We start from the raw sequence: 125,708 nt of genomic DNA on the forward strand, positions 1-125,708 counted from the left end.
AATCAAGTTTCAAGTGCATTTGCGTAGAAAGTTTTAGGTATGGTAATGCGGGGCCAAGTGAAATAGTTAAAATATCTTACTTTTTTTTAAAATGAATAAATTGAAGGTTTATTCTGAAAATTACAGTATACAAAGAAATAATAATGTATTTTTCACTAACACTAGCATTGAAATGTTATTATTTTTTATTTATTTTGGTTGTAAATTTTCATATTAAAAAAAAGTGGAGAACTTTAGCTTGCCCTATGTATAAAGCAAAGTGAAAAATAAAATATTTTTGTTTTGAAATATTTTCTATTTGTTATTTGAAATATTTTCAAATCAGTGATAAATAATGAAACAACAAGCGAATATATTAATAACCAAATTATGTGAGAAAAAAATGAGCGAATAAAATAATGAATGAATAAGGAAATAAGTGAATGATTGAATAAATAAAGGAATTGCAAATGAATTAATTAATTTATGCTAAAGTACTTTGATAAATTAATGAATGAGGAAACAAAAAAAATTAACTACTTTACTTTGCCCTACATGCTTTTGACGAATTGCATTAAATGCTTAAAATCAAAACATGCCTATTATCAACTAAATCTGTACTGCCCTGGACATCAGTGGACCTCAATTAATATTTAAATAAATCCTTTTTCAAATTTGTAAAAAATGGGATTTTTGAGTAAACCTATTTTAAAATCGTAAGTATTCGAAAATTTTATTTTCAAATTGAATTTGTAAGGTTGTGTGCATCTTACCAGGAAACATCACGAGTTCAGTAATCATGAAAAAAGTTAAAAATGGTCGCATTCGAAAGAGTATCTTTAGAAAAAAATTTGACCCAAATATTGTGTGCCCTCGTCCTTTTGTTTTTGAGATATGGGGGGTCAAAGTCTGTCGAAATCTTACGAAAATTCGCCAAATTTAAAGACTTGGCAAGAAATGGAAAATACCACGTGATTTCATCGCCTGCGTCTAGCAAGACTCTCATTTCCATTTCTGGTCATCTGCAAAGCGCGTAAACGATGTTTCGAATTAACCCTTTACTTGTGTGGGTAAAATTAAAAAATAACTATGAAGCCTGTGAAATGGAAACTAGAGAGCTTTATCCAGAGGAGCTACAACTTTATAACGAAATTGAACGTAGGATTTCACTTTGTAATCGTAATAATAATGCATTTCAGAATTTAAGTGCATTTCAAGTGTGTTTTACTTAACTAATTTAAGTTTGTACTCTTGTTATGAAATGTGTTGTAAGTAATTAATAATTATGTACGAGAATTAATATGAATAAGTAAAAAAAAACATGCTTATTAAAGCTTATATATTGAAAATAAAATGGGTAGTTTTTGATGTTGAAAGAACATGATCATGGATTGTAGTATCCCAGCTCTTATTTATTTTTTCAAAAGTTATTATCATTCATGAAGTTTTATTGTCTGACCACTGCTAGCGAAAATGTTTAATTTTTAATTTAAAATCGAAAAAATAATAATTAAAAAAAAGAAAACAACGGATATTAAATGTCAAAAATTTGCACAGCAAAACTAACGATGTTGGAAATTACTTCATAACAGATTCTTATCATAAATTTTATAGTCGACGTTCATTACAACAACCCCTGTAGTTCGAAAAAGTCTGTCACTGCAACTAAAAGTCGCTATAACGTAAATGCACATCATATTGCATGTTATTTAGTCATTTTTAAAAATACTGAAGTCACTTTTACCAATTATGTTTCACGTTAAAAGGGAATTCAAATTCGAGCAAAATAAAAATTAATAGTTTTTTTTTTATTTGACTTGTTAGAGGGCTTACACATAACTTGAAAACGATACACATAACGAAAAACACACTGGAAATAACTGACAGAAATCGTTTTTTTTTAATTTGAGAACATGGTTTGAAATCTTTAAAAATGTCGTTTTCTTCGTATTTAGATACTGTTGAAGAGTTCAGATTTACGACTTTTCAAAAAAAAAAAAAAAAAAAGACTTTAAAGTGTGTTTACCGTTTCTCTACGGTTATCATATTTTTTTCAAAACAGTTTCATCATCGAATCAACTCTTTCAGTGGAAATATTTCACCCACAGAAGCATAAAAGTTTTAACCATCAGTTTTTTAACAGACAGTCTTAAGAATAACAAAAAAGTCCATTGTTTTTACAATAAAATAAAACAAATATTTCGGGCTGTGGCGTTTTCCCCTATGCAGTTGCACGTTAATATCCCGGAACACAAGCCCCTAAAAATTTCAATGCCGCAGTCTGTGCCACGACACCCCGCGCCATGGTAGTCACCCCGAGTAAAGAATTAATGCGATATTTCTCACACGCTTTGGTGGTGACCAAATATGGAAGTGAAATGTCTTGTCAGATGCAGATGTTGAATTCGCGCCGTACCTTCCATTTCTGAACAAAACTCGCTAAATTTGGCGACTTTACTAAAAATTTCGGCAATTTTTAAGACATCATATTTCGATAACGTGGTCACGAGGGCACGTAGTTTCAGTGCCATAAACATGTTTTCCAATGCTCTTTTGAATGCCACCAATTTGGAATTTTTTTGAATTTCCTTGATCGTGATGTTTCCTGGTTAGGTTTACAATAAAATAGGAGGCGAAACTGTCATAAAAGAAATTAATATTTCAATCTCTGTTTCAGGTTTTGCCCCTTTCCCATGGGGGGAAGGGGGATTTGGTTATGGTGGAAAAAAAAAAGGATAAAAAGAGTGAGGCGGTTGACTTGGTCATATTGGCCCCCTCTGACATTAAAACATGTATTCACCACTGGAATTCCAAATTAACACAGTTCAATTGATAAATATTTTCTACTTTTAAGTGGGAAAACGTTATTTCACGAGTCGCGACGACGCTCCGAGCTGTATAGATACGGGGGGGGGGGGATGTTAATTTTATTTAATTGAAGTTGTGTGCTTCACAATACATTTCACGCATAGACAAAACGAAATCTCCCACAAAATATCCAGCACCTACGGGGTATCTGTGTAAAAAGTAATGAGACTGAGCAGTGTTCTAAGAATTTATTGCAGATATTAACACTCACACCTAAAATTCTTCAAAATAAGACCCTTGGCTTTGCACACACTTATCCCAGCGAGTCTTCTAAGCTTTGAAGGCTGCTTTGTAACATGCTTCCAGAATGTCCTTTAAAAGTCTCGTACTATCGCTTTCATGGCACCCAGAGTTCCATGGTGATCCTCTTTTAGTGATGTTTTCATCTTCGGAAATAGAAAGAAGTCTTTTGGGGCTAAATAGTGACTGTTGGCGAGCTGGGGAAGCGTAGAGATTGTGGACCAGGAAGTCTTGGAGGATGAACCAGGTGTTTCCAGCATTTCTCAAGCTTTTCGCGATGATGCTGTGAACTGACATTTTATCAATCTCAAACTCCAACTGCAATCATTCTCACAGTTAACCGGAGGTCCGAATTTAGCACAACACGCACACGATCCCCATTTGCGTCCATTCTGCTGATTGATGGACACCCTCTCATTACTTATTATACAGACCTTGTAAGTCTACGTCAATGTGTATGATGTTCCTAGTGGTTGTGCGTGAACTGGAGGTGAATTTGGGTGTTAGAGACCTGCTTCTCCGTTTCCGACTACCAGAAAAAAAAAGTTTTTCTTCAAATTTTAAAAGAGCGAATGAAAAATCAATGTAACATAAACCTAATTTTTTTAATACAAAAATAGTGTCTGACCACGGATTGTATGGAAAGGCAAACATCCGGTTTACTGGCGGAAATGGACGCATCTATTAGTTTTTAGGGATGTCGGCTTTTACGGATGTATGTTAGCCTCTAAATTAAGCAGAGTCTCCCCCCAAATGAGCGGAATATGCGCATCAAATTTTTACTTTTCTCCCTCATTCAGATACATTCGTCCCAACTGGACGTTTGCCAACTCCATACAATCCGTGGTTGAACAGTACTCCTAGATTAATAAACAAAGTATTACACTAAACTTCTATTCATCAGAATAGAGAACATAGATCTTTTGCTGTTTTAAGCAAGTCTTAAGCTGTCGGTTCTTAAGCAATCCATCTGTTTTGTTTGGAAAAAAGAAGAAAAAAAACGTGTCTTTGCTTTACAGGCACCCTTCACTCCCATAATGAGCTTTTCGTAGGTATTCTGTATAGCTCTTTTGTGGTACAGCAGAATCATTGGCAACTACAAGTTCTCAATTTTAAGACCGAGCAATAATTTTCTTGTTACGACGAACAGCTATTGCCATTTTTATTGATCTTAAAAAGCAGTAGTTACTCGTTTACGAGCTTGCCTAACACTCCTTACAATAACTCCAGACTTCTGATATTGTTTCCATAGCAAAGACCGTATAGCTTGAAGTGTTGACACATTTTGCTGCTTCCATGGCAGCCTGTTAGGTTTATAAACAATAACTCTCAACTTAACTTCAAAGTCATAATAAATCGTTTCAAGTCACACGGAAATAGAACTTACTACTTCACATATTCCTTTTGAAAAAAGCACTTGATTTACTTTTGTAATGATTCTCAACTTGTGGTAAGCGAACAGCTCGTGAAATATAATCTCTATATCATTTTTAAATCTGTAATTAAGTTTATTAATGAATTTTTGGACTAATCCTTTTTTACCTAATGTAAATGCTGTGAAAATAACAAATAGAAAGTTGTGTTTTTTTTTAGGAAAGACTGCTTTTGTAACGAATCAGCATAGTTTTCTCGAATTCCGTAGACAGCTTGTAGAGTACTGCAGAGTCACATACCAACCAGCAACTATCTTTTGGTACGTTAAAGTGTACCATTCACTTCGTATGGGATGGGATAGAAGAACTTGCACGCATTATTTTCAATGAAAATTCGGGTCATTTTATGGCGATAGACACTAATTTCATTTCAATAGGGTTGCTAGTTATATTTTAAATTTAATTAGTACTTAAAATCTCTCGATAAGCCCATCTCAGCTGATGACATCAGGATTCACTCCCACCTCCTTCCGATACTGCACGCTATAGTGTATGATACCTGATATCGCTAGGATTCTCCTTCTCTCACGAAGATTTTTATAAAAACAAATTAGCTTTTAATAAACTACAGCGGAAAAAAAAATCTTTCACTTTATCTCCTTCGTTTCGACTCTTTCCTTCCGAACTGGTTCTACCGCAGGGTGCAGGCACTGAATCTTGATGTCGATCGCAAACTCCGCCTTGTTTTGAGTCACGTGAACTGGTTCCGTTTTCAGTTAATTTTAAGTTGTAATTTTGAAAAAGCAAGGATAGTTTTTTTAAAAACTGAATTGATTTTTTGAAATTTTAAGTTTTGGACTATACAAAGTAATTCACAATGTGCTATTACCCGACCCATGCACGGACCTCATTATACTTTTCGGGTGGAAATGCAGCGGTTAACAAGTGTTTAAAATTATATATGTGTATAGAGTGTTTTTCTTTCAAATTATACGAGCTTTTTTAGTGTTTTTACGCATCACAGCATAACATCTGCATACAGCAACGAAAAAAAATAATAATTCTGTTTTCTTATTTTGATAACATGTCGTTCTTCTGAAACAGCGATAAATACTAGTATTATCGTCTGCACGGTCCTCACTAATTTAGAACTCTAATATCTCCTTAAACTGTGGTCACAAATGTTTCAAGTTTCATGTGCTAGTTTTATTTTTCAGTGGAGGTATCCCTAAATGCAATGTGGGCGATTTAGAACTTATATAAAAATTTAGATTTCTTATTTTTGGGGGACACTATTTTCTTTTTTCTCATTTCGAACTTTTTAATATCTTGACTCTGAATCTCATTTTGAGCATTTTTGTGATTGGAACTATACATCTAGGATAAACGGTAGCGAAAATAAACTTTTGCTTCTTGATCTTGGAGGTTAAACTGGAATATGCTGTAGGGGAGAATAAGGATACTTGATCCCTAGGGATACATGATCCCATAGCCAAAAATGTACCAAAATCATTAAGTAGAGATTAGAAACCTGACAATTATATTAAAGTTATACTTGTACATAAAAACTGGCAACATTTTGTTTTTTTTTCAGTCATTTTGTTTTAGCTTAAGAAATGATTGTCTGAATGTGTCAAGGGAAACTTTTTTTTAGGAAAGCATTCCGAAGTTTACATTATCCGTTAAATACAACTTTTAAAAATTCCGAAGTGTAATGTTAAAGTATAGACAGTCTTTAATAATTGAGACATATTTGAGTAAATTGCCACTGATTGTTATTAGAACAAGTATGTGTAAAAATCGCATATTAGGGATACTTGATCCCTTCGTTTAGAGGGATATATAGGGATCAAGTATCAAAATGTCAATATTAACACAATGTAAACAATATAAATATTATTTACTTAGTTGACATTAATTTAAAACATTCAAAACCATGTTAACATAATAAAATTTATCATAGTTTGAGTGATAGATTTAAACAATCACTACTGTAAATATACTAAACATGAAATATCAGTTCGCACTTGTAACACACATAACTAGGGCCGTATCCAGAGGGGGGGGGGCCTGACGGGCCCGGGCACCCTCCGAAACCCGAAATGTTTTGTACCGTAAAACAGAAGTTTTTTTTTTTTTTTTTTTTTTAAATTCCTAATGTCAGAAAAGGAAAATGACAAAGTTTTTTTTATTCTTAATTTTGCTACTATTCAAAATTTATAATATTTTGAAGAAATACAGAAAAAGCAGTTCCAGTTCTCATTAGCTGCAAGGCACACTTGAAATTTAGACCTTTAATTAGGACTTCCTGCTTTCTTTCCCAATTCAATTCAGGGCAATCCAGGGTTAAGGCAGGCCCTTTGTCAGTTCGGTAGACTTTTCAAGTCTACCGAACTGACTTCTGTGCACTTCCTCCTCCACGGGCGTGCACAGAAATTTTGGGGCTGTCACAAATGCTTTTTTTGGGCCCCCTCCATATTGTTTATCCATATTTTCAACCCTAAGTTTTAAAATATTGGGCCCCATTTAAGCTCGGGCCCGTGCCAACAGGTGTCCCTTCTCCCCTCTATGCATGACCCTGCCCTCCTCCCCCTAACTCTTATAAAACTTACACTGTACTGATTTCGAGCCGGGGACTCCTCAAAGGCTGGGGCCCCTAGTTTCCGATTAGGCGAGTATCTTGTTACCAAGATGTGCCAAATTCAGCTCCTTGATACATCCTGAGTAAAAAATGCAAAAATCACGATTCTCGCGTTTTTGTAGCATAATTTTCAAGATCATTTTTGTGACTGATATGCTTCTTGTCTTGCATTTATTTAATGCCGAATTCAGTATCATGGAAGTTCTTTTGTTATTGCTTGTTTTTTTTTCTTACTTCTACTGCATACTGTTAATACCTTTAGTATGAGAAAAAAAAATAGCACTTACTCTACTGTCTTTCATTTTCTGCACTACTTGTGATTGAAAAAAAAAAAGATTGTTTCGAGAAATACTTCGTTGCATTTATTTTTAACTTAAAACGGGTGGGTCTTACAAAGTTATAATCATTTTGTAAGACTGTGCAATCAAATTCTGAAAAGTGTAAATAAAGAGCTTCAAATAATTTCAACTGTTCGAGAGTCTTTGAAAATTATTTAAGTTTTTGAAATTCCTTGAAAAGTTCTTCAATTTTGTATCTTATCAAGAAAATAAAGTATGAATTGTCCAAATGGCCAGAATATTACTCTTCCGTTCTTATTTTCTGAATGTCTACACCATTTTCTTTCTTATTTTGTAATTTTCATACTGTAGGGCATTTAATGAAAAAAAAAAAAAAAATGGGGGTAGGGGGAGGGATCAAAAACAAACTTCACTAAAAGCCGATATGAGCAGATGACGAAGTGCTTCTCTTTTCTCCTCTGTCGTTTTTCCTCTCTGTCCATTAAGTTCCATGATTTGTCGAGCAAGCAATTTTTATTTTGTTTGATCTTGATTTGCAAAAGAATGTATAACTTTTAAAAGACTTTGTTTGCCTATTTTTTTTTTCATATTTTCGTAGTCTCAATTACCTAATATAAGGCCTCAAAACACAGATTTTTTTTTCGAAAATTTTTCGGGGGAAAACCCCCGGACCCCCTGAAATTATGGATGTTCTACATCGACTTAAAGGGACACTCTCTTGGTATCCTTACCACTACAAGGTGAATAAGAAAAATAATAAGAAATTAAAATAACAACAGTCCAAACATTGGAATCATTAAAAATCGAGACAAAAAGTCTTCTATGTTAATATTTTTATGCGTTTGGTGTGTCTATATATACTATATGTGAGTGTGTGTTAGGGCAATGTGCTAATCCGGGCCCCTCCCGAAAAAAATTTCTGGATACGGCCTTACACATAACACCTCAAACATCTAAACATAAACTAACTCTACTGATAAATTATGCTCTGATCAGTCAAATGAACTTGAACAAGTTGAAATAGATGTCAAGTCCTTATTTGAAAGAGAAAAGAAATGATTTTACTATAGTTAGATTTACAACAAAAAAGGTGAGTTGCCCATTATGTTGACCCATTTGTGGATAGAATGCAAAGTTGGGTTTCTAGAGTTTGAAATAAGTTTTCTGAAGCGAAAAGGTAATATGTTTAATCAATCTATTTTTCCTGAAAAATTGAAAAAAAAAAAAAAAAGTGTTAAGCTGCACACATTCAGTTGGGTTGAGCGGAACTTAAAGAACTACAACAAACGAATTGTTTGCATTTTACTTTTCAGGTTTTGAAAACATATAAGCTAGGCTTTCTTTTTTATGAGTATACTGATACTTACATTTTCTTCCCTCTTTTTAAAAATTAATTAAAATGATGAAACTCTTAAATTTATTATTTGCAAGACAAGAAGCAAATTAAGATGATTTTCGTGCTTGTCATCCTATTTTTTTATTTGTTGTAATTTTAGCTTCATTGCGCTACTTTAAAAAAATTGTTATTTTTATTTATAAAATATAGATTTTTTTTTTTTGTTCACAACTGTATTGGATAAGTAACTGATCAAAAACATCATAAGTTCATGAAAGTTGTGTACATTTTTTTTTTACAAATGTCTAGTGAAATTTGAAACTGTTTTGTGTTCACATTATTATAATCTAATTAAAAAAATTAGAAACTGTGTTTTTTTTTTTAAATCATTATGTAGAAAACTAAAATCCATAAATAAATTGCTGATCTAATGAAAAGACTATGTATTTTCTCAGTGGGATCAAGTATCCCCCATGGAGGGATCATGTATCCCTTGATGTGAGGATACATGATCCCCTTTATGAAATTTTTGGAAAAAAAAATATTTTACCAAAACTATCTGTTTCATTTCAACTAAAAAAAATATTGTAAGATAGAGGAAAAAATTACCTTTGTTCACGTACTTAAAAAAAAAAAAAAAAACTGATAATTTGCAGCAGAGAAAAAAACTGAAAACTAAAGTGTGGATCAAGTATCCCCAGTCTCCCCTTATCACACCTGCCACCTTCGAAAGACATGGAAACTTTCCTTGAAAAAACGGTAGAATTTTACATTGGAAAATAAGAGGGGGGGGGGGCATTAGATTTTGACATTGAAATAAGACTTTTAGGAAAGGCTTTTTATTTTTGCTGACCCAAAGTTTTGACATAATTTAATGCACTGCAAACTCAACGAAAGCGGATATGCAAATGCAAAAAAAAATAAGGGCTAAAAAAACTCAAGGCGAGATGACGGGAATCCCCCGAAAATTTTCAGATCCCTTCCTTGACAATAGTTGGTGGGAGACTTCCACTCGCGGAAAGTTCGAAATACGTTTCTGTGAAATAGAGGAAAATTCACTTTTCTGAGGCTTTCAAGAAAAATTACGATTTTTTTTCGCTGTTTTGTTTTAAGTTTTGGCCTGAGGTGCTATTAGTCACTGCTATCCATGACAGGTACGGATCCAGAGTCCCCCCCCCCCCTTAAGTGGGAAAAGATAGCCTAAAACTGGGTTTTGGGGCTTTTGAAACAACTCTCTCCTGAACCCCTATTTCACCCAAAAATGACACTAAAACCCCCTTCCCCTCATGGAAATGATCCCTCCAAAGCCAGAAGCTGGATCTACCCTTGATCGATTATATGTGTATATCTACAATAGAAAAACTTACTTTTGTGAAAAGAATTTTCAAATTTCATGAATTCGAACATGATCATTCGAGTTTCAGGGCAAATTAAAAATATTGGATTTCTTTGATTGGGAGTAACTTTTGCAAAAAATTTTTAACATTTTTTTTCCGACGTCTTTAAGGTTTTTAAAAAGTAAGAAAAAAGTATACTTAAGTAGGAAGCTCCAGCGAAAAAGTCGACTTTGCAGTGCACCGGCAGTTCCCAACCTTTTTCTCCTTGCTAACCCCTTTTAAAATCTGAAAGAAGTTGGCGAACCCCTTGAATACAAAGAAAGAAGTAACACTGGGAAAACACTGCACACGCACACAATGAAATTTGGGCATTCTTTTAATGTTGCTCCATAGTTCATAGCAAGAACGAAAACAAAATTGCAAAATACTGAAGTACAAATATTGCTACGAACTTAAATGATAGCTAGAAAATAAATGCAAAACAAATTCAACAAAAAACAAACCCAGTGATTATTCTTTGTTAAGCTTCAGTTAACTTTGAAAAAAAAATCTTAAAATGGGAGTTTTTGTGAAAGAACGATCTCTAAAAATACCTTTCAGGGAACTGTCTCAGATTAGCAAAAGTGATCTTTTTCTTCCAGTAAAATTAGAAAGATCTCTAAGTTTGTGTCTTCTTGAAAAGGACTACGAGCTTAGCTGTTTGATAACGACATAATGCGTACATTAATCGTTTGAGTGGCTGGAGACTTTTCTTGTCCTTATGGTAAAAGTGCAGAATAAAATAAGTGCATTGAAAAATAATAGAAACGCCAATAATTAATTCTAATTATTACACAGAAGTTAGGTTTTACCCTCCCCCCCCCCCTAAAAAAATGTTTTTTTAAGCTCACCCTTCTGCAAGAGAAATTTTCTGCACAAATTTCGTGATTTTTTTTTTCACTATAGCGCAAATTAAGTTGCATCGTTTACTTCCGTTGATTTTTTTTTACAGCGAACCTCACACTACCAAGCTTCACCCATGATTTTTTTAAAAATGTTTTTTATAATTTTCACTCTTCCTGTGGTGTGTTGGGTTGCAGGCAATTCCTTCTCTTTTTCAACCATAAAGCTCGAAGTAAACTGCAGTCAATGTAGTGTGAAAATTATAACAACTATCATCAGGGCGATCACACTTCAACACATTTTCGGTACACCACGAAGTGCTATAGCTGTTTGTTGCATTCAAATGGTAAAGAGCATAAATATCGACTATAAAATAAAGATGTTTCAGATGTTCGCATATGCTGCACGTAATGTTTTCATCAATTTTAATCGAATTTTCTGATCAAAAGTTGCTGAGAAAACTAAAGCATTCCTATTCTTTCATCCGCATATATTGTATTCAAAAATGAAGATTTTTCGGCATGGGACGGGGGGGGGGGGGCTTTTCTATTCTGTCATTCTCAATGCAAACAGTAAATCCCGCGCCATTTAATGACCGACTTAATTCGGTAAATGTAAAATATGTCAGCAAGTATGCTAACATTTTCATACCAAGAACACCGAATGTGCTGAGACTAATGAATAAATGATGAACAAAACGTGCTTGAAACCCGCCTGAACTAATAACTTCATCTCAAAATTCCGCCATTACAGTAATATTTTCGCGGATCCCCTTTATAACTCCTCACGAACCGTCAGGGGTTTGGGAACCACGGGTCGGAAACCGATGCATTACATTGTTAATTTTCATGGAGTGTTGAAGCAAAAGTATTCTATTCCTTTTAAGAATAACATATTTAAGGAACACAAATGCGACCATACCTTCCTCTCAAGCTTATTAAGAATACACAAACAGATTTTTGTCCAAACTTATTCATTTAATACACCTTCAAGGTCAAGTTTGGATAAATATGAATTTGTAGTTTTGCTATCATGTTATAAAACTTTGTACAGTCGCTGCATCTTTTGATATCAAGAAAAGTCTGACGGATTATAACATTTAAATTACACAGAAATTTATTTTACTTCACTCGAAAGTATTTATTTTGTTTTGGCTTAAAATATTCATAGTGAGCATAAAAAAAAACAGTTGTCTGTAATGTATGCAAAGAACTGTTTAGAACATGTGTTGCATTCCAAAAATGTGTTATGTTCCCACTGAAATTCGTCAAATAAAAATCATTTGATATTTATAACCTCATGTAATTATTCATTTTGTAAAGGAATAAAATAAAGTAAAATTCTGTCATGTTGGGTGAGTGCTTTGTTTTCTATTTTATTTTGTTATTTTATTTATGTTTCAGATTCTATGTCTGTAAATGTTTCTAGTATGTACTAGGTCAGTGCTTCAACCTTTTTTGATCTGCGGATCCATCAAATACTTCAAGCAAATTTTTTTGTACAGGGGGGAAAAAAGAAAGAAAAATAGACTACTGAACTCAGCGACAGAATCAAGAGGGGATAGGGGGTCATAGCGTACCTCCTCCCCCCTTTGAAGCCACAGACTTGAATGTATTGACACAATTTTGGGCCGAAAATTGCGATTTTCGGATGTTAATATCAAAAAATTCCATATGACCTTGCTCCCCTCTTGGTGAAAAATTTCTCGTTTCGCTAGTGCTGAACCATTAAAAACTTGTTAAATATTTTGCGAGCCAGTAAGGGTCCCCCCCCCCTCCTTTTTAGAGTAATAATAATGAAAAAGTAAATCAAACTTGATATCAAAGAAGTTATAAAAATATTTAAACATAAAAGTAATTATTGCATTAATTACACTGTGCGGCAAAAAAATCCCCTTAATAATGCTTCTGACATTCTGTCGGCTGATTCTTATGTAAAATGACCCCCTGAATCCAAATATGACCTCCGTTTTCCCCCTATATGTACCACTTTTTTTTAAGGCACCCCAAGGTTTTTTTTTTCCAATTTTCCTTAGTTTTGGAGTAATTATTATTATTTTCGGAGATTATAGTTAAAGGAGCTTTATATTAACCGTTAACATGGTTTTGGCGGGCAAGAGAGGTTCAAAGTTCAAGATCATGGACACCTATAGCAAAAGGGGGGACTTTGGTGGTATAACCCCCCAAAATATTAGAAAAATCATGAAAAACAATATTTTTACTCAGCTTTTTTAAAAAAGATGTTTTTTAAAAAAAGTTTGGTGCAGAATGGGAGCATAAGAGAGTATAAGACTCCCTTCTATGACTCCCATATCCAAAAAAAATTTCGGAATGTAAAAAATTAAAAAAAAAAAAAATAATTTGAATTCTGAATTCAAATTATGTTTTTCATAATCACGAACTGAGACAGGACCCTAGTCATTGGAGTTGTTTCTAGAAACGGCTCCTGTCCCCCCCCCCCCCCAAGCCTGCCTCTCCTCCTGGGCGGTTACGTGTGCATAGTTGTGTGTGTGCGTACACCTGCGTGTATGCACGTAGGCGTGTGTGAGTGTATGTGTGTGAACGTGCGTGTGTGTAGGACATGGACGCCTCCGACCAGGAGATCGGATAGCTCAAAACCGGAGCAGCCGCGCCGTGCCGCCAGCAGAGGACGGTGGGCGGTGGTGCTACAAAGGCTTCTGGTCCAAGTTGAAAAAGGCACGGACACCAAAAACGGTCAAATAAGAACAATAAGCAATCGTGATTGCTCAAAAAAAAAAACTATCTTGTGAATTTTGCACGTTGCATACGAGTTGAATCGCAGGTCTTCATTCAAAAAGACATTCTTCCAGCTGATTCTTATGTAAAATGACCCCTTGTTTCCAAATACAACCACCCATCACACCCCCCTTTTTAGAACCCCCCTCTCTTTTCCTCTGATTCAGAGCAATTTTTTTTTTAATTTGGTGAGGGAAAAGAGTATTACAAAAACCGTAAACATTATTCTGAATGACTAGAGATGAGCAAAGCTCAAAATCTTGTGCATATGTAGCAAAAAGAAACACATGGGGCATCCCCCCCCCCCCCAAACACATAGTGCAGCAAAAAAACTCTCAAATGCTTCTGAGGCTATTCCGGCAGATTCTTCTGCAAAATGACCCCCTGAATCCGAATATGACTTCCGTTTTCCTCCTACACGTATCGATTTTTGTAAAAAAGCACCCCGCTTTTTTTAAATTTGAGGGGGGGGGGATCAAGTTTCCTTTTTTGCTACATATTGCACAAGATTTTGGGCTTTGCATATCTCTAACCGTTCAGAATAATGTTAATGGTGATTGTAATGCTCTTTTACCCCTCCAAATTAAAAAAAATGGCTCTGAATCAGAGGGGGGGGAGGAGGTTCAAAAAAGGGGGCGTGATGGGGAGAAATTGGACATATTTGGAAACAAGGGGTCATTTTACATAAGAATCAGCAAGAAGCTGCCTTTTTAAATGAAGACCTATGATTCAACTAATATGCAACATGCAACATTCACACAAAATAGTTTTTTTTTTTTACATTGCGAAAATTTCTTTGGACATGGAAGTTATAGAAGCGAGTCTTATACTCTCATTGTGCACCGAAATTTTTTTTAAAAAAACCAAAATAAAAAAGATCGTTTTTCGTGATTTTTCTAATATTTGGGGGGGGGGGGGGGTGCTATAGGTGTCCATGATCTTAAACTTTGAACCTCCCTTGCCCACCAAAACTATGTTAGCAGTTAATATAAAGCTCCTTTAACCTCCAAAAAAAGTAACTTCTATGAAACTAAGGAAATTTGAAAAAAATTTGAGGGGGGGGGGTGCCTTTAAAAAAAATTGTTACGGTATAGGGGGAAAACGGAGGTCATACTCGGATTCAGAGGGTCATTTTACATAAGAATCAGCCAATGAAATATCAGAAGCATTTTGAAAGTTTTTTTTTTTTTTTTGCCGCACAGTGTTATGAATAAACATTTGTGGGAAAACTAGAAAATTTTGAAAATAAATCAAAGTTCCTTTAAAAGACAAAAATGTAACAATTTCCTAACGAACGAACCACAATAATAATACCCAAAAATTATTATTGTGGTTCTTTTGTTAGGAAATTCTTGAAACGTTAAGACCAAAAATATATGAGGACCGGCAAAAAAAATTTGTGGACCGGTGTGCCGAACCACCGGTTGAGAATCGCTATACTAGGTGATGGTTAGCAAAATAGCTGGCCTCTGTTGTAGAGTAAAGTATAAGAAAGTACTAAAGAAAAACAGTAATTGTCTAAAAAGTACCATACTCATTTGCGAAGGATGATTTTTTTTTTCTTAGTACAGAAATCCAATTAAATCATTTAGACATTTTTATCAAGTAATCACTTTATTCTTTTATCAAGTATTACAATGTACATTTAAAATAAAATGACAAAAATTTGGGAAAGTGTGCATCCGAACACAATGAGGAAAAACCAAAAGTATACAGATACACTTGGTTCAATAAATAAAATATGAAAATAAAAAAACTGTCCTGTTAAAAATTCAAGATAAGTAAGCAATAAGCTATATTGCAAAAGCATGAGAATGAAATTTATCGGAGTCAATAGAAGCAGCTACTTACAATTCTCTTGCTGAAATAACTTCGATTGCGTTTGAAACTTCTTCAATATTTAGCATTTAAACCGATCACTGTATTTATTATGTTGCCCATCATATAACTTGATTAGCATTTCTACCAACACACAGGAATTTTGTCTAGATAATATTAAGCTATATATATATATATATATATATATATATATATATATATATATATATATATATATATATATATATATATATATAATACTTGCAGTTTAAAAATATTATGTAAATATTTTCTATTGACTTGTAAATTTAATTTAGTATTAAAAATTCGGGTAGATGTCAGATGAGTCATTTGAATTATGGATAATACACATTCAATTAATAATAAGATGTTTATGAAATACAATGCATAGTAATAAAATAAATACTAATTTTTCAATCCAATTTGATTAATTTTAGTACAAAAATATTTCAGATATTTATCATCCAGAAATCAGTTTTCAAAAATTTAAATTTAAATTTTGTTTAAATTATAGGAAAAATTTTGATATGAAGCCTCAGATATGGAATTCAAAAATCACTATTATTTTGAGTTATATGCCAAACCATTCATTGAAGCAAGATAAAAGATGAAATTTATTTAAAAGTAACAGGGACCAAGATAATATATTCATTGTCCCTTTTTAACAGGAATTTTTCTGAAAAATGAAAATCTAATGGTTTTATTACATAACAAGCATTTTAATAAGAATTTAATGAAATTAAGTACTGATAAACAAGTTTGTATTATAATTAAAGATTTTCAACACCTATCCACCACATACAAAAGAACATCTTCCTTTTCATAGTACTGTCAAAACACGAACACAAAAGTGTGTTGGAGTAAAATATTTTAATTTTACTACCCTCAAACATGCAGCTTAATGTGAGCCAAAAAATATATCAAGATCCAAATTTTCAGTTATACTGCACTAGATAAAATAATATAAGTTTTTAAGAAACCTGGTTACTTTATTCCCAGGTGTGCCCATCAAGGTGCAGACCGCACCATTGAATATTTCAGAGAGAAGGGTTAGGGGTAGATTTCTCTTTTTTGGGGGTGGGACCAGTGGCGGATACAACGGGAAGGTCATGATCCCTCCCAAACCGTCGACAATATTATCTGCCCGCATTGTGTTCGAACACTTTTTTTGTAAAACGTAAATGATTTCATAATATTTTCAATTCATTAATTTATTTTTAAAAGTAAATAATTGAAATCCTACTTTTTATTCCTTATGAAATTAATTAGTGACCTTTATGTCATATTAGGTGCCTTATTCCTAGCCAATTTGGTGCTTTTTATTGACACCAACGCAGTTTTAGAAACTTTGCACACAAAACCGTAGCTTCGCACATGGAGGAGGGGGAGGGGTCATTTCTCAGCATGACTCTTCCCCTAAAATGTTAGTCTGTATCCGCCCTGGGTGGGAGAGGGATGTATTTTGGGGCTACCCTACTGCTCTAGTGGGGAAGGGCACCTATTATTCCAATATATTTTACTGTGCAATATTCAAGGAACTGGAAACAAATATTCAGGTAACTACTCAACATCTAAAATTCAAAAAAAAAAAAAAAAAAGAGGAAATTAACATAGTGCAATATTTGTTTTTCTCTTCCATGGCTTAATAGGACCAAGTTTCAAGACTAAGGCGGTTTCATTCGGAAGACAATCGGTTTCGAGCAGACATGAGGAAGTCGAAAAGATATAAGCTGAAATCGATTTGAGAAAATCAAATGAGGGAAAAACAGAACTCTGTTTGAGTGAAAAAATACATTTTCTAATAATTACATAGATTTGAGTAGAAAAATAACTTCTGTAAGCAATTTAGAATTTTTTGCAGAATAAACAGAACATGCTTCTCTCCTAATTTTCTACGTCAGTGTTTCACAAAGCATAACAGCTTGAAGCTTGTCACTTGTTAAGTTAGCAGCTAACAACAAACACATATATGCATAGAACTAACCACTTAGCAGATTCAAAAGTTTGTGAACTTCACTATGGCTTTGTCTTTTGAACAAACTTTGTAATTATCATTACTGAGAAAGAAAGAAAAAGTAATTGTTGCAAACAGCAAATCGCATTTTAGACAGAGGGAATAATAAGACAATTATTTAAAAAACTACTATCTTGTGGGGAGATTGACCAAAGAATGAATAGCTTCCTTCTTTCATTTTAATGTTTTAAAAGTTTTTTTTTTTTTTTTTTTTTTGAAATCAATTGGCAGTAGAAACTTTCCCCCAAAGATTTCCAAAAAGAAAACTAGAAAATACTTCATTTGCCTACTGGTAATAGGTGTTTATTCACTAAGTTGGTGCAATTTTTTTTTCATTTCAACATGCTGAAACACCTGATGCAAAACCATAAAATTTTTCCTAATTTTTTTTTAACAAAAACTATACGGATCAATTAAGATCTTTTTACTGTCATGTGCCAAAAGTTATTTTAAAAAGTCTTAAAAATAAAATTGCACATAAGTTTTCATTCACTGGCTGTTCTATTCTGCTTAAAATTCTTCCACAAGAAAATTCTTTATACGAAGGGGTTGGTAACTGATTCCTCCTAACTCTCAACTTCAATCACAAAACCCATAAATGCCTCCAACTAAAAGATAATAACATTTAAACTGTCATCATTGATCAGCATAGATCAATGTGCATGCAAAAAGCAACTACAATTTTCATTCTATATTTTAAATATAATTCACATTTTCAACCTTCATGAATTTCAATTCTAAGTTGTTTGAATTTTCTCCATACTTAACTAATCTAGATCATTTATTACTTTTTAACTTTTATATTGTTCTGTCTCAAACATTTTCCATCAAAAGACTAAAAACTTTCACCACTGCTGTTTGATGGCTCATTCTTCATTTGACCAGCGGACTTTATTACAAACTAGTAAAGAGTTAACAAACGTGAAGATCAACCATGAAATAACAGTCACCAAACCACTCATGTTCGAAGAATGTATAAAACTTATTCTTAGAACTATTATCACCATGTTTTCTTTAAAATTATACTAATTCATACAGTTTGGTTTATATCCATACATGTTCTTACAGGTAAGTATTGCTGTAAGATTATATAATACAACTTGACATCTCTAAAATTAACCCTGTTCATTGCTGACGTTTTAACATCTCAGACCTTCTAGAAGTGAGGTCATTTATACAAAGTAATGGAAAAGCATTTTCTCACCCTAAATAGCATTTAATGCTACATATATTTTAGTTTTAACAATTTATACTACACAAAAATTTTATACAATGATAGAACAAAACTTATTTCATACATAATTACTTTTTTTTTTTTTTTTCAAATTTGCTTAGAAAGTTACCTATATAAAGCAGGATGTAAACAAAGTGATTCAAGAATAAAATATCAGGTTTTTAAACTTAGATCTGATTTTTAAATATATATTTAAAGAATATTTAATATATATATATTTATTTATGCAACTCTCAATAGCTCGAAGTCCCAAGGGGTGGTCTAAAACCTTTGAGTTATTAGAAATTTGAGTCATGGGCAGTTCCCACTTCCTTCTCAAGAGTTTGGGACCAATGAAAACTTCGAGATAAAGGAATATTATAGCTATAAAACTTTAAGTTATCGAGAGTTGATTGTAAATATATTTAAAGAAAAAGACATTCTTATAAAAATACTCATTTCAATACAATGTAATACTTTAGACCAGGAAAATATTAACAGAAAGTCAGAATTGTTACGATAGTTGTTGGAAGCAAAAAAACATCCATCCAATTCCAAAAACTAATCAGATTTCAATTGGATACAGAATGCAAAGCAAAAACGAAGACTAATTTCAAACAAGAATTGGCTTAAACAGGTATTAATATTTTCCACACACCTCTAATTGTTGCTGACATTTGCTATGATTCTTAAAGGAAAAATTGATCAATGAACATTTGCAAATGAATAAATGCAACTAATAAAAATATCGAAGAAATATTTCTGATATACTTCCCCTATTTGTGGAATAAATATTTGAAATATTCTAATGATAACTTTAAAGTTAAGTTTTAAAATAAAAAAAAGTATTCCAAAAAATGAATTAACCAACGGTATGAGTAATATTTCATGACACTTCTACACTTTACCCTAACAATTTTCAAATGATTTCTGAAAAGTGAAATATCGTTTTAAATTTCTGAATAAAAAACATTGATGTCTATTATTAATGTCTCCTGTAAAGGATGCTTAAATACTATTTTTTACATTAAACTTTTTTTTAGTTTTTGACACAAATAAAATGATGAAAAAGATTACACACATTTAAAATCATGAGTTTTAATTAAATACATCCTGACAAAAAAAGGCGGGAGGGGTTTACAATCACATCAAAATTGAAATGATTTAAATCTTTTAATCAATGTAATATATATGTACAGTGAAACCTCCGAATAGCGGACAGTCAAGGGACTAGAAGTTTTGTCCGTTATTGAGAGGTCTCCGGTATTAGGAGGAACTACTTAATTTACCTTTTTCAAAATGGACTGTTTTTTTCCTTTGTAGAACACAATCGAAACAATTGCGAAAGGTTTACTACATTTTACGTCAAGAGTAATTAATCTGTTTTTTCTTGATAAAAGTATACTGAAAGCACACATTTGTCTTAAAAAGCATTTAATCAATTAAAGTAATCAGTGAAACAGTTTGACATCTCTTTTTTGCATTACAAGCCTGTTTCTCAATATAAATATTTAAATCATTTACCTTAGCAAGTCTTTCAGTGTCCCCTTTGCACAGGAAAAAGTTTTTCAATTCTTTACTGTATTTCAGTGCTTCCGAAAATTCTCTACTTTTTATGATTAATTTATTTATCTGAAGTATCACTATTGCATTATTGACAGTTGGCAATATGACCTTGAATATGGGCAAATCTTTTTCATGTCTAAAAATTAAACAACCCAACGAAACCACGGCGCCATAAAGCCGACTACTACCGGCGCCGGTCTGCTCAATTGCATCTCCCGAAAGCCCCACTTAGAAAAAGCGCCCAGTTTCCCCTTTTTTATCTTAACTTTTAAATAGTTATTGTGTACAAAATTCATTAAAATCTTAAGAAAAACGTATATTAATTGTTAGACTGACATCAGTTTTCACTTATCTGCTTCAATACTCTCAAAACTAACCATAATAAAATTATGACTTTTTTTTTTCTTTTTCATTTTTTGCTGCTCGCAAAAAGTACCATGTCTTTTAGTTTTTTTTTTCTGTCCCCAACTTTTAAGCCCCAATCGCTGCATCTGCCCATTTCCATCCTTTTAATTCCAAGAAACAGTGATAAGGAAATGACGGGGGGGGGGGGGGGGGATATCAGTTGTGGGAGGATGAAAAGCTTTGTAAGGCAAGCAGTTGCTAAGATATTCTGTGAAAAGAAACAAAACCGGAAGTGCTACGATCGCAAGGGAAATTTTTTGTGAAATAACTGTCCGTTCTTTGGAGTGTTCGTTATTCAGAGTGAATTACATGGAATGGCCTATATTGATGGACTGGGACTTGCAAAAATGTCCGTTAATTAGAGGTGTCCATTATTCGGGAGTGTCCTTTAAGGGAGGTTTCACGGTATAATATTTATTTTGATTATTCAAATAAACTCTCTTGTCAGCATTTTTAAAAACAAAATTCACTTTTCCTCAGTTGGAATTAATTTTATTTATTTTTTTTTATGGAATGTTAATACAAAATAGGATAAATGACAACAAATAAATACTAGAAAAGTATAATGTACAATATCTACATGCTTAGTTTGAGGAGGGAAATCTAATTTAGACAGCAGTTAAGTACATAGCTATTTGGAGTTTGAGCAATTTTTTCTAAACATATTATCATTAATGGAAAAGGGGATCAATTAAATCAACTAAAAAGACCCAGACTTTTAAATCTCAATAAGGTAAAGCGGGTTAACAGTGAATGCTTCTGACAATAGCATTTTTAAATTTTAATAAAGATATACTGGTACACAGAGAATGACTGTTTCATCTAAAGTTAATCAACTAAGTTTCTAGGCAAATTTAAAAGCAATTTTAATCATATTTTAAATATTAATCATAAAAATTGCTTTATGCTGATAATTCAATTCAGTTCAATATTTAAAACATGAAGCTGTTTTGATAATAAATAAGAATGTACCAAAATGTGAAATTTTTTAAAATGAGAAAAACCAAAATGTGTCTGGTGAATTGAGTAATGGCAATCAGCAACTGGTTTCACAGACTACCAAGTTTAATTTCAGTGGCTTAAATTGGGTTTTAGTGAAATTGGACCATCAGCCCATTAATGATTTTAAATACTGTTGTGTGATGAAGCTTGAAAAGCAGCAGAATAAGATTTTGAAAACTACAGTAGTATACTCCTAGAGCATTTCACATGATACAACAGAAGAAGGGCTAGCCAAAAAAATAAATAAATAAAAATCAGCAGTTTATGCTAGGAAGATTTAACATACTGGCAGCCCTGTTTTAAAGAATACTGTCGGTTCCAAGAAATATTATTTGATTATATGCAGGGGAATATTCTTTACCTTACCATACTTAAAAGCATGATAACAAAATCAGTTGTTATTTAAAGAAAGTAATGATTTTTAGCAATATATATATTTTTTTTTTTTTTTGAAATAAGCTCAATAAACAACAAAATAAAACTGTAATTAAATATTTACATTATAAATACATATAAAATTTCAAAAATTCAAGTATCTTCAGCTTAAATTACAAAATCTTTGTTTTGACACCCCTTTCTTTACAATTTAAAAAAATGTCTTGTTCGCTCAAAGTGTTTGGAAATACTTTTGTATTTCTTTTACTATTATTAAGAACATAATACTCCCCATTTTGATTTTCAAAGTATCAATTATTCCCTGGCTAAGAGGTTACATTTAGACTAATGTGTTTGCTGGGAAAAGTATCACCTTCACCTTCCAACATTTCATGAGAACATCCACTTAGTACTTCCAACATTGTACTTTTTTTTTTTTTTTTTAATCTGTTTTTTTTTTTTTTTCTTCATGTAGCTAAACTTTTCCTTTTTGATTTATTCACAATTTCCCTTAGCAAAAAATTTACAAAAGTAGATAAGCCTTGTTGGATTATCTGGGGAAAATATTTCATTAAATTGGGATATTAAACATTTCTATAGGGAAATATTTGGTTCTGATAGGTTTATTCTTATAAGAGGGATATTTGTTTTTCGATTACTGGCTGATTACTAATTGGCTGGCAGTACATTTTTTTAGCAATGTTCCTCACAAACTAACTTCTACTAGCAACAAGTAAAATATTGTAATAAAGAAGAGTATTTCAGTATGCTACTTGAGAAACAGAAGTTAATAAGTGCATATTATCAAATATGGGATCAATTTAGCTTTATTTTATTTCTGAAATAATTCAAAATAAATACATTTTGTAAGAAAAATATAAATAAAGTTGTGTTTTCCACACAAGATGTTTTTTCTTTATTTTTTAAATTTAATTGCACATAGTTATTTTAAGCTCTAAAGCTAACTAGCAAAAAAAAAAATTACCACCATGTAATTCATTTCAAAAGAATTAAGCAAAAAATGGAAACAAATTTATGGTAAATGTATTGAATCTATAGTGTGTTTTGTATACAATCTAAGCTGTACGAAAATTAAAATTATAATGGCAACCTTTTTTTATACCATATCATGCCTATATGCCTATACTCAACATATCCTTAGGATTTGCACACAGTTCATTTTCCTTTTTAACAAAATTATATACAATCCAAATTGTCTATAAATAGTAAAATAATCTTGAAGTTTTTGACACATAATACAATGATATATTTTTTTCTCTAGTCTTAGTATTAAGAGTAAAATAAGATTTCCAAATTGTATACAATTTGTAGGGCTGAAATAAAAATCATTTGCTAGCAATAAATAGAAATTCATGTCCTCACAAAAACCAATAAGGATGAAGCTTTATTTGCCTTAACAGGGATTTTGCATAAAGATATAGTATCAGCAAGCAATCTACATTTTTTTTTTTTTTTTTTTTTTTTTGGATTGACACAGAAATATGAGATCTAAAATTTGGAATGACCTTACAGCTATTTTGTCCCTAAAAGATGATTAATGAATGAATACCTTAATTTTAATTTTTGCAATGAAACTTGCTCAGAATGCAAAACAAATGCATTATATTACCATACATAAAATTATGTTCATAGCAAAAAAAAAACCTGCACACAAGCAAGAAATTATTGAATAAGATGTTCAGGAAATTTGGTAATAAAAAATAAAAGATTTACTATAACTTTTTAAAAATCAGGGATTTATTATGTGCTATAATGCTGCTCTAGTTTTAGTTATGGGCTTTAGGTTGAAGTTCTTCAATTATTTTTTATTCGGAAGCTCTATTGTAAACTGAAATATATAAATATTTTTCCTGATAGTTTATGATACCATATTTCTGTACCTCAGAGCCAGACTAACGTAAGTCACATAATTGCTACTTTACAGGAGAGGGGGGGAAAACGTTAAAGGATGAGAAACGCACTCTTTCAACACTGGAAAATAATGACAAAGACATTTTTTTTGGAATTATGTTCGCATTAGTTTGATGCTGAATAGGATTGTACATACAATGCACTGATAAATGGCACATCACGATTTTGAGCTTACACTAGTCTGGCTCTGAGGTACAGATTTTTACCTCAAGATTTGTAGAATTTATTGCATTCAGCAAGAACTTAATTTTAAATTTGTTCAATGAGCATTAAACACAACACAAAGAAAAAAAAATGGGAAAAACATGCATATATACAATTTCATTAACAAATCAAATTTGAAAAGAAAAAAAAAGGTGATATAAGCACCAGTAATCTTAGAATAAGAAAAAATAATCACAGAAAACTCCCTATATAGGGTGATAAAAAATTGTTCTTATAAATATTACACTAACTAATTTAAGCATCGATTTCAGTAGTCAATTCAAGAATTTGAATTATTTACTTTCCCATAAAGTTCTCTCACTATGAAAAAGAGCATAAAACAAGCTGCATAATTATACGCCCAATTTCAAGGTATTTTGAAATAAGTCGAATCAACGCCATGGGAACACACATGCAAGAGTAATGAGCTTGTAAAATTATCAAATTAATTAAATACTTAAATAAAACAAATATCACAAAGACAACATGCATAGATAATTGTTTCCTAGCTTTTTTTTACTTGATCATTTCACAATTGCTTGAATTCATCAAACGCACTTATATTTTCATTTAATAATAGTAAAAGCTTTTAACTGTCTCTCATTCTTGTTTATCCTTGCATAGTGGAGTTCCTGGTGCAAGATTATACAGGATTGAGAATTTTTGTCCTTAGATCTTCAATAATAATAGAAGCGTGTCAAAATTTAAAATGTCTTCTAATTTACATGATGTCAGACAGAATCATCTGAAAATAAATTACGAAACTGTAAGTTTTGACTGCAAAATTCACACACACACATATACAGTAGACCCTAATCTTACAAGGGAGAGGGGGGGGAGCAGCTGTTACATTGTATGAAAAATCTGCATAGACCAAAATCTCTTAAATTAAGACTTAATATTAAGTGTTAAAACAGTAGTTAGGCTCCAGAGATTAAAAAAAAACTTTAAAAATACCTTACAATTTAATGTGCAAAAAAAAAAAAAAAAACCCTTAATCATCTGGTTATTATTTTTGTTATTTAAAAACCTGGTAATTAATTTGATTAAATATTTAAGCTTTGGAAAAAAGCTGAACTATATTTTACCCCTTTTTTTCCCACTTACTACCTGAACTAAACATTTTGCAAGGGCAAAAATGTCTAACAAGAAGAAAAATTAGATATCATTAAAAATAATTTTTGAAAACTTTTTTAAAAGGAAAAAAAATCTCAGTGCTATAATTTTATCTTCAAATTTGCCAAAAATTGAAATTAATTTAAAAAATAAAATCTTTTACATACATTTATTTATAAGAAAGAAATGTATCCTTTGGTTTTTTTCACCCTTAAGCTTACAAGCAGGTAAGCTAAATAATGTACAAATATAAAATGTACATATGAGGGGCCACACATGTGTTCAATGTATGATAAGGGTGTCAAGCCAAAAAAAAGCTGAAAACCCCTGATATAGACAAAGCAAAAAAACTAACAAAATATATACACTTTTTAACTTGTGCTGCATGATGTTAAAACTACAACACATTAAATGAGATTAGTAATACATTAACAAACTAATATTTTTTACTTACCGTGATACCACCACCTAGTCTTTTTAGGATTTTTACTACATGTTTTTACATACAAAGTGTTGTCTGGGGGTCGTTTCTAAAAGATACACAAAACAATAAGTAACTAAAACAACTGATGCAGTTCAACACAATCTTTCACAATCAGAATTTCTATTAAGACGTTTTTTAGAGAACATTATAGAATCAATTAATTGTACATGCAAAATAAAATTGTAGCTTGTTGCACACTCATCTGGCCCAAAGCTTTATGCACGAAATGATCCCCCCCCCCCTCCAACTCTAAAAAGAACTGTATGATGTACCTTAAGTGATATACATTTTTATAGCATGATGTTATTTCTGCCTATAAACAACCAGGTTTAAAAGAGGTTTACCAGCATCTTTGTGACTTAGGTCATCCAGTCTGCAGCAACCACTAGCCAAGATTATAATTCTGTTTTTATTTAGAGGTAGGTCTATGATTTAGGTAAGTTAACCCCTAGCTTTTGGAAAATAATGTATTTAAACATATGAGGCAGTGAGAAGCAAAGGGATGTAAGTGGACATTTTTAAGCAGGGTTCACACTTGTGTTAAAAAAAATTCCCCGACTTTTCCAGGTTGGTTTTTCGAAAATTCCAGGTTACATGATTCATTCAAAATTAAGTTTAAATTGCAATATTTTCAAAAAATAAAATTGTTTAAAGTAGCAATGCAGAAAAACTGAAAATTTTCCCCTTAGATTTAAAAAAAAAATATATCTGGGTTTTTTTTTCTCTCTCAAAATTTTAAGTTTTTTTTTAAACACTTTGTTCAAAATAGTTTTAATTGGTTTACTAATTGTTGAAAACCAAGTACTTTCAACTTATTTTAGCTTTTTTACGATGCCACATATCATGCATAATATTAGCATTTTGCTGTAGTTGAGCAGCAATCTTTTAGCATCCGCTTTTGGTCTACAATAATTCTTTTTATTTTCTTATTAGAATATTATCACGAAACATATTGAGCAACATACAAAGCTATTTTTCAGTATAAATAAGATTAACTTGTTGCATTCATCGGAATAAATGCATAATAACAAAAATCATAGGCTTATGCCAATAATCTTTTTTTTTCTTTCGCATATTAAAGGATGCTTGCTTAAAATTTTCCTCTTCTAGAAAAAAAAAATTAATTTTTAAAAATTCATAATTTGTTGCACATTTTATGCTACTTTCAATAGTTTACATTGAGATAAACATCCAATTCCGTTTTTGGAAGTTTACATCTACTTCCATCGTGCAAACGACCAAATATGGCGACTAAGTGAAAAATTCAGGATAATAAGTAGATTTTGGATTTGTAACATAAAAGTAGTTATAAATAATTAATACTTCTTAAAAATCTACAGTTAAGACAAAACAGTCAGTTTTTGGCACATAAGCGTCAAAATCAATTAGAATTTAAAAAATATTCTGAAGATAAATTTTTGTATTTTTCCAGAAAATAATTATGAATTATACGGGAAAAAAAGGCACATTTTGCATTGTTTCAATAGTTTGCATCGCAATAAATATCCAATGCGGTTTTCGGGAACTTAGGCACTTAAAAAGTCTTGTGTACTTCATCTTGGGAATGACCAAATATGGCGGCTACACCCAAAAATAAGAATATTTTTTAATTCATAGCATGAAAACAATTTAAAAATAATAAATCTTCATGAAACTACAATTCAGTTGAAAAGTTTTTAGCACATTTGTGTCCAAAGCAATAAGGAGCGTCCAAGTCAATGAGGATAAGATTGAGTTTTAAGAAAAAAAATTTATTTCTCAAGAAAATTATTTACAAAAATAATAATAATATAAAAAAACAATTTGCAGCACATTTTGTATTATTTTCATCGATTTACAATTACAGAAAACATCCAATACTGCCTTCTTTCTGGAAATTTAGACGTTTAAGGATCGTGTCTGCTTCCATCTTGTGAATGACCAAAACTGGCGACTACGTTTCACATGTAGCTGAAAAGACTTTCCGATCAAAAAGACGATTTCCCCAGATCCCCGCTCCACACACACACACATCTTCAAGCTTGTGCTTCCAAGCAGTAAATTGCTTTCTTCCCTGTTGAGTTTGAGCATAATTCCTATTCACCCAAGGAATTATTTTTTTGGGAACTATTGAGGATCAAAAATATAATTGGAGAGGCTGTGGAAGTTTTTTTGGATCGCCACTTTTTTTATTGCTGTGTCATTCTGATTTAAAATTTTTAAGGAAACATCGATAAAAATGAAGATTAGATCTCATAAAACAAAATTTCCTGGGAAAAAATTGTAAAAAAAAAAATTTGAGAAGCAAATTTGGAAAAATCTCCGAGTTTTAACTGACATTTTTCAGTGTTTCATTTTCCCTGACAATTCCAGGTTTTCCCGGTTTTCCTGGAGCGTACGAACCCTGTTAAGTTTTGAGTAAAACATGTTAAAAGATGATGTCCTAGGTAGCTTTTCACTGAAATTTTTTTCTAAACCATGCCGTTTAACAGCACCTACCAGGGCTCTTGTTTCAAAACAACGGAGAGATTCACCTACCATTTGAACTGGTTATCTCCAAATTTTACATTTTGTCACTTGGATCCTTTTGCTTCTCACTGCCTCCTATGTGCATGTTATTTCACCATTTATTTACGTAATCTGAGTTCATTACATACCAATTGCATTGCTCTCCAGGAAAACTTTTAAATTCTAGATTTGGTTCAAAATTAAATTTTAACTTTCCTGCGCTAACTTTACTAAGTTACTTTTACAAGCTTTGTTTGTGTTAAATTAGATTTGTTGAAAAGAAATAAGGTTGCAATTCGGAAAAATTCATTGTAGGTAACCTCACGGCTGCTACTCTTACAAAATCATAAGATTGAACTTTTTTTCGGCGGGAAGGGGAGGAGCGGGTAATTAACTCAGTCTGGCATAGTTTTTGTTTACTAGAAAAACTAAATTACACCCTGACACAATGGTGCACTGAAGGGCTTTGGGGTGTTAAAACTCTCCAGAGGCCTTTTTTAAACATTATTTCCAATCCAAATACAGTCATTTATATTGATGAGCCAAAACATTATGACCACCCAGTCAATAACGCATTGTGCCACCTTTGGCCTTCAAAACAGCTACGACTTGCCTTGGCATGGATGCCACAAGCTCTTGGTAGACGTCTAGAGATAGACTGGACCAAATGTTAATACGGCGGTCACGCAAAGTTGAGATATCTTGACATGGTGGTGTTTCAGCTCTGAGCTGCCTTATTATGAAATTCTAAATGTACTCTATAGGATCCGGTGAATTTGGTGGCCAGGGCATTTATTGGAATTCTTCATAATGCTGTTGGAACCACTCCAGCACAATTTTAGCTTAGTGACATGGGACATGGTCCCGCTGGAAGATGCCTTTTCCAGGAGGGAAGATCGACGCCATGTACGGGTGCACCCAGGGTTGGGTTTCTGCCCTGCCGGTGGCAGAAACTGGTTATAACGGGTAAAAACCGGCAGAAACTGGCAAAAATTAAAAAGCATCTTTATTAATTCAAGTAATTATAAAATGATATTTGTTTAAGTAAACTAAAAAATAATTCCATTTCATCATTGTAAAAAATAAAACTCATTGTCCATGATTTAGTTTGATCAGAAAGAGAACTGCTGAACTGCAGATGCTCGTAACATTTGGAATAATCTAAAGGACAAGAATCTTAAGAGCACTTAAGAAAAAGAAGTGACATACAGATTTAAACAGGCAGTTACTGGTTGTCATTTGCTAGCTTATACGTGTCGTCTAAAATGCTTGGGATTAAAATTATCATGTGCTCAAGAAGAAAATGCCAGAATTTTACTTGCCGATAGTAACCTCGATTTTATACCTAATATCACATCTTTACAAAACAAATTGACCCTATTTCCAAAAACTTATTTTTCCAGTCATATTTTAAAACCACCCCAGTTACTACATAGTGGATCAGTTTAAAAATATATACAATTTATTTTCATGAATCTTTGCTGACTCCTTGATGGCATTGCCATCTAGTACTTCTTCTGTTGCGAGAAAATTCTGTTATTTCTCCTCTATTCATATTAAATTAAGAAATCATTTATATTTTCAATTCACCTTTTCTTAGAGACAGCTGCAGAGTGCAAAAAACGTAATGTTTGATTTTTAATGATATTGTAATTAAATTGTGCTTTGGCTAACATTTCATTATTTTTCTGTGCTAAATTCCTATTGCGTATCAAAGATTTCTTTTATGTCATTTTTTGAGTTTTTGCCAGTTTCTGCCACAAATGTGGCAGAAATGGGTTTTTGCCATGCCGGTTTTAACCGGTTTCTACCAGTGGTTTTAACCACCTCGGCAGAAACTTGCCAACCCTGGGTGCACCTGATCTGCCATGATGTTTAGATAATCCACAGCTCCACAGCCTTCATGATATGTTCTACCACAACTAAGGGTCCCAGAGCCTGCCAGGAAAAATCCCTCAAATCATATAGACCAAGAGCTGACCCCCCAAAACACGATTTATCTCTTTTATGGCTTGTGGCCGGTTAAAATAATAAAAAAATGCAATTTAAAACTTTGGCTCGAATCCCCCCCACTAATTTTGGGTCAAACGGCTGCGTAGGTGGGTGAAAGGTCAAAAAAATGAAAAATATCAAAGTGATGAGTTAAATGGCTAAAAACTATATAATAGCATTAAATTAATAAGAAAAAACCCGTAGCGAATTTCCCCCCCAGCTATGTTGGGGCGAACGTGGTGCCCCCCAGGGGTAAAGTATCGATTATTAAACTTAAAAAAAAATGATCACTTTCGTGGGGGGGAATTTTACAGGGTATTAGTTTCATTATTTTGATTGCCAAAAAAATTTCCCCCCCAGTAACTATGGGTCAATTTGTCAAAAAAAATTTTTTTTGTTCCTCTTTATTTGGTTCAAGTCGAGTATTATTCGAACTTACGCATGACTGTTTAAGTTGCAAAAAAACCCCCCAAAGTTGGAACGTTTTTTCATTAAAAAAAACTCGTAGCAATACCCCCCCCCCACACCTATGGAGGGGGTTGCTACGCGGTGCGCAGTTTTACAACGTGGTGCCCCCCCCCCCAGGGATGAATTGTCGATTAATTAAATTAAAAATAAATGATCACTTTCGTGGAGGGAATTTTACAGAGTATACATTTAATTGCAAAACAAAATATCTCCTCCCCAGCAATTATGAGTCTACTAGATGCATTGCCAGGCGTTGCACGGTCTACCTCAAAAATGTACGTGTATTCGGCGTTCCAAGCATTTTATACAATTATATAAATTTTCTCGCTTTCATTACATTTCTTATTGCTGCCCTACTCCTATTAGTCAAAGCGCAATGTTATATAGCCTATAGCCTTCTCAATAAATGGACTATTCAACACAAAATGAATTTTTCAGTTCGAACCCGTCGTCCCTGTAGACCAAGAGCTGAGCCCCCAAAACACGGTTTATCTGTTTTATGGCGGGGTGGCCGGTTAAAATAATAAAAAAAAGTGATTAAAAATTTTGGCTCTAATCCCCCCCCCCCCTCCGCCCACTATTTTCGGGTCACACGCTGCATGGGTGGATGAAAGGTCAAAATAAAAGAAAAATATTAACATAAGTGAAATGGCTAAAAAGTATATAATAACATTAAATTAATTTAAAAAAACCACGTAGCAAATCTCCCCTTCAGCTATGTTGGGGCGAATGTGGGAGCCCCCCCCCCCCCAGAAGTGAATATCGATTGTTAAAATTAAAAAAAAATCACTTTCGTGGGGTTGGGGATGGGGAACTTTACAGGGTATTTGTTTCATTATTTTGATTTCCAAAAAATCTCCCCGCCCCCAGTAACTATGGGGAAATTTGTCAAAAAAAAAAGTTTTTTGTTTCTCTTTATTTGGTCCGAGTCCAGTACTATTCGAACTTTCCCATGACCTCTTAAATTGTAAAAAACAATTGCAATTATTTATTCGGTAAAAAAAACACGTAGAAAATCCCCCCCCCCCAGCTATGTTAGGGCGAACTTGTTGCCCCCCAGGAGTGAATTGTCGATTGATTAAATAAAAAAAAAAGATTACTTTCATAGAGAGGAGGGATTTTCTCAGAGTTTACATTTAATTGTAGCAGGAAAAAAATCCCCCCCCCCCAAAAAAAAAATGTTTTTAATTTAAATTAGAAATTTTGAAATATTTTTCAAAATGAAAGGAAGCAATTCAGCGTCCGTACATCTGCTTCTACCATTGTGTGCTCAGCATGAAAGGAATGAAGGGGAAAGTATACGCCTGTGATGATTTCTTCTTGCTGTTTCGAGGGCAGTTTCGTCAGTGATCAACTGTAGCCAACACAGTGAAGTCGTTATAGCTGTTGGTTTTTCTTTTCGGAGCACACTGTACCGCATCCTTAAACTGAAAACGTAAAAAAATCCTTTTTTCAAAAATATATTTTGATGTTTTTATATTATGAGTGTTTTAAAGGGTAATTTTAAGTGTAGCCAGCCACCAGATAAAAGATAATTTAGTATATTATCTCTAGAGTATACATTTAATTGTTTTAATTGCAAAAAAAAAAAAAATCTCCCCCTACCCCAGTAATTATGAGTTTATTTCACAAACACAAGTGATTTTATGTTAAAATTGCAATAACGACTTTTTTACTTGTAAATGTTAATGCGTTAATCCGATGCGTTAAATGAATTTTTAAAATAATAATTTGGAAATTCATATAGATTTATTTACCTTCAGCATATTGGTTGTGATAGTGTCTATCTAGTTTGATAAAAATGTTCCTGCAATCTCGATGATATAAATCTGCTTCTGTTAAGAACTCAGAAAAATCTAAATCACGGAATTTCAGTTTTCAGTGTTTTCGAATCTTTGAAACTTTTATTCCTTCAAATAAAGTTTCTGTCAAAACATTATCTTTTATCTGGTGGCTGGCTACACTTAAAATTACCCTTTAAAACACTCATAATATAAAAACATCAAAATATATTTTTGAAAAAAAGGATTTTTTTTACGTTTTCAGTTTAAGGATGCGGTACAAGCGTGCTCCGAAAAGAAAAACCAACAGCTATAACGACTTCACTGTGTTGGCTACAGTTGATCACTGACGAAACTGCCCTCGAAACAGCAAGAAGAAATCATCACAGGCGTATACTTTCCCCTTCATTCTTTTCATGCTGAGCACACAATGGTAGAAGCAGATGTACGGACGCTGAATTGCTTCCTTTCCATTTTGAAAAATATTTCAAAATTTCTAATTTAAATTAAAAACATTCTTTTGGGGGGGGGGGGTTTCCTGCTACAATCAAATGTAAACTCTGAGAAAATCCCTCCTCTCTACGAAAGTAATTTTTTTTTTATATAATCAATCGATAATTCACTCCTGGGGGGCAACAAGTTCGCCCTAACATAGCTGGGGGGGGGGGGATTTTCTACGTGTTTTTTTTACAGAATAAATAATTGCAATTGTTTTTTACAATTTAAGAGGTCATGAGAAAGTTCGAATAGTACTGGACTCGGACCAAATAAAGAGAAGCAAAAAACGTTTTTTTTTTGACAAATTTACCCATAGTTACTGGGGGAGGGGGGGGGAGATTTTTTGGAAATCAAAATAATGAAACAAATACCCTGTAAAGTTCCCCATCCCCAGCCCCACGAAAGTGATTTTTTTTTTAATTTTTAACAATCGATATTCACTTCTGGGGGGGGGGGACTCCCACATTCGCCCCCAACATAGCTGGAGGGGAGATTTGCTACGTGGTTTTTTTTAATTAATTTAATGTTATTATATACTTTTTTAGCCATTTCACTTATGTTAATATTTTTCTTTTATTTTGACCTTTCATCCACCCATGCAGCGTGTGACCCGAAAATAGTGGGCGGAGGGGGGGGGGATTAGAGACAAAATTTCTAATCACATTTTTTTAATTATTTTAACCGGCCAACCCGCCATAAAAACAGATAAACCGTGTTTTGGGGGGCTCAGCTCTTGGTCTACAGGGACGACGGGTTCGAACTGAAAAATTCATTTTGTGTTGAATAGTCCATTTATTGAGAAGGCTATAGGCTATATAACATTGCGCTTTGACTAATAGGAGTGGAGCAGCAATAAGTAATGTAATGAAAGCGAGAAAAATTATATAATTGTATAAAATGCTTGGAACGCCGAATACACGTACATTTTTGAGGTAGACCGTGCAACGCCTGGCAATGCAGCTAGTAGACTCATAATTGCTGGGGAGGAGATATTTTGTTTTGCAATTAAATGTATACTCTGTAAAATTCCCTCCACGAAAGTGATCATTTATTTTTAATTTAATTAATCGACAATTCATCCCTGGGGGGGGGGGGGGGCACCACGTTGTAAAAACTGCGCACCCGCGTAGCAACCCCCTCCATAGGTGTGGGGGGGGATTGCTACGAGTTTTTTTTAATGAAAAAACGTTCCAACTTTGGGGGGTTTTTTTGCAACTTAAACAGTCATGCGTAAGTTCGAATAATACTCGACTTGAACCAAATAAAGAGGAACAAAAAAAATTTTTTTTTGACAAATTGACCCATAGTTACTGGGGGGGAATTTTTTTTGGCAATCAAAATAATGAAACTAATACCCTGTAAAATTCCCCCCCCACGAAAGTGATCATTTTTTTTTAAGTTTAATAATCGATACACTTTACCCCTGGGGGGCACCACGTTCGCCCCAACATAGCTGGGGGGGGAAATTCGCTACGGGTTTTTTTCTTATTAATTTAATGCTATTATATAGTTTTTAGCCATTTAACTCATCACTTTGATATTTTTCATTTTTTTTGACCTTTCAACCCACCCACGCAGCCGTTTGACCCAAAATTAGTGGGGGGGATTCGAGCCAAAGTTTTAAATTGCATTTTTTTATTATTTTAACCGGCCACAAGCCATAAAAGAGATAAATCGTGTTTTGGGGGGGTCAGCTCTTGGTCTATAATACTGCCACCACCAGCCTGTTTACGACCAACGGTACACGACGGGAGCAACTGTTCCCACTTGTAAGACGGCGAACCATGACACGACCATCCATGTGATGAATAAGAAATCGCGATTCCTCGGACCAGACAACTCTCTTTCAGTCATCCAAGGACCAGTCTCAGTGTTCTGGGGGCCCACTGTAGGTGTAGTTGGTGATGACGATTGGTCAATATAGACACACGAGCGGGATGTCTGCTGCGCAGTCCCGTATCCAACAGTGTCCGCTGAACTGTGTGTTTGGAAACACTTCCTCTCGCACCTGCGTTGCGTTTTTAGTTGATCAACTGTCTGCCTCCCATTTTGCTTTACCAAGCGGCCTAGTCTCTGACGTCCCTTATCTTTGATGACGCGTGGCTGTCCAACACCTTTATGCCTACTGTTGATTTCACCGTCTTTTTTCCACTTTGCATAAGTACTAAAAACCCAACAGATTGTGAACAAGCTATCAGTCTTGCAGTTCCTGAGATACTTGTTTCGAGTCTTCAGGTCATCACAATCTGCCCTCTATCAAATTCACTAAGATTGTTACCCTTTCCCATAACTTGCAAAAGAAAGTGCTTGAATGAAGCCTTACCTTCACCAGCCCCAGTTATATTCCAATCCCACCTTATCATATGGTCTCCACGTCATCCAGACGAGTTCTTCGAAAAAGTTAGGGTTGGTCATAATGTTTTGGCTCTTCAGTGTATATACATGTAAAGACTATAGATTTAAAAAAAAAAAAAAAAAGGTAATTCTGGCAGCACTTAGTGCCCAGACACAATACTTTTAACATTTAAGTAACTGCAAAATTAAAGGTTTTCAAATGAAAACAAGAAGGAAAAAATCATATTTTAGGAAGATTTAACCACATACTTGAGGGAAATAAATGCCTCCAAAGCGAAAGGCAAAGAAAAAATTCAACAATGACTGGAAAGGAACATTTTTCTTAGTTATGCATAAAGAGGTTTGTTTTTGAAATCAGGATTTTTGAAAAGTGTTCTTTTTGACATCAAATTTTTTTTCAGTTTTGCTTTTACGCTGAATTGATATTTTAAAAAATCCACTATTAAATTTCTTATAGTTATTATGTACAATTTTTAAGCACTTTTATTATACTTCTAAGGCCTGCTTTTGTTTATATCTCAGCAACTAGACCACTTAGAGACTTCGAGATGTCACTAAATGATTTGCTTAATTTTAAGGTACAACTTAACACTGAAAAATGTATTCCCTATCATTTTTCTCTTCTATGCCGATAATCGATAACGGGGCAAAGTAAAGAGACATACTAGGATCTTCATCACAAGTAACTTGTATGTTTTGAGACATAAATTAGTTTGGGAAACCTTTAATATTTAAATGGTTTTAATTAAATTAGTAAACAAATAAATCCCAGAGAGGAACAAGATTAATTTTTAGTGCCAACTGCTTAAAGTTTTAGACACATATATAGGTTTTTTTTTTCCTTTTAGTACGGAGCATTTATACGAAAAAAGAAGGTAAAGTTTCTAGATGATAACATTATTCTATTCCTAAAATATATTTAAGAAAATAATAGAATTTTTTAAAAAAATACTAAGGACTTTTCACAATGCACTCAAAAGGACAAGATAACTTTTCTGGGTCAAAAAGGACAATTTAAGTATTCCGGTAGTTTTCAATTATTCCAAGAAAATCACGCCACAAATGAAGAAAAGTGCAGTTCTGGTCATTTCAAACCAAACTTTCCCAATATCAAAAATATGCATGCTATCATTTTTTTCTGTCCATTTTGATTTTTATTTTAAAAATTTTATTGAGATGGTTATTTATCCCGAGATAGAAAATCTTGAACCGCTTAAATTTGGGTGTTTTATGCAAAATACTACTTCACATAATGTGCATTTTAAGATACATCTAATTCATGTACTTATTTTCCACCTAAGAAATAATTTTATACCCATGATCTTCCATTTGTTCCGCTTATTGTGAGTGTAAAATCATATCCATTCTTTTACTCCTTATCAAGTTAAAGTTAGATTCAGTCAAAATTGGTTATTTAAAGATATACAGGTACTTTGAACAAGAATAAACCCTGAAAAGTAAAAGATTGAAACACCTTTTCTTTACAACTGGAAAGCATGGAGACTATGCTGAGGCACACAGATTGAACGGATAAAGCAGGAGACCAATCTTCAGTCAGAATGGAGAGACAAATATGCCCATTGCTATATACATGAGGATGGACAGGAATATTGGGGCCAATGAAGGTCACCTAATCAAATACAATAAAAAAATTAAGAAGACAACAAATCAGAGTAAAACTTTGCTTTTCTCACATTCTTAAAAAATAACTCTGGTTGCTAATTATATATGCACTGCTTTTTTTTTTAATTGAAAGCACAACTGGTCATTAAAATTGCTACATCAAGAAGGTGACACGCTACAGATGTGAAATTTACCCGACATTAAAAAGATGCTGCGATAAGCAAATGGTTAGATTTTCAACATATTCATGTAAACAGGGGGCAGTAGCACCATCTACAATGTGTTAACTGAAAAAAATTGAATAGCAAATTTTGCCTACACAAATTGCCTTTAAAACTTGTTTACTTGGTGAGATATTGTTGTAATACCTTGTGTATGAAGTGCAAATGCTTAAAAGAACTTTGATTGAGGTTGAATTGAAGCCTACTGGGATAGCCGTTTATGGTATTGCAGTATTGCTGCTGACCTCAGTGAGATCATATGACGGTTGGCATATGGAAATGCCTGGTTCAGGAAGGTCATACAGGAACGGCGTGCCCTCAGCAAAGCTAGATAATGTAGATGCACGCGCGCACGCCGTGCACGGATACATCCGCTGACGAGCGGATTCATTCGCCCCGGAGTTGCACGTCGTCCGATAATCGTAAAAGTTCTTAAATAAAAGATAAAGATTAGATCAATTGAAGATCAATTTGAAACGAAAAAGAAGTAAAGACAATATCTTTACTTCTAATTCGTTTTAAATTAATATTGATATTATTTATTTAGATTGTAAAAATTATTACAAGATGTATATAGTATACCCGTGCGTTCGGTGGATGTATTCGCTGCTGTGCGGATGCATTCGCTGCGTGCTCGCGCACCTCGCGATAATCGTTTAAATTCTTACTGCTTATTTCTAATTTGTTTTAAACTGATACTTTTAATTAATTTGCAACAGTTATAAATAGATAGTATATACGCAAGCGCGTAAGGTGAATACATTCGCAGTGGGCACGCGCATCTCGCGATAATCGTTCAAGTTCTTACTTTTCACTTTTAATTTGTTTTAAACTGATAGTATTTAATTAATTTGTAAAAAATACTAATGCATAGTGTGTACGCAAGCGCGTAAGGCGAATATATTCGCTGCTGTGCGGATACATTCGTTGCGAGCAAGCGCATCTCGGGACAATCATTCAGGTTCTCCTTCTTTACTTCTAATTTGTTTAAAATTAACATTGCTAATGTAAAACGTAATATTCATAGCTAGATAATATAGACTGCTAAAAGAAGCTTAGTTTTAAAATTTTGAAATTTAGCTTAGGTCTTTGCATCCATAGGCTCACATAATTGGCATGAAAATTAGTTCCTGGTAACCTCAAAGCATATACCTGCAAATATTTATTTCTTATGATAATTTTTTTTTTTTTTGGAATCCGGACACTCCCCCCCCCCCCTCTCCGTTTTTTTTTTTTTTTTTTTTTTTTTTTTTTTTTGAGCAATCACGATTGCTTATTGTTCTCATTTGACTGTTTTGATGTCCTATCTTTTTATTTTCCCACCGTCACCCTCCGCACCCTGTCACCGTCGACCGGCTCCTCACGATGCTGCTCCTATAGCGAAAGCCGTCTCCAGGTTGCATCCATGTCCTACACACACGCACGCACGCACACACACATACACACAACTAGCCACACATTCATGCCTGCACACTGACACAAGCACATATGCCTACACACACATACACACATTCATATACACAACTACCCACACACTTATGCCAGCACACAGACAAACACACATGTCTACACACATGCACATACCCCTACACACAAACACATACCCCCACACACAAACACACACGCCTACATACACACACTCGTGATTGCGAAAAACATAATTTGAATTCAAGATGTCAAAATTCAAGTTTTTTTTTTTTTGTACGTAATAGACAATGATTAGCTTGCAGATACTTTTGAGTTTCGTGCGCAGATACTTTATACCTTTATCTGACTCTGGCCCTTAGCAACCTATAGTCACTAATAACCATGATGACAGAAATCTTGCTCGTCAGGCCCTAATGCCTTACCTCCTACAGCCATGTCTTGAGCCTCGAGTTAGGATATGGGGTTATTTTCAAGACAACAAGAGTCTGAACGATCATTTTGACAGTATATACAGCAGCCTGTAATGTCAGCTTGGTTGCTATCCTTTTAACTACCTTTAACACTGAATCAGAGACAGAAATGCCTTTAATCAGTGATAGGCAACCTAAACTATCAGCCGATTTACTTTCCAAGTTTGGGGAACACAAAGATTGACTAGGGGAGGGGGAGGCTGATCCTCCCCTTTGTCCTGCCACTGGTAAAATCCAGGGTATCTGCTATACTTCAAGTTTTGAAATCCATGACCTTCCCTGACTAACAGGATGCAATTTTTCAAGAAGAAACATTGATTTTTCACAAGAATATTTAAATTTGTGGTGTGCACATTTTAGTCAACATTTTTTTTTTTTGGTGAGAAAGAAAATTTGAATGAGATCAAGGGACCGTTATTGGACTTAGGGCAGTGTTTCTTAATTTTTGAACCGAGGTCATGAGGTAAACCCTTTTAAAAGACCTCCTTTTTCATGGAACCCCTGTTTTTTTTCATTCATAGTCTAGTTTGAAGCAACACTCTTGAAATGTTTTATGAACAGTCAAAAATATAATTATTGCAAATAAAATTTTTCTTATGACAAAACGTACTTTGAAAAATTAACAAAAAGTAAAATCTGAAAACAACTATGAATAAAAATATTTGCTGACACAAAGTTTTAAAGTTTAAAATTAAAAAGTTCAAGTTTTAAAAAATCATTATTTGAATTGATTTTTGAAGTTTTGTAAAAAGCTAGGAAAATACAGATAGAGAGTTTTGTGGAAGCCTTGATTGATCTCTATGGAGCCCCTGGGTTCCGGGGAACACAATACAAAAAATGCTGACTTAGAGCTTAGGCACAGGCATGCAGGTATAGCTAATATTACACAATAGATTTTTGTAAACAGAAATGAGACTCTATAGTAGAAAACGAACATATCTACAAACATAAAAACTCAAAATATAATACCTCTGGTGAATCAAAGGGATATTTTTGAGTGAATTTGAACAATAACTGAAATTTTTCTCCTTCGTATAGAGTTCCAACAGCTCCTTCCATATCAACTGTCCATCTGCAATAACATTACAATTAATTATGTAGCTACCCAACTAAGCCTAATATTTTACAGCAGTTATGTGGTGCATATCATTAGTTTGTCTCAGATTTGGGCAAAGGAATCCAACTCTAATAGCAAGACATAGTTGAGAAAAAGGACATTTTATTTTTAAAAAAAAAAATATTGTCTCTATCGAAAAGTGGTAGATTTTATGTTTTTCTTTATTTCATTCATTCTTTTAGTACATGTATAATATATACTCTGCCTGCAATGATCCATAAAAAAGGAATTAATTGGCAAATTAACTGCTTTTTAATTCATATTTTATAGAAAAATTCAACAAAATGTTATTTTAATGGCTTTTAATCTATTTAAAATTTTAAAAGCAGTAATGTCTAGCTGTTTACTACAACTTCTTTTGAAAATACAAATGATTAGTCAAGAAAATTAATCATGAAGCTAATGAATTAGTGGTTATAATGTAATAGCTTTAACTCTCTTTCACCTTTTATTGAGTACTCGTGGTACTCGCACGGCTTTGCCCATAGTAGAAAATTAAAAGGTCATTTGGTTTGCCTGTATATTTACAAATACTGGATGATGAATTTCTCACCAATTTGTTATGTTAATTTGCTTGCCCCTGTTACGGTTCCATGTTATGATAATTTGGTAATTTACTGATTCACGTTGTGATAATTTGCTCGTAAAATTTTCTTAAAATTGGAATAGAAAAAGAACAGAATTGAATTTTCGAAAAATTGCTTCGAGGAGCACACCCCCATGCTATAAACTAATTCTGTGGCAAATTTCATGAAAAAAGGCTGAACGGTCTAAGCGTTATGCTCATCACAGAGATCCAGACATCCAGACAGAGAGACTTTCAGCTTTATTATTAGATAAGATTACTAAAATTTTTATACAAATTATGGCCACAAAAATGTTTTATTTGGTCCTTTGCTTTGCTCCTTTTGCTCCTTCGGTCACTATGAAAGGGCGACTGTAATACCAATTGCTTTAAAAAGACTTACAAAATCTTATAGCAATTTTAAAAAATCTAAAGCCATCAAGTGTGTGCTGCTAATGATGTAATCATTAGTCAGTAGCACCAACAAATGGAGAGAAAAAAAGGGCTTTCTTTTTAATCACTTTAGAGCATTTTTTGCCCATTTCTCTTCTTTCGAAAATATAATTCAACTATGTTCAAATCGAAAAACTAAGCTTTTCTTTCAATAAACTTTTTCATGAAAAAAGAAAACACCATAAAAATTCCTACAAAGCATAAGAAAAGGGCATTCATAGATATAAAGATTGAAAAAAGGTTCAAAGGAATTTGATTATTTCTTGGGACAACACAATTTTGTTAATTTTCCCTCTAACTCTCATATATTTATACAACTTATTTGCCTCAGTAAATCAAACTAGAAGTTTTCACGGTTATACGATGATGCCTTTTTACTTTTGATTAATTTCTTGGAAATTGTAACAAAAATTTATTAAGCAACAAGACCAGTATAATAGAGCAATTCAAGTACTTTTTAAATCCACTGCATTACTACGCAAAATTTAAAAATTAATAAAATAAAACTTTCATTGGAAAATTTTAAAACCAGATTAACAATTATCACTAGTTGTGAAACTTTCATTTTAATGATATCTAAATCTGTAAGCTACAGGACAACAATGTTCAAATTCTGTAACTTATGGGATGATTAAATTTGCCAATTAGTAACTTTAGCAAATACTTGCTGTCTTTTTATGTTTATACTTTATTTTTAGAGATGCTCTGAATATTCAGTTGGCTCATGCCATATAATGACAGACCGGTTATATCAACCAGACACTGCAGTTTCATCTGTGTTATGAACTCACTAGTTTGAAATAGGGAATAACCGAGCTGGAGGCAGATGTCATCTCACTGAAGCTGAGAATGCCAACAAACTGGTAGATAAAGTTAAGAGACTGTGCTCTCTGGATGGGTTAACCGGGCTATCGGTACATTGCACATAGTTCTACCTTAGCCCTGGCAGTAACCCTAGTGGCAGAAAGTTTTGTAGCTGTCCGAGACAAGGTTTTAGAGTTTTATAATCTGTCCGCAAAATTTTGAGGATGGTTTCAATTAAAATAATAATAAATGACCCTTTTTTAAAATAATTTTATTTGAAATTAGGATTTGAGATGACCATTCCCCCCCCCCCCCCAAAGACGATGGCGCACCTCCCTAAATTCTATGAAGCACTCCCCTTTCAAGAACGAGAACCCCACCCCAAACTGAGACCAAAATCTCTCAAATTACCTCCCCCCTACGCTTAAAATTTTTAAAGGTGCAATCTTATGACCCCCTGTCCTTGGTGGGCACCTGACGTTTGCAAACATGTGTTGGTTATTGAAAAGGGATTTTCAATAATGAGGTCGTCCATGATTTTTCACAAGGTACATTTTTTTTTTTTTTTTTTTTGTGAAAAATCAATTCATTTTGGGAAACTCAAATAATCGGGGGGGGAAGGGTACAAAAATTTCAAAATGGGTTTTTTTTTGTGATATTTTTTCTTTTTTCCCTTGATAATATCATTCTTAAAGGGGTTTTTTTTTGGGGGGGGGGCTCAGTGGCGTGTCTCTGCCAGATAGGAACTCCTTAAGTATATTAAAGCTACACACCATTCCACATTATATTAAATTATGCTATAAATGTGAATTGGTACTTTTATACGCATATATTTCAGATAATTGTAACGAAAAAATAAAGTTCAAGCAGTGGTTGAGCATTTAACTATTTGAAACTCTTAAAAATCTCAGAATTTTGTTTAAAACTTCTAAATTTCTTGCTTTTAATAAAAATAAAAGGATAATTTATTTGTTTGCTTTTTAACAAAGCGTACTAAACATCAAAATTCGATTCTCAAAGCGGATACAAAAGAAATATTTTTAAAAAACTATTTTAGAATTGCATTTTAGAAGCCTATGATAAACATCTCACTAACATCTATTGACACAGTTGCAGCAAAACTAAAATTAAACTATCTATTCAGCAATTAAGTTTTTGACTCATAAACAAAAACGAAATTCCGTTTTAAAATCTTGAAACGATAGTTTTAATAGACTTTAAATTTATTTGCCTCCATATAGAGCAAGTTAGCTTGAAAAAAAGAGTAAAAATTCAATTCTCATATTGGATGCAAACACATTGCATTTTTCACAATGAAAGCATTAAAATTAAAAAAACAGTTAATAAAAAGTTTATTAAAGTAAAATAATTTTAGAATTACTATTTAATAGATTTGCATGATGAATATTATTAATATCACTAACATATTCACCGAAAATTCGTAGTTGTAGAAAAAAAAAAGGATGAGTAAAGGTTTAACACCAGAAACTAATGTTGATAATCACCACCACTGCTAACGATATGATAAAACAAACAAGTAAAATTATTCACTGTTAGTTATTTATGGCTTGTATCATAGAAGTGTGCTGACTTTTTGTTTTAATCTACCGAAATATGCAAATATGCGTTATTTTGATTTCAGGTTTGCTTTTTCAGTAAACAATTTGAAAAAGATTATTTTGTTTTGGTTTATACCTGCAGTGGGCAGGTGAATCAGGTGTGCATTCTCTACCCGCATCAGCAGTTCATGCAAATAAATGTCCCACTGTTGGGGACGCCTTTTTTTTCTGTGCGGACAATCTTTATTTTATTTTATTTTATTTTGCAGACAACTTGTATTTTTTTACTGCGGACAGCTGCCTGCGATAAGGGTTTCCTTGTCTGTGATGCTGTGTCACGGCGGTTCTGCCACTGGGACAGTAACTTACTGCATAATAACCAAGCTTTACCTTTGATTTTCGAGTTGAACTGCATCATGCCTGCGGACTCTTGCTAGAGAGATAAATTTACATTCTCTATTAGTTTGTTGGCACTCTCAGCTTCAATGCGATGAAATCTCATGGTAGTAATAAATATAGTCATGAGAGTAATAAAAACATATAGTAATAAATATAAAGAGTCAGTTTATTGCTATTTAACATTAACTGCAAATTTTTTGGCTAAAATGTGCAGCTAACAAAAACAAAGGAAAACATTTGGATACTAAAATTTTACAGTACTTTCATTTCTAAAGTTTTACATAATATTAAATATTTAATAATATGTAAAGTTTTACATATTATTAAATATTTAATATTATGCAAAAAATAATAATAATAATAATCATTGCAATCAAAGTTAAATAATCTTTTGCACTTAAAAACAAAAAACTAAAATATTTTCCAATGTTCAAATTTTTAATTTTAATGATGATGATTATTATTATCTATCAGCTGCCAGAACAGAACAGAAAATCCCTTGAATAAATAAATTGTAATTGTATTTTAAGCAACATGGGTTTGTATTTGTTTGTAAGGTGAATGCAAAATTCTTTATTTATGGCATAAAATGTTACTATGATTATCAGTTATCAAATCATGTATTAGGAAGGAAACTAGTTATCCATTTATGCAGAATTGCAAATAGACATAAACCAAATAAGCCATATTAATTTGCTTTTGCTTTGAGAATGATTTACTTTAAACTAATAATTATGCTTCATGAAAATAAATTTACAATGTTATAAATAGAAAAGCATTTACATGTCCCGAAATATATAAATATTTTTTATTTTAAACTGGTATACAATTCAAATATTACATTTAAAAATTGTAACCAAATATTTGGTATTCAGCAAAACATGGTATTTGGTGCATCTGTAATTATTTTCTTCTAGATATACATCTGTAGAATGAAAAGAAATTTGACCGAGTATTTCAAAGTTTTTGAACCCCAAAGCAACTACTAAATTTGGGATGTGCATTGCAGATCAGATACCTGAACTGCAGAGCAATTCCATTCAAATATGAAAGGAAAAACTCAGATTTCTGCAGAAACTCTGCAGATTATCTACAAAAGTCTTCTAACTAAAGATGTAATTTTGCAGAAATTCTGCACAATTTCTACAGATTTCTTCAAAATAGAAGTAAATTTGAAATTCCTGCATATTACGCTTGTTCGTCTAAAAAAGGTGTGTAAAATGTTGAGTTTTATGCATCATTTGCCGGAACTTTGGATTAACTTCCATTTGAAGAATTCCATTTCTGCAAAATTACATCTTTAGTTAGAAGATGTTTGCAGAAAATCATTGTTGACTGCCTGCACCTGCTTTATGCCTTTTAAGTGTCCTAGAAGACCAATCCATAAATGATTGGCTGCATAGTCATCTCTTGGTCGCATATTGGCCATGTGCTATTATTCTGAGGGATAACACCGCTTCTAATGCATTGAGCAGGGCTCTCAGTAGACTTTTTCAAAATTTTAGGGGACATTCAGGAACATTTTGGCAAAATTTTAGGGGAAATTATTATTATTTTTTTGATTACAAACAGGTAGCCTGACCATAGAATTACATAACAGCTGACTAACTAAACCGAAAATACATTTTATCCCTTATAGTACTTTCACAAAGAAAGAGTTGAAACAAAAGTATATGCATTTTTTAAAGCATAAAAATTATGCAAATGGCAGTGAAAAAATTGTCGAGTAGAAATTTTTAAGAACTGTTGGAACAATTAATATCATAGTTGACATAGCAAACAAAATTTTGAATGGGCAACGAAAATAAAGAAAAGAAATCCTTGACTTGTGCTACTCACAACATTTTAGGACATACGCCAGCAGGTTTACTAGACCTGCTGAATTCCCAGATTTCTGGATTCTAATGCTATTACAAACACCCTAATCAACGTTTTAGATCAATTTAATTTTTTAACATCTTTATAAACCAAAGATACAACCTGATATAAATTAATGCTAACATTTAAGAATGTTAATGGTTTGAATCAATTCAAATGCAACAGGATTGACATTTTTAAACTAACTTGAGAAACTGATGAGTTTACAAGTCCTCTACAGACCAAAGAAAACTAAGCAAGGTACAGACTAATGGTAAGAATAAAATAATTGATATCCAAGCATTGAAATTAAAGAGTAAGTTAAAATGAGTGAGTTTTACAGAAGATGGTGCAAAAGGCTTCAGAAATTTGTAAATGATCGGAATAAGCGTGTAAGAAAGTTAAAATGCTAAACATTTCCGGCATTGTATGTTTCGTTCAGGTAGAGTCGTGAAACACCTGTTTTAAACATTAAATGGTACGTTTGTACAGAGGAAAAATTTTGTTCTGAAAGTCAAAATATTGTGAAGGGTCTAATTTTCAACGGAACATTTTGTGAAATGTCTATTCATTAGATTAAATATCTAGGGAAAAGTTTGCAAAGTTTGTTTTGCGATAAAATATTTTGTGAAATGTCTCCTCCTAGGAAAAGACCACTTAAATTCTCCCAAAGTGAAATTTTCAAATTTTTTTTAGGAACACCAACAAAATTTTAGTACAATTTTAGGAGCTGAAATTTTTTTTAGGAAATTTAGGGGGAATGAGAACCCTGATTGAGAAACTTGGGACAGTGTCAAAGCGCTTGGAACAGAGATGGTTCTTTTAGGTGCTGAGAATGGACACATATAGCATGGGGTTTTGCATTTTCTGTCAAGAATGTGTCTCTGAAATTTTAATTTTAAGCTTTTTCCTAAAGTATAACTGAGTACTGAACAAATAAAAAACATGTTCCTTTCCAGGGTGGCGACAGGAACTGTGAAAAAAAGTTCCCTGACTTTTCCCTGATTTCCCTGATTAAGTTCACCAAATTTCCCTGATTTACGTTACCGAAGATAATGGTTTTCTTTCTTTGCTCTACTTGAAATCCATTGCATGTTTGTATAAAATGCAGTATTTTAAACATTTTAAGTTGTGTGAAGGTGCTGAACTTAAGATATATTTTTAAAAAATGCTACTTTTTTAATAAAATGGTTGGAAAAAAACGTATCAAGTCAATTTTTTTTTGGGGGGGGGGGGACCTACAAAACAGTATATTAAATTTTTCTATATGGATAGATTATAGAAAATTAAAAAAAAAAAAAAAACTTTACTTCCAGAAACCACTTAGCATAAGAATTTTAAGAAACTATTAAAATTACTCTTAAAAACATATGTGTATTTATGATAGATCTAAAAAGTAATTGAAATTATTTTGAACTAAGTTTTCAAACAGTATAATAATTGTTACAAGAATAACAAGTAATAGCGAAAGAACAGAAGTAATGTAATTATTCTTATATAACTAATTGACATATTTATGCAAAACAGATGAAACCATTTGACATCCATTCATAGGGAGCTTTTCTCTAATCAAGAACATAGGTTTTAATGAATGAATACAGCATTTTAACAATTAAAAAAACATAAATATATTTACTTAAGTACACAAGTGAACTCTATTTCAAATGATTTCAGTATGCAACGAAACAAAATCTTAGATTGCTTTTGTAACAAACAACTTTGAAATGCAAGGAAAAAAAAGAAAAAAAGAAATTAGTTAATTTCAAAATATATAAAAGAAGAATACAAGTTGGTTATAAAATTAAAGAATTACTTAAGTCTGAAGAAAAGAAACCCTTTATAATCTGCGGTGACAACAAATAGTATAACGGCAAAAAACAAAGTTTATTTTATTGAAAGTTCAATTTTGGCAATTAAATTGAAAATGCGAAGAAGTAATAACTTTTAAGCTTTTATAGTATTAATTCAAAAACCAAAGATTTCTTCTCAAAATCGTGATTACAGTACGCTAATTACTTCGAGACAATGGAATAAAGGTAAAGAAGCTAAGGTATTAATGAAGGCTTCCTCTTTGCCTGTACGGTTGTTTATTTCAAGTAACATGGAAAGCGTAAAAGGAAATTTCAAACTAGGTAAAATAAACAACCTAACAGACACAGAAGCAATCTTAGGAAGTTCATCCTGTGGTTAATAAGTAAGATTCAATACTTTGACGTTGAGGAAAAAAGATGCCAAATATGCCACAGTGTATAATCGTACCTCATTAATTTTACTTTTTTTTTTTTGAACAGATAATTGGCGGAAAATGCCTGGGGAATTAGAGTACTTAATTTTGTAAAGCAAAAAAGAATTTTTTTTTCTTCATAAAATCTATTTTCCCTGATTTTTTGTTATTTTTTCAAAGTTCCCTGATATTTCCCTGACTTTTCCCTGATTAATTAAGTTCCCTGACTTTTCCCTGATCTCCCTGATCTGTCGCCACACTGCTTTCATACTCCAGTATGAAACGGTTCTGATTTTAGAACCATGGTTTTGAAAAAGACTATGTTTTTCTGTATACCATTACATTTTGTGATAACTGTTATATTTGACCATGTCCTGAAGGTAAGTTTTTCATGTATGAATTTATCTTGCAGAACAATACTGGTCAAATGATTTTACATTGCAGGACATTGCAAAGTATTCTGCTTTGGGGTTTTTAAAACTGCTAAAAGTAAGTTTTTTTTGTTCCCACCTTTTAATAATTAGAGTATAGTATTAATCACATTACATATTAAGTCTATAAAAGCTTAAAACCTGAAATTTGGTAATTAATTTACTTTTGCTGAAATTTCTTTTTATTCTAATTCAGTTGATGTTTTTTTTTTCCAAATTCAACACATAATATATGCTCTGTATAAACAAATAACTCCATGAAAATGCCTTTTTATTAAGTAGATCTAACTCAACCTCCCCCTCCTCTTATCATAAAAGCTATAAACTAGAATCTAACAACTAAAAGTTAGAGAAACTGCCTTAATAGAATTGAGAATAATAATTACAGTCAATTTTTGCAACTGCAATCAAGTTTGCAATTTAAACATTTTTCTATGGAAGAAAAATAGTCAAACATACTGCGTCAAATTTGATCCTATATTATCGGGATTTACTCTGACGCCTGGAGGTGGTTCCTTTTGTATTGCTAACAATTCCTTTTGAAGCCTTTTCTGTAATGAAAGTGAAAAAAACTTTAGTAATATGAAAAATAATGCAATGAAATAAATGAAGAGATTCATTCAGAACAAAAAATTTTAGTCATTCTAAAAACATAGTAACAACAACATTACAAGGTCATTCATAGTACTTGATTCCAAATATAGAGTTTGCAACAAGACACATTTTTTGCCATAATTATTCAATTTACTGTTTGAATAGCACAAAATTTTATTTTGAGCTGTTAGTCCTACGAATGCAGAAATTCAAAATAAAACAATGTGCTAATCAAACAGTTAATTAAATAGTTGTGGCAAAAAAGGTGTCATGTTGCAAACTCTACAATTAGACAAAATCTTGTAAAATGGCCCTACAGCTATAGAAAATCATGCAAACAAAACAAAACACAGCAAAAGAAAAGACCATCTGCAGAAAGCAGGCTGAATTTAATTGGGAAATCATTAAAAAGTTTGTTAAACAATGTTGTCAAAAACTACCAGTATCTCTTTCTTCTTGAAAAACTACTATATGGCAATCAAAACAGAACTGAACTGTAACAGATTTGGTGCAAGTAAAGTCTCGAAAATCTGAACCACGAAAGTTCGAGGTTCTGCTTAATTTGAAGTGCTTACTTAATGTGTTAAGTTACATTTTTTAGTTCCAAAAAAGTGATTTTCATTCAAGTCTGAAAATAGAAATCTTTCACAACTGTTAAACTCATTTAACTACATACAGCAAATAATACAAAATGCATTGAGTGGTTGGTATCAACAATACTTCATAAGTGACATGTAATATTTCAGCTACTACAAAATATTAATAAAGAGATGCCTTGGAGATAATAATTTGATATGTAAAATGTACATTAATGTGCCACAAAGAACGTTTTAACATGGAATAATTGATTGGAGTCAAAAAAGAAGGATCACAATTTGACACTGCACAAGTCGTATAGGCACCTTCTACAACTAACTGTTCAATGGGACAAAACCAAACCCAGGAAGTTGATTTCACTTTGTTAATGAACATGAAATGAACCTCTGAGACTTTTAAAACTGGAGAAGTCTGGTCTTTAACGATTCCACAAGGGGCTTTTCTATTTGCTCTAGCTTGGCTATTGCCTCTCCCTCTCATATGATCTCTTGCATCAGTGCCTCCGTAGAGCAACTGTTATATGAGCGTAAGGGGTATTTCTGATTTTTTAGCGTGACATGATATTCTTGGACTTGGTCTAGGGACCTGAAACAAGGGAATCAGCAATACAACAACACAACGAACTGTGTTTTGTATTATGCAAGTTACATATGCTTGTAAGTACATAGATACAGACGTAACGACAAAAATCATCAAAATGGATTTGGGCATTGTCAAAATGCATGTTTGGTTGCCTACAAATTTGCACACACAAATATGCACAAATAACGTGGGGGGAAAAAAGGCAAAATCCGTTCTGAGGTAATTAAAAAGCGAAATTTATGTTGAAATTTCAGTGATAATTTTTTTGTGAGAGACAATACTTCCTTTTCTTTGTGCAAGGAAATAAATGGTGCTTTTCTTATCCCACCCAAAAATAGTAATTTCAATCTGGAAGAATTTTACGAATAATCGAAGTTTTAAATAATCCGAGGTGGCATGACCACCAATTACCTCGGATTTTCGAGACTCTTACTGTATTAGTATTCCCTTTAATGACATTTTATTGTTAATTTTTAAACTCATTATTTTATACTTCCAAATTGTAAATCAATACTTTTGGGGGAAAAGTTGGTTTTCCTCCAGCCTGGATGTATAAGTTTTGGGCCCCTTTGAAACACAATCTGTAGGGTATCCACAAGTGAAAGCAGTGTATATTTGCAATGTTACAAGGCTTAGTGTTAGTTTTTTTTTTTTTTTTTCAATTTCTTGGGCCTATGTGCCCCATAAGGACTTGAGCCCCGTACGGTGGGGTCTGCGATTACTCAGATCTGGACCTTTTTACCTCCCAAAATTTCAGGATTTTCTGGACTAGTCCCATCTCTGTTTGAAACTCAAAAATTTATAGCATTTTAATATTTTTTAACACATTAATTTGCAATGGAACTGCCACATGACAAAACATGTTAAAAATTTACTGCACATATAGGTTTTATAATAACTACTAAACATGCTACAATCGAACTCGTCTATAATGAGAGTGAAGGGATCGCAATACTTGCCTGTTCTTGTAAAAAAAAAAGAGTTCAAGAAAAAAATCACAAAAATTCATACACAATTGATTTGTTTTAAAACAAATTTCAAGTTTCAGAAATGCTATTTCTCAGATTTCACAGGAAAATTCAGTGCAGCATGGCTTCTGAAAGATTCTCGGGCTGAAAGAAATAGTTCAAACCCTGTAGCTCCCATGAATATCTTTTGAGAGAAAAATTTTCCTTAAATCAAAAGAATTAAATTTATTATTGCTAGGTTCTACATTTTAGATTTAAAGTTTTTAATTTACTGAAAAAAAAAAGATGTATCCTTGATGATATTTAACAGGATGAAAAGCAGAACAACCCTGCACACACAAGAGCCTTGTTCACTACTGGCAATGTAACTGGAACTGGTAGGCTATCTAATTTTTGTATGTTAAGTATGTAGTTTTTTTCTTTTTAATCAATGAAAAAGGCACAACAAAGGTCCAAGGTCCCTGCATCAAATGTTTACATTATACATCAAGTGTTCATTCAAATGAGCATTTTGCTCCCTTTCTCCATATTTCATACCAGCAGCTTTTATTTTACTCAAAAATTTTATCTCTTACCTTTAAATTTTTATTCCCACCAATTCCTTTAAAGTGAGACTTCATTTGGTGCAACCGACTGATACTTTCCGTACTTAAAAAAGGAGTGATTTTCTGATATGTTTTTGTGAACGCAAAACCTCCATTCATAATCTGCATTTGCCATGAGCATTGAAAGAAATGTTTTAACAAGTTACTTAAAATTGTAAATTTAGGATTCCCAAATGCATCCTTTATAGTAAAAATTTTGTGCCCGTAATGATCTAGTCCCATATAAGATGAACTTTCCCCTGCAGAACAAGGTTTAAGCTGGGTTCAAAAGTTCTTTAGCATAAAAGCTAAATTTGGGGGGGAAATTTTAGCAAAATGCTAAAATGTTATATTATTCTCATATCTTTCTGCAGTGTGTTTCATCTCCAGTAGAAAATAAAATTATAATTTCAACTATGACATCTTTAAAGAAATAAGTAGAAGCAGTTATTTTTTTTAATGTAAAATCAAAAAAGAAACTACATGTTTGGTCTTTAGAACGTTGCTTTCCTCCTCTTAATAATGCAGTTTTCATTATGCCGGAAGACTAAGTATTGCTGAACTTAATAGTAATTTTAAAATCTCGGCTTGACTATCGCCATGCTGCTTCTCCTCTTGGATCAAACATTTTCTTTTTTTAAATTCATTAATTTTTGTCTGAACAAAAAAGCGAAAATGCTTTGCTTTATTTTTGCAATTGAGATAGTGTTTTCACTTTTGCGAAAAACGCGACCGTAGCGGAAATCCTGCTGCAGAACGCTTGTCTTCTCTATCAAATGTTGCTACATAACTATTATCATTAATATAACTGAAATCAAGATCTTGAGTTTGAAATAACACCCCATAAATGTAAGACTTCACTGGGTTCCACAACACTTGGAACTTTGCACAGTGAGCTCTAATAATTTTTACAGAAGAGGGTTCTAAACGGTATATGGGATACAAACATTTAAATTTTTCTAGAAAAATATTATCAAGTGGCAATGACGTACGAAAGCCTTTTTGTGCATGCAATATATAACGATTTCGCTGCTTTATAAAAAGTGTTATGTTGTTGAGGGCAATTTTAAGTTCCTCGTGAGTGTTAAGGCAAATTTCAGGATTTTTTAGCCACAAAACACTATCATTAAAATTCAGAGAACCCTTTTTGCGAACATGAACATCTAGCTACAAAGAACGTCCTATTAACTTCTTTGTTAATGTGATTAACTCATTGTATAAAATATGAGCAAGCGGTTTATCTCTGAAAAAAGAGAAAACTTGTGAACAGCTCTGCTACAGTTATTATGAATAAGACTTTTGCAAAAATGGTTTTGTTCTTCAATTAACACGTTATCCTTTTTAATTTGGAGCTTTTGCCTTTTAAATTTATACATTTTTTAAAGAGAGCTTTTATGGTCTCATACTGTTCAACAAATCACTTCACTGAAGTATGAAGGGTTAACCAATGACTAGGTTCATGCCGTTGTAAAACATGTTGAGGCAACCTTTTGAAGAGATAATATAATTCGATAAAAAACAAATCAAAACCAGCATCAAAAGTGTCAACAGTATAGCCAAAGACATTATGCACTTTACGAAGTGAACATGTTCCAGTATCAGCAATATTGTAATTGATTTCAAGTAATTTATTTTACACTCTTTATAACATTTTGGTCTGTCACTGAAGAATGATTTTTTTTCTTGGAAAATTAGCTAAAAAGCTGACGTTATAGCATTAAATAGATCTTGAATTAATGTTAGATTAATTAATATTTTCGAACAAAATAGACACACTTTTTGACATCTTTTGGTGCTGCAGATCTTGTTTTCATCCACAAACCATAACGCCAGACTCAGGAGAAGGTAAATTTCCAAGAGAGTCATCAACCGTCACATTAAAAAATATGCAATTAGGCAAAAGTAATAACCTTTATGTTTTTGCTTTCGGCAAGATTTAAAAAATGAAACATTAAATTTTTATTTCTGGCCACAGGCTATCATGCAAAATCTGCATTTTGAAAGCAGACCTTTGGCATGTACGGGGGACTTTGGTGAGTTTTCAAAATCGAAACTTTCACACTTCTATTCTTGGCACAAAATTGGCAAATTTCATCGCTTTGAGAGCAGAATGTAGCAGGATTTCAAAATCGGAGCAGTTGGAGCAGATTTTATACCTTTGCATTAATATGTGGCCCATAGATCTCAAGAGTTTTTCTTTTTTGCGTGGGGGGAGGGGCGGAAGTGCCGATAAAAGAAAAATTATGGAAAAAGCATCCATGAGATCTGTCTAAATTAGAAAGACTAAGATTAAGAAAACTAATGAGTTTCTTTGCTTACAAAAAATATTTAGTAAGAATAGATATTATTTTCAGTCTTTATTTTTTTTCTTTCTAATTTTTGAATAGAACTATTCAAGGAGCTCATCAGTTCAAAAAGCGAAAACACAGCTGCAAACGCTTGTAGTCAAAAGTTTCGATGTTTTGGGAAAAGGCTTGAAGAGTTTTTCTGTTTGTTTTGCAAATTAACTGGCTACAAGACATGTCAAGAGCGACAACGTAAAAGATTTTTTTATTTAGTAGAATTATTACAGTGGAATTTGGTCATAAGAGAAATTCAAAACGAAATGCAAATAATTTTTAATCACTAAAAATTTTATCAACTACGAAATCATTTTTAAAAAACCAAGATTGTTAAACATTACATAATGTGAAAAAATTTATTTTCAGAATTAACACTTCAGTTTCAGACAATCAGTTGTTAATACATTTCCAATCGTAGTAAAATTAATAATCAAATTAAAAGTTACAAGAATAATATTCGAAATATTTATTTTGTTCTTACTTGCATAGACGCCATCTTTTCTTAAGTAAAATCTTAAGATTCTTAAAATTGATGAATCCAATTACTACTAAAAAAACTTGAAGTGTTTAGAGAAACGAGACAAACCATAATATTAGACATTTCAATAATTTAGTCACGAAATTTTGATAGATTGGCTCCACAACATTACAAACTCTCCAAATATAATCTCCAGTCCAGCAATAATAAACATTCTTAAACATCTGTTGCCAGGTAATTTTTAAACTCAAGAGTGCATGATCAAAATAGTTAGCTGGCTCTGAGAAATTCTAAATTTAACAATATAAATGAAACAAATGATCACATTTTCAAAAATGCTTTCTTATTTTTCGTTCAGGTTGTAAGTAATCCGACAGTCAACTGTTTTTAGACATGCCTTATCGTGCATTTAAATAATAACATGAGGCAAACGCTTGGCATTTCAACTCAGCTCTATACGCAAAGTTTACAAATAAATATGAAAATTTCGTCGGCTTTATAGGAAAAATTATTAATTAAAGAAAATCGCGATCTGTATTTCCAAAAATGAATTTGCCATTCATAAGAATAAATCCCCTTGGGATGGTAGTTTTATGTGGTTGCTTTTTGTTTCTTATTTATATTTATGCCTCAAACTGGAATGATAAATCAAATGATACAACTTTAATCAGTTTAAAGCATTTACTTGCAGTTAGCGTAGATGCTGCCGAGCTTGGGGGCTTAAAAGTTCGAGAAGTTCGTCAAAGCTCTGATTTGAAACAGAGTAGTAAAGGGAAAACTAAAGAAGGAGCGAATGATCCATTGACGTATGGAGATATACTGTCTCACAAAACTATGCTATACAGTTTGAAAAAAGCATTTCCGAACTTGAAGGTAAACTTCAGTTCTATAAATGGCCATATTAAATATGCATAATTTACTACATAAGCATTTTCAGCTAAATTTATTCTCAATGAATTGAAAGCTGTTCATATGAGCTTGCATGATTTAATGTTAATTTTGTTTAGAATTAATAAAAGGTGTGATGTTTAGGAGCAAATCAAAATGTGTGTCAATGTTTCTGGAAGCAGGAGCTTCTGCTAATTGGATAGATTTTGTTGCTGTACTTTTGCTCTAAAATAGTTGAAAATGACCATTCAACCTTTGATCTTGTCAATAACGACAATAAACTTTTTTTTGGAAACATGTCTAAAATTCTGAATATTTCCTAGGTCATTTCTGAAGAGCATGATGATAAAATTGAGCCCCATGATATTGGGCCGCCAGTTTCTGTGTGGGGTGCTGTCGATAAATTTCCTGGTGATGTCCTTGTGCCAACAAAAGACATTGTAGTGTGGATTGACCCTCTTGATGCTACACAAGAATACACAGGTTAGAAAAAATGCTGTGAATCATGTAAAAAGGTATCGATGCACTAAGTGCACTAGGATTCATAACCTTCAACTGATTTTGTGTAAGAATGTATGATAACTTGATGTAAGAATTCTATGTAGAGTAAAAAGTAAGCCAATATGAAAAAATTGCTTTTATTTGAAAGAAGTACAATAACTCCCTATTATCAGTGGAACAGGGTGGCATGGTAAGGTGCCATTCCCCATAGGTACATAAGGATGCTTTTGGCCCCAAAGCAGAATACTACTTAATTTGCGACATACGTCGCAGAACAGATGCCTGAGCTGCAGTACAATTCTGTTCAAATGTGATAGGAAAACTCAGATAAGTTTTTTGCAGAAATTCTACAGATTTCTGAAATGTTTGCAAAAATTCTGCAGATTTTCTGCAAATATCTTCCAACTCAAGGCAGACAGTGGAGCACAAATTCTGCAGATATCTTTAAATTAGAAAAAAAAATCTAAATTCTCAGAAACTATGATAATTCGGCAAAAGTTTGCGAAAAATGTTGAATTCAATAAGTCATCTGCAGAAACCTCAAATTTACTTTGAACTTAAAGAAATCTGTAGACTTTGTGCAAAATTCTATCTTGAGTTGGAGCATTTTTGTAGAAAATCGGCAATCAGTAGTACAAACATGAAGTATATTGAAGAGCAAAAATACAAACATATTTTTCGGAGCAAAAAATGCTTGGCTTGCATATAAAGCATAGTAATAAAAAAAGAACGTATTATTCACGAATTATGTGCAAAAACAACTGTTTCAGCAAATAATTGTGATTTAGATTTTAAAAAGACTGAAATAAAATAAAATATAAATTCGCTGGGCAAAAAAAAGGAAACAAAATGACGCGGATTTCAGAAGTTGGTGGGTTATAGGTCGGTGGATTTTTGGCACTCCAGTGCACCTGCTTAATTCTAATTCAAAATGTAAAAGCACTGTCCAAAACTTGAATTTGAATGAAAGATCATAAAATGCAGGGCTAATTTAACATTAACTGACTGGAAGGGTAGAGTTAGAATTATCTTAAATCATATGCTATTTGGATAAAGAAACACTTCCCTTGTCATGAAGCGATAAGGAGGAAGGATGACAGCCAGTATTCTTCGCTGGAAATTAGTATAAACATGTCTCCACTATTGAATAAAAAGGGATACAAACCCTGAGGCAAGGAGTAAGGAAGTGATTCTGAGAATTTAGCAGTGGCTTATCAGTAGTATTCCCAAAGTGAAAAGCCCTAGGAAGAACATTGTTTAGTCTCGACAATGCCCAGGCCACTTTTTATCCCTTATGGTAACTGTTATTGGAAGGCATGCTTTTCTCATAGTCAGCTCAATGGCATTCCAAGTTGGGAGGAGAGGGGAGAGGGCAGATATTCGCTATTTTCACTTGGAAGAAAGGCATTGTAGGAAAACAAGGGGACGGGACACTGGCTCCCTTGCTTTTTCTAGTATGAATCTTAAATCAAAAGTGTGCCAGTTCATGAACAAAAAGGCAATCAGGGCGCCAGTTTGGCAATAAAATGGCAAGTTGGGCGCATTCTAAGAATCAAAGGGAAAGTTGAGTGTGGCGGCCTTCCGCCCAAGCCTGGGTGGAGGTCTGATTGCGTACCAAATTTCATCAAAATCAGTAGTGGTGTAGAATGAAATTTTTTCGAAAAGTTACTGATTTTATGTAGAATGACCTATTTTAACCATCTCATTAACGCATTACTTCAGATTTCTATAATACTGGTTACGCTTTGACGACATTTTTAAAAGTATAGTTTTTAGCATTTTTACTTTCTTCTAAAGTGAAATACGTTTAACACAAAAATGCTTAACATGAAAAATTGGTTAACCCGAACTGGTATAGCGATCCGGACTGTATACTGCGCACTTAAACATAAATCTTTTAACACGAAATTCATTTAACATGAAAAAAATTTTTCGATCCTTTCAGCTTCGTGTTAAACGTTTTCCAGTCTATCTAATGTATAGAAAAAAGTATTGGATTCATGCAAATTTTCGAATTTGAACGTTTAGAGGTGTGCTGAGTCCATTTCGACCATTTTTGGAAAATGTCTGTCTGTGTGTCACATATGTGTGTGACCAGTTTTTTGTGGCCACTCTACAGCAAAAACTGCCACATGAAATCGAACAAAATTTGGTACACATATGTGCCCCTATGTGAACTTGTGCCCACAGGTTTTTGGCGTGAATTCCTCCAAGGGGAATGGAGCAATAGGATGTTTCTTGAGTTATGTGTGCCTGCTATTCCCCAAAAAGTAACTGGCGGAATCAACAAAATTTGGTCCATATGTTACCCCTAACAGGTACAGGTGCTGATTCAATTTTGGTGTCAATAGCTGGAATGGGAGTTGAGCTATAGAACGTTTTTGTCGTCAATTGTGACTGCTGTATCTCAAGAAATAATGATTGAAATCAAACAAAAATTTATCGACAAGTAACTCTTAGAGGGTATAAGAGCTGATTCTCTTTTGACGTCAACAGCAGAAAAGGGGGGTAGCGCAATCGAATGTTCTTTCTTTTCCATTGTGAGTGCCATATCTCAAGAAGTAATGCTACGTCCTGGATGAAATTTGGAATAAATGTGAATCAATATATAAATAGGCGTTGGTTCAATTTTGGCGCTAATCGCTCTATGGAGGGCTGATTTATTTATTTGCTTTTTGTGTGAATAAAAATAGCTTTATAATCACAACAATAAGAAAGATAAATCGTAATAGACTGTTGTCTGCGTATTTCACGTGATTTTAATTGTTGGAAAATGACCAGAAAATCGAGACGATTTAAACTTTTTAACTGTTGCCATCTTGTGTTTGTTAACAAATAAATGTTTGTAAGTATTTTAAGCAAGGCTTTTTTCAATTTTCATTCTTTGCTTTGCTTTTGAGATAAATCGAGAATTCCGATGGTCGGCAAGTTTTGGCGTGTGTAATCTCATTTTTGTTGGGAATAATGCTTCCTCGTCAAGCATAGGGAGGGATCAAACTTATAAGAAAGATATAGAAGAAAGTCTGGTGATAGCCACAATGTACTAGTTAGAGATATTTTTGACATAACCAAGGTTAAATGTGTTATGCATCAAAAAACTTTGCCGACCTTGATTTATTTATTGATATTTTTCTGGCAGTTAAGAATCTACAAAAATGTGTCTATTAACTGATATTAATCACAGCAGAAGCATGCATGCTAACAGTTTGCTAATTTTTTTAAGTGTTTCCCATTGTCAAAAGCTCAATTGTATTGGAAATCTAAATTATTATAAGTCTCTTAAATTTAATAAGAAGTTTGTAATTTAATTCCAAAACAAATATTTGTTCAACTTTGATGTAATTTTTTTAATATATATTTTTAGAAAATCTTTTGCAATATGTAACTACTATGGTTTGTGTTGCTGTGAGGGGAAAGCCAGTGATAGGAGTTATACATCAACCTTTCCAGAATGTTACAGGTAAAGTTGCAATAATTAAAGTAACCAACATACAGATTTCAAAACTTGGTTTCTAATTTTTTGATTGTTCACAAAATGTTTTTTTTCCACAAAAAAGGACCCTGAAAAATGGAAAAGTCTACTCAATATAAAGTTTGGGGTACCAATTTTAAAAAGGCAAAATGTTTGTCCTACAAGCTATTATTAGGAAATTAATGAATTTAGCTGATAGTATTTTTGTTTTATTTCATGTTTCCCTTTAATTTTCAGCTCATTTGAATTGATTGATAAATTTAACACATAAAAAATATTGCAATGAAACATTTTTTAACAGTCATTTCCCCCCCCCCTTTTCTTTTCAAATTACTCTTCTCTAAGTTTCACTGCATTGTATTTCTAACACTAAACTAAAATGTTTCTATCTGTGAAAATTAAGCTTTAATAATCAAGTGAGAATTATTCTTGCAAGTGTTAAAAACAAGTAAAATTTGTATTCTTGAGCAATATTTATTCCAACTTGTTTATTATACAAAGTTTTATTGAAAATTGTAAAATTATTTGAAGTACATAAATTATTTGAAACAGCATTTCCATTTATTTTTGCAGTATGGGGCTGGGATGGACGTGGCACTTCCAATCCAAAGCTAGCATCAGCTGCTCAAGCTCATGATCCGAGCAAACCATTTAAGATTATTGTGTCTCGTTCTCACTCCGGTAAAGTAAAAGAGGTAGCCAAAGCAGCTTTTGGACCCGAGACAGAAGTAATCTCTGCTGGGGGTGCAGGTATGTATTTAAAAATGTTCTGTAAAAGCAATCTTTTTTTTTTTTTATTTTGCTAGCATACTACGTGTACTCGTCAATCTATCAAACATTAATATGAGTTTAGCCAGTATTTTTATTCCTGCGATTTTCTTTGGTGAATACTTAAATATTTTTCATGGAAAATATGGGATAAGATTTTTTTTTTTTTTTTTTTTTTGCATTTTCCCCTCCAACTTTAGAGTGAACACATTATGAAATTCAAGTGATTTTAAAAGCCAAAGAACATGGTTTGCATGCAACATTTTTTCGAGGGAGTATTCAAGAACTTTTCAAGGATAAAATGAACTTTGTTAAGGACTAGTTAGGACCATTTGAAAGCATGAACTTTTTTACGATAAAAAATAATGAGCATGGGTTTCAGTTCATAAAAGTTTCAGCATTAAATAAATCTTTTATACCACACAATAAAAGCTTTAAAATCACTCTTTAATTGTGTGAGCAGTAAACATAAGATTGATTACCACTCACCTAAAATAGCAATAAAAGTGGAATATTTGAAAACAAAAGACAAATGTGGCACAGTCATTAATTTAAAAAAAAAAATCAGAAGTGAATTTCAAAATTAATTCAAAAATTTTTTTAGGATAGTGCTATTGGGGAACATTAGATGAAATTTTTTTCCAATGCTTCTTCACTTCATACAAGCCATGATTTTTGAGTCTTTAAAAGGCACATAAGTTTGGCATCTAATACATTATTTTTAGTTGCATGCAATTTAAGAATGCCAATATTTGAAACTGCTGAGTTGGCAAATAACAGCACTGATTGCTTTAGCCAATTTTTTAATTGAAATCAAAAAATAAATAAATGGTTAAAATAAAAAATGAAAAAAGTAAATTCAAGGTAGCATATTGTCGTCTCAGAGCAACAGTAAGACATCTAATCCCAGTAATAACACTAAGCAATCCTACTGTTGCTCTGAGGGGACAATATGTTTATGTAGCCTTCAACTTTTTAAATAGTTTAAACATTTATAAGATGCAAAAGAATTAAAATCTCTTCCACTAAATGCAGTTTTCAAAGAAGCACCAACTTGATGTTGAGTAAATAAGATTTTTATTATTTGAGTAATTAATTGAAAATTCAGTTAATTGGAAGTCTTAAATAAGTCAATTCTTTCAATGCATTAAATTTAATGCAAAAAAAAAAAAAAGTTTCCCAATAGTTTTTGGATTTTTCAGGGGTGGAAAAGTTTGATTTTCAGAATAACTCCTCAAAAAAACCCTTTTTAACAGGGTTTTTTTTTTTTTTTAATGCACCTTTTCAAGGTTTTCAACAGGCCTGTCATTTCAAAATTATTCAGGGGGGGGGGGGGTTCTGTTCACTACATTTTATAAGAGAAAAATTACAAAATATGCACAAAAATTCCGAATTTCATTATATTTCTAATCAAAGGTGGGTCAACTGACCCCTCCCTCCCTGTTCCTCCCAAATGACTGGTCTGGTTTTCAAGCAGTTGAAAATATAACTTTTTATTTCAAGCAGTTTTCATGGTTTTTAAAAGCATGTGAACCTTATGATGCAATGACATGACGAATAGTGTATTTACTATGAGAAAATAAGCAAGTAAAAAACTAAGCATCATAACTTTAATGTTACATTTCAAAACAAAGTTTTTTTCCCTAAGGGAGAGGGTGAAAGAATTTTTAAAATATTTTGCTGTGCTTTAAAGACATGTATGTGCATACAAACAAACTATGTTGGATAATCCATATGTATAACATTCCATCTACTTTTAATCAATTTATTTGTTTTACAGGCTTTAAGTCATTGCAAGTAGCTGAAGGAAAAGCAGATGCCTATATCCATGTAACTCTGATAAAGAAATGGGATATATGTGCTGGCAATGCTTTGTTGAATGCACTGGGTGGCAAAATGACTGCACTGGATGGAACAACTATCAGCTACGGAGATCCGACAAACGTGAAAAACGAAAAGGGCCTTGTGGCTTCCCTACATAATCATGATGACTTTGTGCATAAACTATCCAGTCTTTCAAGTTGATAAGGCAGAATAAGAACTCATTGTTTGAAGTATTTTTCATATTACATTTCATAAGCAAAAGCTTGTGTATGAGTAGAGATCCTTTATATGTATGGTGAATTTTACTACTGTAAAATTCTGCAAAATAATGTTCCACAAGCATAGTACTAAGTTTTAAATGCTTTAATTCATTTGACTAAAAATTCAGAACTTAGCAGCAACATCAGCTAGCGATAACAAGTGGTTGAATTCAACCTCATTCCAATTAACTGTAAGATAGACAAAATCAATTTTATCAAGACAAAAATACAAGGTGTTACTTGTAACTTGTAACTCAATTAATATGCTTTTATAAAAGGTTTTAAAAAAACTAAATTTTTATACACTCCTTCGGTCTTATCAACTAGATTTTTAAAATATCATCTCCCTAATAATGTCTTGAAGAAAAAAAGTTTGACTCTTCTATGACTAAAATTGACTGATTTATGAAGTATTGAAAATCATTACTTTAGAGGATTTTTTGGTCCACCAGATCTCTGGGGGACTGCACTCAAATGGATAATTTTTTAGTATGTGGTAATAATTAGTATCCTACAACCCGTTTATTTTAAATTGCTGTTATGCAATCAATTTTACTCATTGAGCTGTAAAACTTTTTATGGAATACGAGGGGGGACCCAAAAATAACCGTATTTTTGTTCTAAAACATTTATATATTAGTTTATTCACAAAATTTCTTTTGTCTCCTTCAAAGTGTTCACCCTTAGATGCAATACACTTGTTAATTCTTTTTTTCCACTACAGAAGCTCCCCTGGAACTCTCCAACTTTGATCATGTCCAGAGCCCTTTGCAAAGCAGTTTTCACAGCCTCTACCTCATCAAAACGCTTCACTTTAAGAATTTTTTCATCCTCGGGAACAGAAAAAGATCACAGGGGGCTAGGTCTGGCGAATACGTTTAAAGCATCCAAGCCACTCGAAAACTTGTGTAAGGATCATAGCATTGTTCTTGAAAGCTTGTTGAAGCATTTGGTAAGCTATTACGTTGCCGACTTTTCAAGCAGGAAGCAAAATTTCAATTTTACAGTTTGTTCTTTTTAAATCTGCCATAATGAGTTCGCAGGTGGAAAACAACAACACCTGAGAAAAACAACACTATGATCAGATGTTATCAATTAAACTGCCGCCACTTGCACAGCTGGTTTGTGAAGGTCTCTAGAGCCATCTAGCTGGAGAACACTCTACTACATCCATAATTGGCATCACACCATTAGTCCGGTTTCCTTTGGGTCCCCTTTGGTATATTAAGATGTGAAACTTTTCTTGTTAAATATGATGGGTAGAAGGACTGTTAAAATTTAGATTTTACAATTTTTATAGAAAGTTTTTGGTTTACTGAAAGCATAAATTATAATTCGTTGCAGATTTGTAATTAGAAGTAAATGCTCATCTTTAAAGTTTGTTACATAACCAAGGTACTTCATTCATTTAAATAGGAAGGGCACAAAAAAGGGAAAAAAAATATTTTGAGAGTAGAAGAGGTGAAACTCTTATACATAACATAACATAAGGTCATAACATAACATAGCAGTTCAGTTTATTTTCCCTGCATTTTCAATTAAATGACTAAATTTAAAAAAAAATTGTGAATAGATTGAGCAGTAGTCCTTTATACATATGCAGCTGTAAAATTAAGATACCTGATTTTTTTTCCTCATGTATGTGCTGTTGTGAAATTCGATTATTTTATTTTCATTTTATGTTTCATACAACAGAATACATCTTATGTACTTCCATTTTAAAAAGACAATATGGTAATTAGATGGATCTATAGTTTAAATTTTCAAACAAACAAAAATTATTTTTCTTCCCTTTCCCTCTTTTTATTTCTTTCTTTATTTTATTAATTTTTTTATGTATAACAATAAATTTCTACACATTCTGCTAAAATTATATTGTTACTAATTCCACTCGAATCACCAAGCCCAAGTAACAATTGCTAGTCAATTTAAGGCAGTGAAGGACAGCTTCCATTTTAATGGACACCATTTAGGAGAAAGTCCGAATTAGCTCAGAAAGCAAACGATAGATTGAAGCACCATTTTCAAAATTTAGAACCAAACCAGAAGCCGAACAACGCCTGGTTCAGCACCCCCCAAAGGATTTGATTCATGTAGAAGACTTTATGACTACAACATATTTAACGTGTCCCAGTCATCGCTGAAATTCTACTTTTTATTGAACAATATTAACATAAATTTATTGCATTTACTTACTTACCTTGCTTGGATAGCATGAAATAAGAAGTTAAATCACGTTTGAAAATGCTGATGATGTGAACAATGTAAATTTTCCATAAAGTCTCCTTATGAAGGATCTCTAAAATTACTTGTAAGCAGTTAATAATTTTTCCCCTCCAGTTCACAAACTTAAATATTCATTCCCATAAAATATTAACAAGATTTCAATAGTGTTTATTAAATACCTACCTATAGCAAAAATTGGCTGTAGTAAAATCTGAGTCATAGCAGTGGAATTAGTCCTGCAATTACTAAGCTAGAACAATATTATGCTCTGTGTTTCTCTAGGCAACCAACAATTTGGTGATTGACAGTTATTGCTTTAATTAATTAGTATGACTTTATTCATAAGAATAAAACATGCAATTATTAAAATTTGCTATTTAAAATTATTTCTCCAGCAGATATTTATTGCATCATATTATTTAACAATGAAGCTAATATTCAGGGTTTGCAACAGTTATGCTATAATCAAATTTCACTTCTAGTATAGCCCAAAAATTAAAATGAACAATCCAAAATTGAAAACGTGTAATTCAACTATATGTTTATTACAAAACGGTCATTGTGCGCATTTGTAATTCATAATTTAAAATGTTGAACTACCAGTATGCTATGATACAATGCATATTCTGCAATAAGATATCTTCAATTTCTCATTTTGCTTCACAGCAAAAAATAAAAAGAAAATTTATTGATGGCAATGTTGGTGGTATACAAAATTTATGTAAGAGAAAATTCAATCCCTCTCTTCTGAGTTGTTCTTTCAAATAAAAAGAAAATTATAATGAAATGTATAGTGTCTATTATTATGTTATGAACCTACACTGGCGTGAAAAAATTAAGGACGAGACTGGCTTTTCAATATAACTTTGTACAAAAGCTTTCCAAATCAACACATTTAATACCGTAAGATCCCCAATACGTAAGGACATGTGTAATGTAAGCAACACTTACTGAAAGAGAAATCAGAGGGATAAAAAGAAGCTTTATTGAAAAAGTAGCATGGAGCCCAATGTGACTGAAGGCCGAAACATCCCTGTGATGGGTGTCCAGCAAGAAACATCCGGTCTTTAGTAGGGGATATGATCTCCCCCGACTGCTAGACAGGTTTCACAGTGTCTGCCCATGCTGAGAATGAGGGTGCCAATGAGTTGTTGAGGCATTGCTGCCCATTCGTCTTGCAGCGCCAATCGAAGCTCCCGAATCGTTACTGGTGGTAAGGTACGAGCTGCCAAGCGTCTGCCTAGAAAATCCCATACATGCTCGATGGGATTGAGATCCGGAGATCGTGCCGGCCAATCCATACGTTCAATATCCTCACTTTCTAAGAGCTGTTCGGCAGCTACTGTGCGATGACATGGTGCATTGTTGTCCATGAAAAGGAACTGCAGACCCATAGCGCCTCTAAAAAGACGCACATATGGAAGAAGAATCTCGTTATGATAACGGGTCCCGTTGACTGAACCTGCGTCGAAGATGTGAAGGTCTGTAGGACTACCAAGCATGATGCCTCCCCAAACGAGAACACCGCAACCTCCATACCTGTCCCTTTCAATGATGTTCGAGGGATGATTGCGGCTTCCCCGCTCTCTCCAGATGAGTATGCGACGAGAATCGCTACTCAGACTGAATCTGCTCTCATCTGTAAAGAGTACTCGTCCCCATTCATTGTCTCTCCAATTCCGGTGTTCCCGGCACCACATAGAACGCCTTCTCCGATGAGCAGGCGTTAGAGGTACACACCGTATAGGGCGTTGTGCAAACAGACCACCACCATGCAGTCTTCTGGCCACGGTAAAACGCGATATTGGTCGTCCAGTCGCCTGTGTCGTGTGTCTAGCGATTTCTCCCGCTGTCTGCCGCCTGTTTCTTCTGGCCTGTAAGACAATATACCGGTCATCTGCGGGTGTGGTTCCTCATGGACAACCACTACTGAACCCCCGGATAGCTGTTCCTGTAGTCGTGAAACGATGCTGTGAGCAATTCCGAACTTAACAGCCACACTTGTCACACTGCGGCCTTCCTCCACCTTCCCAATGTTTCGACTTCGGGTAAAAGCATCCAGATGCCGTCCAACAGATTGATTATTCGCCATTTCTTGCTGAGGCAGCAACTCGGTGTGATTTTAACTGCTATACGGCGTGCAATCTCTTTGCCAGGAATACTGATCTTACACCGACAATATGCTTTATACTACTCAGACACTCCCCCATTACGTCTGCCTGCATATCTGTGTATGTGCTACCGTACATCACCTTACTTAATCTCCTGATTGGTCTTTCTGTCCGCTCTGCCTCTTCGTTTAGCTGATATGCTAATTTTTCGACTTCGTCCTTAATTTTTGCACACCAGTGTATATCACAATAACTATAGTTCTAAGGGAAAGAGTTAAAAACAAGTTATATTTTAAATGTATGAAAAATATGGTATATGTGCCATTTTAAAGTAGATCTTTGGTTTGCAATATTATTAAATGTGGTGTGCCATAAATTCCTTTGCTGGATTTATTTTAAGCTCTAATCAAGCAACATATGTGAAATTGTCAACAATGTCGTATGAACTTTACAATTAGCTTGAACCTTGATTGGCATGGTGAAGACATGTATAAATTTATGAAGAATCTCATTTTTATGAAAATAAGGTGTTTCGTTTTCTTTCCATTTCTTTGTATAACGTGTTTTACTTGATTCAGAAATGATGAACAAGATGATGAATTTAAACAAGTTTAAAGGGAGCAGCAATTTATAAAATTTAAGTGTGTAAAATGTACTTGATGTGTAATATACTTGCACAAGTTATTAGTAAACCATGTTCACTCATTTTGATAGCTGAGAACTCTTGCTTGAATCCGATTTTGCATCAAGCCATAGGAACGTATTTCTAAAAAAAAAAAAAATTATTTGTAATTTAACAGCGTTAAAAGAATTATTTGTATTCACCAAAAGACCGTTTTTCCGCTCTCCTCTCAAGTCGTGATTATGTGACTTACGTTAGTTTGGCTCTGAGGTACAGAATAATTATAAAATGAGTATCTCTATTTAAAGCTTTCTGTAGCTTGAAGGAATAATCCCAATGAAAAAAAAAAAATTTGATACACTTACTAATCAGGTATATGTAATGTAATATACCAACTAAAGTCTCACGATCATTTTGTGAACAAGGTTTAAGATATTTATAATTTGCTTATTCTTTTAATAAATTTATAAAACAATTGAATATACCAAAAAAAAAAATTTAATGCATCAAACGTTATCAAGAAAACTAAATCTGTAACTTAAATACTGTGCAATAATAATATATGGACACATGAACCATTCGTTTTGACAATCCCAGAATTTTCTCGTGATGTCTAAATGGGCCCATGTATCTCGCATTACTCAAAAACGGTATGCAAACGCTTAGTGGGGTCTAGTTGTGCACCTTCCCTTTTGGTTGCATTTGGATGTCCTAAAAGGGGTCTTTTTCACGTTTTTGGGGGAAATCTGTGTTAATTTCAATGCAAACTCAAGTAATGTTATAATTTGACAAACACTTGGTGATATATCGCCAAGCTTTTAATTGCCAATTTTGGTTTTTGGTGCCAACTTGGCAAAAAAAAATTATTTTTCAAATCTGTTTCTAATTTGGCAATATTTAGAGTTAACCATTGAATCACGTTAAAATTACGGATATTGGAAAAATTGTTCTCTGTAAAACACTTTTTCGCTTTGGTTCGTGCCAAACTAGGAGTGAAAATATTTAAGCATTTCCTTGCTCACTCTAAGGCACTATTATCATTAAATTGCCGTAAAAAGAAGTCATGTGATGCACGCATCAGCTAGTTTAACTCTGTGATTCAAACAAGTGCAAAATTCAAACCCGTAAGTAGGCTTTCAGTGAAAAGTTTTTCTATGTCATGCTGCATAGCAGCACCTACCAGGGCTAATAGTACCATCTCTTACCCCAAAACAAATGAGGTGTACTGGTTATCTCTTAATATTTTTATTTTGGCATTTGCATCCCTTATGCTTCAAATTGATGTTCAACTTGTTTCCCTACAGAATTCTAATTTTGAAAACTTTGTAAAAATAAAAAATATCTAAAACCACTGAATTTGAATGTAAGTTTTGTTGAATATTTGAAAAAATAAATATTGTTTTCATCACATGTTTTAATAATTTTGTTCAAATCTAGAAGTAAAAGTAATTAAATCCAACTTGTTGCCAAACAATTAGCAGATTAAATGCTGCTGCGAATTATTCCAAATGTAAAGTCAATAATTTAACTTCACCGAAACTACTCAGATAGTGAAGTTTAGTTTTTTTATGTTTTGATAAAAGTTTCTTATTTGTGCCATTCTAAAGTCTTGCAATTTTGATGTGGTTTTACATACAGCTGAAAATTCTAAATTAAAGTTTTTATATGTAAGCAAATTTTTGTATAAAAAAATTAAAGGACTAGGCACAGAAAGTAATTTATTTAAAACAGTAATGATAGCTTTATGAGTTAACAATATCTTCAAGATATTTTACAATGTCATGAGTAGTGATATAGTTAAACAAAATTCTTAATTAAAATATCAGTACAATCCAAATGAGTGAAATGACAAAAATTAATAGCATGAATTTTCAATCAAGGGTAAAACTGAAAAAAGCATTCAATGCAATTGATATTTTAATATTTCTTGAATGTAAGGCACATAAGTATATTCAGTCACATTAAAATCTTGATATTTTCAAGATTGAGCATTTTTACCATCAATTACGGATTATCTGAAAATTTATTTCACTTATTTTGAAATAAACTGATAAAAACATAAAATGGCCAAATCATGGTTTAAAAAAAAAAAGCCTAATTTATCTACATTACACAGAACAGTACACAGAAATTTAATAAATTCGTACCAAGTAATTTTGGATTATACCTTATTTTGACATACAACTCATAACGGTTTTGTTTGTACTCCCCAAAAAGGTAGGAAACAATAAAATGCAAGGTTAACTGCCACAAAATAATCAATTAGAAAAAAAAATTCTACTTCAACAACAAATTTTCCATACCATTTATTGTATTTATGATACTATAAATAAAAAAATAAAACAAATACAGAAGTGAACTTGAAAGAAGGATTTTAAAAAAAAAAACTACTTATTTTCAACTACGGACCTTTCACTAATACACCAAGCTTAGTCATAGACAGTGGTGCCGGGTTTGAAAGTCAGTGGGGGTGCTCAAAAAGAGTTCAGGGGAGTAGGGGGGATAAGTAAGGCAAATTTTAGAATGTAACTTTTAAGAAAATGTGCTTTAGTTTTTTAAAGAGAAATACTTGATGGAAAATATCAATTTTTACTTTCAGTTTTGATCACGGTATAATTCCACTAGTAGAAAAAATTAACATAAATGTTAAAACAGTATTTTACCTGAGAAAATATTAGTGAGTCATAAGTTATAGAAACACAATTTAGTGAGACCAAACTAAATATTTTTAAAAAATCAAATTTGTACTGATATTTTTAAATTATGAGAGAAATTGAAATATTAAGTACTAAGGTTAATATTTTTGCAAGGTGAAAAAAGACATTTGTTGAATACTTGCAGAATCAACATCGAATTAGGTATTTGTACACCTCATACTGCATAACAGAATCATAATACGTCTACAAAACACTTAATCGAGTGTGTTTGAGTTTTTGTCATTTGTTCTTTATTTTAATACACAGTACGTGTTGCATAAATGGATTTCATCCAAGATTCTTTATATTTTATTTTGAGTACACTTCTTTCCCCTTCCTATTGACATAAATAATGTAAACCAACAGAAAAGTCTGCTCAATTGAGCGGTAGAAGAAAAAGTTTAATAAAAACTGAAATATATATTTTTTTTTCTTGAAAAAATTATGATTCATGTCTTATCGTTTTGTCTTGCTTGCAAATATCATGACTGTAAAGAGCAATGAATTACACCCATCAAATAATTTAGAAATTTAACAAGTGAAGAAGAATAATAGGGCGTGAGAATAAACACTTCTTGGAAATTTCGGAATGCTTTTATAAAACGGGTGTTTAAAATAAGTTTTTTTTTTTTTTTTTTTTTTTGAAGTAGCCTTCAAACATTTTCATTTGTTCAGAAAAAATACATAAAATTTAAATACTGTCAGCACGACTTAATCGAATATCGTCTATCGGGGAAAATTTTATTTACCTTTCTAAATTGACAACATTTGTCTTGAAACATAATAATAATAATAGATCAATAGCTATGTAAAGGAAATATGTTATTGCTAAAACGTTTTTGAAATAAGCTAAATAAACAACAAAATATTTCAATAGTTTGTTTTTGTATTACAAGTACGTATGAAAATTATAAAATGTCATTTACAACTTGAGGTTTTAAATCTTTGTTTTGGCACCTTTTTTCAGTAAGTTATTTTTTTTTTAATTCCATAATAGGGGATTGCTTGCTCTAAGTCTTTTGGGAACACTTTTCTGACTCCCTTTTTCCCCTCCTCGTCTACCGTATCTTACATTTAATATTTATCATCATCTAAAATGAGAATATTTATTTGTGCTATTTAATTTAATTATTGACTGCACTATTTTTTTTTTTTTTTTTTTTTTTTGTAATGACAAAGACAAAAGAAAATTGATAGAATAGTGGAAACATTTTGATGGAATATGAATGCTGTTTTTCTCGCCCGTTGTCAGCAATAAATATCACTTTATATTTTCACGTCAATAATTGTTTTTACTTTAATTTCTCTCTAATTTATTTAAAATTTTTCTCAACAAAAATATTTACAAAAGCTGATAAATATTATTTGATTATCCGAGGAAATTATTTGATTAAACAGGGATCTTTAACATTGCGTCTAGGGGAAAATATTCGGTTCTGGGAGGTTTCATTTGTATAAGCGGGGTATTCGTTTATCCGTTACCCGATTAAGCGGGGCTGACAGTATATCAAATAAATGATTAAAAACACTTAAGGGATGAATAAGTTTGAATAAATTTCATGAAAGGTTAGGATTTTTTACTTTGGTGGTGGGATGAAATATAAAAAAAAAGCTCATTGAAAATAAAAAAAAACAAGCAACTTTTGTGGCTGCCAATCTGTAGCCTAAAGGTCATCCTTATTTAGGAAATAGATTTTTAATTTCGGTCCCTTTTTTCTTTTGCCTGCTGTGCACACCCACAAATATATTGGGGGTGCTGGAGCACAACAGCACCCTCAGACTCCACGCCCCTGGTCATGGATAAACTGCAGTTATTCAGAGTTTAAAAAAAAGCTAACAAACATAATGCAGATAAAGTAAAATGTTACACAGAATTTTTAACAAGCTGCCTTTGATTTCAAAATACCTTACTCAACAATGTTTTTTGAGTAATAAATTTGTTAATGCTATATTGTCAAAATAAGGTATACTAATAACATCAATACGTCAATCAATAAATAATTTTGCATAAAAAAATAAATAATAAGACAATATAAAAGTTGTGTAGATAAATTACATTTGAATGAATTTATAAGTAAGATTGAAGTTTTTTTTTTTTTTTTTTTTTTTTTTTGTGGAATTTTATGAGCTAGATACCTATTTATATTTTTAAGACCGAAAAGAAAAAAAAAATGTTCACAAAAATAAAAGCAAATGTTCTACAAACATATATACAAATTAAAAAATCTTTGTTATGAGAGATAAAACCAATTGTTCACTTTTGGCAATATTTTGAATGAAAATTCCTGAATTTTTGCATCACAGCACCATGACGAGATTTGATATTGACACAGTTCTCAATATTCTGTCTTTTCATCCTCTTGGAGCAAAAATTATCGGAGCTCTTCGAAACACTGGAGTCAGAAAATGACTAGACTCGAGACCCACTGTCTCAAAAGGGAGCTGGACGGGAAAGTGGCAGTGGCTGCTTTTTCAATTCAAATACCTGTAGAAATTTTACATTTTGAGTATAAAATGAATAATGATTAATACTACTCAGTTATTTACCTCCTTCTCCTCCTCTTCCGTTCTAGGGGAAGAGATGAAAAAGAAAGTTTGAAAAAATTTTATTGCTTTCATGTGAAACGTGATGCTTGAAGTTAAATTCAAAAATCTATAACTAGTAAAAACATCTTTAATTCTGTAAAAGTCATACAAGTTTAAGATCAATTGTAGAGACTTTCACAATGTTAATGCTCTTAAGTAACTAATTTCTATGTTTCTATTTGTTGAAGGTTTTTCAACAATGATAAGCGTTATACTTGTTCTAAAGACCCCTTTGAAAAAGCTATTAAAACACAAAGCTCGGGTAACATGAAAAATTATACAAAATAAATAATTTAAGCATGAACTTCTCTTGCATATGTGATACAGGATTTGAGCTTACTACATTCACTGCCAAAAGTTAAGCACGGAGAAGGAAAATGCGAAAAAATAGATAAGTACTTCTTTGATTGACAAAAAATGCAGCAGGATAGTAGCAAATATGTCTATGCAATAAAAAAAAATTCCATTCGGAGATGAAAACAATAGTAAATTTCATAAATTATAAAATGGCGTCCTTTTGGAGTCATTTACAAAATGTTGTTTAAGTTCAAACAAACAACAAAAACTGACATTAATAGGGCGTGTGAGCACCTCTCATCTGCGTAGAAAATTCAGTGTCTAACCATGCTCCTTATGAGGTGATTAAACTCCACAGAGTCGAGTAATTGCTATTCCTCCTGTAGAGCAGTTTCCAACTATGTGAGAGTGGAATTTGGTGGGGATAGTGTACACACTGCACGGCCGAGGGCATCCTACAGATTTTCAATGGAATTAAGTTCGCCAAGTACGCCGGCCAGTCCATACGCGCAATAACCTCACTCTCCAGGTAGTCATCAACAATAACGGCTCTATGGAGACACAATTATTGACCATTAAAACGAAAGCAGGACCCACAGCGTACAATCTCACAGTGGAGTCTAGGACTTCATCCTGACACCGTATTGCCGTCACAGAACCTCGTCTGTAGATGTGCAGGTCGATACAATACCCCAACAAAATCCCTGCCCAGACCATGATACTTCCTCCGCGGAATGTGCAATGTTCGACAATGTTCTGGGACATTTTACATGTGCCTTGCTATCCCCAGACCCTTACACACTTGTCATCGGGTTGCAGAGCAGCAGCTAATATTGACTCATCTGTGAACATAACAATTCCCCAATCAGACATGTTAGTGGCACCACTTAAATCGTGGCCCACTGGATTGGACGGGGAGAGGAGCACCAACTCGTGGTACCCGGTCATACAACCCATTCATGTGTAGCCTTCAGCGCACAGTAGTGGCAGATATCGTCTTACCAATGGCTGCTGCAACCATAGGTGTCACACGTGTGGAGGTTCCTCTTCGGTTCGCTTGGCTACAACAGCAATATATTGAACTTCCTAAGGCTTCGTAACCATTTGGCGACCAGTCACAGGTCTTCGGACAACTGTTTGACTCGTTAGAAATTGTTTCCATAACCGTGAAATGACGGAGTGATGTACGCCAAAGAAACGAGCATCATCTGTGATTAATTGTGCTGTTTCAATGCGTCTGGCAGCACGCCTTTCTTCAGAATCTTCCATTCGTCTTCTGAAAGCCACACAAACATATCTGTCTTAAAAACAAATCATACGAAAGTTCGAAACACCTTTTATCGCACTTACAAATAACTCCTGTAACCCTGCACGCAGCTGTCTTCTTATATGACTGCCTCTTTTGCTTATATCTCAACACAAAACCCTGAGATTGGCTCTTACCTAACTTATTTGCATACTTCTATTTACTCCTTCAGTGAGTTGCAGTCTCTTCAATTCGAATTGACTTCCGAAAATTTACATTTTCCTCTGTGCTTAGCTTTTGGCAGTGAGTGTACTTATTGTCAAATGGCAACAATTTAATGTAAACAAACTGGCGTTGAAAGTTTCCAATTTCAAAACTTTTGATTGAATTTGGTTAGTAGCGCATGTTTTTGCAATGTTTGATAACTTTTCAATGAAACTTCGAAATATAGTTGGAAAAAATCGGAAAGAAGCTCGCTGTGTGACTGAAATCTGTATTTGGTCAGAGGAAAGAGATATAAATGTAGCTGTAGTTCTTGGTTGAAAAAACTTTAGATTTGTAAGAAACGGATTCCTGTTTTATTTTTAATTTTTTTATTTTAAGGTAGCAAAAATAGCAGATTTATGCAAGAATTTGACAAATATAGTTTACAACTTGATTTTAAATAGAATATGGTAATAAATTTGTAATATTTACTCAAGATATCAGACCTCTAGCCAGCCTTTTCAAGTCATTAGAGAAAAATGCGTGCTTTTTACTAATAGTCTATAAAATATTTCCAAACAATTCAGAAAAAAATAAATGCATTATAGTATCTCATCAAAACAAACAATATTTACAGTGGAACTTTTGGCTACAAAGCATTTTTATTCTAATCAGGACTTCCAAATCAGTTTTAATGTTCCTGTTTTAATTGGAGCATTAACATGGGTTGCTTTTTTGCATTTTCTAAATAAATCAAGCAATATGTTTCAATACAAAATAAAAACTTGCTACTGTACATTCCAACATTTTTTTGAATAGGGATTGTAACAAACCCTTAAATATGAGTGAAAATAGGAACTTAAACTTTTTTCAAGAACTTAAAATGCAGCAAAACAAGCTTATGAGAAAAATTTTAAACCGCCGATCCAAATAAATACAATTTTCTTTAAACTGCACAACTTTTCAGAAGTAAAAAATGAGTTGCATATTTAAAAAAAAAAAAAACATATTTCTGCTTTGCAAATATAACAGCCTGCTTTTTCTAGTTAAATTTTTGACATTGTTTCTCATGTTTCCACCTTAATTCAAGGAGCTTTCTTCAAGCTTTTAGAAGAAAAAGTTATTCACAGAGGAAAAAAAAAAAAACTAGCAGAGTCCTTGAAAATGCAGCTGCGATGCAAAAAACTTGAAGGCAGGATATTGCTCTATAATCATTACGAAGCCTATTCGAGAATGACAATAAAATTGCATAATATGAAATTTAATACAGTGAAACTTCTATGAGCGACCACCTCTATATAGCAACCACCTCCATTAACGACCACTTTTCTGAGGCACCAATTTTCTCCCGTATATGACGAATGTTAAAATACCTCTTGGAAAGACCACTGAAACCTCTCACAACGACCAGAAAGTTGTGAACCTCAGCATTAACAAATATAGGAATTTTTCTTTCGAAAACTCAAAAAGAGTGACAAAGGAAAAGCAATAGAACATTTAGTTTGTACACAAATCAGTTTTCTTATATTAACAAAGGTGGAAGGAAACCAGAATACGGGAATAAAATCTATTCTCCTGTGGGTTCAAACATGTTCCTTTCTTGCCCTCTCTGTTTGGAACCTCAAAAATTTCACAAAAAGGAGGGCGTTATTTTTGGACCCTTGGGAAGCTAAGGTGGCACATGCAAGTCAAGCGGGCGCCTGTCATTGAGGGCGGTTGATAAGAATAGAACTTCTTCAAAAGGTTGTTTCTTGGAATTTCTTGATTACTTATGGGAGAGGGGTGGGTGGGGGAGAACGGAGCATTCCTAGTTTTGGACAAAATTTATTTTTAGCACATTTGAATAGCTCAAGAATTGGTTTCAGTGAAGTTGCATTCCGCAATTCATCACCATACATCACAGTCAAAATTCTGAAAAAGCGGGTTATCTCATGCTCAAGAAAAGTGTAGAAGTTGTCAACTTACACAAAAAAGGAAGATCAGAAAGGAAATTAATGTAAAAAGTATATTTTATATAAAACAATGAAAAAAAAAAGATTTCTTTATTTAAATATATTTTTATCATAATGTTCTTAATTAATAAACTGCAGGAAGAAGAAAAAAACAGCTATTGGTGCTGCATTTGCATGTTCGAAAATGACCTCTAAGAGTGACCAACCTCCATTAACGATCACTTTTTTTAGGAAACAAGGGTGGTCACTCCAGAGAAGTTTCACTACTTATTCTAATATGCAAATATATTGATGTATTCTGAATACCTTAATATATATATTTCTTCTGTGCGGATGTTTGTAACCATAAAGCTTTTAAACGGCTGGACCAGATCAAATTTTTTGTGCGTAATTGTGTCGAGCGTGATTAAGAAGCGTGATGGATCGAATCGGAAACTATTTTGTTAATTTATTTATTTATTTATTTATTTAAACATTGGGTGATTATGACTCTAAAATGATTAATGTTTATTTTAACCTAATGTTGAGGGGGAATTGAAATAACTATTTGGCCCGCTGCCAAAGGACAAAAAGAAATTCAGCTCTGCTCTTGTAAGGAAAATTTCCTTTTGTGATGTGTCAATTAAGAATAAACAAAACCTAGAGAGAGAGAGAGAGAAGCCTTCATTTCTCTTGAAAGCATCTCTTTTAGGTCCCGTTATGTATTTTAAAGTAAAGTACTGGAAGAAATCGGATTTCTTTCACTAGGTTCAGGCAAAACGGGTATTTTTCGTCGTAGTTAAACCAAGTGACCCGGATCGGTGTTTTATGTTTTCCTAACCAAATGATCAGAAAGAACCATACCTAACAACATTTGTTTCTCGGTTCAAATCCATCTGAGTTTTGGCACCAAAGGCAAGAATACTTTAAGGATTATCAAACTAATCAGTACATTATTAAAGGAAAAGATGGTGGAATTTAAAGACAAAACAAATTTTATTTTCGTCCAGATAATTTAAAACAGGGTAGTTCTGTACACACAAGATCTGTGCAGTGGAAGATTTTTATCTTTGGTGGAAAGAACAAATTAGGCAATAGATGAAGTTTTCGTTCAAAAGATCGGACCACTAATCCATTGGAGTTCGATCGCTCACTAATCGGCTGGATTACAGAATGTGGTGGCTTGGCGACTTTGCCCATGAACAATAGAGTTGCGTGATTATTTGTTTACTACTGTTAATGTAATTTATTGTATTTTTTGTTTATTTGGCAAAATATTTTAAATTGCAAAGAATTGTTTTGAGTTTTTAAAGGCTGTTTAGTCATTTTATTTGAAGAACGTGTTTATTTTACATCTGAGGGGGGGGGGGATGATTTTCCCTCAATCAGGGAATTGTTTTTACCTTTATAATTTTTTTCAAACGATATACTTTCGATTGTTTTATTCTTTTTCATATGGGGGATGTTGCAGTGGGATTTCCCGTTTGTTCTAGATGGGTAGTTAGTTTTTTATACTTAATATCTGAGGATGATTTTTATCCTTTAAGTATGGCTGAAGGAACAAACCATACAATTTATGAAGACCTTTCAAGTACACGAGAAAAAATAGTTGATAAAACAACTGCTCAGTGGGCATTAGATAAATCAAGTGTAATAAATATACTCATTTTGACACCAAGCAGCTTAAAACATTTTCTTTTTACTTATTTTTTTCAACAAAACAGTTCAAACACTTATGAGAATTTATTGAAATTTTTTAACTTTCCCATTTACAAAGTTTGAACAATGTCTGTTAGGTCCTCTAGTTATTTTATGAATTTGAAATGATCTGTATAACACTAGACCTGTGGATCCAAAGTGTGCATTATAACTATCTTCTAGGGCTAGGTACCAAAAAATAGCAACTTTAGCAAAATTACCTTTTATGCTCTAGGAAGAAACTTAATTTTCATTGAAATTAAATATGCATACAGCACATATACATTTTCTAGAGTAATTCAATAACTCAAGGTTGCAGGTTACATCAATGACAAAAAATTGCACAGTAAACAGAATGTTCTAATCACAGGGTTCATACTCTATTCGGATGAAAAAATTCCATGACTTTTCCAAGACTTTTTCATGACTTCATAAAAAAATTTCATGACCTTGTTACATGAAGAGAATAGTACTATTTAATTTCAAACTGGAAATTTTTTGGAAATGAGCATTAGCGAAACTTCTACGTGAATGCTTCTACCTCATCGAAGCACTTACTTGTGATTGAAAAAATATCAGTGTACACCTAAAAACTAAACTATTCTTATTTGTCTTCATCATATAACTTTTAGTAAAGTTAGTAAAACTACAGTGAATGAAATATAACGGTGCTTAAATGTTAATAATCTTTATAAACAGGTAGAATGATAATGAATAGGACAAAGTTGAATCAGTCATTACTAAGTTTCACTACATTTTCTTCAAAAATTGTCTTTTAGCATCAGCAGTGCATTTAAGCATACACATAACTTGACAGTACTTTGGTTCATTAAAGAAAAGCCATTTTTTAGTAAATTCATGTTTCTAAACCAGATGTTTATATTTAAAAAAAAAGAAAGAAAAACATTCAGTAGCGAATAAATCTTCTGATTCAAATGTACTTGTTTACTTATTTGCACATTTTCAAACGCATATAAATTAGTAGGTTCAGAAATTCCTGAACATAGGGTTTGATTTCTGACATTGAACGTAGCAGTGGGTTGCATGAATTAGTTTTGCGGACTGTATGCTGGGCAGTACTGTTTTAGAGTATTAGAATTCCCCTATTTCTGTGTTTTATCACCTGACTAAAGATCTTCATTTTCTAAAACTTTCAACAAACTGAGATAAACTCTGATAAATTTAGCAATAAAGTTTTTACGAGTGATGGAAACAAACTCGGATGAAATGAATTGCATTTTTTAAGTGGGCGTGGCAAAATCAAGAATGTGCACGTTCGCTACTACAGAATATAAAAAGTCTTGAAAATAATGGTAAATGCAAAATGAGTGATGTCCAAGCAGTAAAATCACATTGCAAAAAAAGATGAGTGGCTGCTACAGAAGTAGATGTAATGAGATTTAAAAATTCAGAATTGTTTTTGGGGTCGTTTAATTTTCCAGTTTTAATATGTAAGACTGTTAAATCACTCAATATTTCTGATGCTCTTTTAGCTACTGTTACTTTCTCTTTGTCCGGGACATTTTTTCATGACTTTAAATAATTTTCCATGACTTTGAATGAAAATGTCAATTTTCCATGACTTTTCCAGGTCTGAAATTTGCTAAAAAATTTTCCATGACTTTCCAGGTTTTCCATGACCCGTACGAACCCTGTAATCAGCAGCATGTGAACCTACCCCATGGTGGTGATGCACACTTTTAAATGTCTATGTAAAGATTGATAAGGATTCCTAATGTCATCCTGCAATACATTCCATCAGGTATTTATCAATTCTTATGCCAGGTCTGAAACATCTTGGGGTGTCTGAATCAGGTGGCCTACCATGTCCCAGACTTGTTCAAAGGGTAAAATGTCTGATTACCTTGCTATTAATGTATATTATCAGTAGCAAGGAAGCAGTCCAAACATGTGCAATTTGTGTAGGGCCAAATTATTAGCCTCTTGGACTTTCAGAACATTAATTTTGCTCATAATTTCCTGCAACAACCCTTCACTTATGCACAGTCATATCTGTACAGTGCAAGTGACGGCCTATGGTTATCATGACCAGCTAACTTATCTGCATTTTGACTGTGGAGGCATATTTCAAAGTCTTTCAGTAGGCTATTCAGTGTTTGACAAGGTCATAAAGGCATCATTTGCTTTTTTCCACGAAAATGCAATCACAATACTGAACAAGAAGTTCTGTCTAGAACTAGACGAGCCTACTTTCCCGTATACCCATACTACTTTCTAGTACCTGATCAATGTTCTCAAAATAGCTAAAATCGCAAATTGTTTCAAACATATTTTTCCAATATTTTAAGCTACTTTCTAGGAATAAAATATTCCTCACTCATCTAAAAAAATTAGATGCGTAAAAAAAAGAAAAAAAAAAAAACGAACAAATAAAATAGCAGCAACTTTTAAACAAAGCAACTAATACACTTTTTTCCATTTAAAAAAATTCTTCAATAGCTTTCAAAACGAAAAAAAAATAATAAAAATTAATAAGCTCATTAAAATAAATACATCCTATCAAAAAAAATCGTTTCTTTTTCCCCTGTTGCCAAAAATAATTTTTTAAATGAATTAATGCACTTATCAAGATAAATAAAAACAATAAAATGTCAACGTAAAGAAATACTTTTCATTGTCAAAAAAAAAAAATCGTCTGCGCGTATCTTTATGTAGAAACATAAATAACTTCGAGTTTATTCACCGAAAACTGAATACCTAAATAAAAACTTTAGCGTTATAATAAAAACAAATCACATCAACAATAATTATTTCACAGTTAAAACCATAGCGTCGGAGTCGGAGTCAATCTAATTTTGGGTTTGAAGGAGTCGGAGTCGAATATCCAAGAATCGGAGTCAGTCATTTGTCTGTGTATAAATTTTTGCCAAAGCTAGGAAGTCATAGTCGAAGTCGGGGAGTCGGAGTCCGATTAATTGTCGGGCACAGGAGTCGGATTCGGATTCAGGTGCCCCTAAATTCTCGGAATCGGAGTCTGGAGTTCGGTGTCAAGAGCTATTTCCAACAAAATTTGTTTGAAGTAAATCCACCTTCAAGTACGGAATCTACATTGACTTTCAGTTTCCCCGTAGGCGCTAATGTTAAGGGATTTGAACTGTTCAAAATTGAACAGAAAATTGTTCAAATCAAAAAGATATTTTATATACAAGTTTTTCATCAAAAGCTTTTTCCTACAAAGTTTGTTTGAAGCAAATTCGCCTCACAGTTCGGAATCGCCTTGAATTTCCCCGTAGGAGCTAATGTTAAGTTTTTTTGAACTGTTCAAAATTGAACAAAAAATACTTCAAACCAAAAAGCGAAATATGGGAATGAGGTGTCCTTGCCTAGATCTTTCGAACAAAAAAAGTTTGTTCGAATCGGACTATTCATTCAAAAGTTATTAGGGGGGGGACAGACAGACCGACCGACAGACAGACAGACCGACAGACATTTTTCCCCATCTCAATACCCTACTTTCCAATTTTTAATTTTTCGATATTTATTTAATTATTTTATTTATTTTTGACTTTTTTTTGTTTTTCGGGATATTTTTAAGATGCATTAAGCCTTCTTTCATGCTTTTTTCTTCTTTTTCTGACTTTTACTGGGAAAGTAGGCTAAAAAAGGCAGATCTTCCGCAACTGTTATTAATTTTACACATGTCAGTCAAGCATTCGAAAAATGCAGTAGTTCAAAACAATACTCACTGGCTTGAAATATTTAATCATTTAATACTTTATGTCAAAGAATTTGCATGTAAAATTTCAAGATGTTTGCATTATTTTTACGGGTGCTTTACTATTTTATTTTTATTTATTTATTTTTTGAAAATTAAAAATACTTAAAATAATGGTCTTTGAATCAAATTAGCCATTGAATTATTATAATATTTAATATATTTATATTTCAAAAACTACAATCAAAATATATTTACTTACTTAGCACTCCAGTCTATTTTCCCAGGTATTGAAAAAACCTGATTGGAAGATCGACCATAACTTTGGACGGGTTTTTGTACTGGAGTTCCACTGACAGATGACTGGGAGTTTCTACGATCAAAAGTTGAAGGTTGGAAAGGAGTAGCATTGAAGTGACCTAAAATCATAAAATATTTGGATGAAGTGATTTTCTACAAGGGGCTTAAAAAAGGAAACTATATTTTACAGGAACCATTTTTTAATATAAACAAGCGTATGACTTATTGCACCCAGTTGTTATTTTGATGAAATATTTTCTTCAAAATTATTTCTAAATAATTTAAATCATTCCCAATTGTTTGATATATATATTTTTTTAACTTTAATTTTGGTCTTAATTTTAAACTTTGCTTGCTCTAAATTATTTAGTTTTACAGGATAAGGAAAATAAAAACCACTTTGTATTCAAAGTTTTTGTAACCATTACTTCATTTTTAGTTTTTCTCTTTAAAATATAATAATTATATACCAATTATTCAATGCAGCTCCACACTACCATGAAATGCATAAAAAAATTAACATAAAAACAGAATGAACTGTCAAGCTTATAATCTTTGAGGCAAATATTGTATTTACATGAAAGACACCGGCAACTCAGTCATTCCAGCCGAGGACTGCAGTTTCGTGCTTATTAGCACTCACAGGGTGGTAAGTTACTGAAAATACCTTGCCTTCAATCTTCGAGTTAAACCAAACCATTGATTTGGTCACTCGTCTGGTCAGTGCTAATTCTATATTGGCTACCAGTTTGTTTGGCACTCTTGGCTTCCTTAAATGGTTTTTCACCTCCAGCTCAGACAATTCCTAAGTCGGGCTAATGAGTGCTAATAAGCACGAAACTGCAATCCTCGGCTGGAATGACTAAGGTGGCAGTGTCTTTCATGTATTTCTGCCTTAGCTCTGGCTACAGGGCAGTAAGTTACTGAAAGTATTGTATTTATAATTGAAAAAAGAATTAATAACATGAAAAGCTGAGTAACCATTTGTCATTAACAGGGGGATTTTAATTGTTGTTTACATGCTTAAAAATTTCACAAAAAATTGGAAATAATTACAAAGGGATACTAGTGCTCTAGTTATGCACCAGAATTCCAGTGTTTTCCATTATGCTTTTATCTCCCCACCTTTGAAAATTTTTTACACACAAGGCAAATTTAATAGAAGCAGTAAATATGGAAGCATACAAAGTATGTTTCTTATTTTAGTTGGTCATTCTCCTACCAGTGTAAAAATGAACTGATATCATGTATGGCCAAGAATGAACATAAAAACAAACAAGGTCCAACAAAGAAAGCACACGAAAAAGTTTGAGTATTATTATTTGTATCTCAGAAATGAAAAGCAGCTTTTCAGAAAAGTTTAAAGCCCTAACCCAAGAAACATTAAAGCCGTTGATTAGGTTTCACGGCCTAAGTGTTTTTATAAGAACTGGACGAATCAATCAGAGTTTGAATTCTTTCTTTAAAAAAAGAATGGGACAGGAATGTAAGAAAGACATTTAGAATTTCATCTGTTTCCAAGGCATATGAAAGGGAAGGGTATTGATGTAGCACATGGGAACTGAAAAGGGTTATTGAGTTTTTTAAAATAGACATTCACTTCTTAGTTATATGGTAAGAAAGAAAACAAGATTTTTAGAGGAAAGATTGGAAGTAACAATTGTTCTTTAAAAAAAAAGAAAAGAAAAATCTTTTTTCAGAGTAACAAAGGTTTTTCTAAATAATATCGTTAAATTAAAAAGCAATTCACATTACATTGTATGCAAATTCAAATGGACAAAAAAATAACATCATTGTAGAGGGATTTATTATTTTATTGGAAGTTATTTCAAACGTTTTATTGTACTCAAGTTTTTCTACATCTATTACTTTGTTTAACACTTTTCTTATTAAAAATAAATGTACATTGTTCATTGTTCGTGTCCTGTAGTATAAAAATTTTTAAAAAGAGAAAGGTTACACACCTGTTCGTTTCAATCTTGCAGAATCATTGTACATTACATTTCTTGAATTTTGATTGCTGTAGATTCCTGGCTTCCCCAAAAATTGTTGCTTTGCAGAAAAACGAGCAACTTCATGAGTTGGCTTGCTTTAGAAAAAGAAGAGATAGTAAAAATCTAGCACTATGACTTCCAACAGCTGATAATAATTTGATTTAGAATTGAATAATTCTTATTATACTCTAAACAGAAAAATCATATAAGTTAAATGCACTCTAAATACAAGAAATTATCTTCACAATACATTAGGCAGTAGTTTTTTTTACAAGGCTGATGCATTTGAAGCAAATTAATTTTTAATGAATTTGAAGACTTAATACAAATATGAACATGTAACAGCTGAATTTGTTCTTGTTTCAGAGATACAGAGGTGCTGAGATATAATCAGGGCTAGGTGTGGTTTAGAATCTTCAAAATAATGACAAATGGCTTCGAAAATTTGACCATTAAAATAGAATTAGAAACATTTTTCTGCAGTGCTACTAAAATTGACTACAACTGCTGAATAAATAGAAAAAATTCTCATGTAATTTCTTCTGTCCCAAAATCATTTTAATTAAAATTTAAATTTTTATATATGTAGGTATATTTTAGGATCATTTAGGAGTCTTCAAAATAGGGGGGAAATGAAAATGACCTTCTAGGAAAAATACCTTTAAAATATACCTGTTTCGCAACCTTTTGGAAAAAAAATTCACAATCTATTAAAAAGCTATTATTATTAAATCTGAATTTTATGTCATATGTACCTTTTTTAAAGTCTTCTGTTTTACATCTTCCTAAATCAAATCAGTAGCTTTTAAAGCCCTGCCTGTTGTGCATTTAAACATTCTTCCCTGCAGCATTTTTTTCTTGTTGCCACAAGGCAATGAAACTCTGCCCGATTCATATTCCACCATTAATTACTAGGTAACTTTAATCTTTTCTAATAATAAAGCTGAATGTCTCTCTGTCCGGATCTCTGTCTGTCAGGATCTCTGTGATGCGCAAAGCGCCTAGACCGTTCGACGAATTTTCATGAAATTTGGCACAAAGTTAGTTTGTAGCATGGGGGTGTACACCTTGAAGCGATTTTTTGAAAATTCGATGTTGTTCTTTTTCTATTCCAATTTTAAGAACAAAATTATCATAAGATGGACGAGTAAATTACGAAATCATCATAGCGTGGAACCGGTACATGGGCACAAGCCAATTGGCGAGATATGAAATTATCATAACGTGGAATTGTAACATGGGTACAAACCAATTGGTGAGAAAATTCACCACACATTATTTGTAAATATAAAGGCGAACCAAAAGACCTTTTAATTTTTCTATTACGGGCAAAGCCGTGCGGGTACCACTAGTAATTAATAAAAGTGTTTGCAGCATTTTATTTCAAGTTTGTAAGATATCATTCAGGACCACAAATTTGAGCACATGAAAATTGAACTTACATTTTTTCCCTATCAATGCTGTTTTCAGAATCTGACGGCTCATTTTCATGCGTCAACTGACCACCCCATCGTCTTCTATATGCTGACTTTTCCTGGAAAAGAGTTGAAGCATTAGTCTAACTAAATAAAATAAGAATTCATTAAAATATTTCGAGAATATGATAAATAAACTAAGAGTTATAAGATTAAGAAGAAATAATACATTTTAAGGCATAAGTTTAGAGGGGGAAAAAATTTTATGAAAATAAGGTTTCAAATATTTTTCAGCTATAGTGAAACCCCGATTTTACATTTCGCAAGGGACAGATTTTTTTTTTTTTTTTAAATGTAAAATAAGGAAAATACATAGAAAGCAAAAATTAAGAGGGGAAACCAGAGAAAACGGGTCAAAAAATCCATATCTTTTTTTATCTCATAAAATGTTAGTAGAACTATTCAAGAATACGTTGCCAAAATTTCGTTTAGTTCTAATGTTATGAGGACTTAAAAAACTGAAGATTCGAAAATGTTCACAGCAGTTTTTTTTCAATCTGGTTTTTCTCGAAACTACTTTTTTTTCAACTGCTGTGCATTCTAGCACAAAATGTTATAGGCCAATCGTTCTGAAATTTTGTGTGAATATTTTTTATTCAATTACACTCTATATGAACCTAATTCTGGGATGATATTATTATTAAAAATATTGTTTAATGCGAAAAAGGTAAACAAAAATGGTAGAAAAACATGAATATTGTGATCAAACACCTCAAAAGCATGAAATGTTTTTTTTTTTTTACCAGAATTAGGTCCACATTCTGAGGAAATACGTTGTTAACAATAAAAAAAAATTGTAATGATAACAGATAAAAATTATGGCTTCAGGAATGCACACCAGCAACAAGCTCTGATGGCAACCATCCATGGACATCTAGCTCTTCTATTTCTGGCAGAAAAATTACAAAGTATACTCCAAAATATGAATAAAATATCCTTTAAGCAGGGCTCCCAACACATTTTAGCTTCAGAAAAGAATAAAAGACTACCATTTTCAATCTAAAAGGGGACTAAAGAGGACCAGTTAGGATCAAAAAGAGGACCTTGGGAGGACCACTTATAGTTAAACACAGGGAAACACCAAAGGCAAATTAATTGCCAGCTGCTAAATTCATGAAGATAATTCGTTAATTAACTATAATAATGGTACAATTCCTATATCACCTGTGAAACTGATCTTTTTATCCATTGAATAATATTATTTACACAAATATTTGGATGTGGGGAGGGCACTTAATTCAGCACTTAAGGCAGCCATTACATTGATACATTTTGACTTGAATCAGGGATGCTGGTAGTCTCACTGAAGGATAGATAAAGCTGCACTCCATCTTTATTTAGTTTAAAATAATTTTTATGTTTTTCTGTCTTGTAATGCTTCTTAAAAGCGTTATACACCAAACAAAAAAAATTTTCTTGTTATTTTCCCCAGTCTCTAATTTTGTTCCCATCTTCATCAGCTTCATCTAACTATTTGCTGAGAAATTTGCACTTCCCCAAGACACATTGAAGCCTAAAAAATATTTTATTGATTTTCGACAAAGCTACAACTGAGTTTATAGAAAAATTATTTTATATTTGAATTTTAAATTTAATCTCTTATTACAGAGTTCAAACCCTTTAAGGAGAAAAAAATTTTAATACCTTTTCAAGAGTAAAAAAATATTTTTCAAGGTACTACCCTAAATTCGCACTATAAATATTACATGCAGATTTCATTTAATGCTAACATATAAATAACAGAAAGTAATGTAAAAAGTATAGGAAAACAAACTGATTTTTCTACAAGAGACACTTTGATAAAAGATCTACTGTATTGAAAGTTTTCCTAAAAAAGTCTGAAATGCTTAATGAGCCATTCCATTTCAGATCAGGCAGGGTCTGTCACATGACCATCACCGATTTTTTTGAAAAAATTACAGTAGTTACAACTAAGGGACATATCAAATATCCCAAAAGGATTTTGCAAGAAAAAATTTTTTTCTTCAGTTACAGCCTATTAAAATTCTGCACAAACTCCGCCATTTTGGAAAAAACCGGCAAAACACTCCATTCGAAATGGACACTATTTCAAAAGTGTTTAACCTATTCGAATAATTCTTTTTTCTAAAAATAAATAAGGACCCATATATCCTCCAGACATAATTTTTGAAAGTTTAGTTAGATTTTTTGATAAAGAAAAAAATTCATTTTTGCCGCGAAAAAACTGCATTTTTACCGATTTTATGGTTTTTTTTTCTCCATGAAAAAAAAGTTTTTTTTACTAAACGGAGATGGCAGTCTAAAGCCCTTATATGATAGTTTCATAATATATTTTATTAGAATCCTTGGATGCATACAGCCTCGGAAATAAAATTTGAAATTTTTAAAATTTTCAAAAATTAGCGATTTTTAAAGTGATTTTACTCAAAAAACCCATTTTTTAAAAATCTAAAAATTGGCTCATTTGAACCGCATATAATGCTTAACAAGTGGATAGACAGCGCATCCAGTATTTTTTCCCATAAAATGTTTTATGATTTTTTGAAAGTCACCTTATTGCCCATTGCATGCATGTAAAATAAAAATTTCTAATAATTTCAGTCACTGAAAATCTGATTATATTAATGCCTAATAGCTACTATAATGGTGCACTTTATCAGCAACAAATAAAATTTTACTGACTTTTAATAATATAGCAATATCAAACCGCTTTTGATGACCCAGTCAATTCGTCTTTTTGTAAGACTCTGTGTGTAGCCTTTAGATAGAAGTGCCTTTGGTGATTATATTAATGACTAATTCAGTGGCTCCCAAAAGCGTTCGTACACCTTGAAATTTTGTAGTAAAACCAAAATAACGCAAAACTGAATTCGAATATGAAGTCCAATTTTTTTTCACATCATTCCTATGCCATTCTGAAAAAAAACCCAGCAGTTTTTTTCAAAATATCTGATGACCCAGTCAATTCGCCTTTTTGTATTTCGTTATATAAATATATTTTTCTGTTGATCAGCGCCTAATTGTTATGGGAGCTGAGCTCCCATACTTCCTTATTTGTTTTACTCGAATTTTTGTATTTTTGACCGAATTCAGGCCACTTAAGCATTAAAACAAGTTCTGAAGACTATAGGGATCCTGCACTTCTTTTGTTAGAAATTGGATCCCTGGCTATAATAGTCACCTTTAGTTATCTGTTTGGTTACCTCAACTTACAACCATGTTCAATTGATTACTTCTCTCATAAAACAGGTGAGCTTTTTAAATTCTTAAACTAAAAGTGAGTTTTACGGTTTGAATTTAGTATAAATATTCTTACGTATAAAAGTAATCATACGAGGTAGGATCCAAAAATTATGTGACAACATTCGCCAATGACAACCAAAGCACGAAATTAAAATTAATCGTTTTAAATGCATTGTATTGTTCTTCCCTTTGATGATTTCCCCTGTCGTGTAATTGAGTTGAAGAGAATGACTATTGAAAGAGAAAAAATATGATTTGTTGCTGCATATGAAAGTAACGGTGAATGCATAGCTTTGGAGACGAAATAAACTAATATTTATTTAAAAAAAGGAAAGATTTTAACTGTTACTGATAAAGTACATCATTATCATAGTTAGTCATTAATATAATCACCAAAGGCTCTTCTACCCATAAACTATACACAGTCTTACGAAAAGACGAATTGACTGGATCATCAAAAGCAGTTTGTTACTGATATATTATTAAAAGTCAGTAAGATTTTAGTTGTTCCTGATAAAGTGCACCGTTTTTGTAGCTATTAGGCATTAATATAATCAGGTTTTCAGTGACTGAAATTATTAGACATTTTTATTTTACATGCATGCCATGGGCGATAAGGTCACTTTCAAAAAATCATAAAATATTTTATGGGAAAAAATACCGGATGCGGTGTCTATCCACTAGTTAAGCATTATATGGGGTACAAATGAGCCAATTTTTAGATTTTTAAAAAATGGGTTTTTTGAGTAAAATCACTTCAAAAAATGCTGATTTTTTAAAATTTTCAAAATTTCAAATTTTATTTACGAGGCTGTATGCACTCAAGGATTCTAATGAAATATGTTATGAAACTATCATATAAGGGCTTTAGACTGCCATCTCCGTTTAGTAAAAAAAACTTTTTTTTCATGGAGAAAAAAAATCATAAAATTGGTAAAAATGCAGTTTTTTGGCGGCAAAAATGAATTTTTTTCTTTATCAAAAAACCTAACTAAACTTTCAAAAACGATGTCTAGAGGATATATGGGTCCTTATTTATTTTTAGAAAAAAGAATTATTCGAATAGGTTAAATACTTTTGAAATAGTGTCCATTTGAAATGGAGTGTTTTGCCGGTTTTCTCCAAAATGGCGGAGTTTGTGCAGAATTTTAATAGGCTGTAACTGAAGAAAAAAAAAATTTCTTGCAAAATCCTTTTGGGATAGTTCATATGTACCTTAGTTGTAACTACTGTATTTTTTTCAAAAAAATCGGTGATGGTCATATGACACTTTTCATACCTGCCTGCCTGATTTGAAATGGAATGACTCTAATCACAAAGAGAAGCAGATCACATGAGGCTTAGTTCTGCAATTTTCATATTCAAAGTATATTTTCAAGAATCATAAAGCTTAGATTTAAATATATATATATATATATATATATATATATATATATATATATATATATATAAACCCTCCCTGATTGCAAGGCCATGAGTGCTTTAAACTTTTTTGGGGGGCGGGGGACTATTTCCCCTTTTTAGCAGGTATCATGACAATGAAATGATGTACATAAATTAAACTTTATAAAATTTTATATAATTCAACTTTGTTTCAAATACAAACACTAAGTTAAAATATTATGCATTCATTTTTTTACATTTAATATCCTCCCCCCCCCCCCCATTAAAAAAACAGTAATAACCAAAAATAAGCTAATAATAATTAAAATTAAGTTTGTAAAACTAGAAATTTGAATTTAAAAAATTAAAAAGAGTTAATCTAATGTAGCATGTCAAAACAACTTCAAATTGCCAAAAATATAAAAATATTTATTAGATGCAAAACGATTGAAAGCTCAGATAAGCAAATTTCCATGAACCAAGTTCCATTTTGGCATATTTCCCATAAAATAAATTTATTTATTTTCTACTAAATTAAACATAAAACATGCTAATCTAAGGTAGCATTTGGGAAAATAACATTCGATTGGGCAAAATATTTTAATATTTTCATGATGCAAAAAGATTGAAAATTCAAACAATAAAACTCATTTTCCGCGATGTCCGAGTAAGTTCAATGTTGCCATGGTTTGCAAAATAATTTCCCCGTTAATTATTGAAATTAAACGAAAAATAATCTAAAGTAGTATATGTCAAAATAACTTCCTACTGTCAAAAACACCAAAATATTTACAAGATGCAAAAGGATTGAAATTTCAAACGCAAGAAGTAGTTTTCCGCGAAGTCCGAGTAAGTTCAATGTTGTCGTGGTTTCCAAACTTATTCCTTCGTTAATTGTAGAAATTAAACGAAAAATAAGCTAATCTAAGGTAGCACAAGTCAAAATTATTCCAATTGTATAAAACATCAAAATATTTACAAGATGCAAAAGGATTGAAACCTCAAACACGAAAGCTATTTTTGGCGATACTGCATATCGAACATATGTTCAGAAAATTGCACTGCTGAAATATTTTTAAAAAAATTACAAGTAATCTAAAGTATACTTTAGATTGCTTGTTATGATTTTTGAAAGAATTCAAGCAATAAAAAAACTTTTCATACTGTTTCAAGCTTTTCAAGCACTTGGAAAATGAATTTTTTTTTTCTTCAGGAACTTTTCAAGGTTCTTCAAGTGCGTAAAATTTTTCAAACCTGCCTGTAACAAGAAGTTCTGTCTAGAACTAGACGAGCCTACTTTCCCGTATACCCATACTACTTTCTAGTACCTGATCAATGTTCTCAAAATAGCTAAAATCGCAAATTGTTTCAAACATATTTTTCCAATATTTTAAGCTACTTTCTAGGAATAAAATATTCCTCACTCATCTAAAAAAATTAGATGCGTAAAAAAAAGAAAAAAAAAACAAAACGAACAAATAAAATAGCAGCAACTTTTAAACAAAGCAGCTAATACACTTTTTTCCATTTAAAAAAAATTCTTCAACAGCTTTCAAAACGAAAAAAAAATATAATAAAAATTAATAAGCTCATTAAAATAAATACATCCTATCAAAAAAAATCGTTTCTTTTTCCCCTGTTGCCAAAAATAATTTTTTAAATGAATAAATGCACTTATCAAGATAAATAAAAACAATAAAATGTCAACGTAAAGAAATACTTTTCATTGTCAAAAAAAAAAAAAATCGTCTGCGCGTATCTTTATGTAGAAACATAAATGACTTCGAGTTTATTCACCGAAAACTGAATACCTAAATAAAAACTTTAGCGTTAAAATAAAAACAAATCCCATCAACAATAATTATTTCACAGTTAAAACCATAGCGTCGGAGTCGGAGTCAATCTAATTTTGGGATGAAGGAGTCGGAGTCAGTCATTTGTCCGTGTATAAATTTTTGCCAAAGCTAGGAAGTCATAGTCGAAGTCGGGGAGTCGGAGTCCGATTAATTGTCGGGCACAGGAGTCGGATTCAGATTCAGGTGCCCCTAAATTCTCGGAGTCGGAGTCTGGAGTTCGGCGTCAAGAGCTATTTCCAACAAAATTTGTTTGAAGTAAATCCGCCTTCAAGTACGGAATCTACATTGACTTTCAGTTTCCCCGTAGGCGCTAATGTTAAGGGATTTGAACTGTTCAAAATTGAATGGAAAATTGTTCAAATCAAAAAGATATTTTATATACAAATTTTTCATCAAAAGCTTTTTCCTACAAAGTTTGTTTGAAGCAAATTCGCCTTACAGTTCGGAATTGCCTTGAATTTCCCCGTAGGAGCTAATGTTAAGTTTTTTTGAACTGTTCAAAATTGAACAAAAAATAGTTCAAACCAAAAAGCGAAATATGGGAATGAGGTGTCCTTGCTGAGATCTTTCGAACAAAAAAAAGTTTGTTCGAATCGGACTATTCATTCAAAAGTTATTAGGGGGGGACAGACAGACCGACAGACATTTTTCCCCATCTCAATACCCTACTTTCCAATTTTTAATTTTTCGATATTTATTTAATTATTTTATTTATTTTTGACTTTTTTTTGTTTTTCGGGATATTTTTAAGATGCATTAAGCCTTCTTTCATGCTTTTTTCTTCTTTTTCTGACTTTTACTGGGAAAGTAGGCTAAAAAAAATGGCACATGCGCCACGAGATTACTTTCGAATTTATTTGCAAAAGGGGTGGTTCATAGCAGCATTATTATTACAGTCAACACGCAAGAACTCCAAGTCCCAAGGGACCGGCTAAAACGTTCCAAGTTATGGGAATTTTCCACAACAGACTCAAGAGCTTGGGATCTAATGAAAACTTTGAGATAAAGGAATATTCGAATTATCGATATTCGAGATTGGAAAGTTCATTCGTTATTGCAAACGTGAGCCTAAAATTCCGAGAAATATCGGTAGAACCCTGCAAAGCGATTCGACGTTGTAACTCCTCCCCCAAACCTTTTTTTTATGGATTTCCATGTTGCAGCGGTTGAAAGAGGAGTAATGACGTCAATCTGAAGCGAAATAATACGGGAAAGTCAGGTTAAGGCGCCGCGGCCGCATGTTTGTGTGTACAGTATCTTTTAACGTAATGGAGAACTTTTAAAATCTGATTTTTAAGTAAAAACAATATAAAAGCGGACTAATCGGACCAAAATGTTAAAAAACAGTAAAAAAACGGACTTTGGCGGGAAAAGCGGACCATTTGGGAGCCCTGTTTAAGTTTGAACAAATTCTTATTATTCTTTCCCTGCTGAAAAAATTCATGAAAAACACTAAAATTTCTGCCTCCTAAACTGATTTCCTCCATAAAATAGAAAAAAAATAAAAGTAGTAAAGATGACTCTTTCAAGAGGTATAATATCTACATTTTGCGAAGAGTACATTATTATACATACCATTTTAATTCACTTTAACACATTTATTTGCGAATCCGGGCATTTAAGTTGAAAAAAGTCTGTACTAGTGTAATGTTTTTCAGTCATTCAGTTCAAAGTAAATGCAGCATCTTCCAGGATTGATATGCTTCGCCAGTTCTTTCCTGGTCTTTATGCGAAAGAAACAAGTCTTTCACTATTTGTAAGTTGTTTAATGCAATATTGAAAGAAGAGACTGACTGTGCTTTGGTTCGTCTTGTTCATTTTCAGTGGCAGACAAAAAGGCCAGAAGATTGACGATGGAAGGAACAGTAGCATTTCTGTTATCATAGACTAACTTTTATCAGCGTGGCTTAGTTTTTAAAAAGCACAAAAGGAAACATATTGCTTACTTTAGAACATATATTTTTCTTTTTTTTAACTCAACAGAAAAAACTAAAAATGCGAGAAATTTATTTAAAAAAAAAAAATTTATCCAGGTTAAATCAACATTATTAGTATGTGTTAAAACCAGAACCTAATGACAAAAACATGAAATGCGGGGGAAATGTGCAAATCCTGCGAGGGACGCACCGAAATCTATGTATGCTACCGGGTTTTACTGTATATTGAAAACTAATAAAGAAACATGCTGTATTATTTGCAAAGCAAAGGCATTACATACCTCAGAAGGTTTCAGTTTTGAAATATCTTGATATGAATCTGGAAGGTGACGATTGTAGGCAGAAACACGACGGTTTGTCTGAGCCATGGGTTTAAAACCACTTTGAAAATAAGGGTAACGAGCAGCCTAAAAAAAGATAAAATACTCTTCTAGAGAATAAGAAAATAACTCTTCAATGCAGTCGATACAACAATGCATGATTTGAAAGAAAAAAAAAGGTGAAAATATTTCAAATTTGAACTTAAACGAAGAATTTGTTTTTAAAAACAAAAAAGCACTGTGCGTAGCACAATGTTGAATGAAACATACATAACTTTTTAATAAATTAAAGCAGTAATATCAAAACTTCTATCAATGACTAATGCTTTTAAAGCTCAGTGTGGCATGAGGTTAGCAGAGTCAATTTTCAGAACAACATGGCACATAAAATGTCTTTATAAGCAAATTCATAAAGCAGCATCAAAGCACAAAAGAAATTTCAAGCAAAAGGTTAGTTCAGAATATTAAATCAAGTAGTCACCATGACGGCTGTCGGCCTTTTGTCAGGATTCCACCTCAAGAGATCTTTCAGTAATGTACAACCATCCTGACCAGCATTCCTAACAATGGAACTGATTGGCATTTCTTTGAATTGAGGAAATTTGAAATTCATTTCTGCTGCCAATCTGTAGCCATCAGGCCAATCTCGCTGAAAGGCAAAATGATAAAATTTATACTGGATTTACAATAATAGGTTCACAAAGATTCAAATAATGTAATTGGTCAAGGGTGTTGTATAATTGCCCAAGAACCAGAGATTTTCTTTTTGAACCTACATGAATCAAGGAATTTTCGTTTAATTTTGTACAAAGTGAAGAAAAAATCAATTCTGCAATTCTGCTCTGTTGTAACAAAATTGTAATACTATTAAAAACTTGCCTATTGTGTTTTTCTTTTAATACAGTACTGAATTTTGATTATTTTTCTTGCTCTAGCAGTTAACAGTAAAAAAGTTGAGTGAATATTCTTATTTTTAATTGTTGAATGTTTCGGCCAAGGCCGATCCTAGGGTGTCGGCCATCCACGTTGTACCGTTTCCACCTCTTGTGTAAAGATAACAAGAGAATTCATGGTCTTTTAGAGACGTTTAATGTGATCAATATTTACAGCTATTTTACTAGTTACAAATTATTTAATGTTACAAAGATATTCTGAACTACGAGAGCCCATAGTCCGGGGCTCACAGTTCTCTCTGCTCTCCGAGTGTCTCCTCCTTTGACCTATTTATTTTCTCTTATATACAGGGATTCGTTCGGCGGGGAATGCACTTCTGTTTACAACAGTCAGACAATGTTGACAAAATGCGTTAAGATCTTTTCCTTCTGCTGTCTGAGGTTTCAACTGCTTGGCAGGGTGGTTGAAAAATGTTCCCTATACTGCCGTGCTAAGCACAGATGTGGTATCTGCACATTTTGTCAAAATTGAGTTATTGTCACCAGGTGGTCGTTAGTAATTTAATTTACCTAAACCTCAAGTTTTTAGGCGATTTGTGAGCGCGAAATATTGAGAAAAGCTTTTAAAAAAAAGTCGTAACTGCAAATTTGCTTAGTTTGCTACGGCAATTTGAACGTAAATGACAAATACTAAGCCTTTAAAGTGGTATCTGCGCAGTTACCACTTTTTTCCTTAGTAATTTGTAGATACGACTTTTATACCTTAGTAAAGCAGCATATTTAATAATGTAGCAGTTTATTGTAACACAGAATTTTAAAATTAATTTACCGTTGAATAGTTGATAATAAAAACTAATACAACTTTGCATAATTGTTAAAGTAAAAATTCAGCTTTTTCTATTTAAATGGTTATTTAAAATGCAAATTCTAAAAATGAAATGCATGTAAAATATTCATATCTAATTCTTTCATGCAAAAAAAAAAACACATTTCATTCTACGGCCAGTAATATTTTTATTTAAGTATCGTCTGCTGCCAAAATTATCTTCATGCTCGGTAAAAATGAATCTAGAAAATAAAACATTATAAAAAAACACATACTTTGAATATAAAAAACAGAAAATTGTTATGGATTACAGTTTTAACTGTCCGAGAGTTTTGAAAATGGTATCTTTCAGAAGGTAGATTCTGTTAGATTTGTATTAACAAAATAAAGCGAAACAGCTAAGTCCAAAGAAAGCAGATGTTTTCAGTATTATTTAATGATATATTGAGCACGTTTTTCTGAGCTACTTTTGTCGTATCTGTGCAGATACCCCTAAAAATGCCTAGTAATTGTCACTTAAAGCGAAAATAGCTTAGTATATGAAAAGGTTTTGAAAAGAAAATTTGTCGTAACTACATTCATTAATTTTAAATTAAGATTTTTACAAAAATACTCTCTTACAGTTTTTAGATAAGTTATTTACGAAACAACCATCGCAAGTTGAACATTTAATTAAGTCATAAATCAAAGAAACGAGTTGTAAAACTTTAATCATCAATTTCTCATTTTGAGCTCTACTGCAGATACCACATCTGTGCTCAGCACGGCAGTATAGTGTCACAGACATCATATCACACCAAACGGAGAAAGTTTATGTGCACAACAAATGTCCAGCTTTGGATAAAATTCAGCTATTTTGAAGATCTCATTTTGAATATTTCTCAGAAAAGGGGAGCAAAAGCCGTATTTACGTGTGGTCTTATATTTATCCAGCTCCCATTCTGGTGACAGATATAAAACACCAGCGTAACATATTTTTCTCACGATGAGTGTGGTCTGAGAAAGAATTTCTAGATCGACCCCACACATTGAACTGAAATAGCAAACAAGTGGAGAAATCGCATCGGTATAACGTGCAGTGACCTAATGTGCCGCCCCTCAAGAGTAAGTTGCATATTTTGACTAATCTTTAACGTTCATATAAATCTTTCTTCAAATTTCTACACCAAGTTCTAATTTGAGAAAGGAAAAAAAAAGAATGATGAACTTATAAAAAGGAAGAAAAGTTTTATAGTAAGAAACTCCTTAGGTACAATTTATATCTTTGAAGAAAGTAAGAGGTACCAAAATTTATTAGTCATAAAAATGCATTTTATAGTCTGTCTTCGGTGACATCAGAGGAAGGACGGAGGGAGCAGGAGGGATCGTTCAGAGAAGATTATCGAAATTGGCAAATGAAAAATAGTTTTAGTTAATCTTTGGTTATGTTCGGTTGCAAGAACAAAAGAGTTGGGTATATTCAAGGTGCACGGAGAAATTTTCAAAATTGACGTCAAATATCGCAATTTTAGTAACTTTTTTGAGGTTTCAGGGGAAAGTAATGTTGGAGTTCTTTCCTAAAATTCTTTCAAAATTGAAATCACTATTTTTTGTGACCATAGCTTAAGAAGGATTGGTGCTCTTCCCGAAAAATTTTTTGAAACTGAAGTTTTAAACACGCATTTTTGGGTTACCTTTGTTGACGTTGCAAGAGGGAGGGAGATCAGTTGTCTCCCATTGAGAGTTTTAGGAATTGAAGTTTGAAATGCAAATTGAGACTGTCTTTGGTGACAGTATGGGATCTGGCGACTTTCCTCCGGTAATTTCTCGGCAGAATTGCTTCAAAAACCCATTTTTAGCTATGTTTGAAAACGATAGGGGAAACGTGAAAATATTCCGAACCGAAATATTTTTTGGAACTAAAATCCATTAAAAGCTATTTTTGGGAAGGAAGGGTTTTGGGGCTCCCTAGCGTATATTCCTATAAGCGCAATCTTATACTATCTTTGATGACGTTAACAAAACTGGGAAGCTTCAGCGGATCTTTCGGATATTTTTCGATATGAATATCTGAAAAATACAACTATAGACTTTTGTCCACCTCACCTCGACGATTGATGGGTATACCTCAGGGCCCCCTGATATCCCAAAATTGTATTTTAGACATTGTTTGATAATGATGGACTAAGAGCGGGCGGGTGTTCAGTGTGCCCTCACGAACTGTTTTTTGAAACTGAAGCCAATTTCAGGCTAGTTTAGGCAGGAAGAATTCTGTGGCTTCACTGGACTTTCTAAAAACGAAATTTTGAGGTATAGTGAATGGGTTGGAGAAAAAAGGGATCCGGGGTCCATCCCCGAAAGTTCTTGAAACTGATGTTTCAAAAACGCAATTTTCGTTTGTTTTCCAATACGTTAAGTGAGGGGGTGGATTAGGGGCCTCTCTAAATACGTTAATTGAGACTGTTTTGGTAGTAATGTTTGGGAATGGATTTCAAGGCACTCTGTCGCAAAAATTTTGAAAAAAAAAAAATCCGAAAAATGTTATTAAGCAATTTTTATGACATTAGGAAGGGCTGTCCTCTGAAAACACATCTTGAATTTTGGAGCCAACATTTTTAGGCTATGTTTGATTAAGTTAAGGTAAAAGGGTGAATCAGAGACTTAATTGGGTCCTTAAGGTGGGTGTTCAACCAACGGAATTTTCCGAAATTCAAGTCCTAGAAACGCAATATTAAGCCTTCTTTAGTCTCGTCAAGGGGTCATGGCATCCTTTTGGATTTTTGTTTTGGAGCCACATTTAAATTTGCTTCCTGGGGCAAGAGCACTGTCCTTCTACCTGATCTGAAATAGGGCAGTTCATTCGGGATTTTATTTGGAAAAAATTGCCGTAAAGAGAGAAAATTACAAAATTTTAGTTCGTTATTTATAAGTGTTTGATTCTCAGGGGAGACGTAATTTTCCACTTTCTCTCCATGCATCCACAATTGTTGAACACAGAATTTGTTGTTTGAAATGCTTGTGAGAGTATCTAATCAGTATAACTTTTTTTAAATAAATAAAAGGTCTTCATTATTTAGGTCCATAAAAACTTGTGGGGTAAACATTAGTGGCCGCCCTCGGTGCTCCTTTCAGAAGGCACCCTTTCATGCTTCAGGAGGGGGCCATTTCCCTTATTTCCCCTCTTCTGTATCCATGCCCGATTACCGGTTCTGTCACATATTTTGCATGTGTGTAAAGAGTAGATATTAATGGACAATAAACCAACACAATGTTCCCTTACATTTTATTTTTCTTAAACTATGCTATGTTGTCGGGAATGCAACATTTACTTTGATAATTGAACATTTAAAATTCAGCATATTTATTTGACTTACTATAAGTTATCTTGCGAGAAATTCTTGAGGAATTTTGCTTGATTATAAGAATTCCATGATTTGGCCTACGGCCGCCCTTTGCTTTGGCCGCCCGTGTGCAGTGCACACGCTGCACACCTGTTAGGATCAATCCTGGTTTCAGCACTAACAAGGTTTTTCGCACAAATCTGACACAAAGATGGTAGCAATAGTGAAGTGATCATTTTTCTTTCTTTTAAGCGAATTTTAAGTCACCTGCTACAATACCTAAAAAGCATATAACAGTTTTCTGGAACAGCTTAAATACTTTACTGCAATGCTAGTGATATTTATTTCACACAGCCTGCATTTTATCAACTGATCAGTTTATGTATTATACCCATCACTAAACTAATAACAGTTTTATCATTGGATATCTTAAACTGAAGCCCCTAGAAAAAAAATTGTATAAAGAGCAGGATTTATTGACATTAACATTGTTGATAGCTGTTAACATACTTGATTAGAGGAAAAGTATACAAAATGCACCCGCTTAGATGATAAGGCAATAGTCGAAGAATGTATCTTAATAAATACAAGAGAATAATTTTATTAAACAAACAACCTTATTATATACTAAATATAGCTTTAAGATCAATTTATTTTCAATACTAATGTTATTAACTTCATTACAAACCAATAGCAACCTAATTAATATATGAAAAAGAGTAATTAATATATACTAAACATCTACCAAACTTAAAAAGTACTTTAAACAAGTATTTGCAAAAACATGCTTATTTTTCTTTCTTCTTTTTGTTTTTTAAAATAATTGTAAGCTTATACCTATGGACATTAAAATACTTTCTATTGCTTTCTGTTATATTTTTGATATTTCTCTTTCATATGCAAACACAAAGTAACTGACTAATGTCAGATTTTTGCTACATTAAAGAAAACACAAAAAAATGTGCAACAGCTTACTTTCAAAAAAATAAATAAATGAATAAACAAGCTATAATAAAAAAAAAATTAGACAAACTACAACTTGTACACCTGCAAGATTTTTCAAGGACAGAAGTTTTATATACAGTGAAACTTCGGTGAGTCGAAAACTTGGACAAGTCAAAGTAAATATTTATTCCCATCTTACTGAGTGGAGAATTTATGCAATTTATTTCAATAAGCTGAATTTCATTGAATATATTCAATAAACTGAATTTTGTTGAATATATTCAATAAGCTGAATTTTTTTTCCTGACTTTTGTCAGATTTTGCTTGCCAACAAAACTCCATAAGTTCAAATAGTTTTTAAATTTTAGTAATGAATTTTATTCTATAATTTTATCTTCATTTCAAAAAAAGATGAATTTTCAATAACTCAAAATATCTTTGCTTTACAAGCAACCCTCTACTTATTGAAAATTCACTGTAAATAAAAAAAACTTTTTTTCAAGGTTCATTTTTTTTAATAAAACGCATTAACCTGTCATTAACAGTTTTCATTGATAATTTATTTTATTAAATTTATTTACAAATTTATTTAATTTTTCCATACGCTTTTAGATTTTTTTCATGGATAAAATATGATGATGGACTTCTGGAAAAGAGCAACTGCTCATTTTTGTCTACCCAGAGGGGAAAAACAAGAATGAGCAGTTGCTTATTCTTATTTCTTTTATAATTTTGTTCTTATTAAATAAACTACTGAATACTAATCATTAATTACTTGATCTGGAGTTCCTAAAATTGAACATATCCTAAAGACCTGGTCAATTTCAGTCCTTCCTGGAAACAAGGGCTGTAACGTATACAGTTCTGACATGATGCAACCTACGGCCCACATATCAATAGGGGAATTGTAATTTGTTGCCCTTAGTAACACTTCAGGAGCCCTATACCTAGAAATAAAAATAGAATCACATAAACAAATTTTTATTCCTAGAGTAATAAAACAAAAATAACGGGGGGGATGCAGAATGTAAATACTGACCATCTGGTTGAAACATAGTCTGTGTACGGGGGTCTAGATCTGATCTCCCGAGCAAGACCAAAATCTGCAATCTTTATGAGCTCAGGCCCTTTACACAGCAAATTTTCTGGTTTGATATCACGGTGAAAAAAGCCATGTTTATGCATAAAAGCTAGACCTTGTAAGATTTGGAAAAGAATATTTTTTATCACATTTTCAGAAAATGGATTATCCCTAGAAAAAACATCAAATCATTAAATATCCGGCAGAAAGTAATGTGTTCAATAATAAAAAAGAAAAAATATATAAGTGTAAAATACTTAGTTAATCAATTAAAACCACTTACCTGCTTTTTATTAATTGATATAAATTCTCTTTCATATATTCAAACACAAAATAAAGAGTATTGTCTTCCCTGATGACTTCTTTTAATTTCACCAAATTAGCATGACTAAGTTTCTGCAAAGACTGACAAGAGCAAAAAGAGGAGAGAAAATTAGCATAATTTCAGAACCTGTTGGGAAAACACTAATGAAACACTACACTGGAAATATATGTAAATTGTACTAAATACAAACTTATTTCATTTCACTTTCTTTTTATTAATTTCTTTTATTTATTGTACAAACATAATATATAACTCAAATCTGCATTCTCATTGTTTTGTAACTCAAAGGAGAAAAAATTTAAAATAATAACCACAATTCATCATAGCAAGTTGAGTTTAAAATTATGGGCCCCCAAAGGGAAGAGGGCATTTTCCCCTTGGTTCTACACCCTGTCCCCATTGAACAAAAAATTACAAAATTGCATGGAACAAGTGAAACAGAATGAAGCAAAAAGAAGTTACCTTAATTAGAACGCATTTCATAATAGTTTAAAATCTGAATGAATTGAAAAAAAAAAGCATGTAAATAAAGCAAGAAAATACAGCATATAGGGTCTGGTGGGGTAAAGTGGTCATAAAATCGTAGGTTTTCAACTTACGTGGATAATAAATACAATAAATTCTTTAAATACTTCAATTTTTTTTGTTATTATTTTACATTGCATTATTAAAGAACACGTACATTGAATTTCAGGAAAAAAAATATTGATTTAAGTAGTTTTATAACATTTTCATTTCCCTTTGTATTTATGACCACTTTACCCCATGGGGTGGGGGAAAGTGGTCATAGCATGGGGTAAAGTGGTCATAGTTAAAAACAGCTACAAAACTGTTACAAATAACACTATTATTTGTATATTTTGGTTGTTTTTATAGTTACAAGTACATGTACGAGTATTTGCGGGTATGCACGAGTATATACGTGTCGTTTAAACAAGAGTAAACATGTTCATATATGAATAAATACATGTATACATCAGATACATGCATGCATGTGCCTACTCAAGTATATTCGTGTATACACGAGCGTATAAGCATGTATACGTGATTGCCTACAGGAGTGTATACGTGTCTACACGAGTATATACGAGTCACGTGTATATGCGAGTATATACGCGCAAAACGAACATCATTTGCGTGTTTGCACATGTATCTCGAGTATATATGTGCATACCTGAGTTTCTGAGTATATATGTGTATAGTCGACGCATATACGCATATATAAGTGTACATAGATACACTACTGGCCATTAAAATTGCTACACCAAGAAGAAATTGCCAGAATGAAGCTAAATTTTACATATACGTGATAATAAAATTGACATTAGAAAGTGATTACAAAATTAAAGCAAATTGATCATTTATGGTTGGAAAAATCTCGAATAAATGGAGGTTTAAGTACCCTGTTAAGCCACCTCTAGAGTGAATGTACGATGTACTTGAAGCGAAACAATCGGGCATTGAGACATAACAGTCCTCCTACGATATCCTGCGTCATCTCGTACCACAGTTGCTGTAAACGTGCCACTAATTCGATCAAACTCATACGTGTTAGCACTCACGACGGGGCTCCCAGGAAATATTTTTTAACATTACAATGCTCGGTCAAACACAGCAAGGGTGTAAAGGGATTTCCTCTTCCGCATTATCACTTTCTCTGGTCTGCGTGATGCTCTGGTCTGCGATTTGTGACTTGTCACAAATTGAGCATATCTGGGATCACTTGAGACGGTAAATTGGACAGCCTGTTTATTTGATCAAATTAGTGGCGGGTTTACAGCAACTGTGGTACGAGAAGACGTAAGACATCGTACGAAACTGCTGTACCTCAATGCTCGACCGTATCGGTTCTTAAATTCCAACTAGAGGTGGCGCAACAGGGGTACTTAAACCTCCATTCATGTGAGATTTTTCCAGTAATAAATGATCATTTTGCTTTCATTTTGTAATCGTTTTTTAGTGTCAATGTTGCCATCACGTGTGCAAAATTTTGTTTCATTCAGATTATTCCTTCTTGGTGTAGCAATTTTAACGGCCAGTAGTGTACTTACATACATATACGGGTATACACGAGTTAATTCGTGGATATATCCAGTGCGTGTTTGGTACGTGTCTACTCACGTATATATATATATATATATATATGTGGAAGCAAGAGTATATACGTATGCTTACGTGTAAACACGATTATATACTTGTTAGACGTATATACGTACATTTACGTGTAAACATCAGTACAAGTATCCACGTATATCTACGAGTATATCCGCTAATATACATGTATGCTTACATAGTGAATCCAAGATCTTGGGCAAAATCTAAGTGGTGTGAAAGGGGAGGATAAGAAGCAAAGAATCGTAAGGAACTTATGGTCGTTGACGCGCTACATGCACACAAAGCCAGAAATCGATGGAATGAAAACAGGTCACAAATTTGTTACACAAAGATGATTTTACCCGACATTTTAGTTCTTAAGAAATATTTAGACAGTTGTTAAAAAGTAAGGCCTGTAGTAGCTCTAATACACGCATCGCAACAAAGGCGCAGCGACTGATGAAAGTTTTTCAAGAGTCTCGTAATTGCAACAGAGTGATTACGACGCATGTATTACAGATGCCGGCCGCAAGTTTCATCCATGACTTAAAACTTTCATAAGTCGTTGTGTAAAATTGTCTTTTTTTGTAATAAATTTGTGACCTGTTTTGCATTCATTAGTTTCTGGCTTTGCGTGCATGTAGCGCGTCAGCGTTTAGTTTGTGGCCATATGTTTCTTAAGATTCTTACTTCTTATCCTCCTCTCTAACACCTTTTAAAAATTTGCCCAAGAGTTTAAACTCACCCTGCATGCATGTATATCATATGCTAGTATGTAAGTGTCAGCTCGAGCATGTACGTGTATATACGTCGTGTCTACCTGAGTATATAAGTGTTCGTATATGTACGAGTATAAGCGGGTATATACGTGGTATAGTCGAATGTATATCTGTATAGATAAAAAATACTACAAGATACCCAAATACGTGTTTATTGGTGCATTTATGTGAATACGTATATATACGTGCCTACAGGAGTATATGCGTATGCATGTGCATATACTCATATATTTAACCTTGTTTACTGTAAAAACAATACATATTAAGTGAAATTAATATTTAATTGATACCTGCCTTATACTTAAAGATTAAGTGATTTTAAAAGAACATTATTCGTTAAACCTAATATTATGACCACTTTACCCCATCTTACTAAAATTGTTCTAAAAAATTATTCAAAAGAGATTCAGCTAACTGCTAATGAGTATGAGTTCTTGAGACATGTAGGAAGCTTCCTGTGCAGTCAATCTGTTCATAATTCAAACAAACAAAATTTCCCAAGGAAGTTAAAAAATGTGTTTATATTTTTAAAAAATTCATAATCACTCAAAATATTTTTTTTTTACCAAATAAAATTTTGCCAGTTGTAAAATTTTGTATTCAAAATGTAGTTTCTAACTGCACTACTCTAAAATAAAATTTTCACATTCATTCGAACATTTATTTTTAAGGTATAACCATTTATTTGAATTATGACCACTTTACCCCATTGACCACTTTCCCCCACCAGACCCTAGCTATTTCAAGGCAATCAAAACAGTGGTCAGAAATGTTTGATTTTTCATCTGCCAGAATTATTTGCAACTGTTCTTCAATCTATGATCCCAACTTTTGGGAAACACTATATTTTGAAAAATTCTCATTCTCTACGCAATGATTTTTCCAGTACTCCATTTTTCCTAAAATTTGGAAGGAGTTTTTATAATTATTTTTTCAAGTTGTTCGTTTTTTCTCACTCTTGTTGTTTCCCAGCTTCTGATTGGTTGTCTCCCCCTTGCTACAGGCCTGGGGTTTGACTTGTTGTTTGTTGATTGGTTTGTTGTAGTCTCTTGTTGTAAATTCCTATTGGGTGATTCATTTTGTATATGTACAAGTGCCTACATGATGATGTTCAGTTATCGAACGACTTCCTTGTTGTGTGCTGATTTTTTTGCACTTATGAAGAGGCTCCACTGCAGCCTTGAAATAGCTGTATGCTGTATTTCCTTGAACATTTGCGCTTTATTGATGTTTTTTTTTTTTTTGAGCAATCATGATTGCTTATTGTTCTCACTTGACTGTTTTGATGTACTATCATTTTATTTTCCCGCCAGCACCCTCTGCTGCATCACCGTCGACCAGTTCCTCACGATGCTGCTCCTATAGCGAAAACAGTCTCCAGGTCGCATCCATAGTGCTACACATGAGCATACATACACAACTACACACATGCAAATACATACACCTACACACACACAAACACATACACACCCACATACATACACACACATACGCATACATACAGACACCAACACATACACACACCTACACACAACTACCCACACACTCATCATAATCATGCCTGCACACAGACACAAACACATATGCCTACACACACATACACATACCCCCCCCCCCACACACACACATAAACACACATGCCTACATACACTCACACACACACTCGTTTGCAAAAGAAACATAATTTGAATTCAAGAGGTCAAAATTCAAAATTTTTTTTTTTTTATCTTTATACATAAAGGGCTGATCTCTGTCCGGATGTCCGGGGTAAACTTCAAAACTACTGGACGGATTTTAACCATTTTTACACCATAGATAGCTACATAATCAGGGAACAACTTGGGCTATAATTTATTGCTAAAAAACTTAGCTTAAGAACGTCGGTGATGGAAAACGGTAAATGTCATGTAATTTCCACATCAAATGATTAAAGATTAAACCCATTGTTTCGAAAATTCGTTGCCTAACAACAGCAAGATTAAAAGTAATCCTAATGTAAATTTTGAATCAAGGCCTCTCTGGAGCGAGCATGACATTGCTTTCTTAGGAATTGCATCCTCATCTTTATACATAAAGGACTGATCTCTGTCCGGATGTCCGGGGTAAACTTAAAATTATTGGAGGGATTTTAACCATTTTTTCACCATAGATAGCTACATAATCGGGGAACAACTTAGGCTATAATTTATTAACTAAAAAAAACTTAGTTTAAAAAAGTTATGATGGAACACAGTAAATTTCATGTACTTTCCCCATGAAAAGATTAAATATAAAACCCATTGTTGCCAAAATTCTTTGCCTAGCAACAGCAATATTAAAAGTTATCATAATGAAAATTTTGAATCAAGGCCTCTCTGGAGCAAGCATAGCATTTATTGCTTTCTTAGGAATTGCATCCTCATCTTTATACATAAAGGTGCTACTTCTGTTCGGATGTCCGGGGTAAACTTCGAAACTACTGGACGGATTTTAACCATTTTTTCACCATAGATAGCTACATTATCAGGGAGCAATTTAGGCTATAATTTATTAATTAAAAACTTAGTTTAAAAAAGTTATGATGGAAATTTCATGTAATTGCCCCATGTTATGATAAAACATAGAGTAAAGAAATATACATAGAGGGGCCCCCGTCTATGGTAAAAAGGAGATGAAATTGAAGCCGGAATTATGGGATAAAGTGGTGCAATGATGAATGGTGTTATGATAACGTGATCGCTTCGCGAGTATAGTTTCGACCAATCTCGCAAAGAGACCGTATAAAGTAGTAGGCGGATTGGTTTGCATTTAAATTCATGTTTTAATGCAATTTCAACTAGTATGTTGTGGCCATCACGAAACCTTCTTCTATATTTTTCCTTTTTCTGATCCCTCCCCATGCTTGACGAGGAAGCAATATTCCTAACAAAAACAAAATTACACATGCAAAAACTTGACGACCATCCCAATGTCTGAATTATTGTAAAAGCAAAGCAAAGAGCGAAAATTGAAAGTTACTTTAAAAGCCTTACTTGAATTAATTACAAATATTTTATTTATTAACAAACATAAGATGGCAACAGTTAAAAATTTTAAATCATTGAGATAATATTTCCGATCATTTCCATACAATTAAAATCACGAGAAATACGCAGACGACAATCTATTACGATTTATCTTTCTTATTGTTGCATTAATAAAACTATTTTTATTCGCAAAAAAAAAAAAAATCAACACCTCTTGGAGCGATCGGCGTCAAAATTGAACCAAAGCCTGTTTACATATGGATTCACATATATTCCAAATTTCAACCAGAATGTAGCATTACTTCTTGAGATAGGGCACTCAAAATGGAAAAAAAGAACAGGTGATTGCGCTACCCCCTTTTTAGCTGTTGACACAAAAATAAAATCAGTTCTTATACCCACTAAGGGCTACTTGCCGATAAATTTTTCTTTCATTCCATTCATTATTTCTTGAGATACAGCAGTCACAATTGACGACAAAAAACGTTCTATAGCTCAACCCCCGTTTGAGTTATTGACACCAAAATTGAATCAGCACCTGTTCCTGTTAATACCAACATATGGACCAAATTTTGTTTGATTCCGCCAGTTACTTCCTGAGGAATAGCAAGCACGCGTAACTCGAAAAACGTCCCATTGCTCCACCCCCCTTGGAGGAATTCGCGCCAAAAACTAATGGGCACAAGTTCACATAGGGGCACATATGTGTACTAAATTTCGTTCGGTTTCATGCGGTAGTTTTTGTTGTAGAGCGGCCACAAAAAACTGGTCACACACAGACGTGACACACATACATACACACACACACACATACATACATACACACACACATACACACACACACACAGACAGACAGACATTTTCCAAAAATGGTCGAAATGGACTCAGCACACCTCAAAACGTTCGAATCCGTCAAAATTCGAAATTCGAAAATTTGCACGAATCCAATACTTTCTTCTATATATTAGATATAGAAGAAAGTAAAAATGTGCTTCATAAACTTGCAACAATATCTAAGTTTAAATTAACAACCAATTTAGATTCAGTAATGGAGTGTTTTGAATCAAGATGTATCTTAAAATACTTGGCACGAAGCTAAGGATCTTGGGATACAGCGGTGCAACTTCCGGCTTCAATTTCTTAGTATAGCAGGGCCTCTCTATGTAATTTCTTTACTCTATGTGATTAAATATAAAACCCATTGTTACAAAAATTCGATGCCTAACAGCAGCAATATTAAAAGTAATCATGATGAAAATTTCGCATCAAGGCTTCTCCGCAGCAAACATGAGTTTAAAGTCATTTAAACATTTGGAAACTCTACTTTTCGCACCCTGAGGGAAACATAGTAGAGAGCTTTCTTTTTTTTTTCCCTTTGTGTGTGTGTATACTATTTAGTTAAATGAAGCAAGCGCACGGTTTTTTTTAGTGATCTTTGTTTTTGTTAGTTCATATTTTGGAAATTCTTCAAATTTTTATATGCTTAAATTCGTGCTTTTGTTTCTAAATGAATATTCGTTGGTTCTTTATACTTATTGCTATTTTACTTTTATGGGTAAGGAAGAAGCTCGATTTTTAATCACGTAAAAGCGGTGTGTTTTGAGTTCTTTCAGTTAAAACAGAAAACGAAAGAAAGTAGCGATTGTTTCTTACATTTATTACTGACCCAGGCAACGCCGGGTATTTTTGCTAGTTTATTCATATTGTTGCACGAAGCTTTTTTGATCATTTTTCATTTTGTTTACAATTTGTTTTAAAACTCACCTCAAATCTACTAAACAAACTAAATGGTCTAATTTATATTTAAAAAAAAAATAATGCACATGAGTATGGCTGAATCCTGTTCTTAAATAAGATGTTTACTGCTGTTGTACAAGCAAACAAGTATAATTGAACATGAAAAACCAAAAATAATGATGTTTTCTAATTCATTTTCCATACTTGAATTCTAATATTATATTTAATCTTTAAAGGAACAAACAAACAGTAAATCATACCTTTACTTCCCTCAGATTCATGCATTCTTCCCATGAGTGATATTTCTTTTTCATTCTAAAGTTTCAAAAATATCAAATTAGTAGAACATTATAAATATACATTTTACTTCAATGGACTCAGTATTTTATTATCATTAATTTCAATGAATTCTCATAAATTTTAAGTGATTTTAAAGAATATTTAGACATTGATGATTAATATTACATATCCACTGGAACCTTGAATTTTTGAAAATTTCTCTTTTCCTAATGCATATTGAGAGGATTTATTTAAAATCTGCTAATTATAAATGAGAAGGTATAAATATAAATTAGGTATTTTTAGCATGCAACAACAAAATGTTTTAAGATTTGATACAAACAATATTTTTTTAAACATTTCACTGTATTTTTTTTGGAGAGTATAAGCCTTTAATAGTTGATAAACAAATGAAGCTACTGCTCAAAATTAATGCATGATAAGACATAAAATGGCAGAAAGATGTCAAATATGGAATTTTATCACTTTTTAGCATTTGATGTAAATGTGTTGTTCAAGTCACTTTGACAGTTAGATTGGATGCCATAAACTAAATGAAATTATCTAAATGACTTCTTTTATCAAGTTGTTAACAAAAGCAATCAATATTTCAGATGGTAGTTGGTGGGCAAAGAGAAATTGATTATTTGTAATAATGTTGACCAAAAACAGTTCCAAAATCGCCAAGTAACACGCCTCCCTCCCCTATCTGGTAGTTAATATCCAAGTCAGAAAGTTATGCTTTGTTGCTGGTAGGAATTAACAACATTCATTTAATAAAAAGGAATGAAAAGATTTGGTCACATTAGTCATTTGGTCCCTTACTTCATTGAAAAGGAATTCACGGAGCTTGTTTAAGCTGCATGAATAAACTTTACTCGTATTTTTCGCTAACTTTTTTGAATCCAAGCATTAAACAGTTACATTAAAATAAAGAAAGATATATATCAATATCCACTACACTATAGTGAAAAAATCCGTTTTGAGACCATATTTAGAACTAATCAAAGTTAACATGGAAAAGTAGTATCAATGCGCATTATAAAAAACTCTTTTAGGATATTAACATACCATACGGAAGAATCCCAATCAAGAAAACCTTTCATAGTTATGGAAATGGGTTACAAAAACTTAATGCCCCTGATTAGAATTTTGATGAATATTCCAAATACATTCATTTGTTTCGAAACTCCATCATCCTTAAAATAGAACCAGAATCAGAAGCATACCAATTAGAACTCATTGGTATGCAGACTGATGATGAGCAGAATGATCTTTTATTTGAATACTAGGGCATATTTTTATAAAAGCCTTTCAGTTATAATCTCCAAATACAAACCATTCATAGGTAAAATAATGGCAATTGTTTCATTTACAATATGCAATAAATGAATAATTGAGAGGATCACTTATAGTACCATACATATGAGGCAGTGAGAAGCAAAAGAATGTAAGTGGATATTTTCAAGTTTTGAATAAAACATGTTTAAAGATAAGGTATGTAAGTTTTCATTGAAAAGTTTTTCTAAATCATGCTGTAGAGCAGCACTTACCAGGGCAACTAGTACTATCTCTTGCCCCAAGACAGAGGAGAGGTTCACCTCCAATTTGTACAGGTTATCTCCAAATTTTATATTTTGCCACTTACATCCCTTTGCTTCTCACTACCTCACTTGTATCTGAATGACATATATTTTTCATTACATCTCATATAGCCCAGATTACCATCAGTGAGGCAAACTCCCAGACAAACCCTTGCTTTACAAAATAAAAGTTTTTTTAATTTGACTGGAATGAAGAAATCTTTGTATTTCAGAATTTAGTGCAGTTTTTGGAAAGTTATTTGTATGTGTTAATATTTTGACCTATAGTTGGGACAAACCTAACCTGGCAGCATTGTGAAGGTTATGCAGGTCCTAAATGCAGCATTACAATGCTGGAAAGTTAGGTTTGGCCCAATTTATAGCAAATGAAAACTTTATTGTAGATTATGCATAAAAAAAACTTTTAATAATTTAAATTCATTTCTCAGCAAATTTCATGTTTCATTGAATCTCTTTAATAAAATCAATATATAATTAAATCAATCATTAATAAATAATAATAATCAATCCTTCACACCTCAGTTACATTTCAGCTTTTATATGATTCCAATTCAATTTTTAACCTAATTCAAAAGAGGAGGTTATGAATTCATCTTGCAGCTTTTTATGTATGTTTTCGTATTTCTCCAAGAATACTGGACCGAGTTGAAAAATTCTTTTTTTGTTTGGAAGGATATACTTTCCAGTTGGTCCCATGTTAATCTTGTCTGGATCTAATGAGAGGTCGCGGAGAAATCTAAGAAACTTTAAATTTCATACACATTGCGGCAGTGTAGACGAGCTTTCGTCAGCTGTGTGACACGTCACAGGTCACGTGGATTTGGTGTGAACAGTGCATTTTTTCGACGGAGGAATCTTGTCTTGAACAATATTTAATTCTCATGCATCGGGATGTTTGATTTTCACGGTGCCGCCTGTTAATTTTAACTATAGTCTTGCTAATGTATTTATTACTCATGTAGCAAATCATTAAATTAAATGTATTTTGCTACGAAAATAGTTGAATTAATTTATCTTTTATAAAATATTTTTTGCTAATAAATAACTTAATTTAATCATTTTCTTTTTTAATATTTCAGTTTTGAAATATATTTAGTATTCAATTCAAGGGGAATTGAAGACAAAATATCCCCCCCCCCCCCCTCTGCCAACGATTAAATTTATATTTTTTAATAAATATATCGTAACTGGTGTCCAATTTCTGAGTTTGACAAGAATTCAAGATTTAATATTTCATGACGCGGTCAGTTTAATTTACAGTTATGGCAATACTAATTAACAGACTTCGTTGGAACTTTTTTGTATACTATGCTCCCCAATAATTTGAAGTCGGGGCCTCCTATAAACTACTACCTAACGTAACTGCCAACACACCAAATCCTGAGATAAACACAAATTTAACAAAACGTGAAAGTCTTTAAAACTAAACCTACTCAGTTACTTTAGGTAGTAGTTTAGAGGAGGCTCCGACTTCAAATGGTTATTAAAAATAAAGAGATTGTATATAATTAGTTAGGTATTAAAATAATTCATTGTATAGTAATTAAAATCAGTGTTTATTTTATAATTGGAATTTTAGTTTAGATGATTTTTGTACTGGAATTGTAAAATAAATTTGATTTATACGTTTGGGTAGGAAATCGTATGTAAGTATTATTTTTTACTTTTTAGTTCCTCTTTGTTTTTTGAAGTCGGTTCTTTTTTTATTTCAAAATAATTATAAAACTACAAAAATCAAAAGTACCTTATAAGCATTAAAACTGTTCTTGCAGTTACGATCTGAATACTGTTTTAAACTGAAAAATAAACAAAATGTAGGTTATTTTTAACATGAAACGCATTTGTTTCGCTTTTCCCTTCTATTTTCAAAGAAAGTAAAAGATTTTTCTTCTTTTCTTTCTTTTTGCAAAAATAAGTTTTTGACAGACTTTTTATTAAGTAATTATTCATTTAATTATTTATTTATTACATATTGTAAATGAAACAACTGTCATTATTTCACCTATGAATGGTTTGTGTTTGGAGATTATAACTGAAAGGCTTTTATAAAAATATGCCCTAGTATTCAAATGAAATATCTTTCTGCTCATCATTATTACAATACTTCCAGTTATTACAATGTGTTTGACTGCACACCTAAATGGAAGGAATATTGAAGTTTTTAATTATTAACAAAACAAACAAATGTAACAAATTTGTTTGAACTCCACAAAAATACACAACAAACAGGTCAAACCCCGTTCCTGAATGTTATGCTTCATAACAAGTAGGGGTGTTGATTTTGATGGTGCTGGAGTGCTTGAATCACCACCAATTTCCTTATGTTACATTTACATGATTTAAACGTGGTATTAGTTTTTATGTCGATTATTTATTTGCACATTCGTGACTATAAAAATAAGTACCTAGTATAGAATCAATAGTTGGTGGTTTCCAATCTTGTCTTTCTTATTAAAAAGCATCTGAAGCCCTCACACAGGACAATTTGGAATTTCAATCCCCTTTTTCATCCACTACCTCCTACCACCGCATTTTATATTTTGTTTTTGATTTTCAAAACCTGGTGTCACTGATTACCCGTACAACTATATTTTATTAACCAAAGCATAAAGCAGTGCATATAATGAAAACAATCAAATAAAAAGCAACAAAAGAGAAATGCAAATAAATAAAAGGAAATAAAAGCACGCTCCAAGTTACCTTTTAATAGCCACCTTTTCCCCCGATTCTATGTTGAATGCCAGTAATACAGTGCCATATGTGCCATTACCCAGCGTGTTCACAAACTTGTAGCGTTTAGACATAATACCCATTCTTGAAAGAAGATAAATTTTAAGGCATTTTTATAAATCAGCATGCATAGCTGGGCTTTGTTGGCAAAAAGACATCACTCACCACCTGAGCAATAAGTGCAGGGGATAAAACAAAAAAGTATAAAATCATTTAGTTTAAACAAATTTATGTACTTTAAAGTTAGGATTGTAGGCAACTTTTTAAAGTGAACGAAAAAAAAAAAGAAAAAAACGAAAGCTGGTAATAAAACAAAGAAAAAGCAGTGAAAGAAGTGATTTTTTTCAGGGTATGAAACAATAAAACAAGCACGAAAAATTTCCAACCATGGTGATATCTTTGAGTTACAGTCAAGCTACCAAAGTATGCTTATATTAAATAATTATACACATTATTTATCAAATATGAAGGTAATTAACTATACATCCAGCTATGACACATCATTTTCTTTCACTTTTTTCTGGTTAAACAATGTACAATATTGAAAACATTTCTTAGAAAAAGAAAATGGCTATTTGAAAAAATAATAACATTTTACTAATCCAAAAAAATAATTAAATAAATAAAAGGGGGGGAGGAAGCATTTCAAGAAGTGAAAAAGTTTTATTCTTGGCCTAAGAATTTGTAAAAGCTATAAAATAAAGTACAAAATGGTTGCTGAATGATTATGATTTTCTTTCTCATCAAGTTTTCATCAGAATTTTCCCTCTCCCCCCGTTTTAAATTTATTTTATTTTAGGTTGCACTCATTAAAAAGAAACATAAGATTTGCAATTGCGATTGTAAACCTTTAAGCTCTCATTTTATTTTATTCTGGAACAAAGCTAACTGAAAGCAACATCACACATTTACAGAAACATACAAAATTTCTAAACAATAAATTAAAGGCAAAACAATTTAAAATGCTTCCAGAAAAGTTTTCAAAAAATAAAACCTCACAAAATGAAAAAAAAAAAAGAGAGAGAGAGAAACTATTTGATCAGAACTAAAAGCAGTGAACCAAAAACGTTCAACTTAAATTAAGTCACAAAAATTAGACGGTTCTGGGCAAAACAAAAAAAGATAATTTCGTACAACTAGCATACTATCATCAATAAAATAATCTAATCGAATGCATAACTATTAAAATAACTTCCAACTGACAAAAATGTTAGAATATAATACAGAGTGTTCCGATTTAACCTGCAAGACCTTTATTTTCACAATCGTTAGTCCTAGATATATGCTTCCAATTGCAAAAATGTTCAAAATCAGATGCAATATTACAATATTGAAAGTTTGAAGTAAAAATAAAAAGAAGTCAAAAAATACTAAATTTAACTTTTTATATGGGCCCCAAGTCCCCTAACTCATATTTAGGGAAATGAGCTCCATTGAAAATTAATTCCAATATGAAAAAAGTTTTGATATTATTGTGACCAATATTCACCGACATATGAAAAGCAACGTTTTGTGACTTACACCACTTTTCACTCGCTGTCAATAACACCTTTTGGAGGGAAATATAATGGTTAACTAGTGTTTAAAATTATATGTGTGCATAGAGTGTGGTTTTTCAAATTGTTCGAGCTTCTGTCGCGTGTTTTTGCGTATCACAGCAAAACATTTGCATAAATTTCTGAATAGCAATGAAAAATATAAATACTTTGTTTTTCTTACTTTGACGACCTGTCATTCTTCTGAAAGGGCGATAAGTTCCAATCTCATCTTCTGTATGGTCCCTTAAAACTTTGAACTGGAATATCTCCTTGAGTTTTGGTCACACAAATGTCAAGTTTTTTGTGTCAGTAGTAGTTTTTAATGGAGATTATTTCTCTAAATATTAGTTAGGAGACCTAGAGCCTGTATAAAAAGTTAATTTTCATTTTTTGACTCATTTTTATTTTTGCTTCAAACTTTCAATATCCTAAATCTTTATCTGATTTTGAACATTTTTGCAATTGGAAGTATACATCTAGGACTAAATGATGTGAAAATAAAGATCTTGCAGGTTAAAACGGAACACTCTGTATACAAGATGCAAAAGGATTGAAACTCTCCCAATGTTGGAAAGTAATTTTTTAATTATTAAAATAAAAGGAATCCAAGGTATACAATGCAAATTTAAATGGCTGGGAAGATAACATTTAGTGCAGCAAAAATCAAAATTGTGCATTTAGGAAAGAGAAAAGGTAAACAAAACGAAAAAAGGAGGGAAAACGAGTCTTTCTCAGAAAACAGAAAAAAAAAAGGAGAACTGCAGCCTCTGAAAGATGGAGGTAATATTTGTTTAAGTAAAAAAGTAATAAATTGATATGTCTTACATGACTACCATAGAGAATGATTATGCAGTCATGTGCTAAAAAAAGCAGGAGTTTTGAAGAAGTTAGCACCTAACTAAGCATTTGAAGAGCCCTTTAAAAAATTTCCTAAATGCAGGAGTATTGAAGGTGTATGAACCCTGCATTACAGTAATTCTTGTTTCATTTAAATAATGCAAAATACAATAAAATTTTCATTTGCATTGTGTAAAAAAAAACCGACTTCATAATTTTGTTATATCTATAAAGTTAATGCAGTATAAAGAAAAAATGCACAATTATGCTTGATTAAAAAAGCAAATGGCATAAAATTCAAAAGGAAGCAGTTAATAGGCCCGGCAACAAGATTCTCGAGTCCCTGTGCAATTAAGAAGTCCGGGCCCCTAGCAATACAAAAACTAGAAAAATTAGTAATAATGAATGTACATTTTAAGCACCGGGATGGTTTTAATTTTGTCAGCCTCTTTAGGGCCTGGGCCCTTATGCATCCCCCCCCCCTCTGTTGCGGGCCCCGACAGTTAATTACTTAGAATAAAGAAACTGTAGAGTGGTTTTCATCATAAAAGCAAAGTAAATTTTCAACAGGTAGTTTAAAATATGAATAAAGGAAATTTAAATCTGCTAAAAGCAGGGTTTGTCGACATATATCAGTTGATATATATCATGATATATACCACAATATATATCCAATATTTATTTTGAAAATATCATGATATTTTGATATTTTTGATATTTATTTTTTCAACCACGGTATTTTCAATATAAAGATTATATTATTCATAGTAATATTGTTCATTTATTATTAAAAATAATCAGAAAGTTATGTAGTATATTTTTATGATGTATTAATACATCATTAAAACAGCAAACTTATGTAATATTCCCTTTTTTATTTAAAAATTCATTTTTATTATTAGTAATGGAACAACTTTAATTCATTGTGCCTAATTAAATATCAAACATTGGCCAGGAAAAAAAATGTCGAAAGACTGCATCGACTAATGCATATTTTTTATTTCTGAATCAGAACACTGCAAAAGTAGCTATCAGAAGAAAAATGAGTAAAACAGCTAATGCTAAATTGACTCCATTAAAACTGATAAAAATATAAAATGAAATATTAGCTTTAAATAATGGACAAAATCTTAATTGTAAGTGTACAAATTGTAATAATAATATAAAAAAGTAAAGAGTGATTTGAGGATGCATTTACTATTTTGAAGCCTTTAGGTTGTACTGATTGAAACTATTGGATATATAACAAAATATCCGAAATATATAAAAATCTTGGATATTTTCGATATATTTTCAAACCCTGGTTAAAAGGCAAAAAACTACATCACAGTTGCAGTATACAGTCGATTACCGACTTACGCGAGGGATCCAAGATCCTTCTCGTAAGTTGAAATTTCGCGTTGTGGAAAAGGGTATGTATAAAAATTTTTATAAACATAACCATACGATTGAAGACACTTGCAAACACCATCTCAAAATGTTAAAAACCATTTCTTAACTATACATTACTGCTTCTTAAATAAAAATTGAATTTTTATTTATTGTATTTAAAAAAAAAACGTTTTATTTAACATAAAAAAACTGCTACGATGCACAAAATCAATGATCAATGGGAAAGGAAGACATAAATTAAACTACTACGGTACGTACATTATATAGTAAGAAAAACAAATGCACTATAGTTGTTGAAACTTTCTCTTTTTCCTTCTATCTTCACAAACTTTAAATGAAACAGCGCTCTTAGGTGTCATTATATTTCATTAACTTTCCCATATAGAATGAAAAAAATAAATGGAAAATGTGGAGTAGTTATTAGTATAAGTGACGTTTAGACTAGTACGGTGTGTTAACTTCCGCTCTCAGTGATGCCAAAGGGATGAAGGTCCATTTACGAAAAAAACGCGATTCCCTTCGGAAAATGTTCGTGTTGCACGTGAAGAATTCGCGTTAGGAATAAAAATCTTTATCGGGGAAAAAATCGCGCTATAGCCATTTCGCGTAAGTCGGATCGCATTGTAGCGGGAGTCGACTGTACTGTGCCACTAGAAATACCTCTTAATTGCTACTTTCTCCCCAGTGTCCAGTCGCTGTCCCAACATTACACTTCCATAGGTACCATCTCCTAATTGACTTAACGTCACATATCGATTCATACCAGATGAAACGGCCGGAGATATCAACTGGTGCACTCCAGGTTTTACTGTCGCTAACATTGGGATACTTCATTAAACTGGAAAACACAAAACATCACATTAATAAAAAAAGTCTTGAGGATTCTTAAAATAATTTTTTTTTAAAAAATGCCAGAAAATTAATATTTATTTTATAAAAATTGAAATAGAACATTTATTACATTTGGTATATACTGTAAAAGTGTGAAATCAGGTAAATGTTGACATTAGCTGCACAAGATCAACACAAGACCGAATTTTTCCGGTTAATCACTCGTGAGAGTCGACATTCTCCAATTTCTGTTTTTCATTAACATAAAAATATATATCCCTTGCATTACTTATATAACTGCATTGAAACAGTAACCCAACTAAACAGTAATAATTTGCCAAGGAAAAAATACATGCTTTCAAAATTAGGCACGAAGTTACTAGAGCCAAAATCATTGCAAAGGGCGGAGCTAGATTTTTGCATCTGAAAAGGCCAAGCCCTAACTTAATTTAACTGAAGGCAGTAATTTAGGGGATCAGAGGGAGATTGCCTCCATCCCCCACCTCACCCCAGATTTCAGAAAAATAATTTCAAAATACAACTGTGTTATGTATTTTGTAGCTTTCGTCCTATACTATGTATTGAATATGTACCATCTCCCCTCCCCCTAAAAAACTTAAAAATGATATTCCTGCTAAGTTTGTAGCCAAAAAATGCTAAGAATTAAGGATGAAGCAAACACAGACACATATCATTACTTCAGAGCAACAATAAGACATCTAATCCCAGGAATTACAATAAGATATCTTGCAGTTGCTCTGAGGCGACGATATGTGTGTGTGACAAGTTTAGTAGGAAGATTAAACCGTTAATCTAACTTTATATTTTCTATCAAGTTTTTTTTCATAGAAAAAAAGAAACAGAATGAATTTATAAATTGTGAGATACGTTTAATATGGAAAGTTTCTTTACATGAAATTTATTGCTTTGAAGGAACCACATCTTTTGCAGTGTCAGATGAAGGATGAAGAGGGGATCGATGTAGGCCTATGTTCCCCCAAAATTTTTCGACACTTAACCATAAAAAGCCTGATTCCGATTAACCTTTGTTGGCGTTAGGAGAAATGGGTCAAGAAATTTTCAATATTAATGCCAAAAATCGTATTTTTAGGCCATTTTCGGTAATGTTAGAAGAACTTTCATTTCCTTGAAAAAAATTTTTATTCTAAATCAGTGGTGGCGATTGGGGTTTAAAAGTGGAATGGGGGGAGCAAAAAAAAAAGAGCTAAAAACCATGGGACTTTTAGCCGCAGAAAAAAAAGAAAACAAAAGAAGAAAAGTACAAAATTTTGTTAGGGCTGGTTTTAAGAGTATTGAAGCATGAAAGTAAAAATTGATGCAAATCTAACAACTTAACTCATGTTTTTCTTAAGATTTTGATGAATTTTGTACACAATAAATTTTCTGAAGAAACAACTAGATATGAATTACTTACAGTATTTGCCCCGAAATATTTTAAGAAATCACAAACACTAATTATTTATGACTTGTTAAAATAAAACAATTGATTTACTAATATTTAAACAATGAATACATAAACTAGAAGTTATTTTCAGTAAACTACTGCCCTATAGCCAGGGCTAAGGTAGAAATACATGAAATACACCACCAGCTCAGTCAATTCCAGCAGAGGACTGCAGTTTTGGTCACTTGTCTGGTCAGTGCTAATTCTGTATTAAATACCAGTTTGTTTGGTACTCTAGGCTTCCTTAAGAGGTTTTCCACTTCTGGCTCAGTCACTCCTATGCCGGGCTGATGAGTGCTAATAAGCACGAAACTGCAGTCCTTGGCTGCAATTGACTGAGCTGGCAGTGTATTTCATGTAGAAGTTATTGCTTGTGCTAAATAATGTTTTGTAAAGAGATATGCAAAGTAAAAATAATTATGTTCCGAAATTTTCGACATTTCTGCTTTTTTTATAATTTGTAGTTTTTTTCGTGAAATGGGAAACAAAATGAATAAATTAACCATACAAAGTGAAAAGTGGTTGCCCCCCCCCCCTCTTTCCCCGGGATCACCACCACTGTTCAAAATTGAAGTCAATTTGAAGCTATTTTTGGTGACTTGAGAGAATCTGGCACTTCTCCCGGAAATTTTTCACTTCTAGAGTCTAAAAAATGCAATTTTAAGCTGTGTCTGATAAAAATAGACAAAAGTGGAGGGGGTGGGTTCCCTTTAGAAATTGTGCTCCAAACTGGACTCAATTTTAGATTATCTTTGGGAAGTAAGGGACTGAGGAATGATGTTACAGAAAATGAAATTTCAAGCTACAATCAACTCGCACTTACTCGAAGTCCCAAGGGGCCGGCTAAAATATTTGAGTTATTGGTACTTTGAGTTATGAGAAGTTTCCACAACAGAATGAAGAGTTTGGGACAGATGAAAACTTCGAGATAAAGGAATATTTGAGCTATGAGCTTTGAGTTATTAAGATTCGACTGTATGTGGGGTCTTTAGAGAAAGGGATGAGGGAACCACCCTCTTCTGCAGAAACTTTTTTTAATTAAAAGTTTTAAGCTATGGTTGGAGACCTAATATTAATGGTGAGAGAGGGAGGGGGAATACAAATCTGATTCTTAAAATATTCAAATCTGAAATTTTAAAAATGCAAACTATCTCTTGAGTACTATAGGTAAAATGAGATCTTTTCCATAAAAGTTTTTTAAATACAGGTTCTAAAAATGCATTTTAGGCTGCATAAGATTAGAGGAAGGGTTCAGGGCATTTCTCCAAATGTTTTTAACATTAAAGTTTAAAAAACAAAATTCTGGGCTATATGTTGATAAAATAAAGAAGTGGGTGGGTTTTTCTTTAGAAATTTTTTGGAATTGAATGCATTAAAATGCACTTTCAGGGTATGTTTGTTGATAACAGGGGAAGTGAAAGGATTCAGGGGTTCTTGCTAGAATTTTACTAAGTTGAGGCTCTAAAAACACAATTCTCACCTATCTTTGGGGATGGTAGGAGAATAATGGCAGATTCTGAAGTTATGTAAGAACAAATCTAAAAATATTTTAAAGCTCTCATTAGCAATGCTAGTCAAAAGAGGAGGGCTTGGAGTGCAACCATATGGAAACTGTTTTAAAGTGAGGTCCAAAAATCATAGTTTTAGGATATGTTTGTCTAAGTTAAGGACAGGCCCTTATCTAAAAATTTTGGGCTGCTACAAAATTTGTAGGGACCCTCCCCAGCGGCCAGCAGCGTGTATTTTGAACGTCAATAAGTTTAGTGCTAGTGTTTTTCAATTTCTTGGGCCTTTGGGTATTTAAAAGAGGTTGGCTCTCAGTTCCGTGAATTTTTAGGGAAGGAGAGGCAATATGCTCCAAGCATTCAAAATTGGGGCTTTACTCCAAGCAGTGGCGCACACAAGAATTTTTCAAGGGGAGGGTCCGAGATCGAAAGCCTCATTCTCATATCATACCCCAATTCGCTTTCAAGCATATTGACTTTATTTAATCGATTCCGGAGAAGGAAAAACATTAAAAAAATAAACTACTGAATAAATAATTAACATAATTTAATGAAATGTGCTTAAATAAATAACCAGAAACCAAAATAATTTATGCTTTTACCTTTTTTATAATTAAAAAATGGATTCAAGTTCATAGAATGTAATTTTAATCTATAATTACAAAACTAAAAATATGGTTATTACATTGTATTCATTTATAACCCCCATTCTGCTTCTTAGAGACCATTCATTACAGGAAAAGTTCACAATATGTTTTTAATCTTTTAACATGAGGATTTTATTTTTTCACTTATCATTGGAACTGAAAATAGTGTTTCCTTTGTTCGAAACTATTCTACGTACAAAACACATAAAATCGTAATCAATCAGGAAAAATATTAAGATTTATGGGAGGGGTCTGGACCCCTTGGACCCCTCCCTTGTGTGCGCCACTGACTCCAAGCATTCAAAATTGAAGTCTTTAAAATCAAATTTTTTGTCATCTTAGACTCTGGGTCTGATTACTGAATAGGCCAAGTAGGCCATAGTCTATGGTTCCCAACTTTTAGTTTCCCCCCAACTAGCTAAAATTGTTTAAGCTCTAGTTGATTATTTTAGGAAAAGAATTAGGGTTTTTCTCCTTCATTTATTTCTTCTTTCTTCTGCATACATAAGCCATTTGGGACGAACAACACAAATATGCATCTCAGCGTGAGATGCTCTTCTGATCCGAATGACGCTTCCTAGCGTTATGGCGAATCCTTCGCAGTGGGCTGACTGACGCTCATTTGCGTCATCCTTTTGGAACGAAATATCGAGTATCAGATGACATTACTTATCCATGCTCCATTCAAGAGATACTTTCGCATATTAGTATTTCTTTCTCTGAGCTCAGAATGGGGTCCTTTATGTATCTGTGATTATTGGATTTTCGTGAATCTAAACATAAAATTAACTCATTTTTAAGTGGTTATTCATAGTTTCGGTTCTGTTTTAGGATGGGATTTTAAGAGAGATATTCTAGCATGGGTTTTGCTTTTAGATCCATTAGTGCAGCTATGATTAAAAGATCACGTTATCTTTCACCTTCAGAAGTTGACCTCTGGAACACGAGGCCCTAGATCTGCCACAGTGTAAACAATGACAAGCAAAATTAAGAGGGCATGAGGAAAAGCCTCAAGGCAGAATACTACTAAATTTGTGATGTAGTTGCAGAACAAATGCCTGAGTGGCAGAACTCTTAAACTCAGACAAATTTTCAGCATAAATTCCAGAAAAATCTGTAGAATTTCGGCATTAACTGCAGATTTTTTACAAATATCTTCCAACTAAAGATATAATTCAGCATATTTCTTTAAATTAGAAGAAAATATGAAATTCTCGCAAAATACGCTTATTCAGCTGAAAGCTGGCGCAATATGTTAGAATTTTATGTGTCATTTGCAGAAACTTTAGATTTACTTTGAACTTGAAGAAATCTACAAAATTTGTGCAACATTAAGATATTTGTAGAAATTCTACAGATTTTGGCAGAAAATCATCTTTGACTGCCTGCACCTGCTTTATGCCCTTAGGTCACCATAGGGGATAAGATTTTTCCAGCATTTGTCAGAATTTCAGCTCTTTATGTTTGTTTTGCAAAGTTTTCTTTCTTGTTTCACTTTTTCAGATCTCAGAACAATCCCATATTTCTTATAAATCTGAAAAGATTCTGATTTTCTTGCATTTTTGGTTTCCTTTCCCCTATATTTCCCCAATCGATCTTCATCCACCAATCTTTGCCATAAACGTATGTTTTCGAAACATGCCAACATTGAAACACACGTCTCGCCGAAAGTTGTGTGTCTTGCTTGAGATTTCAATCCCTTTGCATCCTGAATAGATTTCAATTACTTTAAAAGTTTTCAGGTATTTTATTATATGCTGACGTATATAACTTGACTCATTTAAAAAAAAATTCTTTTAGTAATTTATTTATTAACATTATTTTAATTGCTCATTCATACTATGTAAAATTAACCAAAAAAAAAACGTAGTTTGACACCTAGATTAGGATTTAAATAAAACTTTACATGTTAGCTTTTGGGTCATTTCACGGTATTTTTGACATTTATGCAGAGTCTGTAACATGATCCTTTTTTTGGAATAACTTTTTAATTTACTGTTTGATTAGCATATTATTTTATTTTGAACTTTTCCTACCAACACACCCACTCAAAATAAAATAATTTGCAAATCAAACAGTAAATTAAAAAGTTATGGCAAAAAAGGTTATGTTACGGACTCTACATAAATGTCAAAGATACTGTGAAATGACCCTTTTTCTATACATTTGGAGAAGCTTACATGGTTTAGATTTTACAGCCAGTTCAAGTTTTGGGGATTTTATGGTTTTCATGATAAACTAATTTTATAACTTTTCTATGTGCACAATGCTAGAACATTTTTGGACAAGTGATTTAACATTGCAGAACATCACAAAGTATCTGCTTTAGGGAAGAAAAGCCTTGCAGAATGTTCAATACTGAACAAAAAAATAATAATTGTTAGGAGAGTTATTTTATGAAGAACAAAAATATTTATTTTTACCTAGAAAGAAAGCTTTAATCCTTGTTTCAACTTTTTTTTAAGAGGGTTAATGAGCTGTTAAGAGGGTCTTAGTCCACTTTAGCCACCCCCCCCCCCCCAATCCATCCATGACTCATTTATCAGGTTAGGAAATAAAAGGCAAGTCAATTAATCTTTTTTTTTTATTTCTCATTTCTTTACGTTTTATTTTGTACATTTTTTATTTTGGAAGCGTGGTATTTTAGCACCAACATGATTTTTTCATTGAAGGGGGAGGGGGGTGGAGCACTTGGTGCCAGTCAACCTCTGGAGTCATTTATACCTAGTTTCAACAAAAAACTTTTAAATTTTCAAAATTAATTTGAATTCTGAAATTTTGGATTCAAATTATGTTTTTCGCAATCACGAGTTGCGACAGGACCCGACTCATTGGTTACTACCCCACTCGCTTGTTTCTAGCGACGGTTCCTTTCCCTCCTTTTGGGCGGTTACGTGTGCATAGTTGTGTATGTGTAGGCTTGGTTGTGTGCGTAGACCTGTGTGTATGCATGTTGGGGTGCGTGTAAAGACGTGTGTGTGGATGTGTGTGAGCATGCGTGTGTGTAGGACATGGACGCCACCGACCAGGAGCAGCGGCTACCGGGAGGAGTCACGCCTGCAGAGGACGGTAGGGTTGAAAAAGGAACCAAACATCAAGGATGGTCAAGTGAAAACAATTAGCAATCATGATTGCTCAAAAAAAAAAAACAGACAAGGGTAAATTTGTCGTATCCCAGAAATTGCTTCCCAGGACAACACTTCTCGCTCGCTCCCCTTTTGATTCGACATTGGTCACACACCATACATGCTCACATTCAAAAATATAAAATGATAGTATAGATAATAAAGAAACAGCAACGAACTTCATTTGTTCAAAAATGAAAATAACAGTATAACATATTTTTGAAATCAATAATGAAGATGACTGAAGTGTCACAATCACAAAACATTTTACTGCGATAACAAATTTAAATCAGCTGATTGACTTTGAATTTTGCTATAATTAACATTTTGTATTAAAACTCTTGATTCCTCAAACTGTTACTGTTAGAAACATGCTTGTTTACATGAAGTAAAATTACTGTCTCAGTGTAATTTGGAGGAAAACAAGTTTGAAACTAGATTTCTACCGCAATTTTAACCATAAAAAATGGAATGCTATCATTATCAAATTAAAAATCCTTTCTATGCAACTTACGC

At 32.6% G+C, this 125,708-nt stretch overlaps 3 protein-coding genes across 3 annotated transcripts; 1 reads left to right on the forward strand and 2 right to left on the reverse strand.

The window, feature by feature from the left end:
* Nucleotides 1–23,593: 23,593 nt before the first annotated feature.
* LOC129233177 (ubiquitin-conjugating enzyme E2 W-like) lies at nucleotides 23,594–54,938 on the reverse strand. Its single transcript, XM_054867245.1, has 6 exons — nucleotides 54,742–54,938; nucleotides 49,053–49,144; nucleotides 40,154–40,256; nucleotides 36,917–37,072; nucleotides 25,832–25,907; nucleotides 23,594–25,006 (listed from the first exon to the last, which is right to left on the reverse strand). Exons 1-6 carry the CDS (start codon nucleotides 54,754–54,756, stop codon nucleotides 24,993–24,995), a joined length of 456 nt encoding a protein of 151 aa, XP_054723220.1. The 5' UTR covers nucleotides 54,757–54,938; the 3' UTR covers nucleotides 23,594–24,992.
* Nucleotides 54,939–55,216: 278 nt separating this feature from the next.
* Nucleotides 55,217–68,810, forward strand: LOC129233173 (inositol monophosphatase 3-like). The gene is made up of 5 exons (XM_054867242.1): nucleotides 55,217–55,611; nucleotides 55,950–56,109; nucleotides 59,492–59,587; nucleotides 60,173–60,349; nucleotides 62,148–68,810. The coding sequence occupies exons 1-5, from the start codon at nucleotides 55,285–55,287 to the stop codon at nucleotides 62,390–62,392; spliced, it is 1,005 nt and encodes a 334-aa protein (XP_054723217.1). The 5' UTR covers nucleotides 55,217–55,284; the 3' UTR covers nucleotides 62,393–68,810.
* A 980-nt stretch (nucleotides 68,811–69,790) lies between these two features.
* LOC129233174 (serine/threonine-protein kinase ICK-like) lies at nucleotides 69,791–118,457 on the reverse strand (the record flags this gene model as incomplete). The annotated part of the gene is given in 11 exon segments (XM_054867243.1): nucleotides 69,791–72,591; nucleotides 82,007–82,163; nucleotides 84,009–84,133; nucleotides 85,481–85,572; nucleotides 94,196–94,321; nucleotides 94,716–94,883; nucleotides 100,994–101,165; nucleotides 101,258–101,470; nucleotides 101,583–101,704; nucleotides 109,500–109,554; nucleotides 118,280–118,457. Coding segments are annotated over 11 exon segments (1,404 nt in total). The 3' UTR covers nucleotides 69,791–72,578.
* Nucleotides 118,458–125,708: the final 7,251 nt, after the last annotated feature.

This window comes from Uloborus diversus, unplaced genomic scaffold, assembly GCF_026930045.1.
Source record: "Uloborus diversus isolate 005 unplaced genomic scaffold, Udiv.v.3.1 scaffold_225, whole genome shotgun sequence".
Lineage (NCBI taxonomy): Eukaryota > Metazoa > Arthropoda > Arachnida > Araneae > Uloboridae > Uloborus > Uloborus diversus.

Coding starts and splice junctions, on each gene's coding strand:
- LOC129233177 (XM_054867245.1), bottom strand. Junction 40,257..49,052: donor ATAGGATCAAATTTGACGCA/GTATGTTTGACT, acceptor ATGTTATTGCAG/ATGGACAGTTGATATGGAAG. Junction 25,908..36,916: donor TTTCCAGTTGTAAAGAAAAG/GTGTTTCAATCT, acceptor TGTATCTTTTAG/AAACGACCCCCAGACAACAC.
- LOC129233173 (XM_054867242.1), top strand. CDS start 55,285: ATGAATTTGCCATTCATAAGAATAAATCCCCTTGGGATGGTAGTTTTA. Junction 55,612..55,949: donor AAGCATTTCCGAACTTGAAG/GTAAACTTCAGT, acceptor AATATTTCCTAG/GTCATTTCTGAAGAGCATGA. Junction 56,110..59,491: donor TGCTACACAAGAATACACAG/GTTAGAAAAAAT, acceptor ATATATTTTTAG/AAAATCTTTTGCAATATGTA.